Source organism: Pezoporus occidentalis, unplaced genomic scaffold, assembly GCF_034315485.1.
Source record: "Pezoporus occidentalis ecotype Australia unplaced genomic scaffold, CSIRO_AGI_Poc_V1 ctg26, whole genome shotgun sequence".
Classification (NCBI taxonomy): domain Eukaryota; kingdom Metazoa; phylum Chordata; class Aves; order Psittaciformes; family Psittacidae; genus Pezoporus; species Pezoporus occidentalis.
In genome coordinates this window covers 204,055-348,233 of record NW_026914502.1, presented here as the reverse complement: position 1 = coordinate 348,233, position 144,179 = coordinate 204,055, and positions in this window count along the sequence as shown.

The window sequence follows — 144,179 nt, the reverse complement described above, 5'->3', positions numbered from 1 at the left end:
TGGGGAGCCCAGAACTTGACACACCACTCTGGATGTGTTGTCAGAAGTGCTGAGGAGAGGGAAAGGATCACCTCACATCCCCTGACCTGCTGGTAACACTCTTCATAACGCAGCCCAGGATGCTGTTAACCACCTTTGCCATGAAGGCGTAGCATAATGCTGGCTCCACAGTCTGCTGTTCACCAGGACTGCAGGGCCTTTTCTGCAAAGCTGCTTTCCAGGTAGTCATTCCCCAGGTTGTACTGGTTGTTGAACCCAGGACACTGGTGCATTGGGCTCCTTCTCCCCAGGTGCGACACTTTACAGTTCTTACAATCGTAAGAAAGCTTTTGAAGGCTTTATCCAATAGGAGTAATGAAAATCAGAGAACTGCACATTCCATTTAAACACTTCTAATTGTTGCCTTCTTTCTCTAAGTAGTAAGAATCCACTGAAGTATTGAAATGTAGTTTAAGCTCCCCGTTTCTGTTCCTCTTGTTCTAAACCAACTGTATTTATTACTTGAAGCTGTAAATTGACTGTCCCCAAAATAATAAACAGATCCTTCCCACTGACTGGCCAATTTACAATTTGATCCTATTAAGGTTTACATAGACACCTTACACATTATAAAGTATCCCACAGACTTGAAGAAAGCCAGGTCAATATTTAAACTATTCTCAGACTAACCTTACGTCATGGTTTGCACTGTACCCAAACTAGCAGACCTGGGGTACAGATCGGTGATTCTTTTTGTTTGATACTTGAAGGTGTTCAAGGCCAGGTTGGACAGAGTGTCTTGGGCAATGTGGCCTAGTGTGAGCATCCCTGCCCATGGCAGGGGATTAGAAATAGATGATCTTCTGGTCCTTTCCATCCCAAACCATTCCATGATTCTGTGTTTAATGTTCATATCGTGCAAGTTGAAGAGAGTTTTAAAATCTATCTCTGGTTGTTACATATCTTTTCCAGCAACTCAGCTTCCGGGTGATTGAGAAAGATTTATCCTTCAATTCACCAAAATTATTCTTTATTCATCCTCAGTGCAACTATATTTTTGTACCCATAATATTGCATTCATTAATATTTTCCGTAAGCTATTATCAACAGTATTTTAAATGCCTACCTCATAACTTTTCATTTCTATTGTCTTTGAAGATACATCATTATAACTCATCTATGCGTAAATCCTGGACATAAAAGGATTTGTTTGGTTTTGTAATTGAATGCTACTATGACATTAGAACAATTTATGACCCTAGTAAAAATGGAAATAACTGTGTATTATGCGCATGAGTCTTCACCTTGGGATCCAAAACAACTCTTCCCATATTTTGCATAACATTTTTTAAATAATCAAACCAGTTGATTTTTAAGATTGTAGCATAACTTTTCCCTGTTGCTGTAGAGATTGAAACGGGCAGAGATATGAAAGCTAAACCATTTTCATAAATATTTCAAATGCCAGATAAGGTCCTGTCAGCATTTCTTTAACGAATCAGTATTTCCAGAGAGACTGTAACTCCAGTGTGAAAAAAGCCAAACTTCTCTTTGGACTCCAACTTATCTTAAAATTCAGGGATGGTAATTCAGACTAACAGAAAATTACTTCTCACAAATGAGAAAAAATACAAAGGTAAAACAAGACTTCCCTCAACCTCCAGTGCTCCTTGCAGGAAATGTGGGCATCAAACGCTCTGCTGTTTCCATAAACTACATTCCTGTGCCTTAAATTGATCTTTTTCACTTAAAGTGGAAACTTCATTTTTTTCCAAGTGTCCATAAAACAGATTATTGGTTTTGGACATGAACTAGTACAGATTAGAGAAGAAATAAACAGAAATGATGGCAATACTCTATTTTCAAATCTGATTTGCTATGTGTTCATTCATTCTTCTTAACAAAAAATTCATAAGCATTTGAGAAGGTAAAGTCAGATTTTATCTCTGCCATCCAAATAATCCTGGGGTTTAGGAGTCTGTTTCTCTAAAGCTTCTTTCAAAGTGATTTTGTTATACTGCAGTGCTTATGCTATTATATAGCTATGGAGTCTACAAATAATATTAGCTGGCTGACAAAGTACAGCAGCCAGACCCAAGCAATTCTTCCCGCAACATCAGCTCACAGACCAGTAATTCTGTAAGAAACTGTTTATAAGGTATGAATTGGTATGAATTAATAGGCTTAAATAACAGCAAGAGTAAGCATTTGTAGGAACTACAGATCTTGTATGAACTAGTTTGATTGCCATCTTATTTCTTACATTTGTCCACATCCTTAAGGTTACTGTAAAGTAATGCAAAGAGTTTGTAACTTTCCAGAACTAATATTCAAAAGCTTGCTGAACTCCATTCAGCAGCACATGGCACCAAGACAAAGCCATTATCTCAACTGGTTCCAAAACATTAATAACCATCCATCTCTAGCTACACTTTCCAAAATTCTGGAACAGCACCAGAAGGAGGCTCCAACCTGTTCCTACAATGTTATTCTACGGTGCCATTGTCTACAACGGAGTAAAATGAAGGTAAGTGCTTCACTGGATTTAACATCTTCATACCCCACATTTGCACCATCATGTTATAGGCCTAAGCCAATAGGTAAGGAAAGCTTGTTTAAATCCTGAGATTGTTTCAGGATTTAATAAAAACTCAACATCCAAAATTTGGTTTTGGATGGCTTTGAGGATCATGTACACACCATGCTGAATGGTGAGAAAAGGCTTACTTTTGGAATAAAAACGTTTAGCACCTCCCCTCTCCATCCTTCCCCCCCCCCCCCCCCCGCTTTCTCAGCACCTATCTCATGCAGTAGCTCTTTAACACAAATTTTTGCTATGGCTATAACATGCTTTCTGTAGTAGTCAAAAGGTCACTGAGTGCACCTGAAATGCATTTCTGCTTCAATACAGCAGCAGGTACTTGTATTAAAGAGTCAAGATTTCCACATTTAATATACCGACTTTTACCTCTTTACTGACTTTTTACTTTCCAATCAGAAAGGCACATGACTAGGATCTCACTACCTGTGTAGCACCAAGAGTTGCTAACATCAACACTTTGAGCACATCCAATTACACACCTAAAACCCTCCACCTCTAGTTGAGAGCTCCATTTTACACTCCCCCTGTTAACTGATGCAGCTGAATTGCCTGTGAGCCCATTTGAAACATTCTCAAACCCATTTGGGATCAGAAGTACTAGCCCAGAAGCCATTACAAACCCCTCTTCCCTTTAAATACAAGAGCTGAGAGATTTAGAAAAAGGTAATGCTCTTAGGATGCTATTCTAAATGAAACAACCATATTTCTCTTAAGATGTGGAAAAAAAACATCTTGAAGCAGCAAAAGGTTGCTGCTTCAACCTTTCATTTTGTAACAGTGATGCTCAACTTTGAAAACTTAAACATCTTTGCATTACTTGATACTTCCTTCAAAATTCTACGAAGTTGCATGCTGCTTTGCATCACCAAACGTCATTGCTCTACATGGTATGCCCAGCTACCTACCCTACAAAAGCAGTGCCAAGTGACATTTCAGCCTTCTGCTAATTTATGTTTTAAACCCCCCAGCACAATGCTCTGTATGGAGCTTGTAGCCCTATTAATGATATTTGACACTTCCCTAGCTTAAGTCCTTGTTTCAGTTGGTTATAACTTTTCATGCTTTAAATACTGAGGCTGAACTTTGTACTTGCACTTAAAGCCAGAGATAAAAATAGTGTGCCATTTTTCACAACCAGGAAGAAAGCCTCATCATTTTTCTTTTATGCAAAAGAAAAAAAAAAAGGAAATTTAGTGTCTCCAGGGTGTAGGAGAATGGCTTAAAACCTGTGGATTTTATGCCTACATGATAGCTGCCTCCCTCGCAATCTCTGCAGCAAGAGATGGAAAAACCAAATCTCTGAAACTATCTATTTCGGATCTTCAGAAGATTCTTTATACCAGGTAGCTCTCTTTTCAGAAGGTTTTATCTATGTTTAGCTGTAACTCTCTTCCCCTTCCCCTGAAAAGTATGGGGATAACAGAATCTTAACCTTTGCTAAATGAGGTCCCACCTCATTCAGTGTACAAGATGGCCAGTTGAGAATGAATCAGGATGATGTGCCAAAAGACTGCCCTTTGTACAAGTCCTTGATATTTGTCAACCACTTTAGAGGGTCTGAAGTCAAGGTTGCAGGAAGATGCTTAAAAGGGAGGGATTTTTTAATGGAGAGGGCAGTTAAACAGTGCTCTAGTAAGTTACTAATGCTGCCCCCCAACACTTCTGCTTAACACTACCAGGGTACTGAAAACAAATTTGTCACAGGTTACCCCTAATACGTATTCATGGCTTTCTGCCAAGATACGTGGGAATGCTTTTGCATAAGCTCTGTAACTAAAATACTGGAAGTAGGGTTTGAATGCAAAAAGCATCCTATATGCTAAGTAGCCTGAAGATTCATGCTTTAAATTAGCCTCCCAAAGTTAGCAGACTCTTGGCTTCTGTCTCTTGGGCCTATAAAAAGGGATATTAATAGCAACCAGTCCCAGCTAGGAGTTAAATTCATGAATGCTTGCTGAGCATCCAGATTCTGTGCTGAACCATTCCTAGTAAAGTCCCTCAATAAATTAATAATTTTGCATTCAATACAAGGATCAAGGAGGTGAAGATGTGAACACCATATGAAATAAAACATTCATTGAACAAAGCTGGGGTCTTGGACGGGAAAAAATATCCCATAATCTTTAATTTCATTATTACACATTTTATTATGACAAACATGTGCAAAGGTGATGAATTAAGGTCACACAGGCAAGCTTACTCCTGACACTTCACAATTTCAACATATTTGACTTTGCAACCTTAAAATTGTTTTAGTGTAGGATTTTTGGATGCAGTACAGTATGTATTTGCAAGACAGCCAAAACCAGCTGCATGAATAAATGCATGACACAAGCTTACCTCAACTTGTCTTTTTATCCAAATCAGGAAAGACAGCAGGTATGCAAGTGCTTATTTTGAGGGTTGGGAATTCATTTGTTGGCAGTAACCTAGGTATCGCTCTCAGAGTGTGTCAAATTACTCTATTTTGTAATTTCCACTAAAAATTAATCACTCCGAGAAAACACTTTCTGGACAGGGTCCCAGGAGCATGAGAAGTGACTGGATTGACTGAAGTTAGCATTGCTAGCCTGTAAGGCAGATACAGATCCATAGAAAGTCACTGGGTGAGAAGGAGGAAGGCTAGAAAGTTGTTGGTGATTTGGGTTTTTTTAATTAAAAATTAAAAGTAAAATAAAATAAAATAATTCTTCCAAGTGGTGAGAGGAAATTACAGGAAACCAGAACTCAAGAAATATTCCATTAACAGTGGAAGCACAAGAAAAAAGTTATCCTCATGATTTTATTCAGCTTGTAGAGTGCATAAGACATTTCACCTTGCAGACTACAGAAGCAGCTGAGAATAGGGAGCATATTCTACGACCTAAACTTAGAATCTATCCAATTTCCTCTCCAAATTGCAAAGTCTTACACATACAAAGATGTTTAACTATTTGTAGAGCTGAATTTTATCTCTTTAAGGACACCCTGTAATTTACACTACTGGTTTTATAACTTTACTGCAGTAATACATTGTCCTTAACATTTCATTTTCCTTGAAAGCATGAGGCAGTTGACACTGCTCCATCCAGTGTAGGATACCTGGATTAATGATGGGTTAACAGGGATATGCCTAGCTCCCATTTAGTTGGGCTGGACAAGCCTAGTGCCAGGCTAGCTCCTGAGCTATGTAGGAAGAAAAGGAGTCAGGTAAAGGAGGCCTCCTGAAAAGTCACTTTGTAATGGGATATGTAGAGGTTTATGGGAAAGTTGGCATGTCTTTACTTAACACTGCAGGGATTTGGACTTAAGGACCTAGGTGATGTGGCTCCACGAAGTCAAACAAAAACCTGGCCACAGCTACCATGCCCATTAATGAGATAACTTATGCTCTATTCTATTATATAAATAGACCTTACAACGCCATAGGAGTTATTATTTTCTCAAGTCTAGAAAATCAAATGCAAAAGCTACTCAATGCAAGTTTTAAGTACAAACAACTAGGCTCTAAATCAGTTAAATATTTAAGCACATGCACAAGTGTTTATATTAAAGTTGTTGTTCAATTTATGTGCTACTTGCTGGACTAGTACCATAAATCAACAGGAGTCGGAAAATGCAAAAGTTTACGTTCTAGCAGTGGCATGATTTTGGCACTCGTAGGACTTTATTTCTGTTTTCACATTAAACAAATCACTTAACATGTATAAGGGGGCTTAGTCAACCCTATCGCTTTTTAAACTATTATAATCATTCGCTATCCCTAACGCTTTCTACACTGGTGTGTATATTTTCCTTTTTATATTTATCCTGTAAATATTTACATCTTAAGATTTTGTAAATTCTCTTGCACACTGGCAAGAAGCAGCACGGTTTTTAAAATACTACCACATATAATATTCCTTTAAACCCTCTTCTCTGCTTGTAACAGAAATTCACTCTCCATATAACTGAGCATCAGATGAGGACCACACAGAGCATGTTTTTATCATGACGGACCCCACAAAGAACTGTAAACTAACTGATGTACAAGTCACTAGAAGTATTTTGATAAATTCCTCTGAAATGCAAACAGCTGTGGCTTGAAATGCAGCCACTGCTTACCAGTACATGCACAGCACTTTACAGTTTGCAGCAAGTGGTGAAAAACTGTACCTTTCCTAATAACCAAAGATGCAGTGGAAAATTAAGCAGGTAAGATGTCATTAACAGTTCTGGAGCTCAGCCAAGATCGTGAAACTAATCTCACTACTTTTCCTGATGAGCCCCAAAAATTACAAGTGCTTAAAGATCCCCAGTTTTATGTATTAGCCACAGGAGAGCAACTCTAAACAGCACAGTATCGCACAAGAGGCTGATTTCTGTTATAGCTAGTGTATTTTTATCATGCCAAATACAATATTTAATTATCCAGGTTTTGTTTGGAATACCCCCCCCTCTCCCCCCCCAAAATACATGCAATATATTTTTAAATATGCCAAGTAGAGAGAGTTGCCCAACTCTTACCAAGAATATTGAAGACAAGCATTAGAACTCCCTGTGAGGTTATAGAGTATCCTTCTCCCAGCCCAGGATGTACACCCTTGTACTCCACAGTGTCCAAGTTTTCTTTCAAAACCAAAAGAAACATGAAAAACAAGTGTTTGTGTTACAATTCTTGACCAGCTCTATTCCTACAGGGACACATCTTCTGCACGACAAGACTGAAGATTTTTTAGTTCACTGTTTTTAGACCCTCAGGTTGCGCCACATCCACCCTCCCGTTTGCTGCGTTCAGCAGCAACTTCATACAAAGGGCGTGGTAGCTGCCCCAAGGATAAAAATGGATTCTTTTCAGCAAAGACAACTGGTCTTCTACACAAAACAGGACAGAAAGGTGAACGCAAACCTTAACTCCATCATAAATGTATAACTTCCTAACTTCCTGGCAAGCTATTGTGGTGCTTCCTCAACTACACATGCCTTCAATACACAGTAGGGGCTGGAAGAGACATATACTCATCAACTACTGCATTCATATTCTTATGCTCTTATTCACCTTTCTGCAGCAGCTTCCAGCGCCAATCCACTGCCTCTTAAATTCATGAGATCAAAGAAGAAGAAAATTATTTGTCAAACCAGATCAAAGCTGGGAGTTGGAAGAGAAAGGACCATACAACACATGTGAATAAGGAAGGAATGCTAACAACTGTGGAAAAGTTGATTGTTGTATATGAGAAGAATATTTTTCTGTTTGAACCAATAGCCTCCTGGAGAAGACCAATACCATTAATCGTAGATACTCCTGCCAACAAAAAAAGTACAAAGTCAAGCACATGCACAAGTCCCAGAACTGTTGTACATGTTGCTGTATGTGTGAATGACAGCCCAGCAACAGCCAAAGTTAAAGACTCTGAAGCACCCACGTGCATCAACTTCTAAAAGAAACAGCATGAACACTCCTGATTCCAGGATGCTTAAGAAAAGGGAAGCTTCTCCTCCCAGCAGCATTTCAAGAATAGCAGCTACAGAGGAGCCATGTATACTTCTTAGAGGAACCTCACAAAACTTAGACCAAGGCATTAAAGACAGCGAACATATGTTACTCCTGCCTACAAGCTAAATCCAGCACTTACTGCTTATTCTTTGCAAAGTTAATTCTGTCAACAATCCTATTAGATAGCTATTACTATCACTGTTTTGCAAAAGGAAAAAATGAAGAATTAACTGAAGATTTCCCCATAGGCACAAAAATAGCAAAGAAATTAGATCTCCAAAGTAGGTAGCCTTGAATCACCAAACTTCACCCTTCCCATACAGCTCATATGCTATAGATGTAAGTCTGCAGAAGGGAACAGACACATTCCTGGCCTTCAGATTTGCAGGACAAGCTAGAGCTGTCACATAATGCATACATGGGCTGAAGCCAGAATTCTGGATATAAGCTCTGACGCCAGATCTGGGTTCAAATGACACTGATCTCCTGATAAAAAAACAACAAACATACAAATCTGTAGTCACAAGAACACAGATGGTGCTGTCCATATGTTTTTATGGCACACACAGGGGAAATTCCAATAATTTAATATGCACTTCTTCATTGGTACAGTAATTAAATTCTCTGAGAACATACTCAACAGCTTACAACAGAAGGAGGCATTGAGAACTTGGTAGCATTGGCTTATTTAACAAGCAAGGAAAGTGAGAACTGCTCCAATTTATAGAATTTACATGATGAGAGAGCAAATCTTAACCACAGCATGTTAATCCATAGACTAAGACTAAGGCCACAGGATGAGCTGCTATATATGACATTTAATTTCTAGACGACTGGACTAGCTTTTTGAATGAGCCCAAGGTGACAGAATTATTCTTGCTACTTCCAGAGAAGAAAAGCTTTTAATAGGAGTCAAGATATTGAAATAAGAAGGACAGTTTTTTTTTCTCCCAGGTTTATTGCTAACATTTAAAACAATGCTTCCATTTAAAAGGTATTTTCACAGTTGATCAGTTTAAGGGGTTCATTATTTTCATGCTGAGCAATTATGTAGACTTTTAGAAAGTATTCTCTGCTTCTGCACACTAGATCTGAGTGCTAATTTTGGTATTTGCTTGATGCTCAGAATGTGATAATGGTATTTGGAAGGAAGTCTTTTACTGAGCTGTGTAAAAGTTGACACTCTCACTTCACATGCATTTATGTGGAAAAAAAATATGCAGTAAGCATCTCTATTCTTTTTGCCCACATCAGGTTAAGAATTTAAAACGTCCCTTTGGTTCAAATACAATATATCTTTACAAATAATATAGTTTTATAAACTACAAAGAAAAAATAAAAGAAACCTATCCTTATGAGACTCCCCAACTTGTGGGTCATCAAAGCCATTCAAACTTCTGTTTGTATTACTGCAAAGCTAATGCATATGTATTTACAAACTTATGTTACTTTGTACAATATGATATGACCATTAACATAATAAGCAGTAGGACATAGGGGTTCTTTACAACATACCTAATCTTGCTTAAATGTTTTAAATACTGTTTGGGAAAACCTAACTATGAATAATTCCTCCCAAATGTTTCTTTTGTTTCAAGATTTGATGGGCATTTTCCAAGCAGTTCTAGATGAACGCAATTATAACATTTCTGTGCATTGTTTGCCATTGAGAAAACAAACAATGACATCCCATACGTGCCAGATGCGAGTCTGTTATTACTCTTTCAACTTATATGTCCACAGAGAATCAATCTGAAAGGATAGTACTTGTGCAAAATATAAGCATGCTTCACTGGCTAAAACCCGTAATGAGCTTTTCCTTTTTCCTGGGGTTTGGGTTGGTTTTGTGTTTTTGTTGGTATCCCAAAACCAGTGGGTTTTTCCATGCCTTTGCCTTTTCTACCATGAGCACGTTAATGAGCGTGTAAGCGAAATCTTAAGGTTGCCTAAAATGCAGGAAGGAGAAGATGCACAAAAGCACATTTGGGAAAAGAACATTTGGAGTAACAAGTATGTGAAGAGTCTGCAGTGCTGGCCTGAGGAGGATAACTTAGAGCGTTAAAATCAAATGAAGCACTGCCCTCAGCTAACAGTTCTTCCCCGCAGAGAAATATTTCTTAGGGGAAACATCCACCTTTAGAAAACAAACTGTCCTTTCGCATTAAAAAAAGGAAAAAAAGTTTCCTAACTAGCTATTACAAACAGCAGCCTATTTAACACCTCTGCAAAGCTCAGGGGGAAACAAATGGTTTAAGGAGAACATTAAGACCACAATGGCTGGGTACTCACAATTAAAAACCACTTTCTTAAAACTGCTCTACACTCTCTAGCTCCTTTGTACATGTTGCATGATGATGCAATCTGTAGTAAACATAATCGCGTGACATTTTTGTGTCCTCCCCCCCCCTCCCCGGGATCCTGTCTTACTCGGCGCATAGGATACAGTGTCCCCAGTTATTCAGTAATCTTATCCTCGCTATCTTCCTAGCAGCACCTTTTTCCCCAGTGGCCCCAGCATTTCTCCAGCAGTCTCTGGAGTTAATAAGCCTGCTCTCAGGCTTCAGAAGGCAGGGGACTGCATAATGTCCCACCTAGCCGGATTTTGCAAGAGAGAAAGGCAACCTGTAGATCTACCCCTGTTGCTACCCATTGTGAGTGGGAACATGGGTAAAGATCACAGATCTCTTGAATCTTTTCATTCCTCTCCTCCTCGGGAAAAAGGCCAAGGGAGCAGGGCCAGACTGACAAGGGTAGGGAGAGATTTCTGCATGCTCTGATTTGTCATTACCCGAGTCCACGACCCACCTCCTGACACAAGGCAAACATCCAGATGGATAGACGCTTCTCCACCTCTCCTGATGACACCCAACGTTACTCCCTTCTCCATAAGGTCTAGTTCCAGCCATGCTCAGGAAGAACTGACAAATTCTTCCAGTACACGATTGGCAAATTTTCCAGGACAGGTATAAAACTTAAATTCTTCATAAACCAGAAACAGCTCCTCAGAACATCCCTGTAAGGTGATGCTCACCAGGAGAGGTTAAGCTGCAGGTGGCACTTACTAGGTCTTGGCATCTCATTGGAGATGTTTATTGCCCAATTTATTTTTCAGAATGCTTCTGAAGCACACTCCATAGCGCCATACATGTCTCAACAGAATCCTGACCCATCTGCACACTGCGCAATCTAAATGTGAGTGCCAACTACTGCCTACCTCTGAAGGGCTTGGGTTAAACAGCTTGGGTAGCAGTAGAGCTCTACGACACAGACAAGGTAAGGATCTATTTTTTAGACAGCTGTCAGTATCCTTTAAGCACCATATTGTCCCATCTCTTTTTCAGTCCTCTCCTTTCAGTTCCTCACTACACACTTTGCAGTAAGTGAAGCACAGTCTTATGGATAAAAACTGGTTTTGCTACATTTGTGGTACAGTTGAATAATTGTAGTACAATTGGATAATGTTGTACCTGTACAGTTATCCCTGATTCAGCTCTGGAGCAGACCAGTCTATGTTGCACTGAGTAAGACAGCAGTCACAGAAAGGAGGGAGAGAGAAGGGATACTTGTCAGGACTGCTGCATCAGTCTGGATGTCTCAAATTGGTCCCAATGCTAAATGCACAATAGCATCTACAGTCAGTATACCTGCTGCTTCCAGAAAGAAGCATCTACCCCTTTTACCAGCTCTTCCTACACACTGCTTCCTCAACTACACCTCCCAGTCACTTTTTGTGCCACAGCAACAGAGTGTCTCTTGTGGGAACTGCTGGGAAAATTCCTGACACTTCACCTATCGCCTTGTGAGGCACCCCATGGTCAAACCCAGTATTTGGATAGCATATGCCCTTGATACTTCTGTTGTCTCAGATTCACCCATCAGAGGCCGTCACAACCACTGAAAATATGGCTTAAAGTTGGCATTCAGAATTCAGTACTGAGAAGTAGTGGGTAACCTTGTAATCCCGTTTAGAAGAGATACTACAAAAGAAGTTTACTTGCAGATGTAGACACTGTCTGCTGTTACAAGCCATCCCATTCACAAGGTTAACTGGGTATTTCAGTGTCTTGTAAAAAGTGTGACATTCCTAGCGAATTTGGGGGTTTTGGGGTTTTTGGTTGGTTTGGGGGTTGGGTCTTTTGTTGTTGTTGTTTTGTTTTCTGGTTTTGGTTTTTTCTTTTTTGTTTTTAAAAGGTTGGTTAATTAATTTTTTAGTAAGCAGCTGAATGAAAAAGTCTTCAGAGCTCTGTCTCTCTTCATTCCAAAGTCTTTCCCTTTATGGCTTTTGTATTAGTCTCATCACAATTATGAACTGCAACTCAGAGTTCTCATTATCATCATGCAGAAGCAATACTTTCTTGATTAGTTTCATTTACTGTTACATTTGCAATTTTATAAGCAACTACTTTTGCACCTATTCAGCTTCACTGAAAGGAATGAAGACAAGAGCCAGCCTTTTCCTGTTTGCTCACCAGCAATTTGAAATCCAGAGGAGGTAGAATAAGCCACAAAGAATTGCATGAATTAGTTGCTAGGCTATGGATGAAAAACACACTTGGGAATTGTCAACATTAAAACACTTACACTTGGACACTTCTTTAATCTAAAGCAGGCTAGCTGAAGAGAAGGAATAATGTACAAAGTTAAAGTGCCTTAATTGCTTTGGAGATCTGCTTTTAGACATATTTAAGCTCCCTTTAGGTTTATGAGCTTGTAGAACCTTCAAATAAAATAAAATACATCTAAAAGAAAAGGTTAAAAGAAAAAAATAAGAACTTCAATCCTCCCCCTCCTCCATTTAATGTTGCCAGACTTTCTCAGATCTAATTAGCAAGGATTTACATCAGTGAATTAAGCCTGTACCTGTACCTAACCACTGAGCTTAAATTGTACTAAATTGCAGCCCTAACTTTACTGTGTCTGCTAAAAAAGACAACATTTGCCCTTTTTCTTTAAGGCACACACAACTGTTCACATTTTCAGCAGGACTGTAGCAGAGCAGAGAAGAAATCTGTTTTAATCCCTCATAATCTTCCTGAGCATCAGTATCTGTGGGCAGCTTCATTATTAGAAGTATCATTGCTCAAACTTCCTCTATTACTATGTAATTATTTGAATAATCCATTTTGCTTGAGTGAGTTCATAAATCATTTGTTTGGGGAGATTCATCTGGGCAAAGATTTTAGGGAAATCCATGTGCCCAGACCTGAAAATACTCATTTTTTGTTTGCTTTTGCAAGCCTGGTACCTGATTAGCCCTCAGTTTAATACAATATCTAAGCTAGAGGAAAACAGTTACTCAAGACAAGGTACGAGACTGAATCACATCTCATTTACACAGATGTAAATAAGGGAGAGAGCCACAGAAAAGAAGATATTTACAGTACTTTAAATATGAACAGAATTCAGGCTCACAGACCATTGCTTTGTAATGCCTCAGTGTCGCAGTTGGAACTATATATGTTGAGCACTCTGCAGTGGCAAATACTGAAATAAAGTCTATCAACTTCTTAAATGAAACCTTGCAGAATTTTCAAGGGATTCAGACAAAAAAAACACTCCTTGAGTCTATGAATATTTGACAAAGACTAGTCACCCCTACAAAAACCATAGCAATTTTCTCTAACCATCTCTTCAGATGAGATTCAATTAGTAAAATAAAGGGAATAAGGAAAAACAAAGAAAAAAAAAGCAGAAAGAAAAGCAAGGAAACCTTATTATATGCTATTAAACTCAATAAGGCTTTTCCACCAGGGAACATCAAGTCTTATTTATGGTGGTCCCCATGCTGTCGTAAATCAGGAGTTTCTGCTACAAAGACTACAGAGCTCCAACAAAATACAATTGCAGTAAGCAGAAGCCAAACCTTTGAGTCACATTGCACAAGTCTAGAGAACTGTTCCACAAAAGTCTTCCGTGTAACTCACAAAAATATTAGCACTTGAATATTGACAGCTTGGCAGCTCTGCCCCAAACAGTCTGAAACAGAAACCCAAAGGTGAAAAACTAAACTTGGGTCTCAGCAGATTTTGTCCCACGGTTGGATTACTTCCAGAAGCAAAACACAGCTAGTGGCATGGCAGCAGTCAATCTCTTGGCTCCAGGTACCATGCTGCGAGTCAAGCTCCCCCCAGGATTATTGCCTCTTAGGTCCAAACCGATCTTGCGCCTCTTGCAGTCCTTTGGCTCAATTTAATTTACAAGGATATGATCCCTGTCCCAGATCTGTCCTGTAGTTAGAATACTTCTCATGGGTATGAGAACGAAGCACTTAAACCCTCTGGCACTTATGTCCCACATTTCCCAGTCATTTCTCAGGCTATACTGTACAAAAGCTGCACACTCTAAAAATGGTGCATCCTTGAAATGCAGCTCATCTTAGGTAGAAAAAAGATGGCAGCAAGCTGAAGAACTTGGCAAGGCCACAGTGTATGTGAACATGAATATTACGTAAGTATGTTTCAAGGGGATGTAGGGACTGGTGCATAATCTAAGGGGTTTGCAGATCTCCATTTAGAATTCGGCTCCTATATTGTATCTTCCATGAATCCTTCCACTCCAACATCCATTTGTAGGCTTGGATAATACAGTGATAGCATACAGAGGTACCGTGCCACAGACAACTTCAAGCACATCCACATGTACATTGAGATTAAGATAGTGAAATGAACATAGCCACCCTTAAGAGACTTTTTGTGACTAATATGAATAACCCTTACTCCCATTCCACTGTAAAGCAACAGATTAGAGAAGTACATGATATCCTGAGGAAACAGCAGTTTCCAGAAACTGATTCTGAAAATTATCAGCAGGCAAAAAACCTTAGATACCTTGGACAACAGAGATAGGAGCAGTACCATATTTTTACAATAAAGAAAATACGTAAATCGTACACACAACCCTCCCATCACAAGTACTGCGTGAGATTATCTGGCGGGATGCAGATTTCAAGTCAGAATTTGGTTACAGGCATGCTAATGTTATTCGGAGTTAGAAAGATGTGCATTATAGATAAATATTTGCCTTGTCAAACTCCATAATAAAGTCTGTGTTTGTACAGATAGAATCCATAAGGCTTCATTTTCTGTGAGCTATGCTGCAGAGAAATATAAAGTTTTTCTGAAACATTTTATAGGAAACATATGCTACATCTTACCAGGAAGTGCATCTGAATAAAAACATGTCTGGTGAAAAGCAACGCCATTCTCCGAAAAGTTGGTGGGATTTGTTCATACTTAGCCTTGAACTGAAATTGGCTTGAGGTATCGAATTTTGGTGATTATGTTTCATATCTTTATCATATCTGCCCTGATCCCAAGATAAATAGACTATTTCCCAGCAATAGAGTATTTCTAGATATCAATTTACTGTAAGCAATTTCAATTCTCATGTAGACTCTACTATATTGTATTTTCAAAAAGTTCAACAACAAGAAAATGAAAGTAGAGGATCAAAAGCAAGTTTGTCTATAGCTGAAAACAAGCAAAACTTCAGAGTTTCATATTGGTGCTAGCAAAAGGACTAAAAAGCAATATTTCAAGGAACTTAGTGGAACCTCAAAAGAGAGTAAAGGCTTGGGGTCCAGTTCATTCTTTTATTAAACTTCTTGATGAAAGCATATCCCCCAAAAAAACCCCACACCCAAAACCAAAAACCCACAGACAAAGGTCTTTGATTTGGTAAATCAAACAAAAGGCCATATGGTGAGAAGTGTGAAGCCCACCAAACACCATGACTGACTTCAACACAGGCAGGAATTCAACTCGGACATCTCACATCACACAATGACAAAGAGTTCAAATTCAGATCACCAAATTCAGGGAATGTTTGGGATCACCTGTGATTTTACACCTAAACTTCTAAGTGGGCAGAGCTGTTGTATGTTACTGCTACAAGAGGAATAACCTACACATGAAGAGTGGAAATACTCCTCATGCTATTCCAAGAGCTGATGTGATTCTCCCAGCAGAATGCTGGCTGTTGCAACCAGCACTGGTGCCTGTGATAGAAGATATTTCTCAGGTATGGTGTTTTCCTGCATTTTTCACACTGACACGGCAGCACACAATAGATCAGCTTTCTAGCAGTAGTATCTAACCTGAGTCCCTAAACTACACTCAAAATTGCCTGAAAAAATTACTTGTAGTGATATTTCTGAAGGGAGCTGTTATTCATCAAATACAGTCTGCAGCAGGAATGCTCTGAAATCCAAGGGGTGCCCATAGTAACAGATACAAGATGTTACCACTCAAAATCCTGGCTAACAAGATGAACTCTGTTCACCTCAACCTTGATTGCTCACAGAATATGAGGGAACCTCCAGCTACAAGGACTGGGAGAAATTCCAGGGTTTGTACAAGCCCTGTGCTGCAGTACAGCGTGGGAAACTGAGATGCTTCCCGTTTAAGGTGATTGGTAGCACTGTCTCATCCACACACTCCTTCCACTGAGATATACATGTATGCCTTCATCTTTTTGAGGTAACTCCCACTGCAAAAGTCGCTTTCACTCTTCTCACTACTTAGCGATGCATCAGGCTCTGACTGCTTACTGACTGATCAGTCTGCCTCCCCTGCCAAGCCTTTCAGGGGCTCTCCTCGCCAACCCTGGAGGTCTCCAAAGACAACAAAGTGGACATAGGACACAACCTTGGAAGCCAGTAGTGAAAGAATAAAATAGGTAGCAGAAAACAAGAGAAATAAAGCTAAGAACCGAGATTGTCCTTAGCTCTCAAGACTGCATGCTAGCTGAGCTCAAGTTGCTCCCTGAAGCTTCCTGCTATGGAGATGTCCATCACTGTTCAGCAATTTAAATTACCCTGCAGTATCTTCCAATCCTTACAGCTCCTACTCTGAAGCCATTCATGATCAGAAGACTCATTTGCACTGTGAGTTTAGCTGGCTTTAAACTAGCCACAGCTCCCTATGCTCGGAGAGCTTATGTCACTGACAAATGCTTTTAGATTCCCTCTAGGCTACCAGCTTCACTCCAAATCTAACATGAATCACACCAGCAGTTTCACCCGTGTCCTCTCATGTCTTAGATTTTTATGCTCCCATTACTCATTGTGAAATCCACATTTTCAGATACAAAACATGATCCACACTAGATCTGAGACATGAACTGGGGGATAAAACTCTTTCCTGATTTTACTTAAGACTTATTTCTGTTCAGACTGCCATGCGGCACCAACAGGCATGCAGAGCTCTAGAATATAAGGAAGTTGCATCCTGAAGTCAAATACTTTTTGCAAAATTATTAAGTAAGATCTACAGTCTGGTGGCTCATTTGCTAAAGAAAAAAAAAAGTAGCATTAACAACATATGGAAGTTTTTACATTTTTAATCTATTTGCATAATTGTATGCTCACATCCCAGTGGTTAGTAAGAGTATGTATTGGCTTGACTGTCTTCTAGACATTACAGAACACCAACATAGAAGCAACAGCTGTGAATACAACAATATTTACCTGAATTGTATGTTTTTAAAGCAACTGGTCCAGAAGAGTGGCTAAATTTTCCTAACTTATCTATCATAGCTGTTACTGTCTTCACAATACTTCATCTGCTTTGAGCTGATGATCTCCCCACTGAATAGCCCCCTCCATAGCATAGTGCCCACTTATGTCATTTGGGTTGAGTAGGATGGATTTGAATACTAAAAAAAAAAACCTGTGATTCTGGAGATCAAAATACAATCCTTATCTAAAGCACAGGCTCACTGCCTGCTCTTGTCAAACCTTGTAATCTATCCTAAAATTCCATGTCTTTCTTGTAATATTGAGACACCTTCCCATCTGATGGGGGATAGCAGGAAATGAGAGATGCTCATTTCTATGCTAATGAGGGTTTTAAGTAGATAAACACCGAGGAACGCAGAAATGGTGAGACTGAACAGGGTTGCCACAAAAATGACTGCTATTGCGTCACTACAGGTTCACATTTGGTATGGTTTAACCAACCAGCAATCCTGAAATTCAGCATGTCACTTATGGTGGGTGGGAGTAGGGGAAAGAGGAAAGGAGGGAGATGGGGAGGAAGAGAGAGGAATGGAATGGTATACTATGGATGGGAGGAAAGTAACAAAGGTACAATCTGAGAGATTTCTTATGAATAAATACTAAGAGTATAAAAACTAAGTAAACAAGAAGGGAAAAACAATTAGATGAAAAGCCCAGACACTCCAAGAGAATAAATTCTTTCTTAAAAGGAAGGTGTGCGGCCTCGTGTTGATTGAGGACAATAAGCGCATCAATCGGCATTTTAAAAAGTCCTGAAGAGAAGCTCAGAAATCTGTTTGTTGTACAGGAATGAAACAAATCACTGAAGCCAATGGCAAAGAAAAAATATCATTCCACAGTTGCGAAGATGCAGAAGGACTGCTCTCATTTTTGGTAGGTTAGAAACAGCACACAAAGCAAGTGTTTTTAGAATTAGCACATTTATTCAAAGGGTACCAATATGCTAATATCTCTTAGCTTTGTTAGGAATCAAATTATCAGGGGTTGCTACCAGGGATATGATGTAGCTGGAAGGTTTCATTACAAGAAAAAAGAAAAAAATCCTCAACATTCAGTATATTTGAAAATAAACCGAGTAAAATTCAGTTTATTTGAAGCTTCTCACAAAATCGCTCTATTTTATTTAATTGAGGTAGAACTCACATAAAATTGTGGATATGTAGGTACCAATCTAAGATCTGCTTTATCAGTGTAATATGTTTACAGCCTACAAACACCCCAGAAAGAGAACCTGCCCCTGCCATGAATTTTCAGTGAAGTCAAGTGATCTCAACTTCAAAACGACTTCCTGTGGCCCTGTTAGTATTGCTAACATGAAGCAATTGTTATATACTTGATTGCACACAGACAAACTCAATCTAAAGCAGTGATAATACACAACCAGCAAACCAACCATAGCATATACGCGTTGAGGATAAGAAAACCAATTTACACGCAGCTCACAGAAGTCTCTCACTGGACTCAAGTATTTAAACATTCATTTTAAATACATTTTCAAATTTCCTCAGCCTTCTGCACTTTTATTTTGCTTAAATTATTTTTCAGGAATAACATACATGTTGAGTTTCCAGCTCTGTCAAATCTGCATTATCCAAAACCACCTTTACTCTTAAAGGCTTTTTGCATGATCTTGCTGGTTGCTCTGCCTCTGTGGCTAACATGATTTACCCTGGGCTGCCTTCGTTAAAAGGTTCAAACAGGCTCAGGATTGCCAAAAAGCAAAGAAACAACTCAAAAGAAACAAAGCCTCAAAAGTAACAACCATTTTGGAACCAGCATTCTACAAAGTTACAAGAGAAACATCCCTCCCAATACAATGGTTTATTCGCTGAGAAGAATACCTTCACTAAGTATTAAACATCTAAATCTAAGGCAACAAAACCTGAATAGTTGCCTGTATGTTTGATAGCATTCAGTTAAGTAACTCTGTTTCTTTTCCTCCATACTTGTTCACAGTACTCCATCACCAAAAAAGAAGGATTTTGAATCACTGGGAATCACTGGGAATCCAATAAAACTTGTAGCCATGTGTAATGTTTAATATCTGAATAACCCTGCTAGCTGGTCAGACATCCATGACAAGAATCTGCAGAGGACTAGAGTTTCTTACAGTACAACATTAAAAGGCACCTGTGCAAAGTTTCAGTACGAGACAAGCATCACACGTTGTAAAATCTTATTAATTCCCAGAAAATCTTAGGCACCTTGCTCTCTTATATGAAAAATGTGATAAAGAAATCATGCTGAGATTAATAGCCTGAGAACTTTCTATGGTTGTTTAGACCAAGTTGTCAAAACTGGTATTACAGTTTACAGGACTTCCTCATTGTTGACTCTGGTGGGTAAAGAAACTGCTTCACCCTCGGAAGATATCTGAGATGCCTTCAAAGAGCTGAGCCTCTGAGACATCACAGAGATCATGATCTTCAAACAACTTGGTAGCTTTCCCAGATCCTAGCGGCTAGCAGGAGTTGCAATAGCTTTTGATGCAACACGGAAAGTCCTGAGGACTTCACAGTGCTCTTAAACAACATTAATTTCCTCTTCCCAGACTGACCCCTGTAGCATACCTGAGGGAGATTTTACAGCCTTCATCTACAACATTTGCTCAGAGGAAAATACTCCAATAGCTGGAGAGATTTTAGAGCCCCTTTAGTTAAAAGCAAAAAAACGTCAGGAGCAGCATAAGAGATGTTAACATTGGAAGGAGGTGCAGATCCTTTGGGACAGATCTGCCTGAATATCTTTGCTATGTTCCTCTCCAGATGCTGTATGTGTCCTAGGAGCCACAACATGCCAAAGGACGCAGAGTCACACTGCAGCAGCAAGCTGAAGCAAGCTCTGACTCAACAGAGTAGCAGGACTTTTTCTAATTGGTGTGCAAGTATGCAAACCACACCTCATCCAGCCTGCCAGGGATTCCACTGACTGGATATGTACAACCAAGAGCAGGAGATGGCAGCCCCACCAGGGAGTTTTGTCCCTGGCTTAATTTCCCACCATGCCCACATGCTGCGAACCATCAGCACTAGCAGCTCAATTAAGAGAGAGTAAAGAAACTCTGCCATAGACACCAACCATGCCCTTTTCCCTCTCTGAGAGGAACAATGCTGCTGTCTAGAGCTCTCTGACAAGGACGTCAAAGAGGTGCATTTTGGTGACCTCAGACTCCCATTAAAGACTCGAACACAGCTTTGAAGTCACTTGGAAAGGCAGGTGAGGCACAGGCGAGCAATACTCGCATCGGTCGTGTCATGGAGCCACACGAGGTTATGGCACAGCTGCTTGGTGGCAGCGTAGGGTTTGTAGTCACTGGTTTGGAACGCCTCATCGCTCACAAGCACCGAGTTCAGAAAGCAACCACACTGCCCAGTTTAAAGCCCTACGAAGTCATTAGGAACCTGTTTCTAGGATGCTGTTAATTCCTGCTTCAAATGAGAAAGCAGCAGAGACTAATACAAAAATCCCTGCTCTTAACAGAAGCCTCCACCCGCTCTCCTTCACCTCAAACATGTGACAACGCAAGCACTGTCCCTTGCCTATCTCTGAAAGATTTTCAATAGAAACAGAAAATCGAGGCCAAATCTGCAAGCCTCTTCAGCTACAAGTTATAAAAATGGATTCCTTTCCCTTCCTCTCAACCCCCTGCCCCAACAAAGATAATCTTGAATCAATCTTTAGCTCAACTCAGTACCATCACAAAATAATGCAAAGAAAATGAACATTATATGTGATTTCAGGGCCCAGAAAACATCACAGCAGGAAGAATTTATCGCTGACCTTCACACCTAGAGTCCCCTGAAGAACATACAATAGTTGTTACTGCATAAAAAATTATTTTCATTTATGACAAACAATAGAAATGAATAATTCAACAGTGATTTTTGCCAGTTTTTCACAACTAGGGTAACTGTATCTGCTGCATGTGGGTTTGTTTTAGTTTAAAAGCTCAATTTCTGCTGAGCACCTCTTGGAGAAAAGAAGGGTTAAAAGTATACTTAATTAAGTGACTTCACACGTTAGCAATCATAGCATGTGCAGAAATCAGATGTGTTTGAAATGTTCATGATGAAATGCAAAACCACTATCACACTTTCGCTTTTCAGTCAAGCTTGAAAATGAGTTTGCTTCTGTGAAAAATGGCACTAAGATACACGCTTTTCTCTATTCTCTTTCTTCTTTTGCATGAAAAGTACTTTGCAGCTAGCTTACATGAATTTGTATTAACATTAGCTTCATAGAGTGAGATTCACGTTTCATGTTTTCAATGCACTGACAGCCATATTCTCAAGTACTACATAAAGTGATGTTTGGGATAAGGGAGAGCTGACAAAGCTGTCTGAATGAAGAAATTTTATGAAAGAAAATTAGTAAAACATTAAGCACACTTTAAACCTTAGCACCTTTCTGACAGAGAAAAGCAAATTTCAAACAGCTCAGGATTCGGCTGTGGCCTAGTCAAACAGGAGGGAAAACCTTCAGCTATCATTTCTTTCATATGACTGATCAAAGTTTATTAAAAAGATCTTAAAAAAAAAGAAGTAGAGTAAGTTCCATTCTGTTCAAGCAATTGTTATTTGCACACTTATCACCAGTACAAATTCAAACTGCGTTGCTCTTACCTGAATGATGAACCACTGGCATTTTATGTCCAGCAAACACAACATCAGAGGACACTCCCGGATAACTTTATACATAAGCCGGTTTTATTGACATTCAAACCAAAGAGGATTCTGTGCTCTGGTACATATCAGAGCTGTTTGGAAAGCAAAGTTCTTTCTTCCAGAAAGCACAGATGACTTATAAACTTAGAAAGTTTCTGCTTCAGACCAAAGGGTTTCAATGAAAACTCAATAGTTTCTCGAGAGAAAACCATCTTTTTCGTCCAGACACTTCACACTTGAAATCCTGTATCTCTGTTGGCAGACATGCAACTGGCTTTACGAACATGTCTTACCAGCCCACAGTTTAGTGTGACCTCCTGTTGCCAGCTCTTATACCCATCAAGGTCTCAATCTTCTTGTCTCATGAAGAAATAAGGGCTCAGATGAGGCTATTTCCTGATAACCCACTATCCTCCCCTCACACACCTTATACCCAGCTGAAGAGGAGAGGCCAGAAGGGGGAACCCTGTGGGGGAGTTTGGTATAAACCACCCCACCAGGGTGAGAAAGATGGTGAGGTCTTCTCTAAACAACTTCAGCAAGTCTCTGTATTACAGACCCTGGTTCTTAGGGAAGACCTTAATCTCCTTGACCTCTTGGAAGGGACAAAATCAGAAGATTTCTGGAGGGTAGCATTCTGACAGAGGTACAGGATGGCTAGCTCAGGTGTGACGCACAACTGGACCTGCTGCTCATGAGGAAAAAGGTGACAGCCTTGGCCATGGCTGTAATGGCCATGAAGCAGCCGAGGTCAAACTCCTGAGAGGAGTGAGGAAGGAAACACCGGAGTGCAACCCTCAGACTTCAGGTGAGCAGACCTCAGCCTGTTCAGAGAGCTACCAGTGGGGTCCCATGAAATGGGGCTCAGAAAGGTAAGTTCAGGCAAGCTAGCAGTTGAAGACAGTATCCCCAGAGGGGAAGAACAGTCCATTCTGATACTTAAGAGACAGGCATATCAGGTATCCCACTTGGCTAAACAGGGCTGGAAGAAGGAATTTCAAACATTGCTAGGCAGGTAAGCGTGGTGTTAGAGAACACAGAGATAAATTGCAGCTGACATTTGCTAAGGACATCAAGGACAAGAAACACTTCTATTGCCACTTCAGCAGCAACAGGTTAAAAAAAGATTATGTAGGACCTCTGCTGAATGGGGCAAGTGATTTAGTGACAGACACACAAACAGCTGAGGTGGTTCTCATTGGAAGCGTACCTGTGGCTTGATAGGGCATCACAGGGTGTAAGTTTAAGTGGGTTGATGCATTTTCCAATGCTCAACACCAACCACATTTAATTTTTTCTCTTAGTCAAGTGTTGCAGGTTAAACAAACAGCATACATTCAAGGTCTATCAAAAGGGAGAAAATCTTTTTAGTAACACTTCTCGCCACAGTGGAGGCAACACAGTCCCGCTCCGAAGGCAATATTAAATGGCTGTACCTATAACACAGTCCATCTATAATTAGCATAACCTGTCATCGCCATTGCTGATAGGCCGTAAGTTTTGTTCTGAGTTTACAAGGCCTCAGAACTAAGGCTCGTCAGGTCTGCTTTGCCCAGATTTCCCTTTGCCTGCCTTTATCTTTGTTTTACTTGGTTCAGTGTGACAGCAGCTTCTCCCATTGATCAGGTGTCTATTGCTAATTCGGTTTGTTTCTCTTGGAGTGGTACAACCACAGCTGCATACAAAAAGCAGTAACAGTTATGCCTAGAATGAAATATTTATGACTCTAGCACACTAACATAGTGTAGAGAACACAGGGCTGGTACAACAGGGGAGGCCCTGGGAAGTGAAGACATAGGATGTAGCATAGAGGAGTATTGGCACAGGAAAACGAGAGAGGGGATCCAGGCTTGGCACTGGAGACTCCACAAGCTCCAAACAGCTCACTTGTTCTCAGTTAAGAACATGCAGTTCTTGAGCAGGACAAAACTGGTTTTAGAGGCAGCAAAGGAATAATATTTAATATACATAAAATATACAGTAGATTTAGATGCAACCTGGAACAGGAGACCAATGAAAAGAAAGAAAGATGTAAAAGTCTGATAACAAAGATATGAAAATTATCTCAATTCAATCCAAGAGAGAGGAAGAAAATGCCAACATATTCAGCATCAAATTCCTCCTGGCAAAGGACTCCAGATGCTGACAACTCTGTCACCTCCTAAACGTATGCCACCACCCAAATGAAATCACTGACTAGGATCCAGATTAATAGCAGCAGGGCAAGCATAACGCCAGAAAAAGGGTAGAAATTAAATGTGTGTGTGCACAGCAATTGTAAATGCGTTATTATTCTGTCTTGTTCTGTACCAATTAAATCTGGGTATATGACGAACAAACTCTCAAGACTTCAAGTATACTAACAATAAACTCTTGGATTTACTTACACATAGGGTGTGCTTTCTCCTTGCCACTGCCCCCATTCCCCACCCCCACCCCCCCCCCCCCCCCCAAAAAAAAAAAGAAAGCTTTAAGTGTAACATTGGCTGGACTGAAAAAAGCCACCCAATGAAAAATTCCAGTAATCTGGGCAGGAGGTGAAATGTGGGAAACACACACTGAAACAGAAATATTTTTAGGATGGATTTTTAATCTACCATGTCAACACTTTCAGTCGCTTAGTCTTTCAATTTGGCACCATCTGTGCATTGCAGTTATTACTTGGGACATCACTGGATTATATTCATCCACAATCAGAAATCTATTTGAGAGGAAATAATTGTATTCAATCCAATTAGAGTTTGCCATGTTTCTCTGATTTTGCAACACTTCACCGTGAAAAACAATGGGATATTTACTGTCTTCATTCTGCTGATTATCAAAGATTTTCACATATTGGAAAAGATCCACTGATTCAATTCATTAGTATGCTCTGGCATCACTGTGATCAGCCAGTCACTTCCCTTAAAGTCACAGTCATTGCAGCTCTTGCTACTGTGAAGACTCACAATTAGGCTTTACTTTACCCATAAATAGAAAGTCATCTATTTGCAAACCAAATCTTCATGGGAAACTACAGGCTGGGGATACATCTGCTGGGTTGGCATTAACGTTTTAGGTCCAGCCAATTAGGACAGAACAGTAGCTTACATTATTCTAGGACATAAAGTATTGATTCCAAATTACAATTGCTGGTTTCAACCTTAAAATGTCACCTCACCTACCATTTCACAAAGCGAGATTCATCAGCTTTAACAGCAACAATCCCTCCTGCTACAAGAAAAGTATAGCAGCACTTAACAACAATTGGACATGAATCTATTAAATTACAATGGATTTTTTTTTTAGCTTTGCAAATTATAGCCATATTAATACCAACTGAGTTCTAGTATGAACAATAAATGCAAAAGGATTTTTTTTTCCCAATGATTAGCCACCTTTTGTAATGTGTGGCCATTTAATGCATGCAAATTTCCTGTCTTGCAGATCAAATGTGAATTAGAGCACTAGGAGGCTGGCTTATATGAATAAGCTTTGATAGTTCTAATTGTAAAACCAGCATATTATAATGACACTTAAATTGTGCAACTCCTTTAATGTCACATGGGTGACCTTTGTAAATTTAGTTGGCAAGAACAGAATTCTTTGTCTCTGTCACCACATTTTGTATGACAAGCTTCATTACAAAGTAAGAATTAGAATGGGGAAACTTTCTGAACCTATGGATAAGATCTACCAATAGAGGATAAAAGAGGCTCTGAGCAGATTAAAGGTTAGGCCCTGCAATACCTATGATTCAGGCACATAGGCACTAAACCAGGATTCAAACCCAAATTCACCAATATCCCTCTACAATACAATGGAAGAGTGATGTGCCTCAGGCTGTTCAGAGACCCACATGTTGCATGGTAAGGGAGCTGAGATTTGCTCAGTGTGAACCTCATCAGTGCAGGCATCCCCAACCCCCCTTTCCTTGCAGCACCTCAGTCGGGCTGGCACAAGGGGTGATTTTCCTGGCTTGGGATTCAGGGCAGCCCATCCCGCGTGGCATGTATCTGCATAAAAAGATCTGGACAAGCCTGTCTCTTAAACCTGGGAGAAAGAAGAGACAGCTTTTCCCTTACTCCTCCTCCCCATTTTCAACTTTGCTGTAAGCACTAGGTTTTTAAATAACTTCCTGACAGTTAGGAAACTACAGTTCTCCCTAGCCTACAAGCGTTCCGACTTTGACTGGGAAATAGTCACAGCTTATCAAATTTTATTTACGTAAGTAATGCTTGGTACACCTTCCTGGCGACTAGAAACCAGCTGAAGAGGTCATCTTTTGTCCTCATGAATTCTGCTTCTTTTAGCAGAACATAGATCCCACCCAAAGGAAGGACAAGGGGGAATCCAAACCCCACTGTCAGCCTCAAATAGAGCCTAGGCTATGGCTTGGTGGTGGGCTTGAAAGCCCTGAGGGGAGATCAGAATCCATCAGAAAGGTAGGAATAGCCCTACTCAATCTATTTCTAGCAGCAAGCAGAAGCTGAAATTTATGGATTAAAAACAAATTAAATATTCCTTCTATGTTTATAATACACAAACCCCACTTTTTGTAACTTTAAAGCACTTTCCTCGCTCTTCTAACCCACACAGGAACTGTGGCAAATCTGTGCATTTCTGTTCAGCTTTCCTGTACCTTGCCATTCATGAGTTCTGGAGATTCTCTGCTGCTAGAAGATTACAGAAACCCAACTGAATAAAGGAGCAAAGGCACAACACACCAGATGCCAAGCCTGGAACATCGTTTCCTTAGTTAAAGTGATGAAAAGAGACATTTCCCCTAACAAGAGCCTTTGTATCTAATTGTGGCTGCTTCAAGATTATAAAAGATCTTGTCACATCAAGAGGGCAAAGAAGCCACAGAAAGCACCATGGAAGAACAAAGCATTATTCGGACTTAATCTTGGCAACATCCATTCTTTCCAAGGCACTGTAAAGCTCTGTAAAAAGGAAAACTCAACCTTACAGGGCAAGTATAAGGAAAACTGTGCTATCTTTCATTTTGTCTTGGTGTATGTTGCTTTTCTTTACATTTCAGACTCAATAATGCAATTAACCCTGGCAGACATAAACTTGTTTTGTGAATTAAGCATTTACTAAATTAATTCTTCTGTTTCTATTTAGCACATCCATAAATCTGGAGGCCAAGAGAATGTTCTCATTCCAGTGTTGTCTTCTCCCCCGCTCTTCCCTCTTTTTACCAAAATTAAAACACCATCAATACTCCTGCTGTCAATACATGCAGTTGTAGAACAAAATGGGATTTGCAAGATTACTACATGGATAAAGCTAACACATGCGATGCACACATAAAACAGTGTACATTCTACCATCCCTAATTCCCAGACACTGCTATAATCAATTTAATGTAACAGCAAGGCCACTGGTGCTGAACTGTGTGCAACATTAATCCCTGGTACATAGGGAAAAATTAAGAAATCCAGATCACAGACAGAACGTTATCTTTTCCTTTCCTATGAAGTTCTGTGATTCATGCTTTAATTGGAAAACCTTAGAATGTAAAAGTTCAAAACCCACAGAGATAAAGATCTCATATTCCAAAGACCTTGCCTTACATTTAGCAAAACATTTCTTGTTCGCTGTTAGTTTTCCTATGCAAAGGACAACAGGGGGAGTGTAAAGGAGGAGACAGGATATTTTGGAAGAACAATTAATGCATCAGGAACAGATTAGAATGGTTTGCAGGGATGAGAGGGTTATGTAATGAACAGATTTGGAGGACAGAATTAATCAATGAGTCAGTGGTACTATTCAGCTTCAAAATGCTTACTCATGCTAAAACAAAGACCCAGGTTCCCAGGGGATGGAGTCAGTTTTTATGGATAAATTACTTCACGGTGCCATGGTACATAAGCGACTTATTGGGCAGTTTACTATTAAACAATTAAGCATTACATGACTTCATTACGTAAAATCTTCAATTTGGGCCCAATCTCAGAGGAAAAAATTCCTCATCTGGGGCCTTTACAGCAGCACACAAATGAGAATTTCCCTGCTGTCCCCTCACTGCTCCAATAAAACCTCTCTTTTGGTCTCAAAATTAGGCATTATATACATGAGCTAAAATTCTGCAGCTCAGCCTAACTAAAAGACTGGAAAGACAGTCACAGCCACATGATTAGGAAGGAAAAAAGGAAATCCCACAGAACCAGAGAATCATAACTGTGCAACAAAAATGCTCTTAAAAGGAAAGAGTTTTGCAGACATCTGTCCAAGTTCCTCTGAAATTACCACCAAGTCTTTGGATATTTTTATTTCCCTAGTAAAACTGGCTAACTAAATAGGGATGTGAATTCCTTGTCTTCCTCTTCCCCAAAGAAAAGCAAGAAAAGATGAGGTCTCAGTTCAGAGACAATGCCTGAAAACATGGTAAGAAAATTAGAAGTCCCTGCTAGTGAGGAGGGACCACTCCATTATCATAGTAAAGATTCCCCCAGAACTCCTCTAGCAAAGTTTTCTACCTATCAAATATTTCTTTATGCCAGGCTCATCTGTGAGAAAGTAGTTACAATAGCAAAAATCAACTGTAGTCATAGAGACAAGATAGAGTATCAGAAATGGTATTGTAAAACAGACTTTAAAGGGATTTAGAAAGGGATAGGAAGAAAGAGAGGATGCTCTGCATAGACAAGAAAATGCATATGGGTTTCAGGTGCTGTATGACATGAATTCCTCTCAGTACTCAAACATACCAAGTAAGAAAGTGACTCAAGCATTTCTTCATTGTAACCAGAACCCCTGGTCCCACATTCCTAAGTGAAGCCTTACCAAAAGGAAGAAGATAGAGTCGAGGGTGGACTACTTTTGGAAGCTCACCAAGATTTCTGTCATAGGTGCAGGAGAAAGAATTGAATGTAGACTAGATCATGGAAACAGACCCAATACTGAGATGAATGGAGGAATTATATGGAAGAACAAATGCAGACGTAGCTACTCACTTTTTTCTACAAAGCAAATCACCATGCAGTTGAAACACATAGCAGTAATGCTTGTCCAAATAAGCAGTTTCTGCCGTTCTTAAAAAGAAGGGGTACAACAGTGAACAAAGGCAGGAAAGACATGATGGCCAATATAATTCCAATGGGATTGTACACAGGACAGCCTCTAAATGAACTTGAAATGCACTTTATGAGGCATTTTAGGCAGAGAGACCAGCATGTGCTATTCCGATCCTGACTACCCCAGCAAAAAGAGTAATTTAGGCTTGGATCTTGCTATGATGGTTTTTGCAAACATTTCTTCTAAAGGAACTGATTGTCTTGTATCATATGAGTGGAAGGGGCATGAGTAAGCTACAGTCTTCCCAGCTTTCATGAATCACACCTGCTAGCTCTGTTGCCTAATATGACTGTGGGAAAGAAAAAAGAAAGGTATTATAGACTGGATATCTCCCTACCCCTAACTTGTGAGACTACTATTCTAGTCCTGAAAATGCAGAGAACTCACAGGGATCCATAATTTTTGTTTCATTGATTTTTTTTGGCAAAAATAAAAAGATTTTCAGCTGTATGGGAATTTAAAGTAAAAGGAGTTGTGTCAATGGAGGAGCGCAATCAAGATTATATTTTCTCTGTTGATGGTTTCTTTAAAAGGGAAGGAAAAAACTTACAAACAAAAAACCATAGGAAAGAACAACAGAACACATTACAAAAACAGTAAACAATTTCTTTTATATTCTCTTCTGCAGATATTATGTAGATTTTGGCAGCAAAATTTGTTTGCATTTGATAAAAACAGAATTCAGCAGCAAAAAGGAGAAAAATTGACTTGAGAGTTGTGTCCTGAAAATTAATTTTCTCAGTTTGCCTCCTAAATAGGGACTTAGCAGAACACCTGCTTGGAAAAATACTCAGCTATGAGCCATGAATGACTCAGAGGCCGGACCACCAAGCTGGCAGCCCTCACATTCCCAGCAGGGAGCTTGCAGCTTAAGAGTTGGGCGGCCAGGCTTCCTGTTCACCTGATGAAAGGGGCCGAGGACCTCGGGACAAGATTTGCCAGCCCAAAGGTAATGGGGAGAAAGCTGCTTGAAGGTCAGATCAGCTTTTTTGGCTCACGGGTGAAATCAGGGCTCTCCCAGCCTGGAAAGCTGACTCCTCCCTTCGCAGCACTTGCAGTGCTCCCAGTTTTACCAAAATACATCATCATTTTCAAAAATCGTGCCAATAGAGCTGGGTACTGCCATTCTAATGGTGCAGAGCAGCCACTGTCAGCATCACGGCCCAGTGCCTCTTTCAAAGTCTTGCCCTTTAGCACTCTAAAATAAAAGGTTGCCAAGAGGAGAAGGTAACAGACTGAAACGTTCCCTGGCCTGCTTGAATATTCAGGTCATTAAGAGTTCTGTTAAAAAACTCATGCTTGGAATTGTTCTCCTTTAACAAATAAGAGTTTAAAAGTTTTACTGGATCAATGCCCAAAGGCAGAAGAGGCTGTGCAAGCATCTTTCCTCGAAACAGAAACTATTTGGTTGCTGACAGAGGGACAGAAGGTGCTTGTGGGGTTTTAAAATACCTTTGTGTACCTAATACAAGAGTTTTAATCAGTCAAACAACTGAACACCTTGTACAGATGTTAAACTCCCCAGTCAGACCATGTTCTCTCTTTTTTCTATGAAAATGGAACAGGAATTGTACGTGAGGAAGCAAACAGCTCTCAACAAATGTTACAAAATGACCAAAACACATTATTTATCCCTAGTCTCCTAAAGCAAGCTAATACCTAGCATTCTATTTTGCATACTTCATATCAGCAATCAGTGAAAGATCCAGGGCATCCCTTTTTGGATGAAAAGAGTTCTAATGTGTATTTTATCGGCAGGTGGAATTAGCCACCAACACATAAATGGGCCCTTCTATTAGTTTCTTTCAAAATAAAAACCCCAACAAAACCAAACATACATACATGTTTATAACTGCTTTGTTCTAGAGCAAAGAAAAAAGTCCTGTATCAGACTGTAGTGTTCCAAGGGCTTTTCCTTTCACATGACTTTCAAAAAGCCACCTCCCAACATGCAGAACATTACCAAGGAAACCAGGAATGATGGTAAATCACAGCATCTTTTATTTGTCCCAGGCAAAGGCAGAGTAAAACCCATTCAAGCAATATTTTTTCTCTCTCTAGTCAGCTCTAGGTCTGGCCTTTCTCCTTCATTAGGGAACAGCTTCAGGAGTATCTTTGACTTCTGTCCCTGTTTCTTTCTAGAGAGACGTAATCCATGAAGTGCCTTTTCAAACTCCAGGACCCGGACTAGGCACTGTGCAATAGGGGTATCCAGGATTACATGCAATCCACTGTGCACTGCTTGACTTTGGTACGGCCGCACCTGCCAGTGTTAACCTGGTACAAATAAGTTTCAAATCCTGTCAACACTGCAGGATTAGTCTGGTACCCGATAGTGCCAGATCATAGTCTGTCCTAGCGTAACAAGCTTGCTGAATGTTGCAGTCATCCAAATCCCTCCAGTGTGATCTTACTCACACTGACCAAGATTGACAGATCTTTGCCTAAAATCAAACTAAAGCATGTCATGAGCAAGGAAGAGAATTCTTGGCTTTTATCCTCTGAGTCCGCTTTAGGCTTGGTTTCGAACTGCTGGATTTGTCATTACAATATAAATATGCATTTGAAAAAAAAAAAAAATCAACAGGCTTTTAAGCAAGCAAGTCAGAAAGCACAGAATGACATTTTCTTTGAAAGGCAGGTGAGATCCAGCTTTCCGGGCTCAGCTATGTCACAGTTATGCAAACAGCACAACAGAACTCAGTGGTAAATGCTAATCTGGTATGGAGATAAACACCTCAAGCAGTAGTAATAAAATGCCCTCACTAGCAAACACGTCTGCTCTGAATTGTGTAAAAGCTTACACTTCAGGGAAAAAAGAAAAGAAGAAAACCAACCCCCACCTATGACTCCTTGCGGATATTCCTGTATCCATTAAGCCTGTTGTTTTCCAGTCAATATATTCTAAACTCGCCAAATACTCTGTTTTCTATAAAGGTAAACCCAGCCTCCACGCAGTTCTCTGACAGAGCTCATGCTCTCTTACATGCATTATTTAACACTGCATTTCAACAACTGACCCTTGCCAAAGCCAATGCTTGTGCAAAAATTTGTCAGAAGAAATTTGTGCCATAGTGTTGACACTGTCCTGATCCACGCTCTGCCCAGGCACCGAGAACTTGTTTTGGTCTGACTGAGCACCCCCTCTGACGGCTGAGGATAGGAAAAATGGGCAGCTCTGGCTGACGGTCCTGCGCGCTAGGACGGAGCTGCCTCCGTGAGAGTCTCCCCACAAACTGGATGCGAGCATACAAACGCTTTAGCTGCACGAGCGCAACTAGGAGGGTCCCTGCATGCTACTAAGAAAAGAGCTTATAAAATCCCTCTCCTTCCTTACAGTTTCTGACAGAAGAATGGGTAAGAAGTCTGCAAAAGAAAACCACATTTATATTTTAAAGGCCTGATAGTTTGACAGTTTTAAAATCTGCTAAGAATTCATAGCAATTTTTCTCTGAAGTGAATCTATTAAAAAGTGAAATTTGAGATTAAATTGGAAAATGAGCTTTTCATACTGATGAAATAAAACTGTTTTGTTGAATTTGCATCCCTTGGAAAAAATCAGTTCCCTTCTTAGGACTTAAAAGAAAAGGCAAATGAAAGAGAAAACCCAGCTCTACAAATCGTGTTAGAGGATAAATGCAAATAAATCTCCTCTTTCCTTTTCTAAGTACCACAGCAGCATTATTCTTGGTGTCACAAGGTGGTGCTCTTCCTTTCAAGTAATCTGTTTCACCCTAAAAGCGACCCCATTAACTTAAAGAGGAAAGCACACTTACTGTGACTTATCCACATACACAGTCTTTGTTACTGAAAATGAGAAGCATCTCGTCTATTGCACTATTTCGGCACAAAGATGTACAATAGCCACTTTTCTTTATAGGTGACATGCATGTTAACTTGGACATGGTAATGCATGACCTGCACCAAACTACTTTATAGTCTTAAGAACCCTGGATTAGTTGCGCATTTAAAACTTGCAGTTTTGTGCTTGTTGTGCAGAAAGTTCAACTTACCTAAACCTTTCAGCTCTCTACAAGCGATGTTTTAATGATTTAAGCACCAAACCTGTATATGCAATCAAGAATGCAATCCCTGCATTATTTCATACTAAATCTACTTTATTCTATGCTCATGCTACTTGTTCCAATTTTGATACAGCAAAGATTTTTGTACTGAAGATGTTTAAATGTACTGGAGATATCAAGGAAGAGTTACCGGGTTTGATAGCTGGGGGTAGAGAGTTGTGATTTTTGGTGCCCACAAATGCATTTGGAACTTGGGAGTACTAATTTTGTCCACTCTAATCCTGCAAAAATTACTAGAAGCACAGAGGTCTGTCCCCGTCTCCTGATTTGTGATTCTTTGAAGATCAACAGGATAAATTACATCTTCTTTACAACTGTCACTAATCTCATAAAAGTAATACTGTACCACAATTCACAGCTGGGTGGTTTCTTCAGATTCACAATTCGTAATTCTAGAGAAAGTTCCATGGTCACAAAAACAGAATGGCTGGTGCACTAATTATTATCATAGGATCACCCAGGTTGGACGGGATGTCAGCATGCAATGTAGCATCCAGCTAAGAGATTAATGATTACTGAACCTCTGGACTAAAACTGTAACTCCAAATAATGCTTTGTTAAACACAACAGAGAAAGACAGTGCTTGCCTTGTATCCATAAGTTATAAAGCCAGAGAAATAACTTAATACATTAAAATTTAAATATGGCATTAATATATTAACTGATGACACAGCAAACATGTAAGCTAGGCCAACTGCAGCCAACAGAAATAAAGGTCTGCCAAAAGCCAGGGACATCGTGTTAAAACGGGGCACTGCAGGTAGTAGATACAGCAAGAGATGACACGTAGCAGAAGGCTGCATGCAGTGGGGCAGGAGAAGGAATGGTGCTGAGGGAGAACAAGTAAGTTGAAGTCTTTCACTGCCAATCAATATTTGAATTGTTCACCTCTGCTTTAAGGATCCCAAAGCGTCACATACATCACAAAAGCATGAAAACATCATTCTCCCATAGCTGAGGCTGAATTAAACCGAAGTTCAGGGTTTTGAAGCACTGAGCCTCTCAGAGGAAGTGTTCAGGGCTTTAAAAACCCCTGAGTCCTCAGAGAGGACTTGTTCATTAATAGGTCACCTCTCGGAAAATCCCCAGCTGCTCTACTGCTCCTGGGACAAAAAGTGTGTTGTGCCTATTTATTTCCTCCTTCATGTGCCAATTCCTCCCATTCTACAGAGGGTGTCCCAGCTAAGAAGGAGCACCCACCACACAGATCAGCATCCTGGCATGTCCAAATGCCTCCTGATTCACCACTGGCATCTACGGTACTGTTGCATGTCAACGAAGCAAACATCCCTAGCATTTTGAAAACTGAAAGCGGAGGACAGTGTGAAATAAATGGAAAACAACAAAATACATATTAGTGAGCAGCAAACAAAGCGATTGCTTTGGAGAAGCTCACATTTAATTTATTAAAACCCATCTGCTTTTTCATATACAGGGGAGCTGCTGTGGAATTCCCAACATGCTGCACCAGAGCTCTGCGGCAGCCGGGGCTCTGCTGCAGAGGACAAGCTTACCTAGCTGTTGTGGTGCCTTGAGACCTGCTCTTTAGCAAGGCAATGTCAACAGAAGCTTTTACTACCCAGTGCAACCCTTACTATCTGGGGAAACCATTGCTCTGAAAAGTCCATCTAGAGCCATTACATTTAGTTAGAAACAAACTTTGTTCCTGTGGAAAGCTCTTTCTCAGCAGAACTATCGGCTGCTGCTGCATCATCCAGTATGTCTGTAGGATTTAGGAGTGTCCAGTATGGGCATGGGAGTCTGCTGCCATCCTGAGTGAAACATCTGGCACTCTACAATTTTCACACCTTGAGAGGAAGAGCTACACGTGAAGCCTGTGGCTCACTAAACTCTGAATTGGACTATGCCACCAGATCTCTGAGGCTGATATGGACCACAAAGTCCACTCTGCAGTCACCACTGGCGTTAGAAGAGTTGCACAACAGTAATCCAGAGAGGAACCCCAGGAACAGCTGGTTATCTGCGTGTCTACCAGGCATCTCCAGAAAAGCAACATTTTAGGCTTAAAAATTGCTAAATCAAAGGAAGGCTTTTGTCCTAGTCTCTCACTTTTCCAAACTATTAAAAAACCCAACCAAAAAAAAGCAAAAAAGTCCTCTGCTATCTCACTATAATGCAGCTTCAAAACCCTCAGAAATTCGGGTCCCTGATTTGACATCTCTGAAAATCCCTGGGAAAGGCAAAATGCATTAGCAGCCACCACTCCTAGGGTCAGATTCCTCTTGATGTACATCCATGTGATCATTCTGCCTTTGAGGGCACCACTGTGGGTGGCTTCAATCAACAGCATGTATCTGGGGGCTGGCAAGGCTGAAAAGGGCATTTTGAAAGAATGAATGCATGGAGGACTTTGCTGAAATTTGGGATCCTTCACCCTTCAACAAACAATGAAGCAATGGGGATATTGACACAGCTGCCTGAGCAAAGGACAGGAGCCACCGTTGCCAATATATTTTCTCCTCCAGAGGCAGGTAGAGGAAGAACTGCATTGGACATAATTAGTTTTGCAGTGGAAAACAAATCAATTGAAAAAGCAAGTTTTCAATCCTCTATCTAACACAATAACAGGAAGCATAAAATTGATTTTGGTTTGAGGTGGATTGGTCTCTGCCACGTGGTATGTGTGGGGCTTGCTTCACTTGATTTATTTTTTCCTGTTCACAAGGTGACAACTTCAAATGAGTTAAGGCTGTTTAATAAGCCTGCCCTCCGTACCTGTTAAAGAAGCTCCTACAAAACTCTAGAGCTGGATTTAACCATCGAAATCCCAGAGACTGTGGCCCTGGGTCCACAAAGATACATAATAAGGATCCCATGTACCTCTCGAGGTATATCCTCAAGATATCCCTTAGTACAGCAGTCAAATCTCATTAAACACTCATTCCAACAGAAAGGTAGCAAACCACCTCAAAAACTCTCTACCCTTTCAAGCAGCTGAGGTATGAACAGTCAGCCTTTTTAATAAACCCTGTCAATCTATTTTTTTTTCCCCAGCATATCCCAGAAAGCTGCTAGATTCAGTCTTTGACCAGACAGGAAAGCAGTCATGGACTACAGAGAACCTTAATTCTAGCCCCATGTTTGGCAGTGACTTGGTTCATGTATCTTGGAGCTGCTCTGAATGGGGTTCATGTATCTTGGAGCTGCTCTGAATGGGGTTCTTACCCAAAACAGGAACATCCAGTACCAGTCTCTCTGAAAGTTTCTCTCTCAGCAGCTATACAATGACAATCGTCATGACTTCACTCTGCCTGTCTTACTGCTCTTGAACTGCCTGCACCCCATGGCAAGGTCAGGCACATTCATACCCATCTCATACTTTTTTCTTGCTCTAAGTCTGTATCAGTATTTTGGAAGATTTAATCAGAGGAGGAAGCACAGAGCAGGAGAGATCAATAATTGATTATGCAGCTTCTTCCTCTCTCTAAGCAAATGATATACATCCACCATAGCAATTTAGTAATTTCCAGCAAGGTCCTGTGGATCTCCAGCCTAAACAAACTTCTATCATCTAAGAGGCTGGACAGTAGAGGACTTGGGGACAAGCAGCGATCAAATGTATTAATGTCATCACTTTTTAATGACATAAAGAAGCAAACACCAGAAGGAAGTACAAACACAGGGTAATTATGTCCCCAGTAAGCAAGTCAGCTGTTTCAGAAAAAGTCTGTCTAGAACATAAGACTGTACATTACAGAGTAGTTATTGCAGACCACTACCAAAAGATCATTTGAAGGTACTGATGAGACTGATCATTTCCACAGAGTACAAGACGACCAAAGCAGCACACACAGCAACACCATGGCATTAAATCATCAGCAACAAATCCCAAACAAAACATGGGGGTAAATCCAAAAGTCAGAATGAACGCTCCAATACAGAAGCGTACCTGGAACCAGTCTGTTCCTTCATGCGTACTGTAACTATGCAGGGCACAACAGAGATCCTTCCAGGCTGATGCCAAGCCTCAGAGTTCAGAATGCAAGGAGCACGAGCTCACCTTGCTGCTGCCTGTCTTCCACTGTTCAAGGACATTGCTCAGGAGCAGCACCCCACCACTGAAGTAAATGAAGCAAATGAATGCTGAAGAAATAACCTGGTCAGAACACGTGAACTCCTGCAGTGCTACCAGACACTTGGGATCTTCACTGGTTCCTGAGCAGTCACAAAGGCAACATGTTCATTCCCAAAGCCTATCTATCCTTTTAACCCCTGGCAAAATCCCACGTGCTCTCACCCCCAGTGCCAGTCCTGACTTTATTCCCTGGCTTTGCTGGAGCCCTGTTTCTTCCTCTGCACAACCCTGCTGAAGGAAAAGCTTCCTACAGGATTCGCCCATTTGCCAATGAGAAGATAGGCCAAGTTACAACTCGCTTCTTGTCAAGCAACTCCTGAATAAACAGATACCTATTTATATCCTAAGTTTCTCAAGAGGCCTGTCCCATCTCTTGCCATCCCATACTGCTAGTTGAGTTTGTCGAAGTCTGGGTTTCCTAATATATAAAGGAGACGTGTCATATATCACAATATATGAACGCTAGTGGGCTGCCCGTGTGTTTGTATGTGTACTGTAATAATATAAACTGCATAAAAATACACATTTCCGGATCGTTTCCTGTCGCCACACACTTCCACCAGATTAGAAATGAATGATCATCCTACACGCATCGCACACCCCGAGCCGCTCCTGCTGACTTCTCTCAGGAATTATGCTCAGGACAGCTCCCTTTGTGGTTTGGGTTTGGGTTTTTTGTTTTGTTATCTGGGTTTTTTTTATCTAACAGCTTCTGCTGATCCTCTCTGAGGATGTAGGCAGTGTGATAGACAGTCTGCACGGAAAGATTCTCAGTGACTTAGGTCTTGAAACTTAAGAGTAATACTTTGAACACGGCTTGCATTAAACCTCATCTAGATGCAAAGCATTAACACTTAAAACGAAAGAAATCCAAAACATCCGTTCTGTGAGAGATTCCAGTACCTATTTTTATCCATTGTCAGACTGATTTCCATATATTCCACATAGACTTCATCTACTTATTTCCTTGCATTTTCACAGGCTAGAAATTAAGCTAATAAATATTCTGCTTTAATACTTTTGAAGAAAAAAAACAGGCATATCAACATTCCCCATATCAAAATACTTAATCTAGCTATAGACTCTAATTCTTTGTCTAATGTTCAACCTTAAGATACATTTTTCCTCAGTGGCACAGTGCTCCCTGGGTGCTGTAAATCTCAAGTATTGTTATCCACAGTACACCATATAACCCAGACTCCTCAATCAGGCTCTTCTTACCACAATACATTTGCATTTATTTAATTGTAATGAAGGATAGCAAGATTGAAACCTGTTCTGCATTATGGCAAAGTAGTTCCAAAACCCCCCTGAATACTAAACTGCTTCACTCTCATTCCCCTTTGACTATCTTGGTGCAATAAGATTCTTAATCATTTCTGCTACCAAACTAAATATTCATTTCAGTTACCCCAACAAAAAATAACCTGCTGGCTTCCAAGGCCTATCGTGTAAAGAACAGTAACCCTGGCTGCTTACTTTTGCCATGAATGCCTCAGTATTTTCCTCACTGCTAGGCTCAACGCAAGGAACCCTTTCCGGGAAATCCTTTCAAAGCCCCTTGTTCTTTGTTCTTCCAAGACCCACTGCCCTTTACGATACGCTCAAGGAAAGAGCGCTTGTGAGGCACTTAGGTATAATAGCTGCACCTTTGTTTATCATTAACAGTCAACATCACAACAGCTAGTGGCCTGATCTGACTGGATCACTCTTTTCAGGCCCTCTTGCAGGCTGCACCTGCAGAACACCCTGTGCTGTCTGACCTCAGGTCCTTCTGCAGTGGAAGCAGCACTAAAAATAAATAGCTGAAAATCACAGTTGCTTCACAGATTTACTTGGTCAATCAGAAATCACGCTGGAAAGTCAAGTGTGGGAACGGACTTCAACCCTGGATTTGTGCTGCAGGTTCATCTCCCACCCACAGCTACACAACCACAATGGAATTTCCTCTATGAATAATTGTTCCTCTTTAAATTTGCCTCCAACAGTTTTATGGAAATATGGATCAAATTTGAGAGGGCTTTTAACATCCCATTAAAAATTAACCACTTGTTTTATTGATTAGACAATTTGCAATGTGGTCGACTGCAGTTTGGGAGGGGGCTGGGTTTTATTTTTGTTTAAAAGAAAGCCTTCTGTGGGTGCCTTCTTTTTTTATTGGCCAAGTGATAACTTTGTTAAAGCACAGCATAATTTGACATGGTTTAACTTCTCACAGTGCTATTTAAGGTAATACTATGGTACAGTGGCTTTAGATGTTTTTTAGGAAAACGCAGATTCATCAGACACTTTGCTCCAGTGAAAAGGTGCATTTAAAAGTGAGCATCCTCAAAAATGTAAGTTCCAATACCACCCAACATGTTTACCCTCAGGAATGGTGATCTACAGAAAGCTCTCCCAAGGAAAAGCAGGAAATAAACAACATGACAGTTTCAAGTTAATAACACTTCTGTTTCTGCTACATCCCTAAGATTTCATCCTTTTATAAAACAGTAACAGGAAAATGGGTAAAATTGTTCTTTGTCTCACCACACTGAGTTCAGCACACAGGCAGCTTTAAGCAGGCATACGTTTACTAAGAAAACAGGGAAGGGCTGTGACTTTCCCCATAAAACCAACTTTCTTAAGTGTCCGCCTTATCAAGCTCTCCTTTCTGGCTGCACAGACCTTCCTTCCAACACTGATGACGGGCACACAAATAATCTCCCTTTCCCAAGATCTCAGCCCAGTTGACAATGTTCGGATCCCAAGCAGTAACTGAAAAGAAGCACCCCACGTGGCCCCTGTCCGAAAATTGTCGACAGAAATAAATACAGCCTAGTTCAAAGAATACAACCAACCTCTTCAGAGCAGTCCTCAAAGGAGTTTGAAATACCATGTGACACAAACTCTAACCTCCACAGTTGATCAGAAAAGTTATATTGTGAAGTGAAATATTAAAGCAGTAAATTACAGGTAGTTAGGCCACATGGCTGCTAGTAAGAATAGATAAGCACGACATAGGTAGATTTCTTTCGGACCCTTTATCAAACTTGAGTAACATGGACGTGAAGTTTGGAGTGTCAAATAGCTAAAGTGTTACAAGTTTTGAGACTATCAGGATTGAGAAATTACTGAAGTCTGAGCAAAAGTCAAGGGAAAATGGAATAGCGAGAATGAGTCTGCCTAAAACTTGGGAACAAAGAATAAATCTTGGTTTATGGTGTAAAACAGGTTTTCAGCTTTAAGAACTCTGGTGATTCAGCTTAAAAAAATCATGCAGTCTACCAGCTGTCTTTTCTCAGAGGTTATCTACACAATTGGTCCTGCAGGCTGCACCTGGATTTACCGGATGTCAAGGTGACATTATGTTTACTGTAGGAAAACCAAGTTACTGCTCATTTTGTCCCAGTACTTCCTCTCGCCCTGCTGCACATACTGCCATCACATGAGCTGCTAGGCGGGTACCAGGTATTTTTGCAGCCTGGCTCAGTTATGAATTACAGAAAAGCTGAGAAACATGAGGGAATAGAGAGCCCATATTTGTGATTAGCAGACCTCAGCAGGACAGTCCTGGTTGATTGTGTCCCAAAATGCCTGATCCTTGCCCGAGAAAAAGTGAGGATGTTAGTTTCAGTTCTTTCTCCAAATGTGGATTTCACCAGAAGATGAATAAACTCGTCAATACGCTTTTATCGTTAAATAGAGCCTTTATTCTCTATTTTATGAACACGTGTGTATATATCAAAATGTTTATGTCCAATTTCAACATACATATGGCATAGATATGCTTTATACACATATATATGTGTGGTTTTTGTTTTAGCTCCTCCTCAAAGCTTTACTGTATTTGTTTACAGGCAAAAAGCTGTATTTGAAATAAATCTCTAATAGCACAGAGATAACACAACCTAGTGACTTTCTGTAGCATTTCTACCTTCTGGTTAAATTCACATCTAAGCAGAATGAGAAAACAAAAGGCTTTCAAAATAAGACCCCTGCCCCTTTTCCATAATCCTGTAAAGAATCAGTAAGTTCTTGAGGCTTTCTGGCCTACTACATTTATTTCTCCTTCTCCATAACAACTGACACCACAGGTCTTGGGAGATGGCTCTGTCCACTAAAAGCAACAGCACATGGGCAGCTCCCTACACTAAACAGATGACCAAGAGACAGTAAACTCCAACATTCCTATCTTTCTCTCCAATAACCATAGCAAAGCCACCCTTTGGGTCCAGGTGGGCTTGTTCAGGGGTTCCACCACTGTCACTAAAAAGATCCATTGCCTGTGTTGTTTCATTACTGCCTACAGGTCCCCATCTCTTTAACCAGTCAGTAGTGCCTGTGCCTCTTCCTTCACTCCTTATGTGCCCACTGACAGCAACAAACACCACAGTTCAAAGCTGCTTTCCCTAAGTGCATGGAGGGGATGGGAAGGCACAATCAAGAGCAGACATTCCCCATTCAGTTAGGTTTTGTTTCCTGGCACCTGAGTAAAGGGAGGAATAGTAAGAAAGCCCAATGTTAAAACTACAGGCTGTTACTTTGTACACAATGGGAAAAGTTTTGAAGACTGACAACTGAACAGACAAATATCCCTTCAGGAGTCCAATCCAGTACCTGGCTAATGTGGAAGCAGAGGGAGAAGAAACTTATGCCACCAACAGCACTTTTTTGTTCATAGCACACTCCTGAAATCAAACGCCCCTGTTCCCTGTGGAGCTCTAAATTACCTTCAAAGGGACACTGCTGCTGCTGAACTCACAGACACTCTCCTCGAAGACCTGAAATTTCAGGGAAGTGACCCATACTGCTTATTCTCAGTTGCTTACGCCGTCCAATGAATGAACTATTGTAGGAAGAATAGTGTTTGTTACAGCCATCAAAGCCCCCTGGTTAAAAAGACTTCGAAATTAAGTTCTCCTCCTTACAAAGATTTGAACCAAGGTTCCTAATTCTGCACTTTCACACGCAAAGTAACACAGGATTGTATCAGGAGCGGGGTCACATCGGATGCAACGCAACTTTGTTTGCACCAAGGACAAAGCTCTCATGGACAGTACTGGTCCAGGAAGAAGCGTTAGAGGCATGAGCATCATGGAGGGGGGCTGAATGATACTGGAAATGTTGCTACCTGCATGTGAGTCTTAGCATGCCAGCATTGCCTACTGCTTGACTTATGCCACAGCTAAGGAAGGATTTTAGTTAGCAGACATGTAAATAGCTAATCTGTTACATTTTATTTCCTTTTAACACAAAAGGAAAACCACCCCTGTAATGGATTATACAACACTGACACTGAAAATCCAGAAGTGAAATGGTTTGCAACAACAGTAGCTGTAATTAATAAGGCTGCGCAAATCTTGGCAAGGGAAGAACAAAGAAGTCTGTTGAAAGACAGTAATAACATCAGTCACAGAGCAAGTATGGCTGTGGGCCAGCACACAGGCCACACAGTCACAGCCCAAGTATTCCAGCAGCCCTGGCCCATTTTGCAGGATTTGCCAGTTTGTGGTGAAAGGCTTGCAGGTACAGAGTAGTCAGGATAGAGGAGAGCACATACACATTGTCAGCACACTGCACAGGAATATTTAATAATAGGCTTTCTTTTATATGTCAAAGGTCCTTGATGGAGTATTATCCAACTTCAGCCAGGCTAAGAATGCTGTTGTAAAAACTTTACTGACAACAAGACTAACATGAAACAGAATAGCTTGAAATGATGGCCACAAAAATCTAACACAAAGAATCCTACTAGTGGAAGATTTACTGACACCGTATCTCTGAGTAATCCAACACTCCAAAAGGAGGAAACCTGAGTCTATATAGTGCTGAAAACAGGACAGAGCTAGGAAAACTCATAACACTTGTTTTAATCTTTTGCCATAACTGGGCTGGGGTTTATTTGCAAGACTAACACAGACCTAACGAACAACCAAAGGAATGGGTATTTAATGTACAAAACATGGTTAGTTGCTGGCAAGTTTTTACACTGTATGTGAACAGTACCTACGCTTTTATTTCACACTCCAGAACCCTTTGGCACGGACAGAGAGCTCCCTCCTGCAAGCAGCACAGCCCACATACAGCCAAGACAACTTACAAACGTGCTGCCTGGTGACCCAGCTGCTCCAGCTCACTTAGTCTTTTCTTAAGTAGCCTTGTCATGCTATTGTATGGATGTTTCTATCAAGACACTCCTACACAAGCACTTTGTTTTCATACATCAAAACTACTGGCCAGGGTTCAGCTGAAGACCTCCTCAGATGCTAGTGAAGACAGATGCCCCTCTCATCTCCCAGGCAAGAGCTTTGCAAGCCAGCCCCACAGGTCCATGTTTCACACACATTCCCACAGAAGCCATCTGGCTCACCAGGCACACCTCTGGATATTTTGTTTTCTTTCCTAGCATTACACCAGATGCAGCGGCTCAAGTTGGTTGGCAGATCATTCTATCTCCCCACACCCGACTCCAAGCAGCATAGGTGCTGCTTAGGAGGGCAGCAGCAGGGGAGGGTATATGCAAAATTCCACCACGCTGTGAAGATCCCTGTCACTGCTCCACGAGATGCTAGAGAAGTTGGTGTAAGGGGAAAGGACAGATGGCAGGAAGGAGCACAGTAGAATCCTTTTCTGGCCAGGTGGTGGAAACATAGCCCCAGGTAGAAGTGCAAGTAGCACACCAATAAGTTTTTCTTCTAAGAGTACAGGGTACTGGGAAAACAGATCAGAGGGAGAAAGCAAAAGAATCATTCTTCCTCAAGCTCACCAAGTTCAACACTTGGCAAACGGCCATTCCCAAAATGGGGGGCAGGAAAAGGCAGCAGCAGATTTCATGTCTGCTTGCCACCTTACCCTTGAACATAGCTCCAAAGAGTCAGGACAGCAGCATCTGAGGCTCTCAGATACAGAAAATGCTCACCATGAGGCAGATCCTAAACTGCCGGTGTTCTGAAATCTTGGCGACACCTTGGTTCATGTGTTAGTTCTGACCTCCCTCCTCTTCCACAATAAATTTCTCTTTTCCACAGTGCTTCAGATAATCATGAACAATACAGCCTTTTTCTCACCTCTCAACTGCACTGCCATGGAAAATTAAATTGATGGACATTCACTCCACTCCAGGAATTTTCATCTACAAAACACAATGGTGACATTTTTGGAGATTTTTTTCTGGTAGGGTTGAGGAAGAAACCAAAGCAAACAAAGTATTCCAGCTGCTGTTTATTTTCTCCTAATTACTCCCTAGATCAAATCACTTTTCTGGATGCTATCTAATATCTGGATGCTATCTTCCTTCTTCATTTCAGGTTTGCATCAATAATTGTCTACCTACTGCAGATTTTGATACATGGGCAGAAAGAAAATGCTATTGTGATTAAATCAGAAGATACATTATTGAGAAGGAACTGTCAATCAGTAGAGTCGGGATTCCCTCCCCTCTTTCTTCACTGAAACCTTCTTAGGCTGTCTGCAAACCTCTTAGTGCTTGAGGGTGGGGAAAAGAAGATGGAGGAGTTGGAACAGATGAGATTTGCTGTAGAGTGCTGTTTAATGGTAGTTGGGAGAAGCTGAGAATCATTTCCATTACTGAAAAGATGAGGAATGGCACAAGGCTTAATCCAGGGGAAAAAAAAAATTACAAAGGAATAAAAACAGAACAGTCTGAAAGGACAGCTTCGTTATACAGACATTTCTGTTCTTCACAGATTGGGAAAGACAAAATGTCATCCTCTTCCAGTTGACATACTGTCTATTTTTTTTATCTTTATACAAACACCTTTGGTTTTTAAAAATTATCATTATGTACAGAATTCAGAAACACTAATCATCAATAAAAAATAAGGCAGAAAACAGATAATGCAGGGAAATAAGCTGGAAGGAGATTCATTTGGGGAATTAATTTACAATGCCAAAAATATAATTGCCAACTGATTAACACATTTTTTTCCTCCCTCTTATGGGCATTTATTTTTAATTTATTAATTTCAATGCTCATTATACCTTGATTACACTCTCTTTTGGAAGGAAATAAGATTTGAAGTGGTTTCTATTTTTTCCCTGTTTTATTGTTTCCATACAGTAACTGTATGTCATGTACTTGAATCTGTTTGTACTTTCTCCCACTTGAGGCTCTATTTTGAGTTGACTGTATCTGGGGGGAGCAAACATGTTTAAGGGCACTTGGCTGCAAATCAATCACTAATGATAAGAGCCAATTTTAAGTGGTACTAGCATTTGCTCTAGGCGGCAAGGTTTCCTTGCAGCATTGCCAATGCTCTGTGCAGAGCAAGGAAGGAGCAAACACAAAGGTTACCCATAAAATGCTCTAAAGTTGCAGGCAGATTTCTAAGAAAGAAAGGCAGGTTTTCTGCTCTGTAGAAACACTGCCCTGCCCTATGCTGTCCCACCTTCCGCATCTACCAGAACTTCTACATGCCTGCCACTGTTACTGTTGTGAAGCAGCTCAAGAAAATGTGAGCACTTCTAGGCCAGGCAATCAAGTTTATTGGCTTCATTATTTTGAGCAAGCTGCCTATGGTGGTGTTTATATTCCAAGCACCGGGAAACACTCTGGCACCCTCCTGAGTATTGTACCACGATCTGTTAAAGGGTGGACAAGCTTCTCTTGGGCAGCACAGATAAAGAGTTAAAGGCTCTTAGAGAGTTACTGTCAGCTGCAGAATTGTCTATACGCAGTTCTGTAAATTGTAATCAACACATGATTCAAGTTACACGAACTGGAATCATAGAACCACAGAATCACTGTGGTTGGAAAGGACTTCTAAGATCATCAAGTACAGCCATAAACCTAACACTAAACCATGTCTCTGAGTGGCACATCTACATATCTTACTATTTGCCATAGACCAACATCCTCACACATGCACATGTATCTGTACCATAGCTCTGCTGATAGGTGCTATTTAAGAACCATAACTTATTCAAAGAAGAAACTTTTCACTTACCCGGAGACATCCTTGGTATGATCTAGACAAAACGAGCATTTGCCCTCTTATATCTAGTGTGTCCCTATTACAAGGGGGGACTGAGATCATGCTTTTCTTTCTGTCCCCACGTACAGCTCACAGAACTCGGGGCTGGTACGGAAACGGTATCAGCTGTCAAATTAAATGTTTTCTGTCCCCACACTACCCCACAGACAAGATTTGTGCAATCACAATGCCACTAACACTCAAACCTTACAGGTCAGCTCCACAAAGAAGCATGGCCTTGAGTACAAGAGATATCTGACTTTTTAATGCCTTTTTGGTTTTTAAGTAGAAAGTAAGCATTCTGCTAATCCCAATTCTAGTTTTCACTTCTCCAGAGAACCGGCAACATACATCTTAAATGTTTTTAAAGGAGGAAGTTTTAAACATGCTTTAAACCTGAGGCTTTGTTAAAACAGTGAACATAGCAAGACTTAACTTTACCTTACTTAAGGTAAAATTATGAGGTAGCAATCTTGCTCATGTCTTTAACTCTGAGTTCCTAAACTCATTATATTTTATGGCAGCTACTATACATCTGGATTATGCTTACTATTTATATAAATAGCTAGGCTTTGCTAGAATCTGGTTAAAGCGTTTGCCTCAATATCTTAACACAGCAAGGTCCATAGCTTAATCGCATGCTTAGCAAAGAAGCAATACCTTTTACACAGTTATTTGCTTACTCCTGTATTTTGTCTTGTTATTTCCTTTTTCAAAGATTAAGGAAGAGTACCTGGTTTCAGTACAGTGCCTGCAGTTATTCTCTTGGGACAGAATTAGCAGAAAAGATCACAGTTATTTTCATAATAGAAGATCCTATTTACAGGTACAGATACGAGAGCAAACATGATTTCAGCTATAATCTCTCATGTTGTCTATGGTTTTCAGGAGATAAAAAGGCTATAGTTGTTAAGGACATATTTAAGTCTAGAAATGCAGAGCCTGGCACAGAAATCATAAGCGGGATCTTGGCTATATAAAACCAAAACAATTCTGCCATTAACTTCATTGCACCAGGATTTCCTTCTCCTTGTTAGCTTCTACCTTTGGAGTCTATTCTATAGCAACTATCAACTCACTCAAAAGGATCATAACTCACAAAGTTCAGACGAAGGTTTAACGTGCACATAGGTGACATATAAACCCACTTCCCACTATCAAAAATAATGTAGGGGCTGAGTTTTTTGAGGCAAGTTGGGGCACAGATGCCTGTCAGATTTTCCAACCTGAATTTGTAGCTTAGGTGCTGGGTTGAAATGGGTATTCTCATCCATGCCATTTACTTTAGTGGGGTTTTGCCCCTCACTTCCATTACATATTTGACATTTATGTCCCTTTAAAAATATAGCCCTTGAGAAGAATACCGCATGCTGAAGAAGTAGGCTAAGGCTGTTATTACATAGTTACAATTACACACTGTGTTTTATGTACAGCAGAGTTCTTGCCACGGACTTAAGCGGACCAACAAAGCTGCACATTTGCAGCCACGCAAGAAAATCAACTATGAGTGAAACAGACTGGTAAAAAAAAAAGACTTAGTTATACAGTTCCATCCCACTGGCATTTTTATTGGCAAAGCACACATCAGTTAGGGCTCACTTGCCTGGGAGTACAGAACTAGCTGTAAGACTAACTGATCAATTAAAGTCTGTACTAATGGACCCATTGGGCTTTCAAGTGCTCTTGGAAGCGGGAGCAAAGCTCTGAAGACTTTTATAGTATGGAAAACAAACTATTTTCCAGCCCTACTGAAACAGGCACCCAAAGTTATATCTCCATATCAACCAGCCTTTAACTCCAAAGATAGTCCTGCTCTAAGGCCAACTGTAAAGAACTCAGGCCTCTTTCCACTTCTTTCATGATCTGTAAAGAAGGCGTAAATGCATATTGTCACAGAGGGAGGAACAACTCAAATCCCTTTCCTCAGGGGAGGCCATCAAGAGACTCTTTTCAGTAACACTCAACACATACCTGCATAGCTTTTATGAGCAATAATCTTCCCTCTTTTTCATTTTCTTCCATGCAATGGACTCTATCTTTACTCTTTAAAACACCCTGTATGGTTGATTAAGCTCTTTTCTTCTCCCACTGTAGATGCTTATAAAAAGATGTTATTGAGAAAGGAAATGTATGTGGGTGGGAGAATGATTATTATTATTATTATTGTTATTTTTGTCTGGAAAAAAGATGCAGAATTTGGCATTCTGAATTGTGAAAGACACAACTTGGATGAGGTATGTAGCTCAGAGAGATTATTCTATTCCATTCCAGTATCTGTTACCCAATCACAGAGCCTCTTTGGTCTAAATAATTTTAATCGAGCAATTCCACCCTCTGTAGTAGCCATTACCACAAGATAATTGACTGCATTGGTAATGAAGCTTTCTGAGGGTGCTAAACAAACAGCAAAGTTAATTATCTGGCAGTAATGCCTGTAACGGCAGTGCAACACTGCCCAACTAAGTTTCCTGTTCTCCTGCAGTATCCTTTCAGTAAATCGATGTAATATCCGTGGCTATATATTGTCTTATTGCAGCAGCAGTATTCAGCAACGGAAACAGGAAGCCGCCGACTGGTCAGGAGTGCATGGAAACCAATACACTGAAAATATGACTTTTTTTTACATGTGTTTTATTCAACTGGTGAGTTTTAGTAAGTTTCTCTCTCCCCTTTCTAACTGAAGAATGAATTTTCAGGCTCTGTGTTTATGTACCAGGTACATCTGACAGCAGAGATGAATTTCAATTACAGACAAAGTCCAGAAGTTTCTATTATGCACTATATAACACCAGAGTGGATTTGATTTTTTCTTTTTTTTTTTCCTTTTCACTTAGCTTCTGTTTTCGCCTTTTCTGTTTCTTGGCAATAACTCCACTTACACTGAATTAATTGGATAGATCACATGTAGATTTCACTTTGGGAGTTAAAATTCAAACTGTTGACAATTCATGTATTTAACTTTGTATCACTCAAAACTAACAGTGACCTATGTGTTTCTTGGCAGGTAAAAGGTAGGTTTAGATTTATGACAGCTTTTAAAAGTATTAAAATAAATGTATCAAGTCAAGTTTGACTTTTAACATGGAAAAATGTCAAGTTAGTTTTATTTTAGGAGTTGGCTTATTTGGTTGGGGTTTTTTTGCTACTAAGATGGATTCCCAGCTTTACAGCTAAAAGTGTATGCAAATGGGTATCTTGATTCCTAGGACCACAATGCTCTTCCCACCCTAATTTCAGCATCTCGAAAACAAAGGAGTTTGGCTTTATGCCAGTTAAAAACAAACACACAAAAGCAAAGCAAACAAACAAAAAACCCCCAACAGACATAGCTGATCCCCGAGAACAACCAAATACCATGCAGTGGCATTCGGATGTAGAAACATCTACAAAGCATTTGGAGGATTTGGTTGGTTGGTGATTTTTTGGCACTCACTACCCTTATGTGATTTGTATGAAATTCAGACATTTACACGGAGGTGTCAGATGTGTGCAAATTCTATTGTTAATAGCAGCTCAGCTGTTTTATATAGATCCAGTTGCAAATTACAGGTGGGAGAAGCCCAGCAGAAATTAATGTTAAATAATTTTAACAACAATCCTTCCACATAGAAATCTTGCTCAGAATTCTCCAAAGAGTAAACGTTACAGTGGGGTTTGGGTTGGGACTATCACAGAGCTACCCCTCTTCCAGCATCTTACTGTTTCTCTCGTATGTGTGCATAAGGAAGGGGGGAATGTGCAGAAATAGTGAAAACTGCTTTGCCATTAAAACAAAACTCCTGCAGTCCTTTTCAAAACAAAAGTGGCTTAACAGTAATTGCAGTGCTTCAAGAGCGTTGCTTTTCCTTACATACACTTACACAGGGCACTTTGCTAAGGCCGCAGACCTCTGATGAATTGTGAATAATCTACATCTTTGAACTGATTTACACCTACTCCTGAATGAATCCATCTAGTGCACAGAGCCCCTCAAGAAGATCCACTGGCTGTTCTGATAAGCGAAGATCAGAATCACATTCTCCAAGTCTGAAAGTGCCAGACTTATCTTGTAATAGGACAGAAATTATCCCAGTGTTGAGTCAGCCTTTGATTTATTGAGATTTCAGTTTGCAAGAGCTCCAAGAACTCATCTGTAATTGTTGAGCCAAGGACAGTGCTTGTCACTGAGGAAGACACAGAGGCACCTCGCTGCTCCAAGTGTACCTTTGTAGATCCTAAAAACCATCTGATATGCAGTCTAATGGCCATTCCTATATAGCACCATAGAAAGACATGAAACACTTTTCAAGATCATGGCTAAGGACTTGCAGACAAGTAACATAAGGAAAGTTTAGCAGCAAAAGTTATCTGAAATTATGCTAAGTACTTTTTCATTTTTCTCCTCTGCAGTCAGCTGGTGACCTCTTTAGGATAAGCACCAGTGCTTTTCTTGTGTTATATTAGAATGCCTGATTCAAGAAGCCTTCAGCCCCAGCTGGAACCACGAATTTCGCAGGAATACAAGCACAAAATAAGAACAGGAAATCAACTTAGGAGGTAGGTTAGGAACAAAGAATCTTCCAGAAATCATCTGTATGTGGGCAAAGACCTATTAAGAAAGGATGAAATGTTTTCACTGGGTCCTAAATTCAATCATAGGCAACCCAGAGAAGCTTATGAATTCATACTGATTTTGAGAAAGAGTTCTATGAAGGGAAAAAAGACGACTAAGAAATAGTAACTATGAACACCATAATGTTTAATTTTAATCCTTCTGGAATCATCTCAGCTTCAACAGTGGCTGTGAAGGAAAACCATACTTTTGAACAGAGACTGTTCTCTCAAAACATCCTCTATTCAATTACTGAAGTGCTACTGAGCTCCAAACTCAAACCTTACCAGCACACTAAGACAGTGACCATAGCACTGGTCTGTTTCTCAGTATAATTTATCTGCCAAAATATTCTACAGTGTATACTCCTAGTTTATGTTTGAGGCTTCCCCTTTTGACTGAGCAGGAAAAATGCATGTTCTCGTATCATTTATATCACACTAACATGGACAACAAAAATAGGTCAGTCAAATCACATCCTGAAAGTGCAAAGGTAGGACGGGTGGTCTGCTCAGACAACTAAAGCTAGGCTAGAGGAATCCATCCCACCTGCTACAGCAGCATAGAAAGAGGAGAGAGGAAAAGAATAAGGGAGTATGGCAAAAGCAAGCAGCAGAGCTTTAGCTTCAGTCAAGACAGCAAGGCAACAGTTAGAACCATGGTCATTACCTCTATACACTCATCTTCACCCTGTTTTCACGTCCTTATTTGTTTGTGGTTGCTTTTTGTTCATTTCTCCTTTGTCTCATTCTCTTTTCTTTTAAGCATTTCCTGTTAGAGCCTGCCTAGCCCCTCAGTCAGTTTGCTTGAAGCCTGTCACATCACTGTACCCTTCAGCATTTGATTGGCAACAGAATACATTTTGTACAAGGCCTCTCCAAAGGCATATCAACTGTCATTTCCACAGAGTTCACTCAGGCTGACTGAAGCACTTGGGAAAACAAACAGTGTCTTCAGCTCTGCTCTGAAAACATGAATATGGAATTTGTCGATTCCAATAAAAATTACAGTAGCTTGTCCAAAAAAGAGATAATGGCAAGAGCAACTGGGATTCCAGCAATACAGAGAGGGGTTTAGTGAAAAATAAGCAAAACTTGGGAAGTTTGGAGGTTCAGCCCTGGCATGCTTTCAGTCACATAAGGTGGTTTGTTTGAACCTCACTGAGCAATATCTCAAAGCACCGGATCTGCAAAAGTGGGCCAGAAATGCTGCAGCATCTTGGGGACATCAGCTTCGGCACAAAGGCAAAGAACAAAACCAGACATAGAAAAGCAAGGGAGATAAAGCTAACCAAACTTTTCTTCCTAGGTGTTAGAGTATGAATTTCCAGTAGATGATCTGTATCTGGCTCCTTTTTTCATCCAGAGGTAGTTCCTCTCACAGACATGCATACAGAGGCAATCCTCCCTTTTTCTTGCAACATTAGCTCATATCTGTGCAGCTGGATCCAAAATTATATGCTTCATGCTGACAATGTTCTCTTGCCCAAAGGAAGGCTAGAGATAAAGCTAAGCCTAGAAAAAATGCATGGAACAACCCAGAACTGGCCATTTCACTGTTTCAAAGGATGCGGAGGACAGATTTGCAAGCCAGAAAGGGTTCTTGGAGCACATGATCTAACCTTCAACACATTATACTCCAGTATGTTTCATTAAGCGATCTCATCTTTCAAATCACAGGTTGCAAATGGACCTTTGCAAACAGCCAGGTCTTCCAATGCCAAAAGAATTTGTGGGCGAGGGTGTAAAATGAGAGTCCAAAGGTGGACCCCAGACTCAAGAAAAGGCTCTGTTAGTCTGTTTGGACAATTGGCCTAGAAATGGCTCCCACCACCAGCCAGCATACAAGCTGACTGCTTGCAGTTGTAGGATACAGAAAGCAGGGATGTTTGTCATCCAAAAGGTCCCCAGTGCCATGACAGTGGATGAGCTGTAAACAAACACTTAAAGTAACATCAGTGTCATCTGGTTTTGAGCTGTATGGGGAAGAAATAGGACAGAAATACATTCTGTTGTATTTAGCGTCTGATTCCACCATGTCCTTCGTAAAGATAATTGGGGTGGAAGGGTCCGATTGTCAAGGAGACTAGCATCCAAAATGTTGATGTTGCTTGTTCATAGATGCTCTTAAATCATAAAGTTACTAACAGCAAACAGGTTAAGCTACTTGAGACTGAGAGACAGGCAGAGAAGAAAACAAAAGGGAAGGATGGAAGACAGGGCTGCAGCTGTTTATTTGCCACTCCACTGAGAACAGGCATCGCAGGAACTGCCACCACTCATCCTAATTTCAACAGCAGCAAGAGAGCTCACTAGAAACTTTATACCAATATAGGCATAAAAATCTCCAAAGCAGGTTCAAAGCAGTGGGAAGTGTGAAAGCATCACAAAGAGATTTTGCTGCAACACTGAACAAGCAATATCCAAGAATTCTTCCATCCTTCAACTTTCTTCAAGAAGAGCTACAATGAAACAAGATACAAGATGGACACAGAGAACACAGGAATCAAGAATTTCGGCAAAGCCAGGCAGAGGACTCAGGTATGAACAGCATACTGAGCAAGATGAGAACAAAGGTCTTAAGTCCCTGCTGGGAAAAAAAATGTAGTAAAATGAAGTAAAGCAATTCTGTTTTGCTAGCGTTAGTCATGAGAGAAGATGCTAAATATGTTACTGCCAAGCAAATCAAAACAAAGCAAAAGAAAGCAAGATGAAACAGAACATTGCAGACTTTTTCTATTGACAAACCTTAGTGCTGTCTTGCAATACACAAAATACTACAGACTGGCTGGATGCTGGTTTCTCTCAAAACAGCACACAGATGAACTTCCCTGCTTCAGGATATTCTGTCCTCATGCTAACATCCTGAAGATGACTGTGGAAAGAAAGGTCAGCTCCATATAGACTAAATGATACTTTTTCTTTCTTCACATCTCAGAACTCACTTTGCTAGGAAATGCACTAGGAAAAATGGATGTTTCCTTTACCAAAGATAAGTGCAACTCTGAGGGCTTAATGTAAAGGAATGGCAATGAACATCTTAAATCCCTCGCATATCTAGAGATAAAAGCATTAAAATGGTTTTCAGATACTTAGCCCTTTTGAAATTAACAGGATCACTTAAGCATTCTGAATGCTTTAGAGCTTGCAAACCCAAGGCCAAGAGCTCTCAAGTCAGCAGTGGTTTTTGACTGACCCGGACACATACAGCACAAACATTTCCACTAGACTGGTATTCCCAGAAAGAAGCAAATACGTTCCCCTGCCATCTGCTGAGAGCAGAAAACTCAGATTGCTGCAGCACATGGTGGCACCAAATGGAACCACATAAGTGCCAGAATGAATGGCAGCCACTTTGGAGGCTTGGGAATACTTAAATGTGTTTCATGTAAGTCAAAATGAGAAGACAGACACACAAAGACAGGAAACTAGCACACTTGATGTTTTTCTTAAGCTTCATCAGAAAACCATGTATTGTAGTCAATTACAGGAAAAAAAAAAAAGCAAAGGGAAATCAACAGCCCAGGGGTAAAAAAAAAAGCTATATTGAACCTATTACTTCCCTGCAGGATGATGAGAAATATCTTCTGATGTGGCTGTCACAAGACAGCTAAGAAAACAAAGCATGCCTACAGTTGTCAGGAAGGTTGAAAATAATGCAGTTGGATACTTCTCAAAAGGGTACTTTCATACTGGAAAAAGGCAAATGATCAAATGCTCCACATTCCAATCAAATTATACCAATTGCACAATCAGTTTGCCCAAATCACAGCTCGGTTGCTCACAGCCTCAGAAGGCAGGAGAACATCCGGGCAGAGCAGAAGCCGGATAGGCCAAAGTGCCAGGCAAGGCATGAGACTGCAGCCTCTGCAAGGAATAGGAAACTGGCCCTGTCACTAGGATGCACTTAACCTGAAAGCTTGGAGGAAACGGTGTCCTCTCTCATGGACAGAGGCAGCAGAAAAAGGGAAAAGGGAAAAAGGAAAGGTCAGGCCTCCCAAAATTACGCTTCTTTTTTTTCTTTTCTTTTTTTTTAAAGACTTTTTTTTTTTCCAATACCAAACAAACAACCAGAAGTGAAAATGCCTATTCTTTAGGCCAACCACACTTGTTTATACCCATGCTCTCTTTTGACTCCTGCAATTTCACCATATGCTGGACACATCTGAAAAGGAATCTGGTTTCAAAGCCTCAAAAACACAGGTCTGCATAATGCTATGCATTTTTCTGGACTTCCACACTGCCTGGACCGCTTGCTCTTTGACAAGAGGGAAGTCCTCTGTTGGACAGAAAATCCAGTGCATTTCTTTTATATATATTTAAGTATCAAAACAGGAAACATTACCCTATGACCTGATCACATGCATTAATATCTCAAATCTCATGTCACAGCCCTCATGTATCTCCCAAATCATGAATATGTAAACAAGAATAAGACTTTTCACCCAGCAAACGCACTGCATAGGCTCCTCTGCTGTCATTAAGCAATTAAGGGGGTAGGACAGAGGGAAAGACGAGCCACTGAGAGTGCAGGAAACAACAGCAGTAAGGGAGACGGTTCTCATTTAACAGCTGAGCTCAGGAGAATCCTGTGCACTTTGGTGCCCAGAGGCCGAGACCAGGATGGAGCAACCTGACAAGACCAGTGCACATCTCGTCAAGTGCTGTGAAACACTGCCCTAGAAGTAGCAGAACTCACTGCCAACTACAGTGCCAGGTAAAGCTAAGCTAAGGAATTTCAGAAGGTTACTATACCACTACTAAGGCAGTATCTGAAGTCTTCACAGAAACTCCAATTCTGAGCTGCAGATTATTTCATTGCCTTTGGAGGTGAGAAAGGAACCTTGCAAAAATTAGAAAGTGCTCACTTCATTTTCCCAAAATGACAACGTTCAACACTTGCAGTTAGGAAATTGCCTTTATCTTCAACAGTATCTCAAGATTCAGCTCTCTGAGTAAAACAATTACTTCCCTATCATAAAGCAGTATTTTTCAGATGTTCCCATTTCATTAAAAATACCAATAAGGTAGTATCTTTTCATACAACTCACACATTAATTGATAAAAAAATATCCTGTCTCTAAGATGGAAGGAAAAGTTGGCGATCAGTTAATTCTCTACCAACTAGACTTCATTCAACCAGCTCTGGGCATTTCATTAAAAAAGAAGGTTGGAATTAATGTGATGATTAATGCGTCTTTAAAATTGATAAAAATTAATTCTCCCTGTATTGGCAATACAATCGAGTTCTCAGTAACTCTTCTACTGATATTAAACATCCTGACTTTAACATTTTCTTTTGGAATGAAAAGGAAAACAAAAGAGACTGCAGAAAAATTAGTCAACAACTGGGGCTTCTAATTTCTCATTTCATTTACAAAAAATAGGGGTGCAGTGGAATTATGCTGTTTTAGAAAGGTTGAGTTACAAGCATGGTCTTTACATAGTCTCCTAAGAGTATCTGGCAAGTGAAGAATTTGCCATTAAAGTACAGTGAAACACTGGCTTTTCTGGCACATTATTCTGAACACAACCTAACATGTTGAGAGTGTAACAACTCGAGTCAATAGATTTAGTCTCATAAACTTGACCTGACCTTTGATTAGATTACAAAAGTACAAAGATTATATATAGAGAAGTCCCAATAAATTAACTGGAAAAATAAGAAAAAATATCTCATTGACATGAATAAAGAGAGGATTTCATCCCCAAATTCTACCATATTTGAGTATCTCTCTACCTTTTAGACTGAAGCTTCACCTCTCATCCCCAAGGCTTTCTGCTAGCCATGCCTTCTTTTTCCCATTTTATCCTCACAAACTCATCAGTGACTGGGCTCCGTTTCAGAACTCTGCCTTCTGCTTTTTGTACTCACTCTTATAAAGAAGCAACATCTACTTCTGGCAACAATAATCACAGGTTTCTATTGGATACATAAATCATGGTTCTTTCCATGCATAAATTAGCAAATGGATTGTAAAACAATGACAAAATATTTGGATTTAAAAAAAAAATAAATAAATGCAATGCTACAAATATTCATATTTAACTCTTTGCCTTATTCCAGTACGACTATCCAAACACTGGCAAAGAGCAAATCTACACTTCTTTAAACAGCGCTTTGCTTAGTGCTGTACAGTTACTGATCCTCTATTAAACATGCCAGTATTGTGGGATTATGGGTCATTTGTGTCTTAATCTATACCATTCTCTGGGAGTAAAACAGAAGGTAACCGACTGTTGGCAACACAGAGAATATACTGATGATGAAACCCAGCTTTTTTTGTCAGATTCATCATCTAAATAGCTATGGAAATATATGGCACATAAAAATATATGACAAGAGTCAAGAGTTTTATTCTAAGCAGTTTATACTTGAATTTCCCTGGATGCCCAGGATGCTCAAAAAATAAAAATTACATTCAGAATTTCAAGGTCAAGCTTAGGCAGCCCACACCATGGTCCAGGCTCAAAAACTTGAGCTGAGCACTGCAAATGGGTTGTTGGACAGATTATACCCAGCCCTGTGTCAGTACTCAAGAGAGATAACAGCAAACTGTTATCACCTTGATAAAAAGTCATGTACAGTTCCAGGTGAAACCTGCTATGGATTTCACCTTCCAAATACAGACCAGGTAACTACATGCCCCTTAACATATCTTAACATAGAAAGATGTTAAGATGATGAAGACCAGGTAAAAGAGCAAATACAATCTCCAGACGCTAAGTAACTATAATCACATTATTCACCGAGGCAAGGGGCCTATGGAAATAATACATGCTGCACCCTGCAGCAAAGGTGAAGTATCCCACATACCTTACAATCATTTCAACCTCAGGCTATGTTTTAAAGACAGAAAGGTCAGTTGCTCATCTGGCTCGGTGCTGAAATCAATGGAGCAACCCTGACTGACACCAGCTGAGGATCCTGCTAATGAAGACAGGGACGTTTTCCCATTTACTTTTACCTGGGGAGCTGCCCTAAGAACTGGTCTTTCACAGTTTAATGACAATGGATGTGCATATTCTGTTGCTGCCATATAACATTAAGCTGATGTCATCCTTCTCCCACTTGTCCACTCAAACTCTGCTGGAGGACACTGTAAAATGCAGCACATTTCAGACTGCAGGGCTGAACACGCTGTTAGGTCGCAGTTGCTGCTATTAAAATATTATGCCTGAAATTAATGCATTACACCTTTCAGACTAATGTTCTCTAAATCAGACTGAATTTATCCAAGGGTATTTTTAGGCAAAAAATACATCCTCACAAGCAAGTAATGATCAGCACTTTTTCCCCAGCTGCTCTAACATGGAATAAAGCCTATGCAGTAATTAATATTTATGAAGTGAACGAGTTCCTGTTAAACTCTAAATCACATATATGTGGGATTTGAACTATAAAAATGAAAACCTAAACCAATAAAATAAAAAGACATTTACATACATATTAATTGTGAACTTTGGTTAAGTTGTTCGATATTGTTTTAGTAAACTCAAAATTAATAATCATGCTGGTCTAAAAACTTATTTATTGATCAATGTGATTTCTAGATTATCCATATACAACAGAGGAAGGTTCATTTTAGTACATTAGGGAACGCTTGAAACTTGATCAGCAGAAACTTGATCTTACGTCCTTCGGCTGGCAACACTACCTTGCTTATACTCTCATGAGTGCTTTCCCCTGTTGAAATTCAGAGAAAGCATTATGCACAGAAGGAAAGCTCTTTGCAAAATGAATTGATATGTGATTCAAGGTGCATCTTAGGAAGAAATGCTCTTAGAATCATAGAATATTTAGGATTGGAAAGGACCTTAAGACCATCTAGTTCCAACCCTCCTGCCATAAGCAGGGACACCTCATCCTAGACCATGCCTTACCCATTATTAAAAATTAAAACAACAGTGTTTCTGGAACACGCATTTTGTATATATCAAGAAGTTGAAGAGTAAATAACACTTTTTATGGAGTGCTTTTTACCATAAGATCTTGAATTGCCTTATAAAAAGTGCTTTTTTACGTATAAGCCATTACTAAAAAATTAAAGGATTACAGATAACTCATTCAGCGACCGATGCTAGAGGTATTTCAGCATTGCAAGGAAGCTACATGATTTAGCAACCTGAGACCTTTATTTAAGAGTTCCTATACAAATTCAACAGGTTAACCTCAGGCACCCAATCCCGAAAATGTTTGCTTTCACAAGGGCATAAAAGCATTCAAAAGAAATGTGAACCAATTCAAGCTAAATATAGCATTGCCTCCTCAAAGAATTATTAATGCTTTATCAGCATTTGTTATTTCCTCCCCTTTTCAGATGGCATGGTGCAGAGCATCCTGCATAACGCCACCATCTTTGCTGAAATGCAGGTGGTATGCTACAAGGAATGGGAGAGGAGGAAACATGCACTTTCCCTTTCTCTTAAAGCAGAGATGCTGGTGGAAGCGTTGGACTGGAAGGTCAAAGAACCGTTGTCCTCCGTTCATCTAGAGCTGAACTCAGCATGACTACAGCAAAAAGAAGTAAAAACAGAATCAGCAGCAGTGCATGCTAAGGTGCTGAGAAGCAGGAAAGGTAGTCTGTTTTCCATAATAGATCTGAACATCTCTTCTAAGGCTAGCTGCAAAGACTCCAGGCATGGTACACTGAACACTAGTTCATTTTATACACACCAACAACTTGCTACCATGTCATCCCCTTTTGTTCACCAATACTGAAAAGCATTCTACTAAAGGATATTACTATTTAATCATCTAAGCTGTTTAATATGCATTTTTCTCTCTCTTCCTACTAAAAATATAAGCCCGTTTGACTTCACATCTCTCCCTCCTTTTGAGCATCAAGAAATGCAGAGCTGTTTGACAAAGTTGCAGGTAGAGTTGAATTTTAAACTGAACAAAGAACACCGCAGCAAGCTACAAGTAAATAATTTAGCTGGGCCTGAGGCATTACCTTTTATTCAAAGAGGCATAATTGATAAAGAACACTAGTGGAGTCATTTAGAAAATGTTAACTATGCAACAGTGGAACATCCTGTTACAAAGCAAGGTAATTATTTTACATACCAGAACCTCAAAAGTAAATAGATTAATGCACAGAATCTTAAATGCTGTTAGCAGATTAATGGGAGGATAAAGGAATTTTGCAGGCAATGCAATCCCTCAAAACATTCAGGCCAAAAAAAACAAAAACAAAACCAACCAAAAAACAAAGTAACATTCCAGCTTATTAAAAATGCACCTTTATTTGCTTTTGTTTTCTGCATTAACTAAAAATTCACTGGGATCCTTCCTGACATCATTAATGATTTAGATGATGGGGCAGAGCACACCCTCAGCAAGTTCACAGATGACACAAAACTGGGAGGACTGACTGATAAGGCAGAGGCTTGTGCTGCCGTCCAAAGGGACCTGGACACACTGGAGAAATGGGGGACAGGAATGTCAGGCAGTTTTACAAGGAGAAGCGCAAAGTCCTGCACCTGAAGAGGAAAAGCCCATGCACCAGTATGGACTGGGGACCACTCAGTTAGAAAGCAGCTTGGCAGAGTAGGACCTTGGGGTTGTGATGGACACCAACTTGAACATGAGCCAGCAATGTGCTCTTGGGGCAAAGGAGGCTAATGGTATCCTAGGGTGCATCATGCAAAGTATGGCCAGCAGGGTGACGGAGGTGAGCCCTTCCCTCTATTTGGCACTGGTGAGTCCACATCTGGAGACCAATGTCCTGTTCTTTGCACCCCAGAGACATACCAGAGAAAGTCCAGCCAAGGGTCACAAAACTTATTAAGGTGCTGGAACACCTCTCCTGTGAGGGAAGGCTGAGAGGATGGGATTGCTCAGCCCAGGCAAGAGGAGGCTCAGGGGGACAACTTTGCAATTTTCTCCTTTAAATTGGTTAGGTAGGTAATTACTAAACATATTCTGCCTCCCTCCCCTCTCTGTCCCAGCTGGAAAACTCGGTAACCTGTACCTTCCTCTGGACATGCTCCTGAACATCTTCACAGAGTAACCAAACAATCATCAGGTTTGTTAAATGCTATTTAGAGGCAAAAGGTTTTTGTGCAATATTTGTAGCTCTACACCACTATGCACTTGTTGGTACTGCTGAAAAAGAGCTCTGCAGATCTGAGATACATCATTTGTCTGGCTAAAAAATAGGATGTTTACTCTGCCAGGAACTGCATGGCTGACCAGGAATTAATCTGGAATCGTTTCCTGGACTAGGCTAAGGAAAAAGACAACAGGACTAATGTACAGAAGCATAATCAATCACAGTTAATCGAATCTTTATTTTAATGTGGTTTATAGTTCTCCGTTAAAGATAATATGTAAATTAACATTTTGAGTTTTCATTCTGTTTTGTTCAAGACATTTTCCGCTCATTTATTCCCTCATGGTCATGTTTGCGTAACATAAGCCCTTAATTTCAGCCTGCTAAATCCAAGTGAAGAAGACCTCTTGTGCAATTGTTTTGTGGTAAAGAACACAGAAATAAAATTAAAACACACCAATATTCTCTTAGGAGAGCATGCTCTGTTGAGTTGTCAAGGATGATGAAAAGCAGCAGGGCTTGGCATAGCAGTAGCTGTGGAGAAGGTCAGTCCATGCCTTTTACCATCTCTTCTTGACGTCAGAGACATGCCAGGAAAGCAGTGTGAAGGGGGAAACAGGAGCTCTGTTTCACTACCCTAATCTAATAAGGATGCAACTACTAGGGACATAATTCAGAGATTCTCACTAAGAGCACCAAAGACCTTGGGGGCCATCTGCCAGCATCGGTTAACAGCTCTCCAGGGCTCTGTCTCACACAGCAGAGCGTCCGGCCAACTGGCCTTTATTTTTTTGCTGAACTAACCTCATCAAACCTTGTAACTGCTCTCTAGAAAACTGCTGCTCTGTCACTGAAAACACCCAAACTAGCTGGACCTCAGACTTAAATAGAAAAACAGAGAACTTAACTTTCAACAACAGCACTCACATAAGTTTAAAACTACCCAAGTGGAAATTCACAAAAGCACCCAACCACATGTGGCTTTTTTCCATTCCTCTAACCATTCCCTCCCCATGAGGAAGATGCACTAAGATACAGCTCCTACACAGCCTGCCAACAGAGACAAAACATGTCATTGCATGGTGGATCGGTTCAGCAATAATCAGAGATCCCAGTAATACCCAAGTCTAACATTTGCTATTGGGTACAGCAGCTCAGGGATCTCAGCTGTATCTCCTATAACAGTGAGAAGCATTTTTATGGTAGGATGGTTGAATTTCAAGGCATAACTCGACAGCAGTCTTTATGATGCCTCCTAATGAAATACTGAAGTACCAACATACAGTTTTACCCTAGGTAGACTTGCTCACAATGTGCACACGTGCACATACATGTGGTTCTCTGTAAGTGAATAAACATTCTACCCACATCTCACCTTTAAGGGAATAAAATCATGCTGCATGGTACTGATTTCAGCCACCAAAGATGAATGATGCCCAGCATGTTATAGCTAAATTCAAGAGCCCTGCAGCAAGCTTAGATAACTTGGGCTGGCACTGAGGAGGTAACACAGATGGGAAGAATCCTCCCCCACCATCTGGAAGATTTGCTACACCTGTAGCAGCAGCCACTTCGATGCACACAAAAATACATATATCCTTCCCTGCAGACCAAACAAAACACGGGTTCCGGCAACAAAACTTCCAGGTTTTTATACTGTTGGTGTCTATTCCCTTCCCATGAGTCTGATCCCATGCAGGAGAATAAATCCCCGTCTTGCTCCCTGTAACTAAGCAATTGGAAAATGGAGGTGCTGAGCAGTGGAGAATTAGCCTAGTGAGGAGGCAGAAGAACAAAGTGACCTCCGCACAGAATAAAGCTTGGCAAATAATGAAAGCACACATTCATGCAAATTGCAAGTGTATTTTCTTAAACCTAGAAAGCACTGATGTTTCATGCATCCAAACTGTTTTGATTTTAAGACGTTAAAGAAATCTTCTTAGATGTTTTGGTTTAATGCTGCCAAAAATATCACTATGATATGAAATATGCATTATGAGATATATAGACACATACATACACAGGAGTATATTAAAATTGAAAGTCGAGATCACTGCTCATATAGAAAGTCAAAACAAAGCATAAGAAAGCACAACCAAAATATTCTGGTCTGAATCACTTTGCATTCTTCAGGTGACAGATTAATAAACTGATACTCATTCATCCCCACTGTCAGAAACAAATTTCCCAAACAAACTCGTTCACCAGCACGTTTGGGCCCAGCCGCCTATGGAGCATCATGTTAGATTACATCCTGGGACAGCAGGAACTCCAATCAGTTAATAAAAAATAAAGATAAAAAATCTAAGGACTAACTTTCACCAAAAATTACTTTGAGGAAATTGAGCCTTAACAGTTGAAAAAGCCAAACCAGATACTGTTCTGCAGCTGAACCAGGAAAATCACCCTGCCTCTGCTCCCTCACGCCTTAAAGCAAAGTACACACAAGAGCTTTTGAACTACATTGAAAGGAACTCAGTTGCTTCTCATTGTATGTCCATATGCTAAGAACAAAACACTTCTGTGCAATTTGGGAATTCTGTGCTAGAAAATTACTAGCATCAAGCTAGAATGACATAGAAACCAATAAAAGTTACGGACAGATTGCTCATGAAAGTACCACGCAGACAACAAAATGTGTACCAGTTATTCTCATTCATATTCCTAGACACAGCTGTTCATCACTGGGGATTAGTAAAGCTGCGACAGCATTAGACAGAGATTGACAGCTGTCTGCTGTATAACTAAAGGCAGAAAGCCAGTATGTGTTTTGCTAGCTTCCAGCCAAGAGGAGTAAACAAGCAAGCCAAAGGGGTGTACAGTCATTAGTATGTGGAGTATGTTTGACTGAAGCTGTGTTCAGCTTCCACAGAGAAAGCCCCAGACAAGCCTGTGTTGCCTTCATGATGCCTACTTTCATTTTAAAGTGGAAATACAGATTAAGCCTACTAAAATATTCATAAAACTGGGCTAAAGGAGAACAATATCAGACTAAAGTATTGCTTCAAATCTGAACTGTGTTTAGGCTCATCAGGGCTGCATGGATTTTCAGATCAAACAAATCCAAATTTACCTTTGGAGTTTGAAATAGGTTGGGGTTTTTTTCTGTTTTACCCGAGTTTTACAGGAATCTGAACAAAGACCAAACAAGAGGAAATGTTTATAAAGCTGCATCGACACCTGCATTACTCCACTGAGAAATCACCGAAAGCTTTGGCACAACAAAAACTCACCTGCCCTCCAATGCACAAGGGACCCATCTGCACCTGATAATGCAGATTAAAACCCACTGGGTTTCAATCTTATAAGATATTTGCCCTGATCCCTAAACTCAGATGGATATTGAGTCATCTTATCTAGTCCAGTCCAAAGGCCATGGAAATAGGCAATGGTTAACCCCTAGGGCAACTGAAAGCATTTTTTGGCAGGAAGATAGTGCTACCTGCCAACTAGTAGATCCATATACTGATCTAGCCAACACAGGACTCAAAGGAAACCAGCAGACTTTCTTCTCAGTTCTGATTAAAACACTGAGTAAATCAAGGTACCCTAACAATCCTTCTGGTTGAAGTAACTTACTTAAATACAAACTTGATTACAAAAAGAAGTGTTTCCATTTGTATGGAAATCCTGGTTTGAAATATGTTCTGGGAAGAAGTGTTATCTAAACTCAAGCCAGTGCTTTTATTTTCATCGATTTATACATATAATTTTATTGATTGTTGCAATATTTATTCATTTCAACAGGCGAAGGGTAATCCGCACTAACTGCGACTCACTTGACATTTTTCAAATGCAGCTTTTTTGCTTTTGCAATGCTTGCCTTCATTGGTTACATATGCAACTACTGAACAGAAGGTATTTAAGTAGAGTCCATTCCCCGCATCGCTCAAGCGATGCTATCCATGAATTCTAGCAAACACAGATATTTCATTTGGTCACTGAACATTATGTAAAACACATTTATTTATTTCTATATAAAGTGTTCTTTGATTTCTACTATAACTATTACAATTATTGCTTATGACACAAGGAACCATTCATTCTCTCCTGTACAAAGACTTCGACAATGATCTGCATTAAGAAGAAAATAGAGCTTTCTATTTTAAGAGAAAATCTTTTCTTTAAAAGTCACTGTATTAAATAATGCAATGTTTGTGACTGTAACTCTTTCCCTATGCACTGTTTTCATTTAGACATCACTGAGTTCCTTGGTAATTACAATCCATTGCACATCCATTTACACACTAGTGATGGCACAGGTAATTTATAAAAATCAAATCTAAAATGCTATGGAGAGCAGTCAAGGAGCAGATATGAATCATGTTTCACACAGGTGGAGAATTTGCTATGATTAATTAAGGATTTGCAGAGAGACCTTTCTTGCTTTTATAACTTAATGAGTACAGCACAAATTAAACATGAAGGTTCAAAGACAGTGATTTTCTGAGAAAGGTCTTCAGCCAGTAATTTAGGAAAAGAGATGCAATCTCCCAGAGAAGATGACAGAACACAATATCCTGACGAGTAACACTGAAACCTGCTTACGCAGAAGGGAAAAAAAAGGAATAAAAAAAAAGGATAAGACCAAGCTCTCTGTTTGGGTTCAGAGCACTAGATTTTATTCCCTTGCCTTTCACAGGTTTTGTTTTGTTCCCCGCTTGTGATACAGTTTTATGCTAGCAGCTGAATTAGGAAAATCTGCCAAGCACCGTCCTGTTACCTTACTTGAGTGGACAGGAATTTCACCACTGAGCTCATCAATAGCTGAGTCAAGGCAACAGTGGGCAAGATTTTAATCCCATCTCTGAAACCAGATTTCAGGAGAGCCTTTCCAAGAGCTGCGCATGCACTGTCAACACGGGGAAGGAAAAAGAACAGGAAAGATGGAAACAACACTCAAAATAACACCGTGCTAATGAGCACTGTACATTGTTAGAGGATGCCAGTCATCCAGCCATCTGCTGAAAACAGACAAAAGAACAAACAAGGTTAAAGGGAACAGAAGACTTGGAAAATTAATATTTCACTCAACTCCCATCTGAAGTTTTCTTTCTGCAGAAATACTTCCTTAAGATTCTGTGGAGCCCCTAGATGCCAAAATTCATTTTAGCTCTCGACAACCACATTTCAGGTAAATACCAAAATAGGATACAAGAAGTGGATGTTGTTATTTTCCAGCCTTTTGTGATGGATGAACAAAGCAGTGCAGAGTGACTATGACGCCAAAAGAGAAACATTACTGCTAAAATACTCCTTTAAAAAGACTCCAGCATAACTAGGTCTCAAGCACAGAGTTAGGAGGATAAAAGGCAAATAAGGTTACCTAAACAGATTTATCTTCACATTGTAGGAAAATTACAGAATTGTCACATACTTGTATATTTTTCACTTTTTCAAGCTACAGCAAGTTGCTTTTATCTTTTCTTACAGGTATCTCAGAAGACAAAATAATCTGAGTTTTACTGGGTTTTGGCTGTTTATAACAAAGATGACTGGAAACATTTTATTACTGTTCCGGCTTGTGGCACACTGGAAATTTACATCTGCTTAACCCCAGTCTTCTGGAAAAGTAATGGGCACATCAGTCCAACTATAACGTCATGTACACCAAGAACACATCCAGGAATTCAGAGTAAGAATCTCTGTGTTAAATATGCATCGAGAAAAACAACAGTAAACAGCAGCACAGTTAGAAAGCAGGTGGGTGGCCTTGCTATTAAAAATTCCAGCTTGTTTTCTTGCAATTTTAGATGCAAGTACTTTAAAAATTCCTTTCCCGATCGCTCATACTGCTAAAAGGATTTCTAATAAAAATACACTTTGAAATCATAATACTCTTACCAACCAAAAGAGGAAATGGCAACAGGTTTATTCCTTTGTTAAGAGTTTTTAGTTGACTGAACAGAAAAATTAACTCATTGCCATATCTTTCAATTAGATTCACAATTTGGCTGAAAGCCTCACTGAACAAGTTGCTAGGCACAACTGGGCAACAAATTATGGTGATGAATTAACCAGCAGTTACAAGTATCATGTCAAAACAATAGCCTTTCTACCAAGAAACACTCTTGTTGAGGATCTAAGGACCTCTAACTCAGATTTAACTCTAAGCTACACTCTTAGTAAATTCCAAGCAGAATATGAAACTAATGTAGTACTATTAAACACCTTTTTGGCACAAGGTAGTACAAATATGGCAGAAGGTCCCTAGCTACGCAAGCCTGTGCCCTTATAAGAAACCATTTAGTGCTAGCAGCACTAAAGCTTCTTGGTCCTTCTGTTATTGCAGTAGCGCTGAGCAGGGCCAAACCTCAGTCTCCCCGTTAGTGTCTCAGCCTTCCCCATTTTGCCTTTTGTGGTCCTGTTTATGCCTGCTAGGCACATCTTCTCATATCCTGTTTGGCACCTTGCCTCAGCTATTTACATTGGAAAAACAAGGAGACAGCTGGCTGGTGGATTCAGAGAACCTCCTGCTCTAGTTAGAGAAAATAATTGTTGTTCTTGACAAAGCACATGTTTTCTTCTTTAATACCAGATGATAGCATTCACAATGACCTCCCCTTCTGCAGACAAACGTTATTTCATAAATGCCCACTACCACAGACTAGCCTGAACAGGTATAGAACAGTGCCCGTTTATTTCTGACACAACACAATAATGCAGGTCTCACTAGGGTCTCAAAGGGGTGCATCGTACTATGATGGATTATTGCTTCTGACTGCCACTAGTTCTTAGTGCTTAATGTGCCACATGACTAGTCCTTGCTTTTACACTATTGGTGTCGTCTTGTTAGATCCTCAGCTGCCTTCCCTAAGATAAGGCTTTGGCACGCTGTAAGGGAATGAGGCTGCTCTCTTGCATCATTTTGTCTAAGAGGTAAGAGAAACTCTTGGAATTTATTTCTGCCTCTCTGACTTAGGAATAATTTTCTCACTCTTCTGCTGTATCAGGAAAGCAAAAAATAATACTGTCAATTCAGGCTAGCAACAGCCACAAATAGGCTGATCACGAACAGACAGGGAGGTAGTAGCAAAAGCACACATTCGCAGGCTGAAATTATCCGTATTTCACCTTGTGCCTTAAGTAGTCTCTCCCAAACACTGTTTCTTTGCAGCCTGTGTGTTTTACAAGTTGCAGTTTACAACCTACAAGCTCTGTCCTCCATTTTGCAGAGAGCTTGCCAATAGGAGCCCATGCTGGCGAAACGTGATACAGAAGTGTCACGTGCAAAGTTCCACTGAGCCGAAGAGGAGGAAGAAAAAGAGTAGGCAGATAGAGAAACTGATGCAGAGAAAGGAAGTCATCAGGGAGAACACAGTATATGTGGGAGAGGGTAGAAGGAAACAAAAGAGAAGGCAAAACCAGATTTCTACTGCAAGAGCAATGTCTTACCATGATTAATAAAGGGGCAAAAGCAGCTCTGCTCAGTATACTACAATTCAACATAAACACTCAAGTCTATTTCTGTCTGAGAGGAGTACTGCTACTACCTCCAGTTCAAGCATCTGATAGAGGCAACAGTGGGTATGGCAGCAAGTGCTTGATCCTCACTTCTGGAGGCACCATGTTCTAGAGAGTGAAGGCTGATCTTAGCCCTGGCATACATCTTCATAACCCCATGCAGAGAATTACCATCGGTGCAGGCAGCACGAGATGCTCAGGGCATTCCGACTACTTTGTTACACCCTTTCACCCCACACGCTTATGACAATGGCGTTATGAATTCCGGATAGACCAATGCTTTCACAATTACACGTCCACAAGAACTAAAAAAGCAGAAAAACCCCACAGAAACAGTGTGGGTTTTTTCCTCCAATGCAGTAGCCTAATTTATATGCAGAACGCAGGCAGCAAGACTACATTATGCAAAGTAATATCATAGATAAAATTCAAAGTTTGAGGGATCTGTAGCTCTTGTGTACACACATTTCCTCCTGTAGATTTAAGTTAGCTCTAAACAGAAATGATTTCTTTACTATTAGCATTACTAGCATTGTTTGAAACATCTTTTTTTTCCCCCTGTATTGTGAAATATTTCTGATACTCAATTCAGTGCAATTTGTCTATATTAAGCTATTTTAATGAAACCGCATTCTTCAAGCAAACAGACCTCACTGGTGGTGCAGGAAGAAACAGGACTGCCTGACAAAGGGTCTTTCCATGGCTCCTTCATGAAAGTACTACCCATCAGCAAACACCAAGTGCTGCTCCCAGTACATAGCAGATAGATAACATCACGATTTTCACTTGCTTTTTGAATCCTGCACCATCTTCTCAGTACAGCCTGAAGAGGAGCATTCATACAACTACCAGAAAATCTGTCCTGGCACACTCTTAATTGTCCATTTTTTACATGCTTTCTTCCCCACATATGTTTACCATAAAAAGGACAGTGCAGACTGCTAGAGGCACAGATCTGACATGGTTACAAGTTCACACAGCCTAAATTACTCCTACCCCTCAGAAGAAAAAGAAATAATCCAGGAGAAAGATCTATTTTGCAATCAAGTAGAATGAGCTCAAGTTGCTGAAACGCCTACTGTCGCTGTAATACAGACTGAAGAATAATATGGGAGAAGGGAAAGAGAAAACATCCTTAAGACATTCTAGAACCTAGAAAAAGAGAAGATTTTGTCTAGCTGATTGCTTTTGGTGTTTCAGAGGCTGCTATTCAGATGTGCGAGTAGAAACAGAGATGAGTACGTAAGATTCCTAGAGTAGGAATAAACAGATATTAATAAACCTGAGTCTATTTACAGTGTTATCACACCTCTGCTTTTGCAATTTTGCTGATGTCTTGCCTGGGAGTGTCAAGCTCTGTATTGGCACTGTTCTATCTCATTTCTCTATCTTCCATTTTTCATTAACTGGCACATTCTGTACCTGGGAGACTTTCATTATAATAATGGATAATTGTTAACATGTAGCTTAAGCAATGACATGAAATAAAGTTAATATTTTCCTGCCTTCAGAGATAAAAATACTTTGGTTGGAATTTAACAGCTAGTAAATTGTTCTATAAAAACAGCTCTGCAGCAATCTTCAGTTGCTAATTACTGGGGAAGAAACCCTGGCCTTGTTAACACATGAATCAAAATTCTTACTGAATTCAATGGGGCCAGGATTTGGGCCACACAATTTGACAAAGCCACGATTTACAAACATACACTCATGGATTCAGCATTCAGGTTTTGCACCTCAGTAAACCAGCAAAACAGGTACAAACCTAATTTCCCAGAAAACAAAACAAATCAAATCAGCAAGCAATGGGAAAGTAAGAAAGAAGCCAGGAGAGAGTGGCAAAGGTAGATGTTTGCTACGCTATGTATCTCCGTACCTTACCTTCAGCTACTGTGTGCCCTAATACAATTTGCTGCCTCCCATCAGGCGCTCAGGTACCCTATAAACACCAGAAACCTCACAACCAGAGTATTTAGCCAGACACTGGAATCCTTTTGTTCAGTATCTTTAGCTGGATTGCATGTTTCCCACCATATTGACAGAAGGTATTTTTCCCTCCTATGGAAGCTCTTCAAGTTTCTGTGAGTCAATTAGATATTTCCTGTGCTGGAAAGAGGCAAAACCTACCATGTCTTGGAGCATAGTACATCCACAAATGCAGCACCAGTCCTACCAACAGTGATTAGTTTATGCTAATTGAAACAGCTTCCATAGATAAAACTGAATGACAACCTACTGCTTGGAAGTGCCTTGGGAACTTGCCAGGGAGTTCAGAGATTCCTGCACCAATCTGGTCCTCCAGGGTCTTTAAAGAAGAACTTTTTCCAGCATCTCCAGGGAACAGGTACAAAGACAATCTCTTTAAGCAGCACTTCAGTAGATTTCCACCTGTACCTCCCTCCCTCTCTCGACTCCTCATCGTAGACATTCAGTAGTGACCTCTTCCATTTTCTCTTTTTTCTGCTAGCTGTGGCATGTTCCCATGAGTCTTTATCCCACCCCTTTTTTCACCAGACACACACACGTACCACCACGTTCTAGAGAGGCAAGCCCTGTTTTCCAGTGCTGTTATTTAATGGATTTCACTGCAAAACAGCATCTGTGCCCAGCTCCAGAGAGCCTTGAAGTTAGAAGTGAAATGCTAAAAAAGCACTTGCCACACCTCAAGAATAGATGCAGCAAACCAGCAGATTTTCCTGACAAGAGGCAGCTTGTGTAGTTTTCCAAAGGGACTAGAGAATCAAGGCTTTAAACGGGCGAGTCTCTAGGCCACTACTTAATGAAATGCTCTTTTTGCACTTCTCTCTTGTACCATCAAAGACTTGCTACTATTTTTCAGCTTTTCCCTCGCTTTTGTTTCTATCTGAGGGAATTTTCATGCCAACTCCTGCCAAATTTATTCTACACCACCAAACCCAGGCTCAGTGTTATCTCCCTATCTGCATGTGGCTGGGTAGAGAGGCTCATAACGAACACATACACAGCCAAAACCTGAAAAGTGCATGCTTGAGTTCAGCCGCAGAAACTAGACATAGTTTCGTCACCTGGCTTTTCCCAGAACCAGCTAAAAGCTTTGAGAGAATACACTGGGTCATTTCCTAGGAACTAAGGTATGTGGTTCCCAGAGCTGTTGAGGGGATTCTTCCTGCTCTCTCTTCCCTAACAGAAATAAAAAAATCAGAAATAATTTATATCAGTAATATTATAACAGTAATAATCACTAACTTCATGGTGGCTCTTTAAGCCATCATTTAAAAAAAAAAAAAAAACAAAAAAACAAACCTTATGTTAAATAATCTTATTTGGAAAATGTAAAGGCAGAGATGCTGAGGCAGTATACTCTTGACTCATCTAGAGGTCAGAAAGGCAGTGGAGCATTGGGGAAGTGTGGGATTATGGCAGAGGACTACATTCTGGCTTTGTACTCATGCCTTTCCCGAACAGCAGCCCTGGGCCGCAACTGTCATGGACAGGATACTAAGCTAGTTAGAAGTATCAAGCTAATGAAAGCAGACGTTTATGCTTTCATATGGCCTCTAGCTTTCCAGTAGTCCCAAAATCTATACTATATTTGTGCCTGTTTTGAAAGGAGGTGCTATTACCCTGTTTTTACAGGGTGGGACACAGGGAGGCTAAGGATTACCTGAAGGCTACCCCAAAGGTCTACTTCAGACCAGGATCCACACCCAGAGTCCTAAACTACAGCTGCTTCTCCTCCCTCCACCGGGATGTCCTATCCTTTCTGCATCAAACAAGATATATTTGTAACAGGAGACAACAAAATGCAAGGTAACATTCATTATGAATCATGTCAATGAAGAGCATGAGGTCTCATGAGCTCTGTACTTCAATCTGTACTATTTTCTCAAGGCAGAAGGAGTTGAATTTGGAGAGGATGAGGGAAGGAACGAGGAAGGGACTCTGCTCCCCCCCAGAACCTGCACTGGCATCCTTGTTCTGTAAACAGCAAATGCCTATGAATTGTTTTGGAAAAGATCTCCCTTCAGTGCATCCACAGGATGACAGCTTATGTTATTCAGATAGTTCAAGCGACAGCAGTGCTCATCCCAGTTCCACATAGCAGACCTTAAATGCTTTGCTTTAACATTAAGACAAATCTAAAGAATGTGTTACTTGAAATTTGCTGCTGAAGTGCTTTCTTTAGCAGTGGTCCGTTACTCCAGCACCTCTGTTTCAGCAAAGTCATACTTCCCAATCTGAGGAAAAGCCAGAAAGAATATTTCTTTTACTCTTATTTTGGCCTCCTTTTCAAGGGGCATTACAGTGCAGTCCAACTATAGGGTCACAGACAGCTTTGCAATGAACCTGCACTTGCATTCAGTGAGCAGCGCATTCCTGCTCCACGGCCAGTCAAGCTGCATGGTGAAAGCATTTGCATTCTTTGCCAGGAAAGTTGGAAGGCAGCACGCACATGTACACTCACTTAAGCACCATCGACATGCACTTAAGGACCACTAACACATTTCTCCAAGAGCTGAAGGCTTATCCTAGGAATTTAGTTGTCTTAATCCATCACGGGACTCCCATGATCCAACAGCACAATATGGACTTGGGAAAGGGTGAATATTTACATTGTGGGGCAGATAGCACTAATACCTCACCTCAAATTCTGCATACAGTTTAGCATCTACTGTATTGAATTGAAGCAGAAATAAGCACAGAAAAGGGCTGCTATACATCTAAGGAATTAGTTATTTTGTTTTGGTTTTATTTAAAGAGAGGATTAAAGGCAGCAGCTTCTGTAAATACAGCAAAATCAAGGGTAACAGGAAATAATTGCTTTCTGTAAATATATCAGAGGCAAACATAAAGAGGAAAAGAGCTACTTAGTGTAAAGAACAGTATCAGCACAAGTAGAGATATAAATACATTTGGCCATAAATAGATTTAGGCTGGAAATGAGAAAAAAAAAGATTTTCAATCACCAAAATAATAGGTACTGCAGCAACTTTTTAAATAGCATAGTGCAATTTATGTAGTTTTGAGAAAGGATATAATTAATTTATTAAAAGTATGATATGATTTGTCTGTATTTGATAGGAGGAAACAGTCTTGACAATGTTGTTTTCCTACAACAGTCTTACAGTTAAAGCAGCTGGATCCTGCCTGAAGAACCAGGCTCACTCCCTTCTCCTATCAGGGGATACCTTTAGGATGCAAAGTGAGCCACCAAAACCAAGCCTTTTACAAATGCTCACAAATTACACTCCCAAATTGCTGCTACATTCTGAGAGACCTGGTCTTGAGCCCCCAAGTTCTAATTTGCAGCCACGAGGAACAATTACAGCTACAGCTGAAGTCACAAGAAGCTGGACTTTTAGCACACAAAATACCCTCCAATGCTAAGCACCCAGAATACACAGGCCCTTAGGATTATTTTGAGATTATCCAAAACAAGTAAGTGGCTATATCTAGTTTAATACCTGTGCATCCAAGTTCCACATTGCTACAATGGAGATGAACCCCAACACCTAAAGAAACACCCTGAAACACTAAAACAATGTTTGCACAAGGCACATCAAAGATGATGACTAGAAAAATCCTGGGAGAAAAATGAACAGAGTCATCATGAGAGCACTTTGCTCAGCATGCAGTGAATCAGGCTTGAGACTGCGCATTGAATAGCAAAAGGAAAAAACTATTGCATTTCTTTTCTTTCAGGGTGCACAACTTCTGTGCAGTGAACAAGGCCAAATCTGGGGGCAAACCCAGTATGTGATCGCGTAATTAAAGACTGTACATCATGATGATGATTAAATACTAACATGAACGAGCTGGCTGCTGTTATCATGCAGGGCTACTCGCAAATTATTATTCTTTTCAAATCCTGCCTTGACTAACTGGGGAGAAGAATGGGAAACCCCAGTTCCTTCTCTTCTGTATTCCACAAAGCTTTGATTTCCCTTTGTAAGTCTTACAGTCCCTTCTCTTTTACTGTCCTTGGCTGCCTTATCTCTCTGGTTTTGAGAAATAATGCCTTCAAGAGATGTAGCTCAAACTTTATCTTGTAACTGTATGTACTCAACATTTAACAGGGTAAAAAGAGAAAGGGGTTAGTATACTGTGTGAACACTGTGGCACTTACCAAAATATTTCTGAAGGCAAACTGCTATCACTAGTTCTCTTTAACATTTCTTAGAGAAAAAAAAAATAGAAATAAATCTGTATGAAAGCCATTTTCACTGCATGAGATTCAAAGAGCTTTTAGTTGACAACTGGATTGCCTGCAGGATGGACAAATTGCGTATGGGGTTTTATTTCATTTATAAATTTAATTCTCTAAGAGCTGGCGTACATGTCCGAGAACATACCCAGGCTGAGAAAGTAAAAATCTCCCTGAAAAGGGTTTCGCATTTAACACGATCAATTGCAGGAGGGAGGGAAGGTCCCACATGGTGTCTTTCTGTCAACAACAAAAGAAGGCAATGACCACACGTACAAAGACAGAGACACGAACATACAGGACCAGATCAAGCCAATTAATCTTTCCACACTGACTGTGGTACTCATTTTCAGTGTTCCACTTATATTTGCCATCAGTTGAAATCTGAGTAAAGAACTACGGTCTCGCTTTTGGAGATGCTGAACACATGACTCTTGGTGAACAACTCAGTGTGCCAGCTCAGTATTCCCTGAAACTCAGTGTTAAAACATGACCCCACTCATTTCATGTAGGAAGTATCCACCAGGAGAAACAACAGCATTATTTTTTATTCTATTTAATTTGGAAGATGACGACGTGCTGCTTTTGGGTTTTTTTTTTAAACAGAAAAAAATAAAAATGAAAATCAATCCCAGCCCAATGTTGTGTGTATCAATCTGTTTTCAATAGATTTGTCCAAACAGGCTTCTCAGAGACACCTGAACTTATTTCCAATATTAATTTATTTTTTATAGCATGAATTAGCCTGTGACAACGTAAAGGGTTTTGCAAGAAGAATTCTTCTGTCCTAGAAATTGCTCAGGTTTTAATTAAAAATCCATTTTCAAGCACTTAGGTCAATAAAACCTGAGCCAGAGAAAAATAAATGGAGAAAGAACACGGAACAAAAGCATACAGGAAACCTTAAAGCAAGAAAAGCTGACAACCCTCTTAATTCCACCAAAATAACAAAGGGCACAAAGGTTTACTCCTCAAAGTGAATTTCAGGAAATAAAAGCAGGTATTTTGTCAGGACAGCACAGAGGACATGGATCAGGAAAGAAATGTTTGACTGAGGTAACAGAATGGATGACAAAACCAGTGAAGCATCTTTATCAAGCAATCAGAGGAATCTCTGCTTCAGATGTTGGTATTGCACCAACGACTGAGAGTGTGAAGTAAAGCTAAGTATTAGCATTAGTTTTTCATTCTCCATATCAAAACCAGTACAAACCAAGTCTGGTGATGCTTCCATTGTCCCTATAGAAGAGATGAGTAGGGAAGAGCAGGGAAGCCCGAGCCAAATAAGCTCCAAGCTGCAAACCTCAGTACCCTTCACAGTGATTGCTGCTGGCTAGTCTCTTTTTTTTGCTGGCTTTTCTTTTCTCCTCAGTACACAAGGAAAACACAGCTAATGTTGAAAAGCAAGCAGAAACACAGTCACCTGAATAGTAATCTATTAGATACAAGGCAAGTTGTGCGCTAGCAACTCAATTCATCCCACTAGTTTATGTCTCATAACATGGAAAAATTAAACTCTTTTTCTTTGCTTTCCCTCCTTTACATTTGTCTGCTCCTTTGTCTTGCACCTTGTTCCCGGAGATTTTTCCTTTTGCAATCACAAACACGCTACCATTGCTCCCCATCCCAGAGCACCTGTTAGAGACCATAAAGATATCTGTGCAACAAACTGACAAATCTCCCTGTTCAGTGATCGCTGCTACTGCCCGCTGAGCTGCGGTAATAAATCATTTTAACAGATGAATTTGTTACTGAATACTGTAACAGTATAAGACCAGCAGAGACAACAAGCCTCCAGGCAAAGGAGCAGTAGCAAAACCTGAGCTCAGATCTGAAAGGCAAAATTGCAACAATCAGGAGGATATTAGAAAGAAGCAATTTAGATAGCATGCAAACAGTAGAATCCCTAAACCTCCCTGCCCCACGTATTTTGGCTCATTCTTACCGTTTGTACTTGGAATGAGCTGAAACCAAAGCCAAGTTAGGAGCATGCTCCATCTTAGTATCATTTGGTGGCTAGAGTCAATACCTGTTCCACCTCCACAAGTTTAGCCACTGTGAAATACTACTTGTAGTCGGTCATTTTTGTGCCCACACATGTTGAATTGGTGACCAAGTTGATCATTGGCTGATGCTCCGAACCACACCAAAACTCTGGTTAGCATGTTCATCAGTGATATGGCTTCACTTCAGTTTTCTTACAACTATGCAGTCCTCCAGATGTTGACACCCAACTGGAACCCCATACTGTGCTACACCCTGCGTGCCCTGCTTGATAAACTGGTAAGAGTAGTTGCTTTTAAAGCTGACATCTCTCATACATGCGAGTTTCAGAAGAGGTCTGTGCCTAACCTTTTCCACCGCTTCGTTCTTTGAAGAGGAGCAGCAGGCAGCAACTCCAAATGAAAGAAGACATCAAACACAAAAATGACATATAATAAAAGTTTCTCTAAACCAAACTTACAAACCAAAAAAGTGCAGTGAGCTTGCTGCAGTTACTCAGAGAGTCAGTGGCCAAGCCAGGAAAAGAGCAAGCCTAGCATACTAAGCCTCATATAACTTAGGAATGCAATCTAGGAATAACTTCCTTCCTATACCTTAGGAAGCCAGGAAACCATTGGGCTCTAAATGGTTAAATGTCATCAAAACATGCAGAATTGCCACATTTCCTACTGTTCTTAGGGTCAGTACTTAATCAGACAAAACAAACTGTCAAAGCCTAAGACAGGAAACTGAGCCGAATTATTTCTGTGTATTAGAGGATGTCATAAATTTTCCCCTAGTCATCACTGGAAAAGATGCAGTTCAGGCCTCAAGATATGTAAGAAAAGCCTCATGGAAAGAAGGAAAAACAAACAGCCTTTCTCTGCATATACAAGGTGGCATCAAGTCTACAGCACAACTGCCTGAAAATCCACATCAGACTTCAATTCCTGTGACAAGCCTCAGCTGCAAAACTGTTCCAGAGGTGTTGTGATGAAGAAAAGACATCACGAAGGCATCTGTCAAGATGCAAACCTCTATGCAAATGTACTTGTATCAGTACTGCCTACAGCAGAAGGACAAAACAAGAATGCACATGGCAAAAACACATGAAGGGAAGGAATCAAGAGCTGGTGATGTTGTGGAAGATTCCCAAGTAACAGAAATCTCTACCTCTTGAGGATGGGGATGCACCACGTAAGACTCACAGCATGATTTTACAGCAGTCATTTTTCCTTGGTGACTTGTGTGGTTACCTGTCACACTATTAGCTCACACAGGAAAACATTAGAGGGGATGCTACTGTAAACTGACTGACAGGCCAGCTCATTAGCCACCTAGATTACTTCACAGTACCTTATCTAGATAGCCCTGAAACAGAAACAGTGCCAACTGGTGTAATTAGCTGAATTCCTGTTAACATGTTTATTGGATCAGTCTTCCATGGCTAGAAATAGACTACAAACAATTTAATCAATACAGGAATATACAGACTACGCCTTTAAAATACACTTCATATGAAGATGACTGTTAGTTTTACTGGGCAGAGAGCTATATCTGTAAAGGAGATTATGCCAGCATCACTGTAAAGACTTTCTGCCTTTTTGGAAGTACTTGGCGGGGGAGGCTTACAAAAAACATACAAAACCTACATATTTCAGGCTATAAATGTAAGTTACTCTGGGACATACAACCACAAAAGAAAACTATTATCTGGAGTTACCATCAGTTTACCTCTCATTGCCTGAACTCCTGTTTAATCCAGGCATATTAGGAGGCAACCATACTATTGAAGCACAAGAGAATTATGCCTATCAGCTAGAATAGGGCAACGCGTTTGGAGTGTTTACCCTGCTAGTCAGTTACCACACTAATGGACAGCCTAATAGAATCAAAGGACAGGGCAAAATGCCCATATTCTGCTCCTGAAACTCTGATTAAAGACCTACAATAAGGGTGGAGCAGCTAAGTCTTCTGAGAGCCAAAGCATGTCATCAGAATTCCAGGATATCCCACCTGTGGCAAATACACACATACTGTGGGCTAGCTGTTGCTGTCAACTAGCCCACAGTAACTCATTAAATCAAAGATACTCAGTGACAGGTCTCAGCCCAAAGCACTGGCTGTTCTGCTGTGAGGGAATTTAATATGTGCACCTCAAAACAAGTTTGAATCTACTCACCAGGTAATACCAGCAGTTAAGAAGTTAGGTAAGATAGTAAGTTCTGCAACTAGACTAAGACCAGTCTTTCAGCTCTACAGCTTACAATATCTGACATATTTCTGACCCACAGCGCATGCTGTAATCAGTGAAGTGAGGGGAGTACAGATAAACCCTCGGCTTTAGTCCAGCGCAGAGCTACAAAGATGATTAAGGGAATGGAACATCTCCCTTAGGAGGAGAGGATGAGGGAGCTGGGACTCTTTAGCTTGGAGAAGAGGAGACTGAGGGGTGACCTCATCAATGTTTACAAATATGTAAAGGGTGAGTGTCAGGATGATGGAGCTAGGTTTTCTTCAGTGATGTCCAGTGACAGGACAAGGGGCAGTGGGTGTAAACTGGAGCACAGGAGGTTCCATGTGAACATCAGGGAAAATTTCTTTACTGTGAGGGTGACAGAGCACTGGAACAGGTTGCCAGGGGGGTTGTGGAGTCTCCTACATTGGAGACATTCAAGGCCTGCCTGGACAAGTTCCTGTGCTCTTGCAGGGGGGCTGGACTAGATGATCTTTTGAGGTCCCTTCCAACCCTTGGGATTCTGTGATTCTGTAATTTCTTATGCAACAGAGCAATAAGTGAGCTTTGTCCCATTTAATGTAAATGCTTTAAGACCCACACAATTTTGAAAGCATCCTATGCTATTGCTCAAGATTACTGCTCTGACAATGAAATTCTAGCTTCTCCCACCATCAAAGCACTAGCCTCTCTCCATCCCCAAAATGCACTGAAATGTTTTCTGTATAGCATCCACCATATTCAAGCACTGAAAGATATCACTAACAAAAAAAAACTAAGCAAATTCACCAGAAAGGCTAGCAGGCTATATAAATGAGCAGTGGAATAATTTCCTAAAATGATTACCCACTAATGATACCTTTGAGGTGATGAAACACTAAGTCAGTGCCAGATCACACTCTGGAATAACATGATAATATTTCCTCTACCTAGGTAACTGGAACAATCACACCATTTATGATAATGACAATATAAACAGCCTTATGTTTCTAGACTAAATACTCCCTGTAGTTAGAAATGGGTTTTTAATTCCACTTGCAGAAAGGCTGAAAATGTATGCAAGGTACATCTGTGCTTTTGATAGCACCTATCTAAAAAACAGCATACAATATTTTACATGATTTTGACAGGTACCAGACCACCTCATTGCACAGCCACGTGATGATCAGATCTGTGGCTCACTTTAGAATTCACGAGGGTAGGCAGCTCTGGGGCTCCCTATCTTCCAGGAACCGGATAAGCACGAAAGATAATCACAGCTTTCATGTATATTTTTTAAAAGTTTCTATCCATTCTTCTGTCAGAGATAACCTTGAGAATGTAAAGGAAACAAAAATGATAGACAGGCTGCTACGTTTGAAAGGACTGAGAGCTGCATGCAGTTTCAACAGAAGGCTGGAAGTGAGAACCAAAAAAATACCCGCCTCTTTCCAAACAGCTCGATTAAATGAGGTGCATCAAAAACCCATGCACAAAAAAAGCCCCAAACCCAACTCTCCCTGCCCAGATTAACTAAGAAAGCAAAGCAGGGAGTTCTTTAGACAGCTACATGGAAACAACTGCACCTATGACTAGCTGGAGATCAAGCAGCCGGAGTCTCATGGAGATGAGGAGAGTGCATGGCAACCTTATTTTAACCAGAGTGGATTAGACAAGAAGCTGTCTTGCAGGCCCCTCCAAGTCTCAGTTACTACACTATTTCTCATGGCTTATCCCCCTTCTCCTTGAAGAGTCGCTCTATTTTCTTGACACATGCAGCCTGTGAAACATTTCCCTTTGCCTTCACATTTGTATGTCATGGAGAAAACTGGGGAGAGTGACAGAGAACTACCCTCAAGTACATAGTGATGTTATAAAAAGAACAAGAATCAATTATTCCCCTTAATTAATGAGGACAGCAGAGGAAGTAATGAACTTAAGCAGTATCAGGGGAAATCTAGGTCAAATAAGTTACTGCATGAAGTTTCACACAGTAAGAAGAGGAGTCAGGCAAATGGACCAGTCGCCAAGAGAAGTTAAAGAGTCCCCATCAGCAGGACGTAGTCAAGGTTAGAAATCTCCCTGGAGGACAAGAGAGGAAAAATGAAGTCATTCCTATTCCCTCAGTGGGAAAACAGACAAGAGGTTAAACTCAAAGCCTCTTTGAACATTTACAATTCTCCTTTCCTCCTTTGTTCTTCTTTCCTCCTTATCAACATCTTCCCCTGTTTTTTCACATTGTGCAAAGTGTTCTGGATTGAATAGCCAATGTTCTTTCAAAACTTCATAAGAGTATTATATCTAATATATATAAATTTTAAAATATTTTCTAAATTTGTATTATTTATTATAAAAATAATTTAGTTTCCAAGGCCCATGTCTTTCTGTCATGTCAGGAATTCTAACAGCAAAGCCCTCCAAGAATCATCATCAGCTGCTCTTTACCAAGGCACCGTTCTTCTAAGACACAAGCACAAGAAGATAAGCCGTACTAGCATAGTTCTTTGCAGCGCCAATCTCTTCTTCTTTCTCCTTACTTATTCATATGTTATCCAGGCAAGGAAAATTAAAAAAAAAAATAAAATATGAGACACAGAGAAGTTTTTCTTCCCAACTTCTGCTTTTCATTATTATTGTTGTTGTTTTTTTTCTTTTTAGGGGTTTTTTTGTTTGTTTGGTTGATTGGTTTTTTAAAGAACAGTATAAGCCAAAGGGAATCCGATGGAGGAAAAGGCCATACTAATTTTAATTTTATTAGGATTACTAAGGAGCTCTCATTTCTATTGTTGCTTCCCCACTTAGAAACTGAAGAAGTAAAACGTAAAAGCTCTAGGAATAACTTCTCAAAACGGAGTAAAATAAAAAGGATTCTTTTCAATTTTAGGTATCCCACTTGCACATGACTTTCACTTGACAAGAAGACAGATAATTATTACTTTCATTTTAATAGTTTAAATACTTATAAGCAGAGAAAACAAAACAAAAAACCCCAAAACAAAAAAAAACACAAACCCCCAACAACCAGAAAACCCCAATACCAAACACAACAACAAAAATTTGAGGATTTCGAAAATTTCTCCTGAATTATGCATATCTTTTCTCATCCATACAGAGGGGCTTTTTACATAAGTGTATGGAGATAAAGAGATATGGAAATAGCCTATTTTCTTTTGGACAGAAAGCTGTTAGGGAAAGCAAAGCAAAACAAAACAAAAGCAAAGCTTAACTGGCTCAGTTTAGTAATCAAAATGTTCCACTGGCATTTCTTAAGATGTCAGGCACATTTCAGCATTTTGCAGAATTCAGAGCGCAGAAGAAACAGGGCTTCAGATTTAGAAATTTCCATTGGAACTATTATTCACAGTAAGGTAAGGAGAGATTCACTTCATTATCTGCATGCCCTCTGCAGCTGGCTGGGGCCATGATCATCTTGGTTAAAATATGCCTCACCTTAAGATAGCGATAAAAACCTTAAAATCCTCAAGATGGGCTGTATGGTGGAGATCCCTCACTCTTCTCATGCCTACTGATGGGATCTAGACAGTAACTAGCATTTCTCAAATTTCTGAAGTTAACTAAGAAAAACGTCAGGTTTGCTTGAGTTCCAAAGGACTTTAGGACACCACAGCTCTAAACCTCATATGCACCATCAGTGAGGAACCAATTTTTTCTAGGGAGCTTACTGTCAAAACAGCTACATCAGTGAAGACAAAGAAACAGTGCAATGAAGTAACTTCAGGAAATCAAAGCAGAACAATGACAATGAGGTAAGTTGTCCTATTTAGTCCCGTGTCTTCTTCCTTAGAGCAAACCAAAGGACACAGCAAAAAAAGCTTATATTCTGATTACTCCCATTCTGAGATCAGCGGGTCTAAATGCTAAGGAAATAATAAACTTATCTCTTTAGGTTAATCTACTGTATAATCTACAGCTATGATTGCAGCTATTCAGTTCTATTAGCAGTTATTTCCCTTGTGACTTCAACTGAGCTAGAGTAAAGAGCAGCATATGGGACAGAAATCCACTAACCATGAGCCACACCAACACAGTCCACAATGAAAATCTCACCAACTCTTTCACCACTACTGTTGTCAATGTCACCTAGGTTAAACTATCCATCACTCCATCCAGGATGAACTTATACAATGAATTAGAACCTAGATATACATAGATATAACCTTTATTAGCACAACATTATAAAGCCAGCATAACAGTTGAAAAACCTAAGATTCTATTGCAGTTGCCAGTCTCACTATGCTTCCACAAGTTTCATGAGATAGTTGAAACTGAAATTGTCCAACTACAGGATTCCTATGACTATATATTTAAGTTTTAGAACAGGTTCCTAGTATTCTTTTCTTCATGCACCCAGGAGTTTAAGCTTCTGTTCCAACAACAAGCAAACAAAAAGGACCCCAAAGTAGTCATTATTATCTTTCTTCTGCTTGAGTCTAAGTTTAGGTTTTAATCAAAACCCCTGACAATTCCAAATTCAACAGAAGAGTGCTGTTAGGCAGAAAATTCCCTTCTAAACTCCCAGCCTATGAGCTTAGAAAGCAAGTATATGGGCAAAAAAGCCCTGATAGAAGTCCACATTGTGGACTTCTTCTGGCGTTCACACTAACATCAGAAAAATCTCGCTTGAGAAAATACAAATCAGAAAGCCACTCTGCATTGAAGGCTTTTGCAGTCCGGAAAGGATTAGAAAGCATGTGCACCTGGTGACATTGTTATCCACAAGTTAGCAATATAGAAAAGGGCAAAAGTTTGATAAAGGAAGAAAGAAAGAGAAATTTGAAGTAAATCTGGGAAGGAGACAAGGATAGGCAAAAGAAGGAAGACAGATGAAGCATTACCAGAGATGGAAGAAGATTCTCTAGGGAAAAAGGTTTCTGCACAGAGAATTGAAAACCAGCGTTAAGTCAGAGGACTGAGCAGAGAAGAACCAACAGGAGAAATAGCTAGAGAAAATCCATGCTGACAACAACAGATCTCTCTGTCAGCCACAAATGAGAAGCACTTTCCTGTGAAAAGCCAATTTAGGCATCAGGAGGTGTCAGAAGGGATCAAATTACCCAAAGGAGTTTGTAAATACAGGTGAAGGGATGAACAGTTGGACTGCCCCAATCACTGTAGTAAGCACTGTACTGCAGAGAAAGAAATCTACTTCTGTGCCAGTTATTCCTTTCTCAGAACAAAAGCGAAAATCTGTAAAGGAAGAAGTGATCACTGAGGCTGTGAAAACAGCAGCAAAGTATTACAGCTGGGCTAATTATAAACAGCAGTAAAAAGGCCACCACCAGGCTAGAAATGTTTCAGTTAATTCAGAGGGCATCCATGTTGAAACACATTACAGAGAAAAAGATTCCCGGGCCTAACACTGCTCTGGAAAATTAAGATATCTGAGAACTTTAGCACCTTTCCAGTTGGGTGAATTCATCTTCCTCTTGTGTGACTTACAGTTACTATGAACTGAATTTAATTCACAGTATCTTCCTCTGCAATAGCACAATTGCTGGTAATGGAGATGATTATGATGCAAAGAAAGATTCACTTTTAGACCGTTGACACTTTTAGTCGGCAAACTTTTTGGAAGACAAATCAAAAAACCTATTTTTATACAAATATTCCCAGTACTTAAAGTGTGCCCTGTACCCCAACTCTTATTTCAAGATTCTGTGTGATGCAACAAAGCAGCTGCGCCCACTTTGCTTTAAGAGACCCAGGCTGGGTGCCAGGCACAGTACAGCTCATGTAGCATGAGGTTAACTAGCCCTGCCAAGAGGCAGAGGATTTGTTCCCAGTCAGGACACTGAGCCACAATACTTCTATCACTTACCTCAACTCATTCAAAGCTTGATAAACTGGGGTGTCTGTGCATGACTTAGAGGCAAGCAAAGAATTAGTTTTCCTGAAGGAAAACTACTCCATGAAGTTTTTAAAGGAGGCAGCAAGAATATTTCCACATTTGAACTTGCAGCTTAATTCCTCCACATGCTATGCAGGAAGGCTGCCATTTAGAAACCCCAATTTGAAGGCTTATTTTTCAAACACATTGCTGGAGAATGATAATTACCCCTTTTTAAACCTATGGAGCTGAAGATACTTCTACGTATTGGATGTAATAATACGTATTATAGATATTTTTAAATATTTATCTCTTCCTAGCTTTACTTCACCTACAGTTAAAATAATTGGTTCAATCTGCTGTTTGAAGGCACTCGGGGCTGAAATTTCCTCTCGGCATTCCACACTGTTGTTGTTTTTAAAGGCTCTACAATACATCCTGGTTTCATTTCACCTGTTTTCTATCGTATGTTTGTGTAAATAACAAACACCAAAACAAACAGTAACAATCATTTTCACTACTGGAATTAAACATGTTTATAGCAAAACATATGGTTCATCTGCCTTAGAAACAAAAAAGCTCAAACTTTTCAATCCATAAATTAACATCCACATCCTTCCACCTCCATACAATCCCACAACCAGCAGTTTTTATACATGCAGTCTTGCTACTTTAAAGAGTTTCTGATCTAAATTCCTCAGCAGTTTCAAAACACGAATACCTTAAAAGTTCAAAGACCTTGTTGTTTTTCTGGTTTATTTGGGTGTTGTTTTGGTGGAGGGTTTCTTTTTTCCCTCTGCTTCAATAAGACCATAACTGTCGAGCTTTGATTTTGACTCCTGCTTTGCTAAGACAATTTATTGTATGGAAAATAACAATTCCTAGTGAAGCAACATTCTTCCTTCTACAGTAGAAAACATGCTGTCTGTCTTGCTCCCAATGAGTTTACTATAAACTATAAATCTGTGCTGAAACACAACAGGAAAGGAAAATATCAAAAGACATCTGAGATCTGAATACTGATCAAACTTACTTTCACCTTAGGTTTGAAATTGCAGCTTTAAAATTCATAAATTGTTCTAAGAACAATATTAAATATTTAAAGTGCACTTTGTTCTACCATCAGATCAGAAAAGAGCAACAAAGCACTTTATCAGGCAACATAACCCCCATTAATATTTTTTCCTCTGATTTTAAAGACACGTTTTGTATCACTCAATGGATGGAGAAACAGTGATGGAAAGTGCTGTCATCCTGTCAAAAGCACATACAGAACAAGACAAGTGAGAGCAATTAAATTTCTGATCAGGATAATAATTTAACTGTAGATCTGGAGACTATAATTACCTGCAGCATTTGAGAAGTATAAAATATTACAAAGACTATGTTCCATAAATTCTCATACACTGCTCCTCATCTGAAGATACCTCACCTGAAGGTATGTAGTGCCTTCCTACCACTTCCCCAGAGATACTGTATCTTCTAAGAGCAAAGACCACAAAAAATAGAAGGATCACAGACCCACATAAGGAACTGTTTGTGTATCCATTCAGAGCAATACGGAGACAATTCCCAAATGCAGGGTCATCATTCTTACTAGTTTCCTTTGGCAAGGTAGTGCTTTTATTGCCAAACACTTGATTTATCAAAGGAAAAAGTAACCTGATGCTTTGAGAAATCCCTTGTCCTGTTCACGTACAAAAAGTCTAGATCTCAGCCTCCTCACAATAAATTGAATTGATATTGCGTCATGATGCAGATAGGGTAAGGTGAGTGCAGCTCATTCAGTCACGGTACAGTGTCACGTCCCTAACAGCTCAACGATTCAGCATAGTATTCAACAAAACCCACAAAGCACCAGCCCTTCAGAATTAAAAAGCACCTTTTTTACTGGCATTCCAGTATGCCAGAGACCTTTCTGCTTGCTTAGGAATAAGTGGTAAGTGATCTTTTCTTCAGGTGAGAGGAAAAGCATGGCTACCTCTTAATGCATGAGGTGTAGCTGCTTTATCACAGCCATTCTGAGGCAAATAATTTGCGGTGACATTCATCTTACTTCAGTGTAGCAGTCCAGAAGTCAGGTGTGTAATCCAACCTATTCATTTAGTTCCACTTCAAAGTCAGTAAAGAAAACCAGGCCCCTCCAGCAGACTGGGGATAAGACCTCACTACATCCCAAAGCAGGTGGATGGATTGCCTTCCACTAGCAAAGAAGAGATACTTCATCTGTTCAGGCTCAACATCCTTTAAATTGCCAGGTAAGTAAAATGAACCCAACCATCCAAAGGACTTTTCTGAAGTTATTTATACCTCATGCTGTCACGGAAATCTTACTTACTAAGCCTTTATTGTTTCATCTGAGAGGAACAAAGGGAATTTAGGGGCTCAGATTTGTTTTCACTGCTTACACAAGCTCACTGTGCACTGACTGTCGCCCGCAGATGAGGACAACTGCACTGCCACTTCTCAAAGGCACATGGTAAGGATAAAACCACTGGAGGCTGCAGCAATCTTTACATGTGAAGGCACTTCAGTCACACAAGGTGACAAGCAGGATGGTTAGAACTGCCCTCACACATCACAGGGTATTTTAGGGCTTGTCCACACAGCCACACACAATCAGGCAGATGGGACCCGACCCTGAGGCCCGCTCCAGCAAGAAAATAAGATGTGGAAGCTGAAAGCGCTGCTGCAGAAGTGGGGTGAGCGCAGAGCTCTCAAGCAGCCACTTAGTGCAGCTCAGCTGCGGTGCATGGGCAAGCTGCCTGTCAATCCGTGGCAACCAAACTGCTGGGGATCATCTGAGCATGCAGTCAGTTTCACAGCAGTTTTAAAGGACAGCTTCCTTGTGTACAGCGACGCTGCCACAGCATGGGGACAGCTCATCATCTGAGCTTGAAAGCTGTGGGCTTTTTGGCAGGAGATCTAACCAGGCACACCACTGAGAGAAAGCAGACGCCCCTTGTTTTGATATATTGTGGGGAACAGCTTTTCCAATTAAATAGCGCTTTTTGAAGGTCGCCTAGTTCCCCTTCACAAAAACAGTTCCGCCAAGCTTGTGTGAACAAGGCTTCCACTGGGTTTTGCCAGAAGCAAAATGTTTTTCTGCTGTATTATACCCCATATGGGCCCTAATCCAAACTCGCTGGAAAGCAGCTTCTCACTGCAGCTTTCACCTTAATGCTGTGCGCCAAATACACTTGTTCGGACTTCTGGATAACAAGACTTCTTCCAATTTTTTTTTTAAATTCCTGTCACTACAATTTACGTCTCGCCGTGTCTTTCCCGGCTGGCACTGGGAAAATACTGCAAGGAGAACTCACAAACATTAATGTAACTGAGAGCATAGAGTTACTTTGACAGCATTCACAAGGGTCATTGCTTGCTCAGACATCGGTTCCCTTTTTTGTGAAGCTGCCGGTGGGAAAGCCATACCTGTGCAAACAGACAGGAAGGTTTGTGAAAGAACTCTTCACATAGTCATGAAGCCTCTCGCATCCTCCCTGCTGTCAAAAGACTTATAGACTGGTGTGAATTCAAATAGACCTTAAAAATAATCCAGCTCCAACCCCTGCCACGGGCAAGGACACCTTCCACTAGAGCAGCTTGCTCCAAGCCCCCCGTGTCCACCCTGGCCTTGAACACTGCCAGGGATGGGGCAGCCACAGCTTCCCTGGGCACCCTGTTCCCTACCACCCTCATTGTAAAGAATTTCTTCCTAGTACCTAATGTAAATCTTACCCTCCTTCAGTTTAAACAATTACCCGTCGTCCTATCACTACACACCCTTGTCAAAAGCCCCTCTCCTAGGCCCCTTTTAGGTACTGGAAGGATGCTATAAGGTCTCCCTGTACCTTCTCCTGTGCAGGCTGAACGAGCCCAGCTGCCTCAGTCTGTCTTCATAGGAGAGTGGCTGCAGCCCTCTGATCATCTTCACAGCCCTCCTCTGCACTCACTCTAACAGGTCCATGTCCTTCTTGTGCTGGGGACCCCAGAGCTGAACACAGTACCCCAAGTGGGGTGTCACCAGAGCAAAGGAGGGGAATCACCACCCTCAATCTGCTGGCCATGCTCTTTTGATGCAGCCCAGGATACAGTTGGCTTTCTGAGCTGCGAGGGCACACTGCCAGGTCATGCCAAGATTCTCACCAACTAATGTGCTTAAGTCTTCCTCCTCAGGGCTGCTCTCAATACATTCTCCACCCAGCCTGCATCTGTGCTTTGGGACTGCCCAACCCAGGTACAGAACCTTGCATTTGGCCTTGTATGAATTTCATGAGGTTTGCCTGATCTCACACCTCACGAGCCTGTCAAGGTCCCTCTGGATCCCATCCCTTCCCTCCAGTGTGTCAACTCCACCTCACACCTTGGTGCTGTTGGCAAACTTGCCAAGGGCGCACTCAGTCCCGCTGTCCATGTCACCGACAAATAGATTGAACAGAATCAGTTCCAACACCAATCCCTGAGAAACAGCACTTGTCATGGGTCTCCACCCCAGACATCAAGCTATTTACCACAGCTATTCGAGTGCGACCATCCAGCCAATTCCTTATCCACTGAGTGGTCCATCTGTCAAATCCACGTCTCCCCAGTTTAGAGACATGGAGGTCATGCGAGACAGTGCCAAATGCCTTACACAAGTCCAGGTAGATGATGTCAGTTGCTTTTCCCTTATTCATCAAGGCTGTAAACCCCATTGTAGAAGGCCACCAATTTTGTCAGGCAAGATCTGCCCTTAGTGAAGCTATGCTTAATTTCCACGTGCCTTAGCACAGTTTCCACAAGGATCTGCTCCATAATCTTGCCGGGCACAGAGGTAAGACTGACTGGCCTGCAGTTCCACAGGTCTTCCTTTTTTCCCCTTTTAAAATGGGGGTTATGTTTCCTATTTTCCAGTCAGTGGGAACTTCACTGGACTGCCACAACTTCCCAAATGTGATGGATAGTGGCTTAGGCATTTTATCTGCCAGTTCCCTCAGAACTTGGGATGTTCAGACATCACTTCAGCAATTACAAACAATCCCATATGACAAAAATAAAGATAACTGAACAGTTACACAAGCTTTTAGAAGAAAATAGAATAATAACCCCTTCATAAAGCATTTCTTAGCAATTTGCCTGAAAAAAAAGCTCTAAAATAAAGTTCCAATCTGCTTTAGTTAAGCACAAATTATTGGACTCGGTATGGGAGAAGTTAGATTAATTCTTACTACATCTGCATCATAAAAAAGATTAGATGAGCTAATAGTCCCTTCCTGCCTAAAATCCTATGAATAAAAAGGAAAATCTACTACACTGTTCACATTTTCAGCAAATATAGCAAATAACCCATACATAATGGGTTATTTTCCCCTCAGTCTAAAAATGAACATTCAGGTTTCTTGAGTCCACTGTAAAAATGCTCCTTGTATAACCATAACCTTCCAATGAAAGAGAGAAAAAAAGACCCAAAAAGACATTCACACCAAGCATTTGCTGAGCAGTGTTGAACAGTGTCGAATACTGAACAAATAGTGGGGAGAACACTTGTCTCCAGATAGTTCATTAACAGAAAAGAGGACGACACTGACCAAGTAAATTATTCACTGTAAATAGTTCATTCGGCTCTGCCTTCAGTACACATTACCAATTAAATCAGAGCCCAATCCCACAGAAATTATTTAGGAGGTACAATGTGGACCCTCGAAAGCAAGCCCACATTGCTTAAGCTGTTTCTTTCTTGTTCATGTGTCATTTTATCCCTCCCTCTGACTTCAGCCACTCTTGCCTACCTCAAATACCACTCAACGTTTTTCAGCTCTTTCAGTATAGTTTCAAGTTTGTACAAACTAAGATTTTCCCAGCTACAATTGCCCTTAATAAACTTTTTCTTATTCTTCATTAGCACTTGTTATGGAAGTAGGTTCCATAGCACAAAGATCTTGATGCTTTAGGTGAGTCCATTTTCAGTTTCTTGTTTAACTTCCTGATTATCTTTTAACGAAATAACTAGTTGTGCATTTAGATTCATCTCCTGTAAATCAGGTCTGCCTTTTATTTTCAACAGTTCAAGCACTTATTTGTATTAATACTGGGTTTCACTTCATTGAGTCCTATAAATTTTAAACAATATTTTCTGTTGGAGCCATTTCAGTCTCCAACTTAAAGACTGATTAATTCACAGCCTTGTGCTCGTTGTCTCAAGTCTTATTACTTATGTCCTGTAGTTCTGACCTCTTCTCCACAAGCAAAATTAACACGGTTTGAAGTCTATTTCTGCCAATAAATATAAGCCATTTCACTTGCTACCCCTCAATATATTGTTTGTTACCACTTATATAATGTTAAACAGGTTGGCAAAAGAAGTAGTCCAGAGTTGTGGCTATGAGCATGGAAGTCTTTGCAGCCTTAGGAAGGAGGCAGCTTTGGTCTGTCAGTGAAGACAAGCACACCAGCAGTCCCTGGGTACTTCTGTCCCACTAAAGTGAGGTCAAAGCGTCAGCGAGGCTCTGCAAATTACTGAAAACCATGTCAGGCTCTAAGACAGGTTTCCCCCTAATTTAAGTTTTAAAGACCTCCATGAATAAAGCTTTCTACATGTGTATGGATACCAGCTGATCTTCACGTTTCCTAGAGATGCTCAATGTTCCCTCAGCCAAAAGGGGTGACCTCATTCAGTTTTAGTCTGTCATTTTGGTCACAGATGGGTCACAAATGTCACTAGTCTGACATTCGGTCACAGTAGTATAGATGACAGCATCTATACTATTCTGGCACCTCGTGGTTCAAGGTCAGCTTTTTGACTGTCCACAGAGCTTCCATGTAAGCTCCATCCAGCTGTCATTTCCCTTAAGATACGAAAATGTTATAGTATCAGAATGAAAATAAGTGCATGGGCTTATACTGTCCTCGATTAAAGACATGTTTCTCAGCTCACACTGGGAAGTCTGTCAACCTCATCAGTACTTAAGTAGAGGATCTCTCCTTTCTTTACCTTTTGCTGTATCAAAAAAGTAAGTTTGGGCGTTTCTATTAGTATAGACATTGATTTCAGGATATGGTTTTATCAGCCATGTGGAAAGCTTGCATATATCCTTGCTCTGTCATTGTGGAGTGACAAGCTGAGTGTTTTGTAGCCAAGTAACTTTTACCACAAATTCTCATAAATGTTTTGTAGATACCTTTACTTCTCGTATTCTGCCAGCCTGGCTTCACCATCATTCTGGATATTTCCTAACGCACCCCCCTCAACATCTTTATCCAGATGTTTAATGTATCTCTTTCCTTCTCCCCATTACATGTGAACATTGTTTCCGAGATGTCCATCATCCTGTGATGTTACATTTCTGTACTGGACAAATAGAACTAATTTTTGGAACAGCAGGGAGCATTAGTCAAAACAGGTACATTTACACAGACCAAATGATTCTGCCCCGAGTTCATTCCAGTACAAAAAAAATCAAGGCTTGATAAAAGGTGTACAATCACAGGCAGTATGATTTGACTTGGACTGTGCTGTATAAAAGTATCTTTGCTATATCGCTTCCTATCTGTCAAGAACATTTTATTTGTTCTAGTGACATTTGAAAATAAAACTTTATTTCTTTCTCTAAGTATATCTTCATAAAAGTTCACATACGCATGTACACACATACATGCGCATACAAGAAATACGTAACAAACCTTGGAAACTGATTCTTTTACTTCTTTACAGAATCTCCTACAATCTGGGAACCAAAGATAATTACTGTGTTAGTTCTAAGACCATTTTTTCCCTTATGCAACAACTTGTTGGGGTTGAAGGAATTTTTAAAGTAACAAAACAAACTTAGGTTCACACGTAGATAAGCAGAGGAGAAACTATCTGAGGAGGTGCAATTGCTCTACTATAGTAATGACTACACCCAGCTAAATAATGGTACAGGTATCAGCAAGGCAACTGCAAGATCCTAACCAGGTTAGGTTTTCCAGTGAAGATTTCAGTGTTCATAGCTATAGCAGGTTGAATATCCTCTGCTAAGCCCTTTAGTATATGTACAGCTCATATATCAGTGCAACAACTCCCATGCATAAGTCTTTGGTGAGTTCTGGAGATGGTGACACAGCATTTTCTTGAACTGAACCCCAGGAGAGGACAAAGGGAAAAGGAGGAGGAGCTGGGCAGTGTGCAGATAGAATCCTCCAAAGTACAAGGGATAACAGGACAAAAAAAATCAAAATGCTTGTGGAGAGAAATATGCTTAAGGCTGCAAAGTCTTAGAACAGAGAGTTGGGGTTATTTTGTTATACAAAATTAAACCTGAAAGTTCAGTGAGAATCAATAGCTATTCAGGTGACAATAAAGATGCCTGTGCTCAATGCAATGGAGAAAGCAAAAGCAGTAGACGAAGGAATAAAATGGCCAGAAAAGGCAGCCAGGCAGACAAACCAAGCAGAAGCACAGCAGACTTGAGATGGCACATTTAGGAGAGAGTAAGAGGAGATGTGTAATCAGTTTGCACACAGGTAAGGATAGGGACAAGCGCTTTGTTAATACAGGCTGGAAGATCAGATCAGTGGGTCCCAAAGCACATTACCAACTCATTATTTAAGGCAGCTCCATACCCCTGGGAACTGGGTACCATAACTTCATAGCCATCACAAAAGTCACTAAAATGGAGGCCCGGTGACTTTCCTTAAGGTGACTGAGCTGGGAACAGAACCCAGGCAGTAAAAATCCTCTGACAGCTGCTTCCAGCACCAGCCTGTCTTAGGTGCTTCTGGGACAAGGGAATGAATTTGTTTTGTGAATCCAACTGTAGCAATGATCATTCTAGCAACAAAAAGGCATTCAAGAACATTATTTGCATGTTCAGCTCCAGCAAATGTAACACAAAAAGACTCTTTTACACATTTACTTAGTAAAGAAGACTTTCCATCTTATACCGAAGTGGAGGCAGAACTAGAAGACAGTCAGTTGCATGATTTACAAGTGGGATAAACGTTAACGTAATTAAGAGAAAGATCCTGTAAGATGTTTAGCGCGCTCACAACCACTAATCTCAGAGCTTTGGGCTTAAGCACATGAAGAAATTCCCTCATTTGTGCAAAGCAAGCTCCACAAAAGGATTAACAGAAGGAATGTTTTCTTCTGTGACAACAAGCTTATACCATGTCTGAAATTACAGTGTGAAACAAATCTTTTGGTTTATACCAATCTGATACTGACTCATTACATAGCAACCTTTCAAATCAGATGTTGTAGATCAACAGATCCTTTCAAAGTTATATTCCAAGTCATGATCAAACACACAAATCCAATTATACGCCAGAAATGAAGCCTGATCTTTGGATGAAGTTTACTCCAAGGACTAACCTGGACTCACAAGTTTGCATTTATTCAAGAACGTAACCTAAAGTAACAGGCACGAAATAAAATGGTATCATATATGGTACATAGATCATTCGTTCAGCTGTAATCGTCCATTTTCTTCAAGTCCATAGTTTCGGGGGTAGGGGGAAAAGTCAAACCTTAACTGAAGTCTTTTATTTGCGGAAAACTGAACTGTCCTTATTGGGTCCCCCCTCCGCCGCTATTTGTCGTTAAAAGTTCTGCAAGTAATAAAGTACTGAGAGGAAGACACTTACTCTCTTTGAACAGGCGAACTTCTGTCCCTGTAAAGGAGGTTGAGCTAAGGCTGAGTTGGCTTGGTTTGGATTTTTGTTGTTATCTGGGAGGTGGTGGGATGTATTTATTTTAGGGCATGAGAGTTTATGTTCCGCTGAAATTTATAGGATTTGTTTCTAAACTCCCATCCCTAACATTGCACTAACGTGTATTCTCTGTGTTTTCAGTAAGCACCCACACACCAATTCTATGGTTCTTGTGTTTCTTTCTGCTTTTTTTCTTTTTTGAAAATCTGGCCCTCATCCTTCCCAGACAAACAGTACTGTGTCGCTAAGCTCTAGAGACCAGCTGAGTAAAATAAGTTTTGGTCATTTGGGGTTTTTGCTTGTTTGGTTTTGGTTTGGTTTCCAATCCTGAGCCTGACGGTGTCATGGGTCCCTCTCTCCTTGTTCCCAGGTCTGTTTTGGAAGGGGTAGTTTTCAATTTAATTTTAAGCAGAACATCCAGAAATCATTTATATTCTTTACCTATTTTTTTATCAGTGCAGGGTCATTTTCTCCTTTCAAGACCCTCACCATCCCGCCCCTAAGAAAAAAAACTCAAAACCTGCATTAACCAAAACCATTCAAATACGTTTCTAATTTTCACACAATTAAAAAGCTGAATGCATTGTTAAGGTACATGTGAAGCTGAAAGGCAACATTGCCTTTGCTCATACGACTTAAAATATTACTATTTGATTAGCATATTCAGTTCTCATTACTGGATCCACTGTAGACCAACAGACTCCAGCATCTCAGCTGCAACACAGGACTACACACATGTTCCTGTATCTCTCCTGTGGCAGAGGAGCACATAAATATAGGAGCATATTGAAATACAAATTCAAACTTCAGAACACGTAGGTGTATGTTTTCCAGGGACAAGTAAACTGCACACTCTAACGGCACACGTAATTGCACAGGCAAGCAGTTGCCTTTCTAGCACGATACATCTAACAGTATTCTAGCATAAACTAAAAAATAATACGAAAAAAATAAAATTTGGTAAATACAGTTGCTTAAAACGGTATTTCACTGGCTGGAGGGCCCTGGAATCTGATAGATAAGCAAACCCAAAGAAAAACATGAAAAAAGACAAAATATTTCCTATTTAACAAACTACTTCTGTTTCTTTGTCAGTAAAGCAACGCACAACGTAATTTATCAAAACACGGCAGGGCTGACACACTATCAATCTTCAAGGTTCAATACAGCCAATACATTTTTAGCACATATCCTTATTTGGTAATCTTTAAAACATTCTTTCATAACCTACTTTTCCAAAAGTCAATTTTTAAAGTGTCCCTCCCTCCCCACTGGGAAGTAGTTAAACGTTTTCTTCAACATTATGACATATTATGAGGCCCCATCAATCTCAAAGACGCTTCTAAAAAGTTAAGTACAAGCTCAAAGTCGCTTACAGAACCAGGGTTTCTTATGAAAGACTGTATCCAGCATCACAATACGTTCTCTGCATTGAATATTCCTGTTGGTTTTTTCTAGACAAGTCTTTATTACAGAATGCCTAGGAAGTAGGACACCCTATTTAATACTGGAATCCAGCCTGTCCTCAGGTCCTCAACCTGCTTCTATTTTTTCTCAGAATCACTATTCCAGCATTCTGCTCTTCTTCAAACAATCCAACTACGTTAGTCAACCTGTCAGGTTCACTTTAACACTTTCGCCAGGACACTTGTGATCTTAATTCTGCCTTGCAACACTTTTAAGGTATCCAATACAATACACAGCTTTTTTAATCATTGTTGGCTTTGCACCTTTCATTGAGTTACAAACAACAGCCCATTAATCATGTCAAGCAGGTTTGCCTGTAGGATCCTCACAGCTTTTCTCCAATTTGTTTGCACATGGTTTCAGCACTTATTAGCATGCAGTACAAATACAAGGGATTTAAAATCTCTCTGAGACAGAAGATCCCAACATTTCAACTTCTGATTTTGTCCCAAAAGGGAGAGGAAAAAAAAAAAAAAAAAAGGAGAAAAGGAAATCTGTTTCCTCAAACCAATCTTTCTGAAAAGCATAGCAAAGCAAACTGAGTTTTTCAGAAGGGGATAGGAAACAGATGCCAGCCACTACACGCCTCCTCTGGGCCTGATCCTCGGGCCACTCCACATGTCCCTGGTTGCAGGCAAGAAGGGTTTGGGGAAGGATCCTTTTTGTTAAAAGAATGAAAATATCTATTCAGATTAAATAAGAGAAAAAGTACAGTATTTTATCACAGTTTCCCCAGAAATTACATTTTAAAGCTCAGTGAAATGCAAGATCTAATTGCTTTTCACATGGATGATTTTTACAGTGGAGATGGCAAATTACTTGTGCCACCTGAAGAGTACACAAAACTCAGGGCAGAATTTTGACATCATCGTATCTCTTGATAATCACAAAACCCCTTCTGACTTTTATTACAGGAAAACAGGAAACATGCTAATCTCCTCATATTCAGGAGGCATTCTGTAAATTCAGAAGAGCCTGCCTGAACACACTTGGGACAAGGAGGAAGTAGAGCACATTAACACCTGTGCTTCAATATATGGTTGGGAGCTGGGAACACGTAGACTTTTACAGATGACTAATGGCATGCAATGCCTATCCTAGGATGCTGTGACTTGAATGTTGGATATCAGTACTGAGTGATTTCTTAGCAATATTAAGCTTCTTTCAGGTATCTATCTCGCTTCTGTATATGAAACCTAGGGCATCCAACTCCCTGTAATCACCAAAAAAAGCATGGCTAGTGGCCCAAGACATCCTCCCAGAACTGCTTTCTGAGGCAGTCATGTATGGCTTCCAGAAGCAGTAGCAGAAATCTGCAGTGATCCGCAAAAAACTACATACCTGTATGTAAAGGGACAAGAGGGCAAAAAGAATGGTGCAATAACCCGAGGGAAGTGACACAAGATCTTAGGGATACCAGCACTCACAGGTTCAATCGTGCTTACACCAAACCAACTTCCGATGTTAATTCTGCACTTAAGGAAATCTGGCAGTCCAGGAACCAAGCCATAAAAATAGGTCTGTGATGCAAAAGTTTTCATCTTGATTTTGACCCACCTTTATTTTTTATTTACCAGCTTACAATATGCCTGCTGTTGTAAGGCACACCACATTTATATTTAGCATAACCTTTCTTTTACATTCTCATCCTTTGTTTCCAATTACATGCCAAATAAACTCTGCATTGCATGAGGACACAGCAAGTAGCAGCTGAAAGACTGCTTTTTTTCCCCCCCTAAGAGATGTAAGGCATAAAGGTGAAGGTATAAGCCTTGATGTTTCCAGGACAAGGAATTGGCCTTCTTCACCAATGCAGTAGCTATGGACAGATTAGATAAGGCTGAGTCTCCAAGAGCAGCACATCCTGATCTGCAGGGATTCCTCTCAAACTGAGTGAAATACTAATGTGAACCTCATGCTTCAATAATCCCCAATTTAATGCACGCACTGCTCAAGGCTGCTCGAGTACTTTGTAGAGGTAATAACATATCTGCCTTCGTGCCTTTTCAGAGGCATGCTACAGGCACCTCATTCCAGTCACTCTGCAGTGTCCAATTTGGCTGGGCTGCTCTAGACAAGGAACCTATGGGACCATTTCCAAGAGCTGTTACACAAATGCTGGCATGAGCCTGCAGCTAGTGGTCAGCGTGGAAAGGCAGAAGCCCTGGTAAGGACCAGCTGATCTGCAGCCAGAGTACATGAAAGGGCCAATATGGGCGTTTGACACTCTGGGAGGTGTTACCATTCACAGTCTCAGTTTGGCACCTGCTTATGAATCAAAAAAACCTGTGAATACAAGGGGAGATACCAGAGAAATTAACACCAACCAACCAAAGGCTGGCATATCACCACCCTGTTTAGGCAAACGTTATTATTACTGCTTGAATTAAGGGGTTAAATGCAGCATAGACAGCCTCACAGTGAATAATACTCTTATCTCATGGTTAAAGCACATGCCACTGCAGCTTCCCTGTTTTCTTGACCCACTTTAAAAACAACTCAGCTGTATATACATGAGGTTTAATCAAGCCTCTGCACTGCAGGGTGGACATGTCCTTCAAATCTGAAGCCAGCTTTTCCAACGGTGCTCCATCTGCAGCCCTCCCACCCACTTCATTTTACATTCACCATGGATCTGCTTTCTTGTTGCTCTATCCTGAAGTTAGTCCCTCTCTGACCCCACCACAAAACACACTAATGCTCAAAAGCCTGCACAGACATGTGGAAGTGCTTCATTACAAACACGAGAAATGTGGATCTTAATACTGGTAAAGCAAAGGATGTCATACTTTTTGCATGTTGTTTGCTGAACACACACACACACACACGCTGTTATACAGTACATCTTACAGTCCCACATTCTCCTCTGTTCTAGAGAATTTTTCTGTTCGTAGTTTGTAAGGCAGATTACACAGATCTCCCTTTACCCGATTTTCCTTGCAGAAAGATAACAGGAATTTATTATACCATGAATGAAGAGCAATTAGTTTGGGCAAGACGGTATTCGGGAGGCACAGCAGGACACAGAGGTTAAGGCGTATATACCATAGGTATTCTTTGCTTCTCTTTAATTACCTGAGCTACAACTATTGACAACAGCTTGTCTGGTCTAAATTATACAAAGCTGAGAAATCAGAAAACATGAGAATAATCCGTACATTAATCACCTGATACTTACCCTTGGTGGTTTTGTCACCTGTACTACTATCTATGTACTAATAGTTTACCAATGTGACAAATCACTGACAAAGCCAATGTGCCCATCCCCAGAAAGTTACACTTTTGCATGACACATCAATGAAGTAAATTCAATCAAGTAATATTAGTCATTGTCTGTCATATTAGTTAACAATGAAGTGCAAGATAAATTCTGTGGAACTGAAAAAGTTTCTAAGAACACACTGCATATAAAGTACTTCTGTGTTTCAAGTTCTGGAAGCTCCGAGTTTTGAAAATCGTTAATAATTCATGCAGTTAGCAAGGCTTGTTTTATAAAATCCAAATGGAAATGTACTGCAAAACCTTTCATGAGCACATGCTAGAATTGTTAAAGCTAACATGATAGTTACTCATTTTTTTGAGTGATGATACCATTCAAAAGCCCCAGGCAAGTATCATACCACACTTTGTTAGGGACAATGCAAATAAAACAAAAAAGGCAAAAAATATACATATGTGGGTGGATAAGACAGTAATCAAATTTCACATAATATGTACATTTAGATATTCAAACTATCTCTCAAGCATTCAGATCAGCTCATGGAATTCTTGGCCTGAAGCCAAGAAAAAAAACACAAAACACCCTAGTAAATTCAACTAAAGCAGAACCTCATCCTTTTCCTGATCCTAATGCTACTTTTCACTTCAAGATGCAGTTCCAGAATGTCTTGTGGAGCCATCAGGCCAGAAGATTAAGGCTGTTGAATTTTCTAAACCACAGAATACCCCAGAGTTAAGCCATGGGAAAGCATTAAAATGACACCTGCAGAGAGTCTAAGAAAAGACTTCTTTGAACAACAACTGCAACAATTGCCTCTTAAAAGACTTCCAACCACCTTAGCGAACAAGGGCAAAACCTTCATCTCTCAACATTTAAAGGAACCTGAACAAAGGCTGGATGATGGGTAAAAAACACATCACAGACAGCTCCGATGCATCCCGTCTTAGGCACCTTCACTATGGTGTCATTGTTTACCCTGGTTTAAGGCACTTGAACAAACCCAGCCAGCAAATCTGGTGAAGGTGCACCAGAAGAAAGACTGCAATTTACTGCTGAAGACATTTATCAACTGTCCGCTGTTGTAGCAAGAGCAACCACTAGGGAAGAAAACATAAAACACAGGGTGGGTTTGTTTGCATTCATCATGTCAGTTCACTCCTCTGGACTGCCAAGACTGAACAGAATTTGTCATTTTAGTCTCCCACCTTTTGTAAACGGAGCCCCCTTCTAACTCCCCAGCAGGTTAATCCATAGTGTCACTTGGGGACTATGTCAAAACTCCAACACAGAAAAAAATTTGCAAAGATTTCTAGATAACCAAGATTTAAAAAAAAAAAAAAAAGAAGAAGAAGAAAGTTATGTAGGAGGTCTGCAACAGCATTTAAGGCAGAGGAGTTACCTAATTTACCTGGGGTTAGGACACATCTGAGTCTGGGATATGCTATATGCCCAAACAAGCTTATAGCAGTGAAGACATGCTCTGGACACAGAAAACAGACCTTTCAGCAGCATAAGACACCAACATCAATTACCCCTAATTTGGTTTCTATTTTGTAGCTCTAGTTGACTCATAAGCATCTTAGCAATCCTACAGGCACCTATATGGATCTTCACGCAAATCCACATTTTTTAAATTCTCCCCCTTAAAGCTTAGCAAATAGAAACCTAAGCTTAGGAGTTTTAGCTCACATACTTAAAAAAACAAACCTGCATTTTCTGTTTACATTACCCAGCAACAGTCCCAAAGTCCTACAAATAACTTGCCTAGGCAGAGATTTTACAAAGACAACTGTTAAACAAAAATGTAGCACAATAAATTGAGATGCTATAAAACCCAATTCAAAATACTTTTCATACACCATTTCAGTTGGTTTAGACGCACATTTTTACTTGCTAAGGAAAAGAACATCAGTCTCTGTCAATACACATCAATTCAGTTGCAAATTTTGAAAAGCCAAAAGTACATACTAAATAAAGTATGTGAATTAAAGTCAACATTGTATTACCTATCTAAATAACCAAGCATACTAATATTTATTGAAGTGTTGGTCAAACCCCAGATTTCAGAATTAAGTCTTTTTATTTCAGCAAATCGAAATAGAGGGGAAGAGAGCTGGTGTAACAACAAAAAAATCCAACCAAAACCAGACACCCCCCCCACTCAAAAAAAAAAATTCAAGGACAAGCTTTAATTACTTCTCTAAAAGTATACCTGGAATACAAAATGAGTGAAAGAAAGAGATGAAAGATTTACTAGATTCAAACTCTGAGGAAGAAAGTAGCCTAAGTAGCCTTAATGAAGAACAATAAACGCAAGGATTTAAGACTGGCAAACTTAATGTTGCACATCTGTTGGCCCCAGGGTTGAACTCCTTTGGGGAACAGAAAATAAGGAGAATATGCATAATTGTGAACATCGATACTCCCAATGAGCCAATATTTCTATTTAGAGGATTTAAAACTCATATCAAACATTTATAAAATACAAGATTCTTCCAAATGTCTGCACAATTGCCAGAACGTTAGGTTTGTGGAGCCACAGCCTTTGCTTTGAAAGGACTGGGATCCAAATTTATGCTTCAAATCACTTTCCCCTTTGCAAACCATCAGTTCCATGATGAACAGGGTTGTTCAGTACTTCTAAAAATTAGGACACTTAGATCTCAGTGCCTAAATATGAACTTATAAGTCAAGCAGTAAGTCCACAGATGTGGGCTTTCTGGCCAATGTCCTTGTAAATGTTCTTTGATTTCTGACTTGTGCTTAACATAACACACTGAAAAAAAATAAATCCATTTTGAATCCATCTGTGTAAAGTATTCCTTGCAATAACCAAAGCTGCTGCCCAGCCTGTTTTCCCTTGTACACATTCAAAACTCACACTGAGACCAATAAGGATTGCCACCATAACCTGGATCACCAGGTGGGAAGAGCCTTTGGATGATTTCTCATTTCACATAATTAAACTACATAGGTTGCACTGCTAAGTCTCATGTCCAGAAGCAGAATCTCTGTACCTTTGTGGCAACTGGCACAAGAATCTTCTTATTTCCTATGTCAGCTATAGAATTTCCAGTGGTCGTTTCAACTACAATTGTCATCGCTCTGTAACACTGTCCCCTTATACCACCAACCTAAAGGGATACACACACGATGCTCAAAAACACCCTCACAAATCAAGAGTGTATGCCAGTAGCTCCAAACTCTGCTTGTTCCATACTTCGTCAGTCAGTGCTGCTAGGCATCACTGTTGTCACTTGCTTCCAGTTCCCCTCAACCCTCCAGATTACAAGAGCAGTCAATAATATTACTAGCCTTGCTAATTTATGAATATGACTCTTTATTACTGACAGCAGCCAATAATACTATCCAATGGCAATATGTTGCCATGGTAAAGCAAGAGTATCCAAATGTCTTACACACAAAAAAAGGCTTTAATATGCAGCTATTGTTGCTTGCAGCTCTTAATCTTGACAGAGGAAAGCAAAACTGCTAAAAGCGAGTATGTTTCATTCCAAAAGAGTAACAGCTATTTTAAGAGACAGGAGTGTTGGAACAGTAACTGGAACTCCAGTAGCAGCTGATGCAATTTTTACAGAGATTGCTGTATCTCAAAAGATAAAGGCCTTATTATTTTATATATAATACATATAGTATATACTATATAAAAATACTGTCTACCTGGATTAGTCCCATGTAACTAAATAATAAAGCAATCGTGAACAGTAATACAACACACTGACTGCTTGGATTTTTTAAGTGTTCAAGGACAGGTTGGATGGGCTTTTGAGCAACCTGTTCTAGCAGAAGGCGTCCCTGCCCAGGGCATGAGGACTGGAGCTAGAGGAGCTTTAAGGTCCCTTCCAACCCAAATCACTCTATGATGCTATGATTATGTATTTTATCACGCAGTTTTTACAGTGAGTACATTTCAGTGGTGGTATATGGCAAGGCAATATACTCCATATGTGTGCAATACTCCATACATGAAAAAAAAAACAAAGAACTCAACTTTGAAACTCTATTCGAACCTCAAGATCAGATGAAGATTTTTTTTTTCCCCCTCCTCTGTGCCATTCTCATGCTCTATTCAGAAAGCACAAATGAAAAAAAGTAAGTTAAAAGAAGTAAGAAAGGAAATGCTTTGTCCCAGTGCTGGTGAAAAATAAATAAAATAGAAATACATACAGAACTAACAAATGCATCAGGGGAAAAAAATAAATTCAGGCATTAATAGCAGCTGTGTCTACTTCAATTTGCAGCAATTCTTCTTATACAGTGACATTCAAAGCCAACAGTTTGCCCTCTTGCTCTGCCTCAATAACAAGGCTCTTTCAAAGATAATTACATACACTTCACACGTTTCTTTAAATACCAGTAATCTCTTCTTTATTTATCTGCCATCATTTGATTTTATTAGACCTCTGTTTTTTTTCCATTTCTTTCACTGCAACATTCCCTAGCAGAGTAAAATGTTTCCCTGTTATCTTTTAGTCTAACAACTTGTCTACAAACTGACTTATACAGGAATAACTTTGGTTCAGAAATAACTACGATTCAAGACTGAGTATTGAGGGCTGTCTTACTCTTTTTAAGAGTATCTTTCAAAGCAGAAACAACTGATCTGAAGCAAAGCACTAGGAATTTCTGTTTCATAGCGTCAGTGTCATCTTAGAGTAAGTGAGCCCTTTCAAAATGCTATTCTAAAATAAGTATTTGAATAAGTATTTGGTTTTCTATTCATACCCCTAATTAGTGAAGCCATTTCAACACCTTAATTTAATAACAAGAAAGTGGAGGGTATGAGAGGACAAACCATCTAAAAATTCAAAATGACACTTAACATAGTAAAATTTTTAAATATAATAGCATTGGGACACCAGTAATTATTAGTTATCTATTACATGAAATATGATGTATCGGATCGATAATATGGCACAAAGAATGCAAATAAGAACCACATCTTAAGCTAAGTCTCCGCAAAATACTTAGAAGCTCTGAAGTCCTCTTTAGAGATTGTAAGATTTTCCTTTCCCATAGATTTTCACATTTTCAACCTGGTTTTCCCTCCTCCCAAAACTAAGTAAAATACATTTTGAAAGCTCATGCTTGGTGAACACAGTTAAACATACTATCCCCATGTTTAAAATCACGCACACAGAACAGATCTGGAATACTGCAAAAGCCATTAATATCAATAATAGTAAGGGGTTTGTAAGCTTTCAAATAAAATTCATAAACCGGTTTCAGTGATGACTGTATATCTGAAGGAAATTTTAAACCCATATGAAAATATTTTATTTACAGGATAACCTTTTTCATACTTGACCAAAGAGAACAATCTGACAAACTGTATTGTACTGGTGACAGTGGTAGTGGTTAAATACTCCTTTAATGGCCAAGTTTTTCTAGAAGTGAAAACAACCTAAACCTTCCCTTCTTTCGTCTTTTCACCAGTCAGACACGCAATCAATTTTTCTAAATGCCTTTATTCCAAAAGGCAACACCATACTGAGCAGTTGTTATTGCTGTTGATAGCGAAATAGAAAATATTTCAAGTTTAGTTTTAGACTGACCAATTTTCAGTTATTCCAGCTGCAAGCCACTGCTTCTATTCTCGAGAAAATCTATCAAGGGAAGAAGGTAAAGCTACTAGCATTATGCAATAGAAACAAATGTGACTGACAACACTGAAAACTGAATCTTTTTCTGTTAATCTCTGGAGGTTTTCTTAATATTTTACCTTTGTACACCAAAATCCTTAAATGACACGGGCAAAACATGCTTAAGTGGCAAGTTTTTTCAGATTTGCAAGGTGCTGTGAATATCTGTTACAACAGTTTATTGTCATAAATATTGACTATTTCTAATACACAGTACACCAATTCCGTATTATAGAGCATGGCCCCAGCAAGCGCAGCAATGAACTCAAGTACTCACATGAATGCAATCTGCCTAAAGAAAAATGAATTTTTCTCTTTTTGTTGAACTGTCAGCACAGCTGGTCCTAAAAATTAACAGAAAAGTCAGGTTAAAGACTGTGATGAAGTGTCTAGGGCATGGCCTTCAAGAACACATACAACTGTGTCATTTATTGCAGTCTCCATATTTGGCTTTTGCTTTCTGTGGGACAACACACATTCTCTCTTCCACCACTATCAGTGCTCTAATTTCAATCAAACTCAGTGAGTCCACATAGACAAAATACTTGCTTTCATTTCAAGAATAACACACATCACACCTTGCTATCCTTTTTTCTTAAAAATCACCCCATTGTCTTTTTTGCTGGCACGTGCATACCCACACACTCAGCCAAAACCACGAGGCTGCCTTTGCAATGGGATGGATAGGAAGGCTCGTCCCCCTCCTGCCATCTTCCATCAGGCTCCAGCAGAGCTGTGGGCCCTGCCAAGATGAAACGGCACTCCAGGTGCCTTAGGGACCAGCACACAGACAACCCTAAACACCCAGAAGCAGATCTGTGCTACCCATGGGAAGTTTCAGCAGTGCACAGTGGCTTTCCAGCTGCAGGAAGATCTCCCTCCAGGCAGAGGCAGGGCTGACATCAGAGGCCACCTTCCCAAGAAAAAGAGCTGAAGCACACACCCAGGCACCATCTCCACTGCATGCCAGCTTATCCAGCTTTCCCTTCTTAATAGGGCTCTGTGTCTTGATTCGCTTTGATCCTCACAGTCGAGAAGTCATTTCTAAAAGTTAATGCTCAGCACGTCTTACTGCTGAGGCCTCCCCAATAGCTCCCCCACCAGTAATGGCTCTGTATCAGTTCAGAAAGTGCAGAGCTGTGCAAGTCAAGAGCAGCCAGGTCCCCTGCTTGTCAGGAGAAGGCAAGGTGTTAGCCAAGTCTTTTCCTTCCTGAGCACCACTTCATACTTCAGTGTGTTTCGAGAATGCTGTCACATCCTTCTCACGCAGTCCTTGGGAAACAATCAACCTATCTATTGCACAATGCTGTTTTAAACTATCCCCTAATAGAGTCCGAGGGGAAAATCTAGTCTTCAAAGATTTTTGAGAAACTTTTCAAGATGTCTTTTTCAAAACAGTTTAATTAGTTTTGAAAACTGTCTCCATTCATTGAGGTTTTGTCATCAAAAGGCCAATTACCTGAAATCAGAAGTATTTAGACTGTTAAATGCCACCCAGATGTTTCCCAGGAATGAGTTATGAATACCTTGTGCCACCCCATTCATATTTCCAATGGACATCATTAACTGTAGATGGATCATCATTTCTAATAGGAGAGACACAAGATGCCTCTTTTGGGTTAGAAAGCCCATTTGAAGACCCAATATAGAGGGAGAGGTTGAAGAATTAGTAGGAATTTCCTCTGGATCTGGTATTTCACTGGCCTACTATCTGTGTAATCATACAAGGAAGCATAAAAAGTCAGGGTTTTTTAGTTCTGTGCCATGTTTTCCCCAATTTTATCACAAGAAAACATCTGCTTTATTTACATGGCTGAATTGGCTGTAGCCTCACATTTTCATGCAAGTTAGGTGTTGTATTTTAATGAAAATTACCTTTTTCGTTCCCGACTCAAGACTATAGCTTTCCTCTGAGATTGCCAATAACAAATGTCTCCTGCAGTGACAAGAAAATGAACTGGAGTGCTTGGGAGCTACACTTGCAGGTATTACAACATCTCAAAATTGGGTATGTTAGAAATCAGAACAGATGCACAAGTTTAGAGATTACCTGAAACAAAAATACTTTTAAAAAGCCACTATAAGCTATTATTTCAACTTTGATGTTTGGCTTCATTATACTACACTTGGGTGAATGTTTCTCTGTAAAAATCTAGCACGTAAAACACTGACTTTATGAACAGACAATATTTTGTCATTAATATTTACTGATCACCAGCATAGCTTTCTCCTAATGCTACCAAACAAAATAGCAATATCCAGTGTTAATACCCAGCCATAAAAACCAGATCATATCCAGTTAGAACTCCAGAACAGAAGAGTTTAAAGAAATTAAGTTTTATCTTGTTTCTTGGTGCGGGGGAAGAACGTTTGAGGTTCCGAGGCACTTTTTTTTCTTAACAAAACGGTTTCATTGCAGGTCGATCAAAATGAGGTTTTGATTTTACCTCATTGAGGTGTTTTATCTCCCTTTCCTCTATTCAACCAGAATATGTAACAGCCAGGTCATCTTCCTGTACTACTAAGCATAATATTGTTTGCACTAAAAAGGCAAATACTAAAGTCCAAACAATTATCTTCATCAGTCTTCAGCAGCAACTGGGGGAGAGAGATGCATGCCCTAAAACAATCTGGATTAATTCAATTATCCTTTTTCCCAAAACAGAAGCCTTTCATCAGGACAAGTTATCCCAGTTTTAGCTAGTGTGAAAGCAGAAGTACACCTGCTTTCTCTGTTTCGTGGTCAGAGATTATTTTCCCAATTTGATCCATTAATGCCTGCAGAACAGGAAATGGGACCTTAGGTTTGTATTTCTCCACTTCATAAATGCTGTTTGGTGTTTCAAAGCCCTGCTGGGGATTAGAGTATGCATTAATTCTGGTTTTAAATATAGCCTATAGCTCTTCAACAGCCTTAAAAATGCTATTTTTCATGAGAAAACACAAAATCGTGTCTGCTACTACATGTACATAATCAAAAGAGCTGTTTGATTTAATTTTTCCTTTTGAAAAATGAAGCACAGTTATTAGAAAAGAAATTGCCATATACTGGGTTTTTCTTTTGTCTGTAGCTGAAAATTTAAAACAATCATTCTGCTGCTTCTGGTGAACTTCGTTCCGACATCATTTCATCTTCTCCCCCCACCCCAAGTTCTTACACGTGACCACCATTTACTTTATTTTAAAGTAAGAATGCACATGTATTTGCATCCTGTATGCAGAGGGCTATCCAATCTAGATCTAAGCACTGTTCAGTCTGCTAGAAACTAACGGATATACAGATAGAGATGACTACCAGCACAACACTTGGAAAACACTAAGTACTACGGCTCAGAAAAAACGCCAATGAAAATACAGAAGACTGACAATTAGGTTGACATTATCTCCACATTTTTTAAGACCTGCAAGATAACATCAGAGTTGCACTGATTTACCTTAGGCAGTATAAACTAAGGAAACCTCTATTTCCAGCTCAGAGAGATGCAACCTAGGAAGCCTGTTAGAAGTAATTCGGGGCCAGCTGTCATGACTGACTGCCCTATAACAAATTATGAAGGAATCTGCTACTTCACCAACTTGGAACACAGCATGCACTTTGTAATCGAGTATCGATGCTCATATGCTTGTGATTTACACACACGTGGGCCAACTGCCACGTGAAAGAGGACTTCTGCAGTCTTAGGCTAACGGGAAATAGGTAGAAAACAGCTACACAGTGGTACTAATATTTCTGACGTGATTCTTCTCCTAGATTTTCAGATCAGCATTTCAGATTTCTCATTGGAGACTCTGAATTTAAGCAGCAGAGACAAATTTCATGTTCCTTCACTCCAATCCCTTGATAGAGTCTCCAGCATACTCCCAGAGCTGCAGGAGACTTCAGTCTGCAAGGCAGATTCAGAACCAGGTTTCCCAGAGCTGCAACTGTGCAAGTCTAGGTTTTGATGGGTGCTGTCTTTCTAATTAGAATTTTTCATATAGGAGAAACAAAACAATTTCACTGATTTCCAAAAGGAACAATCTTTGCAGGGGCTCTGCAGGGCAGCACAAAGGACAGGGAAAGGAAGTGTTCTAACCAGATTCAAGCAGAAGACAATAGAATGTAATTGGAACGATTTATGACAGTAAGTAAATGACAGGAACTCTGAAATGCAGTCAGTTTTATACCCCCGTTGGAGAAAAAAGGAAAAACTAAATCCCGATTCAAATTTTGAATGACTGGTAGCACATCAGTGATAAATCCAAACATATAAATGAGCCTAATTTAACAAAGAACAGATCCACAAAACAAAAACATCTTTTGGGAGGTGGAGTTTTTTTTAGTTTGGGGTTTTTTTTAATCAGTCCAGCAAAACCTGACCTTCATAGACCCTAGACCTGCCTCTACTTACCTTGCACAACATGAACAAATCACTGCCCAAAACGGCAGGACAAGCTACTGTTGTTGAGTTGGTCCACAGACAAACACTTCCTACAGTAAAACTGAATATTGCACATCTATTTCTGTTCTGGACTTGGGGGGGGAAGAGAAAGCTCTCGAATAGATCACTCATGGAGGTAATAGCCCTGAGATCTTTAAGAATAGTTTGAGCAAAGTCTGCCAGGAACAGCAAAGTTTTAGTTAACCTTGCTTTAGAGCAGCGAAAGAGATTAGAACAGGATGAACACAAGCTTAAATGCAAATTATATGTGCCTATGATAATAAGTATACCAATAGCTGGTATTACAATTTAAAGTCAAGAGAAAATGACTCAGTTGTCAAAATTTGACATTTCTGCTTTTTTCCTATCAGATTTTGTTGGAATAATCCATTTCCTCCACCATTTCAGCTTCAATAAGAGTACAGTTTTGATGAAAAACTGTCAAAAAAAAAAAATCAGATGGCTCTTGTGAAGATTATTACAGAGCACAGTTCACACCTGTAATACTTCCCCTGCCAACCAAGTGCAAATACTCTCACTAATGCACACGCAATAATACCATGGTGATTTATAAAAAAAGTAATTATAATCAGAGCAAAAGAGCATATGGCTGATCTCAACAAAGGGATTAACATACCCCATCTCAAAAATATAATTACCAAGAGAGTCAAGATGAAGGAAGATGAAGCAAAGTTAGTAATCAGGGATGCTGTGTATCCCAAGTATTTTGATACAAAGGCCAATGCATAAAGCCATGCATTCATTTGGTTAAAACCACAATAAAGCGGCTACAAGGACATGATAGGAATCTGATATCCAGTGACAGAAAGAAGAGCAGAGCTAGAAGAATACTCAAAGTAATACATTTAAAAGATGACTTCAAAAGGTAAATTACAACCCCAAACAGCCAAAATGACACTTTGCTTAATCATAAGGACACCAGTGGGGAAGCAGCTTCTGGGGCTACTTGGACTGCGTGTCTACTCAGCAAGTAGCCGCTAGCACCAGGAAGTTAGCCTAGCTGATCAGGATGGACATTCCTGCAGGATACTCACAGCAACCGTGTGGCCACATTTCATGTGCTTCGGGGGCACCCACACAAGGTTTCAGTGAGATTTACTTAGCACACTGAAAACACCCACCCCAGCTTACTGTATGATAGTTCCCCATACAGACATCCAAAGGCTGATTGCCTATCAAAGGACCAAGGGTTACTCAATTAGCAATCATTCAGGAATACTTTTTTTTCCTAGAGTATAGGTTAACCTACTCCTGCACTATCCACACTAGCCTATAATTTCAGCATTCATCAAAACCTGCTCATTCCCATCCTTCTGGACTGCACTTAGTCTCGTCAGTCTAAAAATTAATTATTTAATAGCAAGGTTTTAAATAGCATCCCAAACATTTCTAAAATCTTTATTTCAATCCATAGCAAATATCACTATTACTTGCTTGTAATAAACCACTGTTGCAATGACTCAGAAAAATGTTGATCCCATTTTAAGTCAGCACACGTCCTTTCTTTGGCTTTAGCGGACATGGGACTAATCTTCAGTGTATTCCAGTAAAATAGCAACTTCACTAAGCAACATGAGCACTTACACGCATTTCAGAAAAACACTTGTAACATATAGGGCTTAGCAGCGGCTAGGTACTGCTCAGGGAAGAACAGTATGTTCACCTCCTTGTGCTGGGGCACCCTCATGTACTGCTGCCAGCTATTATTTCACATGACTTGCAATATTTTGCAAAGTCCACCCCTTCTCCTCCTCTGTAATATTTCTGGTTTCTTTTCCCCTTTGCCCTGTTTGTGGTTAAAAGTGACTTAACAGTATTGATTGTTTACAGTTGAATTTGCTGGTTCAAATTATGTTATTCTACTACATCTCCACGCCTATTTTGAATGTGTCTATTTCTGAATATGCTAAAGGCTACCCAGGCAAGAAGATTCTATTTTGCAGCTTAGCACAAGGTGCTATCTCTATGCTACTCCCATTAAAGAAAACCACAGTGTAATATACTAGAAGTTTTACAGGAGGCGAGTCTGATTTGATGCTTTTAAAACAATTCTAGAATGCCTGTAATTTGATGGAAGCCATCTGCAGGGTGCTGACACCACACTTTAAGAACTGGTTTTCTAGACAAGAATATGAAAGAGTTGTTTTGTCACATATAGCAAGATATACTCACTGAACGTCTGCTCCAATAGTACTGAACCATAAACTGAACTTTCAGCATCCACAAAGTCAAAAGCAACATGTACAAATTAAGAATTGGACTAGCCAAGTTTTCCCATCTAAGCAGTGTGGCTCTCCCTGTCCATACTCCATTACAGGTCACATTCAGATGCTAGGTGCAGGATCATCTGTTTTATGCATTTAAATCTGGGATTATCATAAACCCTTCATTGCACTCTCCAAAGGCCCGTATACTGCTGTGCACAGGTAGGGGTTGAAGGACTAAAACATGGAATATAGTTCAAAATTTAGAGAAAGACAGTACTTATTCATTCAGTTGCAAGAACCCAGGTCCCTCCCTCTCCCACAGAAAAATCCTATTGTAGAAATTAAGCTAATCCCACTGCGAGTAGTACTTCTCTTTGAAGTCCATAATTCAGACTGTTTTATTTTCATTGAGTATTTTTTTTTACATTAAAGTTGGACATTTTAATGCGTTAATAATGAAGCGTACAAGATGAGTAATATGTATGCAGGTGTATATGTTATGTGCAATTCATATCAGAAAGCATTCCCAAAATGGTAGAATTTACTGATAAAGTTCCAGTGGAGGCCATATTAAACTGAATGTGATGGCAAGACTACACTGTATTTGAAATGACACTTACTGAACTGATGGAAAGCTGCGGTTCTGTAGTATCTGTAATGATGAAGACACTGAATGGGAAAGCCAGCCCAGGCAATATCTTTCAATTAAGATTAGGCTGTAGCCACATCACAAGAAAAGATCTGATCAACACAAAAGCAAGCTTTTTGAGAGACTTAATGTCTCCCTCTTGTAAAGATCCAAATAAACACAATCTGGAAAGATAATGGAGAGCACTGACATTAAAGTTGGGATAATGTGATAAAGAAAGGTAGTGAGGGGAAGGGGGATGTCACCTTCACAGTACTATCTGATAAGCACTAAGTAGGGTAATTTTACATACAACAAGGAACAAGGGAAGAAACTTCATTTACAGTATCACAGTATGCTAGAGATTGGAAGGGACCTCAAAAGATCATCCAGTCCAATCCCCCTGCCGGAGCAGGAACACCTAGATGATGTTACACAGGAATGTGTCCAGGCGAGTTTTGAATGTCTCCAGGGAAGGAGACTCCACAACCTCCCTGGGGAGCCTGTTCCAGTGTTCCGTCACCCTCACCGTCACCCTCACCGAGAAGAAGTTTCTTCTCAAGTTTAAGTGGAACCTCTTGTGTTCCAGTTTGTATCCATTCCCCCTTGTCCTATCATTGTTTGCCACTGAGTAGAGCCTGGCTCCATCCTCGTGACACTCCCCCTTTATATATTTATAGACACTAATAAGGTCACCCCTCAGTCTCCTCTTCTCTAGAGACCTAGCTCCCTCAGTCTTTCCTCATAAGGGAGATGCTCCACTCCCGTAATCATCTTAGTTGCCCTGCGCTGGACTCTCTCGAGCAGCTCCCTGTCCTTCTTGAACTGAGGGGCCCAGAACTGGACACACTATTCCAGATGCAGTCTCACCAGGGCAGAGCAGAGGGGAAGGAGGACCTCTCTCGACCTACTAACCACCGCCCTTCTAATACACCCCAGGATGCCATTGGCCTTCTTGGCCACAAGGGCACAGTGTTGGCTCATGGTCATCCTGTCGTCCACTAGGACCCCCAGGTCCCTCTCCCCTACACTGCTCTCTAACAGGTCGTTCCCCTGCTCTAACAGGTCGTTCTTCTTGCTCTCACCATAACAGAAATCTATCATCAAGGAACAGCATCAACCTATTCAGTTTCATTTTTAAGCAACAGAAAACAAAATTACCTTATGGATTTATCTAGCTTAGACCCATACCATGGCTCACACTAGGTGGAGAATAACATTTCAAGTGAGCAATGAATGAGATGAAGACAATGAGAAAGCAAGGACCACAAAAAAAGTTATTTCAATCTAAAGCAAGTCTGCAAGAAATAAACATTCTCCTGAAGACCAATGTATACTACCCATCAGAGCAAAGTAAAATCAACTTCTTCAGAAAGTTCAGATAAAAACTGTATTTTATAAAATTGGAATCTGAATTCATGCATTCAGAATTTCATATATGTGTTAAAGGAGCAGTGGGTTACACTGTTATTACAAAAAAGTTTTCTGCAAGTCTGTGATGTCTGAGGTTGAGTGTTCATTGCAACAGATGAGTGAAGTCACATCATCTCAACTTCATTCTCCTATTTCTAGCAATGCAACACAACTGTTTCTGGCCCTAGAGGTATTTTGGCACGCAGGGATGTAGAGATGTGCCCAATATTTCTTGTATTTGGGGTTTTTGTATTTTTTCTCCCCCTAAAGTAGCCTATCAAGTAACATTCATACTTTGCCATTGCCCTTTCTAGTCCTCGAGAATTTTTTAAAAGCTAAAAAACCATCCATTTGACAACAACTACTTCAAAAAGCACATCAGCAGCTCAGTTAGGTTTCCATGTCAGGATAAACTGCTCAACTGTTCACAGGAAGAAGGAACCACTGAGGAATGAATGGAGTTGAAAAAAAAAAAAAAATCATGTTTAAATCCAACTAAATATTCCTGAAGACTCATCAGCTTCCAAGTGCTGCTGGCCATCACTGTTTTCACTTCTGAAAGCAACTGACAGCATGTAGTAAGAATTGCTTTGATTGGGGAGTGATACAATAATACGATGATCTTGCACTCTGCCAGGGTTGTCTAAGCAGATAAGAAGGTGTAGAATCAAAGTGATAACACAGGGCACTAGAAAATCAACACCGGCTTCAAATTAGTGCATTGCTGTGCCCACATGCACCTTTCGAAGTTTTTCCAAGGCTCTCTAAGCAAAGTAAGGCTGAGAACTGAGTAGAAGGTTCTAAGATAGTCATGGTTAGAAATCCCTGAAGCTACAAGTCAGCCTTCCACCAAGCATTAACAACAGACCATTCAAGTCGACCCTTTCCTGTACCGTCAACATGCACTAATCACTGCAAGCTTATTTATGCTAATCTAAGATGATGGTATCTCTCACAAGCACACCTCTCACAACCGCCTTACAGAGGTTGGGCTGGTCCCAGTATTTTCCAGGGCCCAGTAAACAGTCATAGTGAGGAGTCCTAATATGAAAAATGTTTGTGCCTATCTAGGAAAGGTGCTTCTGCAGAAATACTCACATACTGCTTTCACAAAAATCCTTGGTAAAATAGTAGCGGCACCTCTGCTGGAGATCTTTATATGCACAGTGTTGCCTGCATTGGCAAAAAGGAGCAGACTTGCTCTTGATGAGATACAGCGACAGATGACCCAATTTATGGCAGGGACCTAAGTGCCACTATCGTCCCCTGAAGTAGAAAGCTCATGGAATTTCTTCTTTGAATGAGGGAAAAGCTATGAGGATAAATAACTACAATCTGTTTTTCCCCTTCTCTCTCTGCAGTGTTTTAAACAAGTCTTGCAATTTTACCTGCTCTATAGGGAATTCCTGCTGGGAAAATTCCTTTTTGACTTGATTTGCTTGTTACCCTTCTCTTGTCTAGCCCCACAATATGTAGCTTATGACAGCTCAGAACTTTCCTTTGCATGTCAATGCAAGCTGACAATTCACACAACTCGACTCACTTGGGAACCTGTAATTTACCTTGCTACATTGCACCCTTAAGTTGTGGTTTGGAAAACATTAGCCTTTCAAACATAAATAAGCCGAAGAATTATATCACATTGCTAATGTATATACTATTTGAATATGAAATTATTGCTGAATGGAAAAGGGACTTAGCTGCAATAAGCAAAGACTCAAATATGGTGTACTAATAATACATTTCATGGGAGAAAATATGAGTGAAAATAAACACCCTATGGATTTACAGCCAGTGATGAGTTTAGCTCATTTGATGTGTAATACAATTAAAACTAATAGGAAGCTGGTACAAGACTATTTTTCTTTTAATAATACTTGGAACTTCATTGCCTTTCCAAATTCCCAGAGCCTTTTCAGCCTGAAAAGTCACTCAAATAACAGCTTTATTCTGGGTAAACCCGTGTGGTTTGATACTATAAATACACCTGCTTAGACACATGGGCTGATTCTGCCAAGTCTTCTGCACATGTTTACGTTTTACAGACACAAATACTTTGACTCCACAGACCTTGAAAATTAAGCACTTGCCTACATACAGACATCCTTGCAAGACTCTTCTGCAGAGTTTATTAATATTCATTTTCACATCCTTAGTGAGAAAGAAATTGCACAAATGGGCCTCAGCATATGTGCTTAATTTTCCATAAATAATCCAGTTATCTTCATTGTTAATACACATGTGCATAAAGTTAAGCACATCGATATTTGACAGATGGGGACCTCTGTGATTAGCTTTCATCTGGATCCATTTGTATTTAACTTTTAAGTGTTTGCGTATTTGCACCAATGCTCTGCAGAAATTCATCTCAGATGCGTGTGATGCACACTGGCTCACAACAGCGAGGTGCGTGGTTTGGAGATAATTAACGTTGCTCCAAATTAAGTGATGTATTTTACAAAACACATAGTTTAAGCGGAGAGCAGGTTGAGAAGCGTAGCAAAATGAATTTTAAATTTGGTCTTTTATTTTCATAAAGAAAATTAATCCTGCTTAATACTAACACAAATCAACCTACAGTTCAACCACTTAACACACAGTGCATATGACATTTTAAATCCCATACAGAATTAAATCAAGAACTCCCCCCCCCCCCCCCCGGAAAAAAAAGTTATCTGAAGATACTGGAAGGCCATCTCCATAGGACACCTATACTTTCAAACCTACATAGCATCAATACAGTATACACTTCATCACAAACAATACACTGATGTAAGGTTGCTCAGCAATCCTTTGCTTTTTCTGCTGTAGCCTAGCGGTATTTTCTTTTACAAGAAAAAGGAGTCAAATTCTTTTGCTGCATAAGAAACTAAATTATGCTGGAGGCAAAGCTAGGAACCCAGAATCCTCATTCCATCTCATAGTAGCAATTTACTTTGTTCAACACCCTGTTGAACCCCTCCGACATGAAAATCCAGGCTACTAAGATGCGATTTTTCCTCTAATTCATTTCAATTTATTTTTATAGTACTTACTGGTTTGATCCCTTCTTATTGTATATGGGAGGTAAGCTCCTTCCCATCACTGTTACAGGGAAAATAACAATTGAGAAGTATTTTAATGAATCACATTTCATACCGAAAGAAACATTGCCATCTTCCAAATTCCATGCACACAAAAATCAACAGATTACGTCCCTCTTTCAAGCTTCCTAAAATACCAACCTGAACCCAGCTAGATAACATAGATGCAATATTTTCCCCATCCCAACACATTTCTGAGAGGGTGAGAACATAGCTAAAGGCAACCAATCCCAAAGAGGCCAGAGTGGGTTTTTTGTCAGGGCTAAAAACAAAACTGTGCCCAAATGGCACTAATTATTATAAATACCAAGTAAGGCATCTGGAAGGGAAAATAGTTTCAAGAGGCTGCTTTGCCAATATAAAGACAGAGTACAGAGTGTAAGTGTTCCAGGTGAAAGCTCCTGTACTTAAAACAATATTCTGATGTTATTATGGTCTCTCAGCTGGGTTACTGCAAATGGAGATGAGAACAATCATCACAGCAAAGCTGCTGCATCACACCTTCCCATTCCCTGCAGCTTCCTGGTCTGAGACAAACATTCAGAGACAAGAAGCCTGAAAGTTATATAGCTCTATGCTAAAGAAAGCAGCTCTTCGATAAGTACCACCCTTTTCTGTTACAGTGTCATGCTGCACTTCCTCCCCATCCCCAAGACAGCCTCAGAGCTCTCTTCAGTGCTGTAATAAGAAATGCCTCAAGACTTCTGAACCTATTAAACCTTTTGCTTCCCTTGCTTGGCTTTCTCAGTGTATCAAAAATATTAATACATGAACATCATTAGCCCAAGTTCACACTGCTGCCACAGTTGTAACACATTCTCTACTAAGAAAACACAGAAAATCCCAGAGCAGCTGTAAGGCCCAGAGAGAGCAAGAAGCTGCAAAAGCCTCTTCACTCCTAAAGCACTACATAGAAAGGAACTAGTTTTGGAATCTTAATGTGAACTTTTAGTTACATGACCAGAAACTCTTGCCCCACATTAAAAACCTGCACAGACAAGTGCACATGTGTTGTTCCTCATATGCTACAGTCGTATGACAGAACACTCCCTGCTCCTGTACATGCATATAATTACACTAACTTTGCCCGTGAGGGCACATGCTTAAAGAAAGGGAAAGTAAATTTAAACTCGCAGCCATCACAAACCTTTTTCATGTTGAACTGAAAAATGCGATCTTGTGAGAGAGGAATTTTTAGATGTTTCAAATGGGAAATCCAAACCATTACAAGTTCAACATCATCACAAGTTTTTTTGTGGAATGCTTTTTTTTAAAAAACAAAACTATTTTGATGAAGTGTTTGATGATTTAATTACAACGCATCATCAAATTTTCTGTGGGAAAATGGTATATACACAAAAGCAATTGGGTATAAATATGGTGAACTACTCATTTTGTGAATTTACATAAAAACATAAGTCCTTCTTCTGCCCTTTAATGCACCGCAAGACAAGACTCCACAAATTTAACCAGGCTTGATAAATACTTTCAAGCAGGAAGGAAGGTGGGTAGGGGGGCAAACAGAAGCATTTTGACATTTCAAAAATTGAACAGCACATCTATGTTCAAACTAACCTTATTTTTAAGGGTTTAAATACTTCAAAAGATAACTATTCGAGTTTTGTACCAAGTGCTTGCAATAGCCATAGGATATGTAACTGCACAGGACATTCTTCAGATCGTCAAACTTTGCACATCAACTGAACATGAGCTTTCACGCACACACAATGCTTAAGTTTGGCCGCTAGACTGAAAAATCCATTACTTGCACCACTCAGTTTTATTTCACTGTAACATCATGCTGCACTGTAGTTTCTGCCGTAAGAGTGTCTGAATGCACTCCTGCGGAGTCACACACTGTGCCTAAACTTGGCTCCTTGGCTTTGCTATTACTACTCTGTTCTCATCTTTCATCTATTGCCAGTTGTTGGCATTAGCTCTTCAATGTGTTCACTCTCAATGATTCATTCCTGTATTACTAGAAATAGTGCAAGAAAACAACGTTGTTTCACCATAATTCCATGTTTTCCCGTAATTACATCCCGATACATCCTTCAGATAAACTAGACAAAAATCTTCTTGTGAGAAGCAACTCGCTTCTCCCAGCAAGTGGAAAGTGCTATCATCTTGAGTACAGCCTGTGATCACCCCAAGATGACAAGTGTTCCCACATGATGGTTTTGCACGTATTAAAAAAGCAAACAACAGGAATCCTGCAGGCACAAAACACACTGCATATGCCACTAAACTACAGAAGGCTTCTGGTGGGTTCATCATATTGCAGTTTGAGAAAGACTGCCAATCGCAGGAACAAGGTCTTTGTCACCTCAGGATTGGTAAGGACAGAAGGAAAAAACTCAGTGATTCAAGCCAACGCACATTTAGAGATTCAAAAGAATACCCAGCAATCCCTGTTAAGTTACACATCACTAAGACCAATGAAGGGACAGACAGGAGGAAGTCCAGATTTTGCCTAAACTGTACTGCCAATCTGCAACTTTTCAAGTTTCTCGAATCACATTCGTCTGTCCGATGGTTGCTGCTCCAGTTCTGTTAAGGTACATGTGGTTGAGCAACTGGAGAAGCAGAGGCAAGCCTTTTTAGAAGCAAGCGTACTCTTCTGCACCACAAGCGCTTACTCAGTATTTACTCTTTCACACTGAGTAAATCTTGCAAGGCTTGTGCAATTATGTTTTTATAAAGTCACTTGTCACTGAAGTTGTACAGGACGCTGCAGATAACTTGATGTTTGTTTATATTTTACCAGTGTCCATTTTTGTAATTAGAATTTGAAAGTGTAAATGTAAAGAATACAAAGCACATCTTTTTATTGTTACCATTTTCATGCTTCCCTGGACATGGCAGTCAGGCAAGACACTTGGTTTTCAAGAACATTTTACTACAAAAGTAACGACTTCAGCCATAACTTGTACTGTGGAACAGTTAGGCAGGGAACTGAGGCTGTTTGAAAAGCAAGAGGGCACGGAGCAGATAGTCTTAGTTTAGGTTTTAACTAAATCGGAAAAATAGGAAGTGTCACATTATTTTGACTAAGTTTGTTTGCTCTTGAGCTAATGCTTTCAGAGACAATAGTTTCATTTTGAATTAAAACTGGTTTCTGAAGGGCTTCACATCTTCAGCACCACCTAAAGACAAGAGGAATATCAACAATCTGATAAAAATGCTGGTACCCATCCAAAAAAAAAATTGAAAAGAAAATAAAACAAACAAACAAAAAAAAACCAACCTTTCAACAGAAGACAAAATCATCACCTAATTTTTCCACTGATCCAATACTCACTTTTTATTGTCTTTGACCGTTTGCGCTGTGCTAACTATGGTATAATGAATTTCATGTTCATTTTCATCTATTGCCCTCTGGAAATGTAAGAGACTTCCAAGGATGAGTTGTAACATTAGTTTTCATCTGCCGTATTATTTGCAATTGTTATCAATTCACAGTTTCCCCACATGCAAATTGCTTTTTCTTGTAGAAATGCTTTCAACTTCACAGCTCACACACTTAGTTGTTATGAATGTTCATAGAAAACAACAGTTCCAGTTACAGGCTGGATTTTCTGGAGAAAAAATTGCATACAAAATCACAAACGGCTTGGCATAAATGCCCTATATGCATGTCATACAGCCTACCTCTACATCCTCAGGGGAGTTATGCTCATTGCGTGTACAATCTATCGTCATCACCAGGCTTCCTCACTGCTCCTCTAACCGGGCTCTCTGGCCCAGACCCTCGTTGATTTCAGATTTAGAGGGTTTTGTGCTAGTTCTCCAAAGGTTACTTCTTTGCATACTTAATTCTCCAAAGATTACTTATAACAAGGCCTCCTTAGGGAGCTCCCAATAGAAGAGTAAAACTCACACAGTTCATCGCAAGTATCTGACAGGGTCTCAGGGGAGTTTGGGATTTATCCACCCCACCACCCCGTTATCACAAACAGCATCATTTTGCTAATGGAAAACAAAGAGTATTTGCTCAGAAAGGGTCACTACATCCATCTGTGCAGTGAAGAAGCAGAAACACTGTCTAAATAAGCCAATATGGCCACATAAACTAACCACCATTTGAAATGGAGACGGAGATCATAACCAGTGCTTTGCATCATTTCACCCATTTCTGCCCACAACACTACTAACTCGCAAAGATGAGGCCCTGCAATACCCTCAGCTCCATTTGTGGGAAGGAACAGGATGACGTCTACAGCCCTCACCTGTATATTTTCCTCCAAACTGTGTACTTGTGTGCCCAGTGGGATGACACTTTTTGATTTAGTTGTCAGCAAACAGAACTTAATATTATGCTCCTATCTTTTTGTTTTCTTAGCTAGCAGACTACAGTGAATAGGAATTATTCTGTCATTTTTTAAATTGCTTTTTGAATCTAGGTATTTTTCATAAAGCCAGACCTGTTCATTATTCATAGGACACATATTGTTATAAAGTCTGGCATTGTGTTTTGGTAGCGTTAGTCCGAGGGCAAGCATACAGATTCATCTCTGACTCTCATCTTGCATCTGCCTCTTCAGACACCTCAAAGACAAGGAAGGTGCCAGTACTGAGTGTGTGGCAATCAACAGAATTGGTCGATTAAAGAGCTACTACTTCATTTTTAGCATTCATCTCTAGTTGCTAGAAAAGTACCCTGCACTGAATCAGGAGGAAAAAAAACATATGCTTGAAAACTATCCATTAAAAGAAAATAACTCAAATCCTTGCCAGTAGAGCATCCAGATATACATATTGCTCTGTACCTGTGAGTGAATCTTTCACAACTTGTCAACACCTTTGTTCCACACCAAAAGGTCATATATAAGAAGGCCTTCAGAACATCCAGTCCTTATGGATGCTTCAGACAGCTCACCCCTACTCCCACCCCACTTTTTAAGCAACTTGGCCATAAAACTCAGTAGCATGTCAAAAGCTTTTGAGAAAAGTTCAGTTCCTCAAGTTCTCAACAATTTTCCCGTGTAAAATATCTATTATCAGGATGGATTTCAAAAGAAGATCTGCAAAGTCTTTTGATTTTAGTATCTGTGCTATGTATTTTATGAAACATTGTGAACTTCTAGGGGCCAAGGAGAACAGCATATTCCACTTTGCAGGAATATTAAGGAAAAGAATCATTTATCTTAACATTGTAGTATGTAGCCTGAAAAATATGATTTCTTATGTACTTGAAAGACATGAATAATACATATATATAATTCCTAAGGTATACATGAATCTGTAAACCTGCATATCAACATCTATCCATATGTTATCAAACAGCAAAGTTCTTTCTTCTTGTACAGTAGTTTTCAGTATTGCCAGCAATAACCAGAAAAAGCTTCATAGATTTTAACACACTATGTGATATTTCACCATGTACTTTGATACTTTTATAGGACCTGCTGGTTCTCAAACGCATTCACCTGCACATGTGAAAACCTCTCTAAGGTTTTTTGAGGGCACCATCGGTAGAAAAGCACTTCTAAGAAGTCCAGGCTTCAATATGCCATAAACAACCAGCTTTACCATTTTCTTTCTTGCCCAAGGGCTTCCCTTGTGAACGATCAAAGCAGTAAAGATCACAGAATTTAACAACAGGTCTAGTCAAGCCTTAAAGAACAAGCAAAAAACCAAACTATCAAACAAACATAGATCCTGTTCATCAGCATACAGACAATGCTACCATTTCAAAAGAGGAAGCCCAGCAGGCAGCTTATATTCAGCGTAACTGTCCTTGGAACAGAGAGGATTTTAGATGAAAATGCTTGGACAGCCTGCTAATCCTAGATCCACCATGCACTAAAGAGATCTTGCAGTGCAGCTAGAAAAATTACGTGGCCTGTATTTACTTCTGAGAGCTCCCTTCAGACATCAAAAACAGATTCAGAAATGTGGATGGAAGAGGAAGAGCCTCGAGTGCACCCCATCGAAAGTCCTAGGCTAAAAAAAACCCAGCAATTGCTTTGACTCAGTATTATCCCAGGAAAATGTTTCTTCACAGCAGTGACGTGGTGCAAACTACCCACACAATGATACAGATCCTCAGCCATCTCTGTCACCAGGTGCACACGCTAGGATAGCAAGGAAACAAAGTAAAGTCAGAGCAGAAAAAGGTACTTGTAAATGGCAAATTTTCTACACATCATAAGTAGACAATCTGAACAATCATAGTTACAGGGTTGCTGTTTTTATCAGACCTTTAGAAGCCATTCTACCAAATAATTCCGATGCTTCAGAGCTTTTTCCATCAATCAAAGGCAGGGAAAATAATCAAGCAATACTCCAAAAGCATTGAAAAAGTTCAAGTACACCTCCAAGCTGTCCCTCTACCTAGCCAGTTTTCCAGGGGGCTTTTTTTCAAGATGTACTTCTTACATAAATAGCTTTCTTTGGTGCTATTCATCCCTGACTCCATCTCTTGAAACACTGTGAAAGTGACTTTCAATTAGTTATTTTTCCCTTGACATAATACATCAAGGATGCATTCTAGCCCTTTTTTTATTCAGTGTATTTCCCTGCCTTGTATTTCCTCATGAACAATACCGATTCTCTGCCTTCTTTCTTCCCCTTGCTCTTACGCTGCATTTGCTCTTTTCTCACTCTCAAATGCCTATTTTCCCAGGCCAGCTGACATGCAGAGTTCCAAGACAGGCAAGTGAGACTAGAAAGAGTGTGATAAGCACAGGAAACCCAGGAGAGATGAAGCTTCTTCCAAATTGCGTATTTAGACATTGTTTCCTATACTAAACATGAAAAAACACAGCCATAAAGCAGAGCTTAGCAGTGTATATGAGAAGATTTGCAAGTCCCTGTCCATAATATAACACACCATGACAAGCATCATAATTTCCTAGTTGCACGAGGAAAGCAAATCTCTGAATATTGAGTTAGCAATCATCATGTTTCAAAGGCACGTACTGCTGGCACCTGTTGTAGGGAAAGAAATAGAAGAACCCATTGCCTGGGGCTAATCACCTCCCCTTCTTTCTTATTCACCTCCTCCTCACATCATCTAGATCTGAATCACTATGTCCGCCCAGGCAGCTCAGAGGGCCATGGCTTAACTGTCTTCTCAGCAAAGCCCTTCCAGCACTTCCTTGGGCTCCTGTGGTGAGGGGATGAGGGATCTCTCATCCTTCACCACCTCCTGCCGCACCATCTTCTCCTGGTCTGGTTTCTCATCTTTTCATGCATCTGCCAATAGAGTTGCATTTCTCGCATCTTGCCAGTCCCCACACAAAATCTTACTTCCTACTTACTGCCTTCACTTTTAACTTGGCCCCATTAGCACAGCCTGCCTCGTGAGCATACTGCCTTTTACATCCTGGGAATTACGTCAGGCCATACTTGCACTGGAGAGGAATTAAGTTCTAGATTCTAGAACAAGTCCAACAGTTTTTAAGAGCCTTAAAGAGCTGATTTAAATTTTCTTAAGGTACAGTTAGCAGAGATAACTGGAGAGTCCCAGGGGACACTGCTCCTTACATATGTATATATATCGAGTCAGTCATGATCTGAGACAGGCATGAATTTGAACAGGTAGAACTGTGCTGTCCCAGCGCTTGTCTTGACCAATTATAATGAAATCTGACAAGAAATTAGTACCAGAGGCCAGATAATTACTTTCTCAGATCCAGCAAACACAGTTCTTTCTTATTCTACTTTCATAGTCAGTGCAAACGGACACACTTCTGCAGGTTACTTCTGACTTACACCAGAGCAAACATCAAAATCAGGTCCAACAAGAGGAGAAACTGCTTCTCTTCAAAGGTGATTTGGTGCTGTCACCAGAGCTAATACAATGCTCTTTTAGCAAACAGCAGCTCTGTCAATGACTCTTCAATCACAGCTTTAGGAAGTAACAAGGGAATATTTCCTGTTGAGTTTAGAAATAATAGCACCTTTAGCTGTTACTTACAAGCAATCTATTCACAATCCCACCCCTGGCAGAACACCTCTAAAGCTAAATAACGTAAGAAAATAAAATGCAAAAGCACTGCATAAGAAAAAAAAAGGGGGGGGACGGGGAGGGGTGGGGATGGACAGAAATTCCTTTTTTTTTATTGGGATGGATACAGGACAATGGATACATGGGGAAAAAACCCAAATCTGTTTCTTCATTCAGTTCCTATTTGCTTGTTATTTAACTTCAGAATGCTACTACAATAGTAGTCCCTCACTTCACTCTCCAGTACCTGCCTGCAGCTCTCTACTCACCACAATTTGGTTCTGCTTGTCTATGCACAATGGTCACAGCTGTGGGAGCCTTTGAGATAAACTAGGGAACCGTTTAAACCACGGAGTGTTCTTTATATGAATGGGTTTTGTTTGAGCTTTGCAAACCTGTAAGAGCCCTGCCCTGATCATCAAGACTTGGGGCTGATTAGTGATGGGAATGATTTCCCTACTGTGAGAGAAGGACAAGCCAAAACCTGCAGGAAGTTCATGCTGAGTCCTGGCAGGTCTGCAAAACCACTGTGATAAAAACCTGTGCAGAAAAATGAAATCTGGGGAATAAACACCTCAAAAATATTACAATGGAGTCAGAGAAAGACATGAGATCTGTAGAGGACACCCTTGCCAAGGGGGAAACACAGGAGGGGAAAAGATAAAAAGAGCTAACCGAACACATTACACCCCCAGAGCATGCTGGTATAAAAGATAAACCGAAACACTAATCAGAATCAAGGTGTGTTAAGATTTGTTGTAAACAAGCAGGTCAATTTAAGCACTAAAACCAAATAAGAACAGGGTAAAGAAGGAGAAATTAAAGAAATATAAAGTCCCCAACACAAAAAAGACTGAAATCTTTAAAAAGTTTATATCTAGAACTTTGCCTGAACTGATGCACCTTTGGATTCCACCCATCACTGAAATATTTCTATGCTGATATAACTCACAAATTAAACTTTTATCAAAGGCATTTGTAACTTTCTATTTTTGCACATTCCAGGCACTTCAGATTTTCCATAACTGTCATCTAGACGAGTCTCAGTCCTTAAGTACAGCGAGAGAAAAATGCGCACCGTCTGTAAATAGATAATACATGATGGCTGATCCCTTTTGTAACATTTATCTGGGAATTCTGGTGGCATGAACAAACCACTCGAGTTTTACTCTTGTGGGGTTTTATGGTCAATGCATTCCCCTTGGATAAAGGACACAGACTTGCTAAGGACAATAATTAGCAACCAAATATATTGCCCTTCTTTTGCCCTCAAGTATAGTACAGTCACCTGCCGCCTTGCAACTGAATACACAGTGCCCTTCATATCACATGCAGCCGGTATACCAAACATATCATATGCCCTGCACAAAATCCTCTCTCTAAAACATTCTAAGTAATTTTATGTCAGTATTACCAAAAAATTCATCCATAAATTGGATTTTTTTTATAACCCTGCCCTTAACTATTTTATATGGATTGTAACTGATTTCAGGAAGAGAGAATAAAGTGTATGTATTTATATATATATATATATACACACACACATATATATAAAATGTTTCACAGGAGATGCAGCATATCAGACTATATATGTATTTTACTGGTCTTTAAGATGATTCAAAATATCTAGTTACGAGTATGTACCTGAAAGCCTGTGCAGGTCCAGAGCTTTTCACTTCTCCTTTCGCATTTTTAGTTACAAAGCAGTTATGTCTGAATATCATGTAGCCAGGATTTGAAAGCTAAGAGCTTGGTTTATGTATTCATTCACTTGATCTATCTAATCCTTTGCAGTTTATTGAGATTTCTGACCACTGACAGAAGTATGTGTCCTACCTCAAAGCCCATTTTATCAAAACATTACAATGCAGATTTCACAGACTGTGGCCAGTATAGCACGTTTGTCTAACAACATTTATTTGCGAGTATTTTAATCAACCCAAAATATTTTTTTCATGTATTTTATTTTCAAAAGATATTGAAATTGTCCATTGTCTGCTTTAGCTTAAGTTTCTGCATTATTTTAAAACAGAATTTTTAAAGAGACAGATTTTCTCTTTGTAATATGAAGTAAAGCCAGAAAAGACTTTACCCAGCTTTCCTTTGTGAAAGGAACTGACATGGGGAAATTATTATAAACAATAGTTACTTTACAATTACCCTCCAGAGCCAGCATGGCTGAGAAAATGTGGCTCAGCAAAGTTGGCTTTCATGGTTCCACTGTCTAATCTTAAAATCAATACATAATTCATGGGATTTATACATACCATACAACAAGCTCATATAATTTAACTCCATTTGCTGATCACCAATAAGGTTTACATATGTCAAATTACTCCTTAAATATAGCCTTGATCAATTGAGAATCATCTCCTAGTCCTCCTATGTGGCCCAGCTCACCTTGTCTCAGCAGCACCCATCCTATCACCATCCTTCAGCAGCTTTGACCGAGACCAAGCAAGTTGCTGGAACCAGCGATGGGCACTGACAGCTTTAGCATCTGTGCACCTCACATGATGATGCTGCCTTGTGGGTTTTGCACACAAGTCAGGGGAGGGATGGGGAAAAAAAGGCCAGCATTTGCCAGACACACCCCTTATCCTTGCCACCCAGTCCTAAGGTAACAGCAAAGAAGGCAGCACCCAGAGGAATCACTCCAGTGGCAGCACAAAACTGAATTTCACCACCTGCAGCAGAGGAAAAAGTAATCCAAGTTTTGTCTCGCTAGCAGAAAAACTTATTTTTCCCCTCTAATTTTGAGATGCTCCGAGACAGCCCTAGTACTGCAGCAAAACAGTCATTTTCATTAAGGACTGATCTCAGGTCTCTAAGAATATTACAGGGCTGTGGCCCTAGCAGTCAGCTGGGAGATTGGAAAGGAAGGGTCACAATTATACGTAATTTTTGAAGAAGGTGGAAAAACAAGCAGAAGCAAAATAGATCTTTCTGAGCCTGCAGAGGAACTTAAATGAAAGACACGGGATCAAACTCTTTTCAACCTTCAGTAACGCATGCATATGCTGGATGCAAAGCTACAAAATGGACTACTTGGTGACAGCAGAATCCAGACACCCTGTGCAGTATAGATCTGTCAAAATGTCAACAAATTATTCCCAAGTAATTTATTTAGCAGCTGACAAGGGGGAACAGAAGAGATTTTCTGTGATAAATATTACTGAGCCATATCTAAAACTGGTCAAACACTGAAAATACACATTCACAGATAATTTCATCATCAGTTGATTAAAACAGCTTCCACTGATTTTCTGTTCATCATTTGCCTGTTCCTATCTTTAACTGAGCCATAGGTCTTCTATCAAGAAACAAGCAAAACAAAAATCCTTCCCAAACTCCAAGGCTAACATAGTGGGGGAAATAGCAGGTATTTGTGAAATCTGATAAAAATCAGCTAACACAAAATCCCATGAGGACACACAATTCCTTTCAGTGCCTGGGGAAACAAATGCTGTACTTTTAAACCCAGCCTCTGTGGAGTTAGCATGTGCCCTGGCGTTTGAACAGAATGTTTCTAAATTCACAATGTTCACAGCTATGGCACAAAGAAATGTAAAGACTCTTGCTGCAAAGGCTTTTAAGCTCACAAAATGAGGTGCTGCACAAGAAGGTATAAAAGTCATTCATGAGTGACTGTCACACCTTGTGAGAAAGTACAAAGCCCCACAGACTTTAAACCAATAAATGAAACGGACACCAAACACTCAAAGTGGGCTTTTTGCTAGTTAACAGAGACCTAGCATGACCCAAAGCTTGAAGATAGCTTTCAACCGGCTGCTGGATCTACTGCCAGTGCTGCAGGATTTTAAGGAATAAGTAGATTTTCAGTGACTTCAGAAGGAAATGGGTCCCAACAACAGAAAAGACATAGGCTGCTTTGGTTCCTTTGCAGGAACAACTGGAGGCTTACAGGGATGGCCTCCTTCCTTCCAAAATGGGGAAAGCACAACAAACAAAAGCACTGGGCATTTGAACAGGCACTGAATCCTCAAGGACAAGAGACAGGCTTATGACCCGCTTTGTAGCGGCCTACACCACACATAGCAGCAAAGCACAGGAAACCTCAGCATACACCATGCAGCCAGCTCCACTCCCAGCAGCTAAGGAGCAGCTCACACGAGCCTGGCTCCCAGTCCCTGCAGCTTGCCAACCAGACTCCTTCCCATTCAACAATGAGTTTGCATCAGCCCAAGGTCTCCTTATTCTTCACATCCACTGAATTCATTAGAAAGTTAATTGGAAGGAGGTACCTCCCACCCGATATTGGCCTTTAAAAGGTTATTTGGGCTCCTTCTATAAGCTAACAGGGAGACAAACACTTTCAAATGCAGAGCTAGCCTTCCTAAGGCAAACGATACGACTTACTCTCAGAACCACTTCTTGCTTTTTCTTGACTAGTAGAGGGATGCCCAGTGTTTAACTTCTCACAAGACTGAGCTAAATAGGCTAACTGAATGCAAAGTGTCTTTTTGGCCTTAAAAAAAAAAATAGAAGGGGGGGGAAGTGCAAGAAAGTAAAAAGTAAACTACATTTCTTCAAATCAGAAAAGCTGCAGCTTGGGAATCCTTGGTTTTGTTTTTCCTGACCGAAAAGTTCACATACACATAAATATATATAAACACACACACAGAGATAGACAGACATACAGACATATGCATATAGAGGAGTCTCAGTCCAAGTCAGCTTTGGAAAATTTCTGTGTATGTAGCACTGTTGGTTAGATAAAATTTTTGGCCATATTCCTCCTTTGTCAACAACTCTTGTTTAGATGCAGTTACAGCAATCTAACTGAGCTTTTGATAACATAACTGCTTTTGTTTAGCAATCCAATGTAAATGACTTTAATAGCAGTGGTTTTGGCAGGTATAGTGCTTTTGCTAGACGGTGCTGACACTACAGCTATACTGACAAGTATTTCATCCTTAGCACGTAAAAGACAATACCAGAGAATAGGAAACAAAACCATGTATCACAGTAGGGGAAGCTAATCTGGACTCATTCATGGGGCTAATCGATTCTTTTTTTCTTTAATGACTTAAATATTATCATTAAATGTCTGAGGAGTGTCTCCTACTCCCTTTCATTCTGGAAGGGAATCTCAACCACACATCTCTTGTTTGAAACTAGGAGAAAAAATACAAAAGTAACTCAAAATGAAGGCTAAACCAGCTGGACTAACAGCTGTAGTTATGAGAGGCCTCTGGTTTTTTATCTTCCTTTGCACATCATCAGCAATTCAAGTTCCTCAGCAGCAGCTTGCAAATGCACAGACCTGGAAGGGCTAACTGAAGTGGAAAAAGAATCTACCTGTTCTTCTGCAGGTGTCACTGCTGGAATAACACCAGCAAGACGAGACCAGAAACCACCACCATGCACCACCTCAACGTGGCAGTATGGACACCATTCAACCACAAGACCTTGTCCTGGAAAACAGAGGGAGAAGTGTCTCAACAGTGTTCTGAAGTGTCTTAGCAGCAGCAAACTTTGCTTATGCTAAGCCTACTCGTGCAACTGCACATACTACCAAGATAGCTTCGTAAAGAAAAATGAAAGCAGCCCTCCGAGTACAAGCAGCAGCAGGGCCAGGGCCCTTGGTGGTGAAGGGCTCCTTAATAATGTACATAATAAATAAGAGTATACTACAAAGCCTGTGCCTGTTTTCACTAATAAATGTGATCCAGCTTGCTTCAAGAGCAAGAAGCACATCTCTCCAAGAGCAAAACCACACACGTCCCCAAATATAGCATATACATTCCTTAAGGCTTTCTTTGGTCCACTTTCCCTTCACACACATGGATGAAAACTAATGGGCTGCATTCAGCCATACACACCTCTGTACTAGAACCCACCTCCCCTTTCACAGAACTTAAAAATTCAATTGACCTTCGACAATGCCACCAAGTCTCAACAAAATACTCCTTTTCTGCAGATTTGCACCAAAGAACTGGAGAAGCAATCAAGCTAGACGTCTGCCAGAAGAGCAGCAATTAAGAGTCTAGCAGATATTAAAGATACAGGTAACCTAGCTCCTCTCTCAAGTGAGCCCTGCATGGTAGAGAGAACTAATACACTGCTGAATTCAATTCTTTATTCAACAGATGTTTTTAAATCACAAACTGAGTGGTGATTATATGTACTGTGTTCCTTCAGAAAAGGAGATTTTTTTTTTCCCCTTCTTCTGTTTCCTTTTTAGCAAGTGGGTACAAAAAGCCCAGCTCCATCCGCTCTTTGATGCAACACACTTGTGTACTTGCAGAAAAGCTACACAAAGAGATGAAACACAGGGCAAACAAACCCAGGCTAAAACCTCTTAACAATTTAGAATTCAGGTTTGGTTTATGTGTTTCTGATTGCTCAGGCACTAAGGCTTTAGGGCAGAGACAGATTTCTGGTGGAAATTTGTTCACCATTTGAAAAAGGTTCTAGATACTGTATCATCCAGATTTTTATAACGGGAATACTTGCTGAAGTGACAGTAAGGAATATTACAGTATTCTCTATTTAAGGTCAAAAAGAAGCAAGATTCAACTCCCACACCTTCACTCACCCTCTCTCACACTCACTAGAGTCTCATAGCCTACTTCACAGTTTACACGCCTCCATTCTTTTGATCTGCAAATTATTTCTGGTTTGAAGAACATGGTCACCAGGGTATCTTTTTATCTGCAACCAAGACCTCGTGGTTTTGCTCTACAGCACAAACCACAGATTAAGGTCTCTATTCTGCAATATTCCTGGCTGCCACTCTTATGTGTAACTTCTCCATATACTGTGAGGAGCCCGTGAAATCCTGTACGGAAAGAACTGAACACACATTACAAATTGTACTATAATTATCTGGTAATGCCCTCTTTTGGTTCTTCTCCGTTATTGTTTCCTTCCAGTCTGCCGCTGTTGTAAATGCCCATCTGTTAAAAAAAAAACCAAATGAGATTCATGAAATTGCTTCATGAACTTTAGTTTCTTTAAGTGCAGAATGCCGTACCTTCTAGGAAGACGGAGGCACACGCTGCACCTCATGTATTCCCTTTTGGACTTGCTGTTCACAAGAGAAGTCAACGCCCCTCTTTTGGAGCAGATAATAGTGCACACATTTTCCTCAGCACACTGACTGACAGAGCCTACAGTCAAATTCCAGCAGGTTTAGGATTAGAAAAATAGCACTTCCACCTCCAGGGGAGGGAAGATGGAGAATTCCACTCTGGGGCTACACTGTAGCGTCACTAAAGTGCACATCAAACAACAGTTTATGCCGGCTTTGGGCAGCCTGGATTCACAAGCCCCAGCAGAGCAAAGCTCCTGCCAAGCTTGACCAGAGAGCTGTATGTGACAGGGCAGGTATACAGCTGTTCCTTTGTGTCCCCTTTGCCATCTCATCCTCTGACAACTATTTACAGATTAGTTATGGATCTGCCAGCTGAATGCAGGCAAAGAAACCTCCTGAATAATTCCAGATAAAAAGAAGATGCAGATCAAATATATATATATATATATATTTTTTTTTTATGTGGGGAAAAAAGTTTTTGGACAGCAAGCTTCTCTGAATCCATTCACTAAAGCATTCTTCACCCCCCTAAAAAGAAGTATTTGTGTTTCTCTAATGAGTCACAAAACTTAAATTTAGCAGTAGTAGATTATTATGACTGTAAAAGGTTGGAACAGGAGATGAAAAGGGACTTCCCCCCCTTCTTTTAAGCGTCTTCAAAGGAAAACCCCTGGGACTACAATAAAAAGGTACTCCAAACCTCTAGTAACAAAAATACTTTCAACTCTTTTGGTGCGCAAGTATCTCAAGTGTCACACAGTATTTCCTCACAGATGTTTTTAGTAGACTCTTTTCCAAAGGTAAAACAAATTATAATTCTTAATCTTGCACCAAATTAGCCAGTTTAAAGATTAAAGCATTTGCTCTGCTGTCATAAAGATGCCCTTGGCCTCATTTCACTTATCCAGTATTATCTCCACTGTTTCAGTTCCACTGCACATAATAGAGTTATTCTGAGTTATTTTGCAGTAAATGGGAACAGAACAATGAACAAATCAAGAAAGAAGCTACAGTTCAGATCTGTCCCTGGATACCTGGAGTCTCATACAAATGAGGGAGATGCTGGGCAGAAACGGGGAGGAAATCCATAGAAAAACCCTTTCAGAGATCAAAACCTGTCTTTGATGGTCATTAAAATAAGCTTAAAAACCTGTGCTGTACTTCATCCTACCAGACAGACAGGGTATTTGGTAACAGCAGCAATCTTTTAGGCCCACTTCATTCAGAACTTCTTTTCTAACAAAGAAAGGAAGGGAGGCAGAGGGGAAAAGGGACACACAGAGGGCAGGTGGGCAGAGGAACAATTGCAAGCAAGGTAAGGGGTATCAACTGGTCAGATCATGGTGAGCCTCAAAACAAAGTTCTCAACCTATTATGCAGAGACTTGCAAAGAATGAAGTAAGTGAAGCCCCTCTTCCCCCACTTCTCCCCACTCTTACGGGATCACCATTCACTCCATTTGCAGCCCTGGAGCACCCAAGTGTGGCCACCCCACAGCCTCTGCCTGCCTGGGACAGCAGGGGCCTAGGGGTGTCTTACAGCATCTCCCCTTCACTGCCTGTGTTTGGGGATTTGGGGGGGGTTTGCTGTCTTCCTAGAACTGTTATCACAAAGTGAGAGGCTGGGGGAAGGGATTATTTTCCTGACACCCACAACTGACAGGGAGAAACACAAAGGCAGGTCCTACATGGCAGAGCCCTACTTTTAGGTATCGTTTATAATTAGCCCTAAGCAGACTTCACCAATTTGGCACAATTTTAACTTATGCCATCCTGAGAGCAGCAGGCAGCTGCAACAAGAAGCACAGTTGCCACCCAGCCCCATGGATTCCTGCCACGCAAGGGGGCTCACCAAGCTTGGTCACCACCTCAGTGGCCTCGTCAACGCTCTAGAGGCCATCAGCCTCAGCCGACAGGGATAGCACAGCAGGTTTCACCCCTCTGTGCAGGGATCCCTCCCATGTAATTAATAGTGGGAACTAAAGCAATAGGAGGAATTTATATTTAAACACCAATGCTGACTAAATGCCTAGCTCCTGTAGAGTATCCAATACCACTGCTCAGAACATCCAGAAGCCACAGTTGCTTCAGAAGATACAAGGAACAAGCTGAACAGATATTAACATGGAATAAATAAATGTTTCTTAATCTTGCTTCAAAACTAAGAACACAAAGGAAAAGAAGAAAGATTTGTGTTTGAAGAGTGCTGCTTCTTCACACATCTAATATTTCACTGGGGTTTTACTTAAACAGTTTCTAACAAGCTGTGCAGTCTGCTCTGATCTTATAAAAGGTGTTTGAAAAATACTTTTAAAGTGCATGCAACCAGTAAATAAGAAGCAGAAGTGAATGATTTTATGAGAGCCTTCATCTGTGTCACAAGAGAGGAAAAAAGTAATGAAGAAAAACTCTTGGGAAATCTATCATCTTATATATCGTTGTTAGAACTGTTCCCTGCTCAAGCAGTGCAGAAAACCTTAACCCAAAATACTGCAGGGAGCTGAGAGCAGACCTCCACTACCTTTACACAGGCTGTCCTGGAGGTATACCATATATAGCAAATCGCAGTCTGCAACATAAAATAGAAATGGAGTTCTCTCATAAGAACAAACAGTTTTCTTCTGTACTTGTCTGCGCCTCACATTTACGTATACTTTCATTTCACAAAGTGAAATGCACAGTATCAAATGCAGAAGAGATTTAATCCTCAGATTTGTGAGAATTAAAAGTTACAAAATTCCTGTGTACTGCTCTCATCCAGGCTTGCACTGATGTTCACAGGCATCTAAGGGTTATCCTAGAACATTTCAGGACTCTGTGTTTACATCTGCCCGCAGACAGCATCTGAAGATTTTTCAAAGCTGAAGCACAGTTTAAACATAGGAGAAAACACACACTAACCAATAAGACTGAAGCATAGCATTAAAACTCAAAGGTGTCTGTATGAATCAAAGCCATGTATCTGAACACAAACAAAGTCTCCTCTCTGCTTCTACTTAAGCTCTTCTTGTGCAGGGTTTTTTACATTTAGTGTCAGCACAAGAATAATTTTGCATTTCATAAATTAGATTATTTTTGTTGACGGAACAGACATTGTAGAAGGGCGACAATGACAGAAATCACAGGAGGTTCATTATCTATTTTTCTCAACTAATGCATTTTAGACTAGTCTAAGATCATACTAAGAAGAATCTAGTTACTACCTCCTTGTTTATGTTATGTTATATAACTGCCTATTTACTGTGAAAGTCTGCTTCCATTGCAGAAGATGATATCTAAACATGCAAATACACTCAAACCCTATGGGGCCAATAATACTGTCCAAGGAACCAGCCTTGCAAAACCTAGACTTCAAGCCAAAGCCATTTGAACAAATACTTCCTGAGCAATCTTACCTTTAACAATGTCATTACTTTCGCAAGTGACCACTTGTGAGTGCGCACCAAAACCTATGAAAGGAATTGGGAACAGATGGAAACTGGGGAGCCAGCTAACAGGGACTTGACTCTATTTGGGAAGGGGTAGCCAAAGAGCAGCACATAGGAGTGTCTCATAGTTTAATTCCTTCTGTACAAATAAAGACAGCCGAGTTTGGTCCCTGGTTCAGCCACAAAGCTTTTCAATACCTTCACATTAGATTCCTACTCAAGCCAGCTATCTGGGGGGGGGGGGATAATCACTGTCTTGAACAGTATATATGTAGAAGATGATGACATCCACACCTATTTTGTATATATGGTGTGCATTCTTCTATTAGGTTGTTGACATTTCCTCTGACACCAAAGGAAAATCCATTCAGACATCCTTGTGCCTCAATAAGCATCTTAGTCACTAGTAAACAGAGTAAAGAAGAGATGCAAGTTGTTGTTCCTCCTCTCTGGTGAGGATACCTATTAATTTCCTTTCCTTTTCTTCAAATGTTTCCATAAAAGAGCTTTTGTTTTTGTGTAAAATAATTGGGGAATGCAGTCAAAAGACAGGAGTCAGTCTGAAAAAGGGTGGTTTGGGTTTTTTTTACCTATTAGGTTTTATTTTAAATTTATCAGGCAAGTTGTCTGACCTTAAAAAGGAAAGCAAACAAAAAAACACCTAAAACTGTAACACTGTATTTCACATAATCATATATTATAACGTTTTCCTGCTTTACAGTGTTGGGGGGAGGTTTTAATGTATTAGGAGAACAAGTAACAGGAAAAAAGCTTCGGCTAGGACTAAAGCACAGTGCAGGGGAGAAACAGACACATAAAGAACACGCACTAAGCTGGGTCACTTCAGAGAAGGTATTTAACCTCTGCATTACATAGTTTTCCTCTCACAGAGACAGAACAGTATGCCCTTACAATCCAAATTGTTTCCCTGGCTAACATGCATACTTAAAAGCAGAATGACTGGTATACCAGTTCTGGCTATTTCATCCTGTAGCATTTCATAAAAGTGTTTTCTGCCATCTATGTGTATCCACACTTAATCACTATCAATTCTTTTGTTTTCCACCATGGTGTATATTAAGACTTTTTTCCATGAAAACTGTGTTTGGCCAGTTCCTTGTATGTGGGAATTCAAACTACTAAACAACCCTCAGAAATTACGGAACACTGCCACATGTAATGGCCTCATGACTTCCATCCATTTAATCTGAGTTGCAATACAAGTGAGGTGCTGCCAAAGCATACGGAGATTTCTTTTGCAGCGCCATGTAATGCCTTAATCTCTGCTTCAGCTACTGTATCTTCTCCATCCTGTCTTCCCACCTCTGTTTACAAGGCTTGGCAGAGTAGGTGAGGGATCTTGGCATGGGGCTGGAAAAAAAGAGGGGTGTAATAGAGCTGAAGAAAGATGCCAGCAGATCTCCATCAAGGGCCAGGCTTTTTTCCCCTCTTCCCCTAAGTGCTCAATAATAATTTACAAAACAAACAGGTCAATATTGCACATACTTAATACAAAAATTGTACTGGTGTAGGTGCGCCAAGGTAGACTAAAAGGTAGTACCACAAGAGACCCACCAGCATCATGAAGGGACTAGTGGCTGCAGAAAAACCCCGGTTGTGGCCTGCGAGCGCTGGGCACATCGATCTCTCACAGCACTACTTTGTTTTCTCATGAAGGGTGACCATGCAGCTGCCCTGGCTGCTAGGTCTGCTCGTGGGTAAGGCTGCACCCTACTCCCCAACCTTTGTCCTGGGCTGCACAGCAAAAGCAGAAGCGAGATTTAGGGCACATCAGGCTGAAGGGCCACCACAAAACCTGCCCTCTCAGCCAAGATATCCAACAGAGACCCAAAGGGGAGAAAGTGATACAGAGGGTTGATCAATGTACGGGGCGGGGGGGTATACAAGCACCTGGGCGTCAACTCCTAGCCTGGCATTTTGGACTCTTCCAAAGGGGAAAGAAAAAGCCAATGCAGTCTTTCCACTGACCTCAGAACACCAACCCCACTAGTATTCTCACTCCCTCTATGGAAGGGGTGCCACAGCAGTCTTCTCCATCTCCAGAACATATTAAAATACTGCTGCCTGACCAGTGCAGAACAGGAAAGAGGATCAGCTAAGGTGCTTGTCCTGCTCCTGTTAAAGTCAACGGGAACCTTAGAACGCAGCATCAGTAAAAATCAGGAGAAATGAGAGACAATGATGGCTGTTTTGTTGTTCTGAGTAAAGGAAAATGAAACCTTAATACTGATCAGGAGAGGCTCAGAGCTTCCTCCAAGAAGCAACCAAACTTCACTGCATTTGCTGGATGGCAGAAGTGCTAGAATTTACCCAGTTTTAAAGGAGAAATCTGGAGAGTGAAATGTGGACTTAAATTAATAGTTATCTTTAGATTGTAGCAATAATAAAATTGCATCCTCAACCCGTCAGACAATGCATAAGGACAAACCAATACTCTTTCCAAGACAGCCTAAGAAGTCAATAAACTCAGGCAATGTACCTGTAAGCAACTGGGCTTCTCACACTTTTGCACAAATAAAATGAACATCCATAATGAAGGCACACTCAGGTCCGAGACCTTTTTTTTCCACGAGTCTAAACAGATGTTAACTCAGGAAAGGTTTGTCTGCACATATTACTGCTACCTGTATATTTTGCCAGTATGAGGTGAGAGGGAGAGAGAAAAAATTGTAAGGAAGGAGCTTTTCTCTCGGCCACATCCCACCATGTTACTGTTTACAGGAATGCCAGCAATGGTCTTTGCTAAAAGGTGAAATTGTACCATTTCCATTTCAGTGAGTGCACAGTTTTATTTGTAAAAAAAAAAAAAAAAAAATCATGTTCTCTCATTAGGCCCCTGTAAGGAAAAAAAAAAAAGAGCTGTGACACCATGAACATGTACGATGCGATGTGCATGAGGAACATCCGACAGAAAAAAATCAAAACCTCCGAGACAGATGTAATAAGTTTTGCAGTAAAAGCTATCAACATTAACATCCTAGTTCTAATTTATTCTATTTCATGCATTCAAATCTATTAACTTCAGGCCATATGTTGGCTATGGAGTGTGGCTCTGCATTCCTGAGTACACTGACAATGAATGCTTAAGTTGCAGTAAATTGGAAAGGTGAAGTAGGGTGAGCCTAACTAATGGAAGAAAATGATGCAAGCTCAAATCCAATACACCATAGTAGAGCAGCAGCAGCAGCACAAAAATATTCTATCATACGTTTCAAGGGCTGGCTAAAGCTTCATGCAGAAAGCTTTGATGTTGCCACTGTAATTGAGAATGTCAATATTCCTAGGGTAGAAAACTTTCTTCCATGGATTAGATACTTGATTTCCAGCCTCCATGCTGGAAGAATATCTGCTTCCTCAAATTCACTCCACACCAGCTAATGCTAATATTGGTTTAGAACACTTAAGACAAAGGTCACACCACTGTTTCATGTTTTTCGAACAGTATGGCTTTAGGCTGAAGAGCAAAATGGATGTATTGCAATTTCCTAATTCAGAATCCCTCTGTGCTGTTTTCATCAGCGCAAGTGGAAGAGTTGGTTAAGAATCAGATTGATCCCAAACATTTTGGCAAACAAACTGAAAAATGCACAACTTTCCTAAACACACACAAAATCAGTGGTGAAACAGCAGCACACCACGTAGCAAAAGCTGGCTCAACATCCACAGAAAAACAAGAGGCAGGGAAGTGAAAGCACGCTCCTGAGGAAGACTGGCTCATCTTCCCCCTCTGACTTCCCTCAGCCCAAAGCTGCCTCCCTGCAGTTATCAGGGATAACATATCCTTTTTTTTCAGAGAAGCAGAAGGGGAAAACCAACAATACTTGAATACCACTAAATACACAGCTCTGATGCTCCTCTCCTCCAGTACCATGTCTGACACGTGAAATCAAGCTGCACGGAAGCTGCCCACAGTACCTCAGGCACTGGGAGCAGAAGTGAGGAAATGAGCACACCAGGAGGTCAAAACCAATGTTTTTCAAACATAAAACAAGCCAACATTGTTTGTACAAGGCAAAGTAACTGAGCATTGAAATACTTGGAAGAATCTGGGATTCCAGCACTGAAACCAAGAGCAGCCTTATTTTTCAGAAGCTGCTAAGCACATAGGTCCTCCTAAGAAAGGATTAAAGGTGTTTTTTGGGAGGCCAAATGCACAAATACTCATCTGCAAAACTTGGGATCCCTGTCCTGCAACATCTGTAAGACCTTAAAAATCTATAAATCCTCCCGTTTGGTGACATTGCCACAAGCCACCTGCAGTAAACCTCCATGCAGAGGAGCACAGTCCTCCCCTTCTGCACCTCACTAATCAACGGATGGAATGTGCCCTAATTTTACAGCTTCTTGAACAGACAGGAAAATTCTGAATTAAAGTGAATTCTATAAAGATCTGTAGCTAATGACTGTGATATTAAAGACAAAAACCCACTCCCTGCATACGTTAACACAGTTCTACTTTGAGTAGTTAAAAACAGAAGTTAGTCTGACTTTAGGGATCTGAACTTGGCCATACTGCGCACTCACACTGATTTTTTTTTTTCCATATTAAAAATTGGTCTATGTGTGCCACTACACTTCTGCCATTAAAGATCAAGGGACAGCTATACTGTGAGGATTAAAGGTAAAACCATCTTGAGGCAGAAAGTCCATTACTGTTAGCAGAGACAGTCCACCTTCAGTCAGAGGCCCCTGGGGGCACTAGATATAATCCAGAGAGAACAAGAGTGCCCTTCCTGAAGGCTTCACCACATAAAGAGTTGTCCAGGAAAATGGTGAGAATTGATCCAGTGAAAGAGCAAAGATGACAAGGCATTAACCTCCTCCTCTTTCAGGAGGAGCATCCAGAATATCTCAGCTCTGCTAGTCAAGGAGCCGTAGTCAAGATTCATCATGACCCACAGCATATAAAGGCACATGTGTGCGCCACTCCTCTCCGTACCCTAATTCTCCTTCTCTTCCCCGTCATTGCCATAAAAATTAAAGCACATATATGATTACTAAAGACAAACATAACAGTGGCAAATGTTGCAACAAGATAAAGCAGCATCCTCCTGGTAAAATTACAGCTGCATCTTCTCTCTTATTTCACTTTACAGAGCTTGGGACAGAGACACTTGCTCCACTTCACAGAATCTGACATGCTGCAACACCATTCACATGTGCTTCAGCAACACCAAGCTGCGCTGTACCTTTTGGGTTACATTGCAAATGCATAGCACTCTCCCAAGATGACTTTTATACAAAAGCAAACCAACATTTAAATAGACACCTCATCAGGTTTGTTTTTCCTATACTAGGAAACCAAATATATTAAGAGGGAAAGTTAACGACAACAATAATTGTGTCTGTTGCAAACAATCTTCTCAAAGATTAAGTTACCAAGAAAAACCCTGTACATCTCATCTCTCTGTCACAGCTAGTACTTGGCAATGGAGAAAAATACAGATGCCAATCTATCAAAACCTCTTACAATGTTGTTGTGGTTTAACCCCAGCCGGCAGCTAAGCACTGCACAGCCTGTTGCTCACACTCTCCCCTCTTCCCAGTGGGATGGGGATGAGAATTGGAAGGGTAGAAGTAACAAAACTCATGAGTTGAGAAAAGCCATGCATGCAAGCAAAGCAAAACAAGAAATTCCCCACTTCCCATGGGCACGCTGGTGTTCAGGCATCTCCAGGAAAGCAGGGCTCCATCACATGTAACACTGACTCAGGAAGACGAATACCATCACTCTGAACATCCTCCTATTCCTTCTTCTTCCCCCAGCTCTACGCGCTGAGCATGATGCCTTATAGTCTGGAATATCCCTCTGGTCAGTTGGGTCAGTTGTCCCAGCTGTGTCCCCTCCCAGCTTCTTGTGCACCCCCAGCCACTTGCTGGTGGGCTGAAGCGAGAAGCCTTGGCTCTGAGTAAGCGCTGCTCAGCAGTAAGTAAACATCCCCAAATTATCAGCATCATACATAATTTTCAGTACAAATCCAAAACATAGCTCCACACAAACTAATATGGAAAATATTAACTCCATCCCCAACAAAACCAGCACACACATGAACAATTTAAGCGGTACAGACCGTATGGCCCAATTCAATTGCACAAGTACTTGCAGAATCTGGCTTTTGGTTTTTAAATAAACACTTAAAGATGGCCAAAATACAGATGTCAAGACACAGAAAGCAAAGAACAAAGACAGAAAGAAAACTCAAATCAAAATTTGCACATTTCCCCACCTGTTAAAATTCTCTGTCATGATATTGCCATTTTGCTACTATTGTTTAAACCTGCAATATTTGATGGATTACTTCCGAAACCTCATGCTGTTACGTGTTTTGTCACACTCTGGGTTTCATTAAGATAGCATTATACTTCCAGATCTCATGACTGCAAATAAAAACAAGAAGATGCTATATAAACACATAAAACAGAAAACAAATCAATACTACTGATGTTTTGATTTACATTTTAACTATTTCACATGATTTTTAGTGGCATAATACAGAATAATTGGCCACTAATTCTGTTCATGCATTAAAACATAATCTAGACAAGAAACTAGATACAGATTTGGAAAACTAAGGGCATTTGGAATTTTGTGTGTATATGTACATGTTTGTGTGTGTGTATACATACATATATATAAATAGATATATATATTTTTCACCCAAGGTGAATTCTGACATAAATTTCATTCTTGCTAATTTTTGCAACAGACTGCTTCATATAATGCTGACATGCCCCAGATGGTAAAACAATTTAAACCCTGGAAGATTAAAAAAAGAAAACTAGCTGTGGATTAGAGAGCCTGCATATTACATACAAATCATGTATACCTAAATTTAAGCCATGTTTAATCAACAACTTTTGTTTCTTTTCTAGATACTCATGTCAGACATAAGCAGAAAATAGGAGGCTGAAAGCCCCTTACTTCCACACTAGGTACAATAGCATTTCTTACGAGCCAGCTAACACAAACATTTACACAATGGCCCTATAGCAGGGACTCTGCTTCCTTCAGCTCTGCATGATCATTTTAGCAGGAGTTAGACAAATCCTAGGTACCTTCTGAGTATTTTTCCCCCATTAATGACTTATTTAAAACCAGATCTAGCCCACTAATGCATTTCCCATTGGACAAAACAATATTCTGAAGACAAGTTCTTTCAGTAACTGCTAACTTAAGCTGCAAACTAAACAAAGTAAACAGGAGAGTTGTTGTGTAGATAACCTGACTCCTCTACAATAACTTTATGCTTTAGCTTTGCAGAAACTAAAGGCCTGATACAAGAACTGCAGCATAAACCATGTGTTTTGGTTCTTGTTTTGTCACATATAGGTTTCAGCCTTGATGACAGCACGATTCCTTCTGGTTTGAAATCTTTAGAACCAATAACAATAGAGGACAACATAGCTTCACAGAGTAGTACAAATGATTGTACTACTAAAACAATCACTTTTTTTCTTTCACTACTGTACCAAACAAAATTGCCCTAGCATAAAACTTGATTTGAGCAGCTCTTTCAGCAATGTAATACATAATACCCCAAAGAACTCCCCTAAAAATAGCAGCAGATTTTCATGGGCTAAGTTATAAGCAAGTTTGGATGCAGTAAGATGCAAGCCACCAGTTTGCTCAGAATGTGATTTGACTTTATTAGCCTAATGTTCAAGAATGCGCCATCAATATTTTTTTGTTTCATGCTTCTCAATATAATTAGGAAGACCAAGAGAGAAGGGAGACTTGGGACTGATGCCCAAAGAATAATACACAGCTCTACTTACTTACCCATAGCAACCACTACCCATCTCCCCTGCAGAGAAATTTTAGGACTGATAGGCCTGGAAAATGACTGGAAACGAGGAGGAGCAGGAACAGGACTGTATGAAAGGTGAGCATTGGGAGCTCTCAGATTAGGCAGTCATCACAACCCCAGCCCACAGCTCTATGCAGCTACCCCAGAAACCCCAGTTGCAACAGAAAGGACAGGCCACAATCCCAGTGACCCACACACGTGGCACAGGATGGAGAGACTTCGTGTCTCCTACAGGCTTGTCAACTACAAGCTCCTACCAACACAAAAAGCTGCACCCAAAACCATTACATGGCCAACAGCCTGAAGGAGGTGCCCTCTGAGGGTGCAGTAACCGCCAACCCTTGTGTTAAGCATCACTGCACAAAATCCTGCTCAGACAAGTGAGACACATGCATCCTGGGGCCAGACAGCTGAACGAGCTACTCGTTCATTCTACTGTCTCTCTACTACTACTCTCACACTCGTCTACTCTCATACTTACAAGCAGCTAGATGAAGAAGTACAAACAACTGAAATCAGTATTTTTTTAAGAATAAAATCATCTTCCCCTCCTGTAAACTCCCCACAATTTGCTGCATTACTGACACAACAGTGAAACATTTTCTTACAGTCTCAAGGTGTGAAACAGGTTTTATTGATGCTGAATTTGACTTGGAACTAGAGTCATTGACAAAAGCCTACAAGAAATGCTTGGAAGTGACACAAGGAAGACTTCCTATATTTGAACCTAGGAATACAAAACTGACAAAAAAGCAGCCCATTCTCATAAAAATCCCTAAATAGTTCAGAAAATTAAAGCATCGAAAGAAACTCTAGCAGACTTGCTAGGAACACTCTTCCCTAGCTCTATTTACAATTAAGTTTTAAGTCCAAAAAGTATGCAGCCTACGAAATTCGGATAGCCTGTCATGAGATAAGATTTGCTCATTCCTAATTAAAACACCAGGGTATATTAACAGAACAGTAGTCAAACCTGGCTTTCACTGTGCTCTTCTGTTCTGATCTTTTTTTAATGTATCTACTCACCCTGTTTCTTATAGCTAATGTTACTCATTACCTCCTGTTTATTGCGGTATTTTTTTTATTTTATAGACAGCTTGTTTAAAGACACTTATTAGCAGTGTTTTCTGTTTTATAGGGGACAGAGAAATGAAATTTCCTTCTGAATTGCTTCCAAAAATTATATAAACTATTGTCAAATCTGTTAAGAACAGACTGTTTTTTTTCCAGGTTTCAGAGCATCAACATGGGGAATTGATTAGAGCTAGATTTCCCAACATTTAACAGGCTTTACAATTATGAAAGTTTAAATAAAATTCCAAAATTCCTTATAA